General features: G+C 46.9%; 1 protein-coding gene across 2 annotated transcripts; it reads left to right on the top strand.

The window, feature by feature from the left end:
* The first annotated feature begins 17,255 nt into the window (after positions 1–17,255).
* Positions 17,256–77,187, top strand: LOC125942445 (uncharacterized). Of its 2 annotated transcripts, XM_049660613.1 has the most exons (4): positions 17,256–17,367; positions 21,037–21,211; positions 66,068–66,213; positions 76,749–77,187. In XM_049660613.1, the coding sequence occupies exons 2-4, from the start codon at positions 21,047–21,049 to the stop codon at positions 77,011–77,013; spliced, it is 576 nt and encodes a 191-aa protein (XP_049516570.1). In that variant the 5' UTR covers positions 17,256–17,367; positions 21,037–21,046; the 3' UTR covers positions 77,014–77,187. The 2 variants fall into 2 exon arrangements, with proteins under 2 accessions (XP_049516570.1, XP_049516569.1); XM_049660612.1 differs by lacking the exon at positions 17,256–17,367 and having other exon boundaries at positions 20,735–21,211.
* Positions 77,188–126,532: the final 49,345 nt, after the last annotated feature.

Below are 126,532 nucleotides of genomic sequence, written 5' to 3' on the forward strand. Positions count from 1 at the left end.
TGTGAAACCTGGTACTCAAATGATGTTAGTATTCTTCGACTACCGCAAAAGCAAACATTTTGCTTGAACAGAACAACTCGACGTGGCGGCGGTGTCTCTCTGCTGGTGAAAAATTCAATACCCTGTGATAGATTGGAAGACTTTACAATAATAACACATAATGTAGAGTCATTGTGCATTCAGGCTGATGGTGTTATATTTGGTGTGTGCTATCGTCCACCAGACGGTATCGTGCAGGAGTTCCTCACTTTTGTAGATCGTCTGTTGGCGTATGCATGCGAAAACAAGCAAAAAGTGATCCTTGGCGGCGATTATAACATTGACATGAGTGTATGTAGTGCTAGGCAGCATGACTTATTAAATATAATGTCGAACGGTTGCATAAATGTTATAGAATTGAGCACTAGAATCACAATGTCCTCTGAGACTACATTAGATCTATTTATTACAAATTATGATCCTTCATGTGTAAAAAGCACTGTTTTAAGCTGCCCAGTTGGTGATCATAATCTAATATGCATTTTTATTGAGCAGTGAATAAAAAAGTAGAACAAAAATATAACTAGGTCATTTCAGAACATCAATGAGCGTACAATGGCAGCGTTTCAAACAGAGTTACAACGAGTAACATGCGAGGACGTACGTGAGGAAAATAATGCCGAAAGAGCCTACAATATTTTCATTGAAAAATTCTTAATTGTGTATAAGAAACGTTTCACCATCAAACAACATAAACCCAAGTCGTGTCAAAAACCATGGATAACAAGAGAGCTATTAAAGAAAATCAAGAAGCGAGAAAAGTTGTACGCCAGGTCCATTAAAACTCGTCAAATTGCCGACCTTAAAGAATATAAAGTTTACAGGAACAGTCTAAACAAGGAAATAAGGAAAACCAGAGATAACTATTATCTACAATCTTTTTTATCGTGTGAAGGAAACTCAGAAAAACTGTGGAGGAACCTTAATGATGTAATGGAGCGGACACAACGCACAGAACCTATTGAAAAAATTGGGCTAGAAGGTCGTTTACTGTCCGAAACAGACATGGTGAATGCGTTTAACGAATACTTTCTGAACAGAGAAACACAAACGCATACGCGCCCTTAAACTGCTCTCTCCTTACCTGGAAACTCAAACACAATCTTTTTCCATCCAACTAATGTTGACGAGGTCTGCTCTGTATTTATGGGAATGAAAAACTCTTAAAAGCTGTGATTCAGATGACCTGCACATAAGACCCATAAAATATGTCATACATGATATAGCCCCCATTCTAGTCCACATCTATAATACCTCTATTGCTGAAGGCATCTTTCCATCGAAAATGAAGATTGCTAAAGTCATTCCAATATACAAGAAGGCAGACAGGCTCAATATACAAAATTATCGCCCCCTATCACTTTTGCCTTACTTTTCTAAGGGACTTGAAAAAATGTTTATTCAGTTATCATCCTTCTGTGAAAAATATCGCATTATCACGAAAGCTCAGTATGGCTTTCAAAAAAACAAATCAACACAGTTAGCACTTCTAGACCAGAAAGACCATATACTGCAAAATTTTGAAAGGAAGCTACTGACAATAGGTATATTTATAGACTTTACTCAGGCCTTCGATCATATTAACCATAACTTAATATTAAAACTTGAGACGTATGGTATCAGGGGCTTCCCACTGCAGTTAATTAAGTCATATTTAGAAAAAGACTGCAATATGTGCACATGAATAAATTTAGATCGTTTCCTGGAGAAATAAAAACACTTCCGCAAGGAAGTATTTTTGGTCCGTTGCTTTTTAATTTATATATAAACGATGTTGTTCTGATCTATCCGAAGGCAAAATTCGTCATATATGCAGACGATACTAGTGTGTTTATTTCATCGGCATGGTATACTAGTTTAATAAATAGCGCAAACGAGTTTCTCCAGAGCATGTTCACATGGTCTACAGAAAATTATCTAAAAATAAATTCAAATAAGACAAAAGCCGTCATTTTTTATGCGAAAGGCACAAAGATTCCACAAAGCCACACTTTAGAGATGAATAAAGGGAGCATAGAAATAGTCAACGAAATTAAAGTATTAGGTACATACTTCTCTAGTACGCTAAACTGGGATCGACATGTAGACTCTGTAGTACAAAAGTTTAGCCGTATCACAGGAATGCTAAACAGGAACAGATATCGTCTGCCAACATCCGTAAGAATATTAATTTACCACTCATTATTTGCATCACACATTAATTATACACACCTTGTGTGGGGCACAACAACTGAATCTAACCTCAGGAAAATACACTTACTACAGAAAAAGATCATACGTATCATAGCAAACGTGCCATACCACAATCACACTGAGCACCTCTTTAAACGCTACAACATACCCACAATATATTCCCTATATAACTGCTCTCTCCTTCATATATGGCGCTCAAACTTAAGCTCTGAAAACAGCGTATTTAATGAAATTGCTTGTCTGCAAAAAATACAGCTACCTATATTACCCGTCATGGAGAATATTGGTGTATACCCCCTTCAAGAACCAACTATGGCTTGCAAATGACGAAAAATAAATTACCCAGACTGATTAATTCATTTCATGACGCCGGCATTGACATTGACATCATTAACATAACACGGTCCGAACTGTTGTCACTTATCCGAACCTTTTCCTAATTAATTAATTAAGCATAATTTCTTTTTCACCTGTATTAACATATGCGCATTGTTACATGTTTGTAATGACATAATTTTTGCTCATCCTATTCCTTCTCCCAATTATTCCAATATAATTCTAGCACAATTTCTTTGCACCTTTAATTATGCACCGTCAAGTGTACGTAATTTTCACTTTTATTTACCTATTGCCTAGTGTATGTAATGTGGAGGTGTGTACTATCTGCATTGTTTGTACTTGCCATCGTCCAATTTCCTTGTACCCCTATTGAAAATTATCTTGAATTGGTTATTTATTGTACTTTCCCATTCATATGTAATGTTTCTGCATATGGTTCATTGCGCGACTCACTGCCACCATGTAACACGGGGGCTAAGGGCACCTCAAGCTGCCTCACTGCAGCTTTTATCTTAGCCCCTGCCATTGTATTTTGAGCAATGGAAACAAATAAAGAAAGAAAGAAAAGAAAGACTTATGTATTTCCAATTATGACTATTAAGATGTGATGGTGTAATTGGTAATTTGAACTATTAAAGAATGAGAAATATATATGATCCGGTGGTTCTCATATATTTAGTGACCACAGGGACCATGGCCTTATGGTCGCTAGAGTATACCGCCATAGGGTGTACGGCAAAGGATGGCACATTCTTCATAAACACGTCACCAACGCCGCACGCGTTTGCACCGCTAAACGCCGCTGCCATCGACAACAGTTGTGCGCATTGTTTGTGTGACCGCACACAACCACTGTCAAAACGCTCGCTACGTGATGGAACGGCTAAACGCAGTTGTCGACACTGTTAGGGGAAAGGCGGGCGAGAGCCCAGAGAGAGTCTGGGGCAGAGGCCGACAGGGCTGCACACACACACACTCTATGCCTCGATGCTCTCCTCGCCCACCGTGAAAGCGCGCGTCCCTTGCCCTTGCGCGCTTTCACTCACACATAAGTCACGTTTGCTCTTCACCGTGCGTTCGCTCCCCGTGAAAGCCACTTAGTAGTAAATTTTTTTTTCTATAGCCGGACCCGACCATCGAAGAGTGAGCCCTTAACAGCTTTGCTGTAAAAATTAATCTCACAGGGAAAGGATAATGGCAGTAAAGCTTTGCGTGAGAAATGTGGAGCCGGTCGAAAGCTGTGCCCGGTGCGATACTTCACCCAGAAGCCATGGCCATTAACACACTGGAGCGTGTCTTCTACTCATGCTTCCCTTCTTTCATGTCAACGCCACGATTGCCTGACCCTATTTTATTGCTCTCACTTTCTGAGCATAGCCATTTCACAGTGTACTGTGAAAAACCCTCTACTGCCAGGCTCTTCCCGATGCCCGTGGATTGGGTGTTCGGATGATGAAGCGGGGTGTAAGTTTAAATGCATCAAATATCAGACACCGGCTCAGACAACGGCGCCAAGAGGGGGGAATTTCGCGCACGCACACACGCACAGCCGCGCGGCCGGCTCAGCCAGCTAAAACATAGCCTTTGAGATTTGTTTCTACTTCATCAGAGCCACCTCTGGAGCGTGGATTACGGCACCACATATATTTCCCAAGCAAAGCCAAGTCGCAGATTTTTAGTTGTCCAAGTATAGCCACATAGCCAACTCGTCCAAGTCGACGCCAAAAATTTTTTTCTGTAGGCCAATTTGGCTATATATAGCCAAACGTGGCAACACAGAGCTGTGGTGTCCTCTGAATTAGTTTGGACAACAGGGGTTTCTTCAGTGAGTACAGAAAGCACGATACAAAGTACTTTATGCTACTCAGGTTATCTCGGCTTCTTCATGCGGTTATCTCGGCTTCTTCATGCGGAGTAGTTGTTGAGAGCCTCTGTGCTTGGAGGCTGAGGATAATTTCACGCACCACATTGAAAGCGCTTTTAGAACTTTCTTTTAGTACTTGCCCACTGTGATGCAGTGGATTTTTACTGCGTCTATACAAGTTTACTTGAATTATCTGCTGGCAATTAGTACTTTACTACATTCTAAAGGAACCAAAGACGTAACCTAACAAGCTTAGATAACTTTTCCAGCGCCAAAATGTTGGAAAATACTTTAAAACTTGTGATGTTGCCCTGCCGTCGGAGGTTCTGGTGCAGATATAAAAAACAAACAATAAAGAGGAAAAGTGGTCTTCATTTCCTCCATTAATAATCCAGCCTTTCGCACTGAATGAGCAATAGAGAGTTTTTGAAATAATACATTGTCAATCTAAACTGATTTATAGTGTTGCTCACAGTTATGTTGTAATATGTAATTTTATTTCAAATATATGTTACATCTGTTTTCTGGGGAGCATACAGCTATCATCATAAACACATGTTCTATTTAATTATAAGTTGGTGCACCAAACGAGACTTCCATAATGCCGAAAACCCTACACTTCAGTCAGGTGACGTGGGTTTCTGGCCGCCATTGTGGGGCGTAGACACTGGCAGGTTTTTGGCAGCCTGCCCCCATTGCGTGTTCATGTATGTGCTGTTTCTTCTGCGTTCCTTCACTGATATTCAACATGCCAACTTACTGCTCCTTGCTACTATGCAAGCATTGTCTGTATGGGCAGTTCCTGCTGTAAGGTGCAAAATAAGTGAGTAACAATCAAGGTGACTGTTGTGTACCGATTCTGGACGCTGAGTTCCGCGGATGACAGATTTTCGTCAATCAACCCTGGTGTTGAAGAGCGCCCTCTTCCGGCCCCAAGAGTACATATATATATGCCAGTTGTAATCATGATCCCCTGTTGTGTGTTGTTTCGTGACGGCAATAAAGAGCTATTGCCGATACCGCCTTGAAGCGATGGTGCCGCGCGATAGTACTCATGCAGCAACATAACACTGGTGACGAGGATGGGATCCGAATGAGACCGCCGCAACGGGAAGCTAGCTCCGCCCAGTACGTACTCGTTCACAATGACGGCCGTCACAACGGAGGGGCTCGATGCTTTCGACATCGCTCATCCTGAAGAGTGGGAGGACTACGCAGAACGTTTCCAGTTCTTCCTCGAGGCGCAGGGCGTTACGGACCCCAGCAAGAAGAGATCAACATTCCTCAGCCGCTGCGGTCCCGCCACCTTTCAGTTAGCCAGGGCGCTCGTGGCAACGGCCCAGCTGAAGGATACACCTTTCGAAACAATCCTCGCCGTTCTGCGCGACCACCTAGCGCCGAAACCACCGGAGCTTGCCAGACGATATGAATTCCATCGCCGCGACCAGGCACCAAGTGAGTCTGCCGCCGCCTACCTCGCTGCTCTTCGAACGACGGCACAGCACTGCAATTTCAACGACCTCGACACCGTGCTACGGGACCGATTCGTGTTCGGACTGCAGGACGACACGGTGAAGCGGCGACTACTGGCGAAAAAAGAGGTGTCTTTCACCAGTGCTGTCGAGGAAGCAGTCGCCGCCGAGGCCATTGGCCGGGAAGCCAGCCTACCCTCGTTTCAAACCACGAACACGTCGCATTTCGAGCCCGTGCACCAAGGGACGACGACTAACGATGATGGCGAGCAAGACACCGCCGAAGATGTTCTTCGGTTACGTGTGAGCCCCACTCAGCGACGGGACACCGAGAGATTGGGGGGCGGCCCCTGCGCCAGCTGTGGAGGCCCGCACGAACGCCGCCTGTGTCGGTTCCGGGGTGCCCAGTGCAGGGAATGTGGAAAAACCGGGCACATTGCTAAGGTCTGCCGGTCCTGGAGACAGCTTAGCCCACGTCGGAATGCCAGAGACCAAGCCCGGACGCAACAATTCAAGACCACTCCTCGCACAAACATTTCATACTGCGATGACTTGGCAGAGACTGCTATCAACGAAGTGTCTAAACCCGCCAAGGGGAAGATACATGTGAGTGTAAAAATCGAAGGCACACAGTGTCAGATGGAGGTGGATTCGGGATCAACCTTTTCCATTATCTCCGACGCCACAGCCAGACACATTTTTCCAAAGGGACGTGTCCAAAACCTACAGCCACTTGACGTTATCATGAGGGACTATCAAGCCAACCGTATCGCTGTACGTGGAGTTGGTACCGTCTGAGTGCAGTTCAAAGATTTTGATGGCCCACTGCGCCTGGTCATTGTCAAGGGCGAGCGCCCAAGTCTTCTCGGGCTGAATTGGTTTCCGGCACTCGGTATCAATATCACGGGAGTGCAACGCATCGATCAGCAACCATCCTCACTTGACAACATATTCCGGGACTTTGCCTCTGTGTTCGACAGGACGCTGGGCTGCTACAAGGGACCGCCCGTACAGTTTGCACTTAACCCTGAGGTTGTGCCTATCCGCCTGAAAGCAAGAAGGGTTCCTTTCGCACTGCGACCAAAAATCGACGCCGAACTGGACAAACTGGTACAACAAGGAATCCTAGAGCCGGTTGACCACGCTCGTTGGGAAACCCCTATTGTTACACCACTGAAGGCAAATGGGGACGTCCGCATCTGTGCAGACTACAAGTGCACCATCAACAAAGCCTTGCAGCAGCACTCGTATCTGGTACCAGCTGTCAACCACCTGCTGCCATCCCTCTCTGGTGGAACTGTCTTTGCGAAGCTGGACTTGGCACAGGCGTACCAACAGCTCCCAGTGACTGATGAATCTGCAGAGGCACAGACCATTGTGACGCATCGGGGTGCTTTTCGCGTTCAACGATTACAATTTGGTGTCAGCGTCGCACCTGGCATCTTCCAGAGTTTAATGGAGAACCTACTACGCGGACTACCAGGCGTCATTCTATATTTTGATGATGTCCTCATTTCAGGTGCATCACACCAGGAATTGCTTAGTCGCCTTCGAGAGGTCCTTCAGCGGTTCCAAGATGCAGGGCTTAAGGTCAAGGAGGAGAAATGCCAGCTAGGAGTGACTCAAGTGGAATTTTTAGGTTTCCGAGTCGATGCTGAGGGAATCCACCCCACACTGGCCAAGACGCAAGCCATCCTTAATGCACCGCGGCCGTTGAACAGAGCCGAGCTACAGGCCTTCCTGGGTCTTCTCAATTTCTATCATGCATTCCTTCCACACAAGGCCACTGTCGCTGAACCCCTGCACCGTTTGTTGGACAAGAAGGTCCCCTGGCTGTGGGGAAACCTACAACAAACTGCGTTCGACAATGTGAAGAAGCTACTGGCATCCAACCAGGTGCTGACACACTTCGACGAGAAGAAGCCGGTAATCCTTGCCTGCGATGCGTCCCCGGATGGAATAGGAGCGGTGTTGAGTCACAGAATGCCGGATGACACGGAAGCACCAATCGCTTTTTATTCAAGAACCTTGTCCCCTACGGAGCGGAATTGCACTCAGATCGATAAGGAGGCACTCGCTGTGGTTGCCGGAGTAAAGAAGTTCCATGACTACGTATTCGGCCGCCCATTTCAGATCCATACAGACCACAAGCCGCTCCTGGGGCTCTTCACATGAGACCGGCAAACGCCACAGATGCTTTCACCGCGAATGTTGCATTGGTCCATTTTTCTGAATGGATACCAGCATACTCTCCACTACCGACCAGGAAAACAGTTAGGCCACGCAGATGGTCTCAGTAGACTGCCCCAAGCGGACCAGTGCCAGGATGACCCTTCGCCAGCGGAGGTCGTCATGCTTCTGGACGTACTTCCAGAATCTCCAGTCCATGCAGACGATGTGGCGAAGTACTCCTCCAAGGACGCTACCCTCTCCCGCGTCCTCAACTGGGTGTGGAAGGGGTGGCCAAGGTGCGCTTCGAGTTGCGAATTCACACCATTCGTGTCCAGACAACATGAGCTGTCTGCCCACAAGGGATGCTTACTGTGGGGTGACTGTGTGGTGATTCCACAGGAGCTTCGTTTCCGGGTCCTCAAAGCTCTGCATGTCGGACACCCCGGCATCTTCAGAATGAAAGCGCTTGCCCGCAGTTATGTATGGTGGCCCGGCATGGATGCGGCCATTGAGGAATGGGTCCGGCGATGCCTTCCTTGCCAGGAAACACGGCCCGAGATGCCGCGGGCACCGGTGCACCCATGGGAGACGATCCGGGCCCCATAGTCACGCCTGCACATTGATTTCGCTGGTTCATTCCAAGGACAAACCTTCTTGATTGTGGTGGATTCTTATTCCAAATGGCTGGAGGTCATGCCAATGTTGTCAATGACATCGAGTGCTGTAATCACTACCTTACGAAGATTGTTTGCAACTCATGGCCTGCCAGATACCCTCGTTTCAGACAATGGCCCGCAATTCACATCCACAGAATTTCGAGGGTTCCTGGATGCAAACCTCATCCGCCATGTGACATCTGCACCGTTCCATCCATCCACGAACGGGCAGGCTGAAAGGATGGTACGGACCACCAAAGAGGCATTATCTCGGATAATCCGAGGAAGCTGGGTACAGCGCCTAACAGACTTCACTCTAAAGCAGCATGTAACTCCCCACACAGTCACGGGACGCTCCCCGTGCGAGTTACTGATGGGCCGCCGACTGTCTACCATGCTGGACCGGCTGCACCCAGACCGGGCCCCTGACAAGTCCTCCTGGTTGGCAGAAGCTCTGCCTATACCACGCACATTCCAGCCCGACGACCCTGTATTTGTACGCAACTACAGCCAGGGCCCACCATGGGTACCTGCTGTGATTTCCAGAGCAACTGGCCCAATCTCTTATGAGGTGGTTTTTCCGGACAGCCGTGTGTGTCGCCGGCACGTGGACCAGCTTCGTCGTCGGAGCAGCAGTCCCATGAGGTTAGCCGAAAGCGTACCTGAAGGAGGACAGCCTGAGGTCCGGCCTGCGTCAAACCATTCACCTGTCAGGAGTGAGCTGCAGCAAGACACCAGATCCCAGTGAAACCGAGGAGCAACCAAGAGTCATGCTACCTTCGGACGACACAGCAGCGCCTCAGCCAGCAACAACAGAGCAAAGTGTAGAATTGCCAGGGGCCACACCGTTTGCAGCGTTCCCGTAAGACACCCCAACATCTTCGGGACTCTGTGCTGGCATTGGCGGACTGTTGAGTCCAAACTAAGGGGGGGGGGAAGTGTTGTGTACCGATTCTGGACGCTGAGTTCCGCGGATGACGGATTTTTGTCAATCAACCCTGGTGTTGAAGAGCGCCCTCTTCCGGCCCCAAGAGTACATATATATATGCCAGTTGTAATCATGATCCCCTGTTGTGTGTTGTTTCGTGACGGCAATAAAGAGCCATTGCCGATACCGCCTTGAAGCGATGGTGCCAGCGCGATAGTACTCACGCAGCAACATAACAGTGACATTCACTGCGCCGATTGCACCATTGAGCATGGCCACTGCCTGGCCATTCCGACTGTTTCAAGTGTGGCAGCTTTATTTTACCAGTCAGTATCTCCCTTTCAGACGCCAATGAATTCTGTTGAGTGAAAACTTACTTTCACCGCATTTCTTGCATATTCAGAAACATAAAAAGCATACAGCTGCAGATTAGATTAACAATTTTGAATTCTTTAGGGAGCTTTGTCAAGTTTACAGAACATGGACTCCATGCGAAAACTCACTACAGGAACATTACATATGAGAACATCAACTATTTCATGTTTAGCAGACTTCAAAGCACCCATCCAGGCGCTTGAAAGTTATGCCTGATGCAACACACTGCGAAAAACAATGAAAGGAGTAAACCCACTACATACGACATGCTCGCACCGAGCAAGTACACACAACCGTCTACCTTCCCCACACGTTTCACTAAAACATTTATAACCCGTTATTCAAACTCGCAACACGATTCCAATCAAAACGGTTTGAAGATGTATGCGACATATTTTAAGTACCATTACTTACATCAGTGCTATTGCAGTTGACGCACTTTCTTGGCATACACAATTGTGTACACAGCATCTTAAAGGGATATTTAAAAGCCTGTGTACCGCAGTGCGCAAATGGCTAGCTTTTCATTTTTTGCTGCACATGAGCTACAGCGATGTCATATGAGCTGCGTTACTCGTCTCTATGGGCATGTATAGACCACAGCAGTCGCTCTTCCTAAGCAAAGCATGAGATGCCGGGCAGTGGTGACTTCGCAAGCTGACCCGTATGAATCGTATGACCGAATATTCTAGTACTTGCGAGGTCATTCTCCGTGCGTAAGATAACGCACCATGTCGTGTTTCTTGGTTTGCTTCCCTCCTTTTCGTGCAGTCTGCTCTGATAGAATCTTATATGGTAAGACTGGACAAATAAGTGTTAGACCCTGCAGGCAAGGCTTCTCCTTGTTGCCGCTTTTGCTTTGTAGTAGTGCATGATGCGCTTGTGGTGCAGACGTGGGAACATGCCAAGATATTCCGTCTGTCTTATTCAGGCTATATGTTTCTCGGGCTGTATGATTTGTGACACTGGGCATGCAAGATGCTGCAGCTAACTCAATGACACCAGTAGCAGAGCATGTATAGCCCATGACTCTTTCTACATGCATCCTGTGTTCATATGCACCTCTGTCCTTCACTACTGTCCCTTTGCGATGGTGGCACAGGCCTATTGTGTCATTATGTGCGCACTGGGTTACTAGGGTTATGCAAAAGGTATATAAACTTCACTTTTGCATCTACTTGTTCATGTCGCTTCTGCACTCTGGTATTAGTTCTCTGTCTCACCTTTTGACCTTCGGACACACCGTCCGGTGTCATTGAAACACAACACTTAATGTCCCTTAATTTACATTGTGTAGTGTATAAATATTTCCACCTTATCTTTACTAATTGTTGTGTTCCTTTTTCTTTTAGCCCAAGCAGAAGAGTGCCTACAAATGCTCACCAGATGGAGGCAGCTCACGACTCTCAGCCTTGAGTAAGCTATCATTTCCATGTATGGTTTACTGGGAAAGCAGTAGGCTACCTTCAAACAACCAGTTACTAGCTCAAAGTCACTAGACTAGGCACATGACAGAAACATAAAAGGTTTTTGTCTGAGTCATTGCAGTGTACTGTAGCCGTTAAGGTATATACGTTGCAAAAAGACAGAGACCTGTGTCGTTTCACTTCACATGCAGCATATATTTCGCTCAACTGTGCAGGGTTTGCTTGAGAATAATGCCTTTTTTTAACACGAAAGTGTTTTATTCCGGGGTCCACCAAGACTTCACTGACGTATTTCCGTCACGGAAATACGTCATAGAACATAATACAAAGAAAGAAACCAGAAGAAGTTCCACAAACATGCAAAATTTAGGAATCGAACCCACGACCTCTCGGTCCGCGACGATAGATCGCCGAGCGTTTAACCCATTGCGCCACAAACGCATTTGCAGAGAGCTACACAGACGCGCCTTATATATCTAACACTCCTCCGTGTACCCGCGCTCTTGCTCGGGGCGGTGCCGCCGCCTACGAGCAGAAAAGAGAAGTACTGCATTATGACACTAAAGCCCGGGATACATGGAGCGAACTTTCTCGACGAACTTCACGCGTCAAATAACGACGCGGCGACACGACGCAGGATGTTTGCTGTGTTGCAATACATGCGGCGAACGCCGCCGCGCGTTGGCCGCCGTGTTGGCGGCGGTCCCGGCCGCCCGCTTCGAACTGAATTTGGCGTTGTCCTTGTAGAATTCACTTAGTTGGAAGCAAATGACTGCGTAAACGGCTTTCGCTTAGTCTCAGGCCGCTTCGACGACAGAGTATTATGGATAACCTTGAGTAGTTTTCGAGATCGCTTCTCGTTTCGAACGCGTCTAAGCCTAGCGAAAGAAATATCCGATGCCAGCGCCATCTATCGGGGAAGTCGGGAGATAGGCATGACGACAGCATGTGGCCTCTGAGATCAGAAGATTTCTGTTGAAGGTTGTTGTAGAGAGCTTGCACTGCTTGTCTGTTTCCTCGCAGATCAGCGGATATGGGATGTACAAATACAACGCGATTCCTGAGAGATCATACTAGGAACTACTCAATCGGTGCAGAGACATGCAGACACGGCAACACCAACGCGATTGCAGACGACGCGAAAAGGCGCGCGCGCGCGAAACACCAGCATGCATTGCGACCGGAACTAGTGCCTCCTGATTGGCTGTCGTCCACCGCTGCGCGCTAGACGCTTCCGGCGGCGGCGTTCACCCGACGAAAATGTTTGGACAGGCAGATCGGCTGCGGACGGCAAATTTCTTGACGCCGGCCGTCGGACGTTCGCCGCCCGACGAAGTTCTTCGCTCGGACGCCGGTTATTCGCTTCATGTATTCCGGCCTTAACGCGCACCGACAGTGAACGCTTCGGTGGTCTCAGCACTACGACGCCTCGATGCCAGCATTCGAAGGGACGCTGGCATCAAGAAGCACTACCAACGCCACCTAGGTGGCGTTCACCGTACTCAGCACAGCGGAGCGTGGCCTCCGCAATTAGCTCTGAAAATGTTTCTGAAGTTGATCGCGGAGGCTGCAATTACGACGCGCTGTACGCGCTGATTTGACTCGGTGACGATTCAGTTACGTGCTTTGTCTTGCGCGTTGTATTAGTGTGTCAGTTACGTGCTTCGTCTTTCGCGTTGTGCTAGCGTGTGCAGCGTAGTGCAGCTTCCATATGCACGACGGTTGCTCATGGTCATCGACGTTGGTAGTCGTGATGGAGGAGACGTGCCACCAGGCGTCAGCGTGGGTGCATCAACGCCTAATCCCTCTTTTTTCTCTCCTTGATGTGAAAAGTTCACGACATAAATTGTTCTGCAAAAAATTGGGATGGTATCGGCCACGAGTCGGACAATGTCATAGTCCCAGATTTGTGCATTGCAATCAATGCCAGGGACCTCAGTTCATAGTGGAGCAGAGGTTGTCCAAAGAGCTGCTGGCTGTAATTCCTGGTGGTTAATGACAGCTCCATGCTAGAAGCCATTATTGTGATAAGTCAGTAATTTGATAAGCCTGCAAGCCACAGCTTGCTGTTAAAGAAAGTGTCTGCCTATTTTGACTGTATGATTGATCCATTCTTTACATGGAATACAAAAAAGATTGTGTCGTGCCTTGATACAGTAAAAGCTCGTTAACTCGGATCTCACAGGACCGGAGAAAATGTCCAAGTTAACCGAATTCCAAATTATCGAATGGACCATGAAAACAAAAGGAAAACGTACACGGCACAGACAAACCTTTATTTCTTGAAAAAGTGCGTTATTTTCGTCTGCCTCGCCGTCGGAATTTCTGACAGAACGATCTTATTTAATCCCATCAGGTAGTGGTGCGCACGTTCACTGTCGCGAGAACAAATGCAGAACTCCTCGAGGACAGCGAGGGCTTCGGCGGCCTCCTGCACGGTGCGGCCTCCTGCACGGTGCATCATCACCTTTCTTTCAAGATCATTTGCTGGCTGCTGTGGCCGCTTAACTCCTGTGACGGTCGCCATCGGTATGAAGCGCGACGGCGGCGGCAACGCGCACACACACAGCCGCAACACGCGAAGTCACAACACAAAGAACTATGTCAACCAAGTCACGAAGTACACCAGTAGGTGTAGCGAGCAGCTGTTAGTAGACACTGGATGCGCCGGTGGCCCAAGAGCTTCCGCCGGGTGGTGACTAGCGCCACCTAGCCACTTCCCCCTCATTCACTATCATCATGATCATATTCTGCTGCAGTTCGTTCGGTTTCGGTTTCTCCAAAACTCCGGTTCCGCCGTCGGTTACGGCAAGCGGTGCTTGAACCTCCAAGCCGCCGAGATCGCGCAACTCTGGAGTCGCGCGGAGTTGTCCGAGATAACCGGTGCGCGACTAAATCCCTCCGAATTAATGAGCATTTGACCCCATTGAAATATACACAGTATTGCCGGGACCGCGCCGCTAGTCCGAGTTAACCGAATTTCTGAGTTAACGAGGTCCGGATAAACGAGCTTTTACTGTATGAAATGGGTGGATTAGCTGTTTCACCAAAGGGCATATATCTTTTTCAGGCATAAAACACCGTTGCTTCTGTGAGGTCTTGATGTTGATTTGGTGAACATGAATATAAAAGCGAAGCAACCATGTGCTAGGTTCATAGTTGGCAATGCAGATAGCAAAAAATTGTGCAGAAATAATTGCTCATGATTGTCAATATCGGACATGGGCATCCTGACGAGGGCCTTCCTCACCCTTATGTGGTGAGGTGAGGATTGCCTTCGGGAACTTCGGTGAGGTGAGAGAGGGCCAACATTGTGAGGGCGAGGGAGGGTGCGGTAACGATCTGAGGTTAAATGAGAAAAAGGTGATTCATATTGTTGAAGTACAAAAAAGTCACTCAGATTGTATGATTGTATGCGTAGTGGGTTTAAAGTCTAAAGTTTTGAAGTGCACTGGCGGGAAGCTTCTCTAGCGTAGATGTACGTCAAAGCCCACTTTTAACTGACCAAAGTCATAAATGGCTGTTGATGTTAGCTGTAGCTAAACCTATTGAAAGCTTTAGCCACTGAAAACGGCAACGAGAGCGGGACGAGCGACAGTGACTTTTTGGCGTCACTCCGATATTTTTTTTTTTTTTTCGCTGATCAGCACCGGTCAGCACACTTCTTTATACGAAGTAAATGCCCTGGAAATTACCCATTTTTGCTTTAAATAAATGGATCATAGTTTGAGTATAAAGATTTTCGGGCACTCATATTGTTTGTTGACAATATGAGTGGGAACATCAAGATGAAGAAAAAACATGTCGGTAATATGTAACAAAACAACCCAATCTTGTTTGCTTTATTCTTTAGCTCGTGCTTGGCAATGACAGTCGAGCGACTTTATTTACGAAAAACATTCGGCTTAAATGTTTTAGCTCAACTTCCAGAATGTCGAGCTGTTATATTCATAAATTCCGACAAATTATCCGTTTTCAAGTCCTCACAACCAGCTTGAAACATTAAACATGAAAAACACTTGTGATTTATTAGGAACTCGACAGCACTCGGCACATTCCTTCATGTTCCATCTAGTTCACCACGCATAGGCATGCATTGTAAAAAATAATAGTCGGCTTCGTGCTGTTCACAAACATACTTATTGCTGGAAAGGTATTCACTTCTGCTTTTCAGTGTATTAATGTGGGCTTATTTCCCTACTAGCCAAGTGTGGTAATTACTGTTTCAGTTCTTTACTTTGCCTGCTGCCAGTATGCAACCGCTGTGGCATGGCGTAAATAGAAAATGGGACCTCATGTATGACAAAAACAGCATTAGTTTCTGAGCCACTGCAGCTGGCACGCACTAAGGAAAATTCAGCTTTTTAACACGTTCGCATCTTAAGGGGAATTTCATACTTCCCCAAATTTAACATCGCTGTCGGATGATGTACCGCCACGAAAACAAGAACGAAACCTGTTAAAATGTTATGCGGCGCTTGCGCATGAACGCGACAACCATGCAGCTGGGTTGCATTTTGGTTAGTCTGAATACGAGTGAGTCTGGCTGAGTTGCAGTTTGGTGAGTCTGAGTGCAAGGGAGCCCGGCTGAGTAAAATTTTAGTGAGTCCAAGTGAGTCTGGCTGAATTAGCATTTTGGTGAGTCTGAGTGCGAATGAGCCTGGCTGAGTAAAAGTTTGATGAGACTGAGTGTGAGTGAGTCTGGCTGAGTTGCACATGTTTGGTGAGTCTTAGTGCGAGTGAGCCTAGCTAAGTAGAATTTTGGTGAGTCTGAGTCCGAGTGAGTCCGACTGAGTTGCAGTTTGTTGAGTGAGTGCGAGTAAGCCCGGCTGAGTGGAATTTTTGCAACTCTGAGTCCGAATGAACCTGGCTGATAATAGTTCTGGTGAGTTTCAGTCCGAGTGAGCCCAGCTTAGTATAGATCGTGTGAGTTTGAGTCTGAGTGATCTCGGCTGAGTAGAATTGCAGTTAGTCTGAGTCCAAGTGAGCTCCAAGCAAAAAATATAATTTGTGAGATAGTCTGAGTGAGCTTCATTTATGTTTCCGTCCAATGGTTAAGTGGCTGAAAGCAAAGCAGTGAGACACGCTTTGACAATAAGAATGGCACCAGACAGTCAGTGTTGTAAACTAAGCTTGCAAGTCGAGCAAATTGTTTATTTGGAATTGTAGAAAACTGCAGGTAAGAAAAGTATGGTAGCCTTTTCACCGTGAGGGGAGGGTAGATAATTTTTTAATAGGTGAGGATGAGTGTGAGGGAATGCACTCATTTTTGACACTCATAATTTGAGAACATTTTCCGCTATCACCATGAGCGTCGGTGCGGGAATATATAGTTAGATCATAGTACCACCAATGTTTTCAGCTTTGTAGAAATGCATGCGCCGTACCACCGCTCGACCCACTCTTCCATATCCTTGTACACAATAACTACAAAGCGCGATTCTACGCATACTATGCGCTTCGTGTTGGTTTAGTCTGCTTTTCGTCGTAGTTTCCAAGTATGCTGGCATATTCCATTATTCCATCAAAATTCAGATTCGGTTGCTTTTCAAACTGCTTCAAAATAAAATTTTATTTGCTCCTAATTACTCCAAAATGAATTTAGTCTGCTCCACGCTGCTCCAAAATGCAATTTTGTCTGCTCTAAACTGCTCCAAAATGTAATTTTGTCTGCTCCAAACTGCTCGAAATTGCAGTTTTACTTGCTCCGAAAATTGCTCCGAAATGACTTTGGGCAGTCCTACCCCTGGTCATGTTAAACTCCTCAATTTGTCTCACTCGCAGATCCCAAGGCAGCACAACATCAAGATGCAATCCGAGAAAGCGATTGAGGCGAATGGCAATGTCTGCCACTGCTAGTGACAAGATTTTTTCACCCTCGAAAGAGACAGAAAATTTTAAAGTAAGAATTTTTTTTTTACAGTATGTTCTTTTTCAGTTCAGATGCATATTTTACCAAGATCAATGTTGCTAAGATCAATGTGTAAAACATTAATAAGGTAAGATTCATCTATCATTTTGGGGAAAGTATGTTAAATGCAACATTCTTGCCATATATCAATATTTTAAAAGCACACAGTTTGAATACGGAGTTGAATACCAAATGATTTTTTGCATCTAGAGACTGAAAAGAAACATAAAGTGAAGTTTGTAATGAGCAAAAAGTGAAAAAGGTCTTAGAGTACCCAATTGCCTTATAGTGGGCACTTGAAGTGGCTGATGGACCAGATGCATGAATTTTTATGTGAGGTGCATTGCAAGAATAGTTGTAACCCTGTATACTTGGTCATAATAGAATACACAATTCTTAAATTGAATACATTGCTTTGTAATAGAGGTATTCAATTCTTATCTGGAACATTGAATATTCACATCTCTCCCCTTCCTATTACCTGTATTAACCCTCTATTGTGACTCACCAGTGTAGAAAATGCGCCGATGAAAGCAGCAGACGCCACGATTGCTTACTTGTATCTACCATTTTTAATGTGATTTGCAGAGAAACTCTGCAGATAAACTTGTTTTCTCCTTTCATACTTTTGCTGCTCTCTGCACTGTCTGTTCCCTGCAGTAACTATGTTTCATATACTGTGTGAAGTGTTGTGGAAGCTGTGTGTTTTGTGGCGTTGCTTGCTGTGCATAAAATAGTATGTGATCCATCACCTGCTTTCTCCGGCTACTGTTTTGAACCGTCAGATAGCTAGCTCAGACGTTTTTACTTGTGGAAAGCTCAAATTATTGCATGGTGTCTGTAGTTCATCACTGTAGGGACATTTTCCAGGGACATGCATTTCTGTTGGAAAATGTTCTCAAGCATCCAGCTTTGTTTCATGGCTGGTGATTTGAAGGGACCTGATCAGTGATAACTGCATGTCGCCACTAATGTCTAGTGCTTGGCTTGAACCGGTTCCAGTGTCGTTGCTTGTAAAAAGGCAAGCCCACACAGTACTTAGTCAAATTTACAGAACTTAATTTAAAAATTTCCCATTATTAATTTCATATCACTTATATTTTCTGAAATCGTTTTATGTGCTCGATCCCTTCAACTGACCACTGCATGAGATATTTAAACTTCCTTGTACGCAGTTCACTTTGATTAAATTTCGAAGAACAGGCTGCTATATACTCTTATCTTATGCACCATCTATAGTTAAGGCTGATACCTTCAGTTAGGTCTTTGCATTTGGCCATGTCTGCCACCCGCTTATTTGTGTTCCCCCATGTGTGTAGGCTAATCAGCTTCGCATTCTGGCCAGTCTCAAGTCTGTAATGAGGATGGTTAGCATCAGTCAGGGCAGCTGGTTGTGAAACCTTTCGATGGGTCCATAAAAATTGGGAGCTGCTATTCACTTGAACATAGAATGGTTGTAATAAATAGTGGCACGCTTACTTGCGACTAGAGACAGAATCTCCATTTGGCTGTGCTTTGTGTAGGAGTGCTCCATGTTGCAGCGTATAAAGGAGTTTAAACACGTCATTGCACGGGAAGAGGTCTGGGGCAAAGGGAGGTCACAGGGCCACCTCTGCATGCATACTTGGCCTGGCTAAGATCATTTGCTGGAAAATGACTTCACTCGCACCCCTTGACTGCTGTACGCCTTTAAATTAATGTTCTTACTGCTACTTGGAAAAAGTCTCCCACGCAGATATGACAGCAAAAGATTACAGGCAGGGCTTGACGCACATCCTCCTTCAACCTGGGGACACCTCGGGGACATAACTGCCTTTCAATTCAGTACTAACTGATATGTTATGAACATAAAAAACATATTTTTCTTTTACTTCTTAAGCACTTTGGGCGGTCGATGCAATACTGGAAAACCTTGCTTTAGGGCAGGCTCAGCTTGTCCACAAAAGTATTTCCGTTTTCAAAGCAATCTGTACGAACGGTGCGCATCCACTTAGTTTTTTGTCTGCTACATATAGATGGCAGCACTTTGTCAGTGCTCAAAGGTCACATTTATGAAATTACGCTCTTTGGCCTACTTTTAGCAGGATGTTTTGAAAGGAAACTAGGACTTGGTGCTAAGCTCTGTGCCAAAGTTCTGTGCACCATTCCATGGTAAATGAGATTTTACGCACTTGATGATCGGCCTTAGCAGTGGAACAATGGGTGGAAAGCTTTTTGGTGTCAAACTTTGCTTCACAGAATAGTTGATTTTGAAGCACCGTAAAATACAGCATTTTTATTGTTTACAGCCATATCGCTACTAGTAGCAATGATATATATATATATATATATATATATATAGTAGTAACTGGATTTTTCAATGGGCCAAGCGTATTTAGGAAAATCAGAAGCACAACTTCGCGGTTATCTTAGGTTTATTATTTTCCCAACAGTTTCGGTCGGTGGACCGACCTTTTTCAAGGGATACAGGAAAATCCTGTATCCCTTGAAAAAGGTCGGTCCATCGACCGAAACTGTTGGGAAAATAATAAACCTAAGATAACCGCGAAGTTGTGCTTCTGATTTTCCTATATATATATATATATATACATATATATATATATATATACACACACACACACACACAAACAGTGGAACCTCATTGATACGATTATCACGGGAACCGGAAAATAAACTGTATCATCCTATGTATCATCCAACCAAATCGTAGTATAAGGAAAAGAAAAAAAAATGTATGATCCCAAAAGACGTATTACGCAGAATCTTAGCAACAAGGTTACACTGTATATATATTTATATATATATATATATTGCTTAATGAAGAATTCAATTGGGTTTTGGGTTTTTAAATGTGAAATATGAAGTTGAAGTAAATTGATTGACAATGCTTTAGAGGTGCTGAGCAAGAAGGGCAGTTTGGAAATACATATACCCTAACAAAAAGAGGCAAAATAAAATCACTTTTGGTTAGAATAATAAAGCGCTTAAAGGTTTAAGTACCACTATCAGATGGCAGAAGCAGCACTTCTATGCGCGTGGGCAAAGTAACAGTACTAGTGGAACAGCTGCGTCATTTGCACTGAGAGGAGGCCTTCGCGCCATCCTGTGTCAAAGAAGCGTAAGAGCTGCCTCACTAGTAAAACTGAAACCAAAAACCCAAACTATCCTATCATCCTTATCATAATGGAGTTGAATCGAGCGGCCATAGCCACGGATATAGTCAATGCCATCACTCCTCCATTTGCTGTTTTCACTCTGTTGTTGCATTTCACACTTGTGGAGATTCCAATATTCTGCCGCTGTACCATCTTTTTGTTTCACAGGTTGGCAGGTATGCAAAGCACGCTTCACGGGGGCTTTCTGTCGCCTGTGATAACACAATATAGATCAAATTAGCGTAGATTTTCTTGAAAGCTGGCAGCAGAAATATGACTAAACCATTTCCACACAGTTATGTGTACATCTGGCATGCCATCTGAGGCAAATATGTTACACAATCACTTCAGTATTTATTTTAAGAAGGGTTGAAGGCATTGTGCAATGTAACGTGCAAGGGGTCTCTGGAGGATATAGGGCTCCCGATGTTTCTATGCCCAACATGAAGGCACCTCATGCCTGTGCAGTACACTTCACTGTGCTGTGCACGTTTGCTTATTGCAGGAAACTGGAGATGCTGGACAGCATCGGTTGCGAGGAGCTCTTGCAATCTGACAACTCATCCGACAGCCTGGTGTGTTTAGAAGAATGCCCTTCTCTGCCGGTAGACGAGGAAGATGACGACCTGATCTTCATGGTGCAGTGCCAGTCCAGGATGCTCAAGTACTCCATAGCACTTGTAAGCTGCCTTCATTGAGCAATTTGTGTACTCAATCTCGATGTAACTCAGCTAATTGGTAATACTGTAGGACCTTGTTCAGCCGATCTGTGACTCCTGTGTGGCAGTTTAGCTGATAATCTTGCGCTAAAGCATTTTTGTGGTTTTAGTTGTAGTTTTCTGGACAGCATAGCCCTAGAACAGTGTTTAATTTCACCATTTGTGGGTGCTGTGCAACTGTAAAATCTACAAAGGAATGGTATGTGTGCCGTTATAACAAAGGATACCTTCTAGGCACGGTTTAAACATATTTAAGAAATAGATGACAGTGTTGAAAGGCATGTTAAAGAGAATGCTTCATACACATAAATCAGGGGTGACACTTCTGTGCCAATTTTGTCATTTTGATACAAACGCAGATAACTGCACCAAACACAGAAAATTGACTGAAATTGCAACATGCTACACCAGAACGGCTTCGGCATGTACGTGTGCTCTGGCAGTGGCTGCGAGTGCGGTTGTTCACATTCCGCAGACCGTGCGATGGCGCCTCCTGCAGTTTCTCGTGATTTTCGCGCTTATAATGCTGAACTTTTCGGTGCTTCCGGCAAGTGGCTGGCACACGCTGTTGTCACTGCTGTCGGAACGGCCAGGGCAGCTGTCACTGCTGTCGGAACGGCCAGGGCGGCTGTCACTGCTGTCGGAACAGCCAGGGCGGCTGTATTTAGAGTATTCTAGAATACGGTTGAGTGGACTGAGCGACGCTCCCTAATTGAGGTGCAAAATAACGAAAAGCGGGCTCCGGGCACTACGAGCGAACTAGAAATTAGGGAGGCGCACGCTGCAGCGGGTTCAGCGGGCGGGTGTATCTGTCCTCAGGGCAGGTATACCGTAAAAATATTCCAATCTGTTTTTATGCCCACATGGGCTAGGCCTGAGCCATTTGACATATCGCGAAAGGCTAAAGGCGGATTTGGAATAAAAGGTCAGTTTCAGCCTGAAAGGCGAAGCATCACTTGCAATAGCAAATTAGTAGACAGCCATACGAAGTAAGGATAGTAGTTTTATCGGCTATAAACTTGTAAACATTCGCTTACTAACTAAATTAACAAGCATGCATTGTGTCCCACGCGCACAGGTAAACATGAACACGTCTCACTCGTTGACTGCTGAAGCTGGCTGTCTAGATGCTGGAGTGAGGAAGCGCGACAGCAGCAGCGAGCGAATTGACCTTCGCGCTATACCTTGCTTCAACGGGAACTAAGCGGCAAAAACATAGCGTGCACGAAGCTATGAGCACTCGCACTCTGTCCCCATCACAGATCACTTTCAAGATAGGGCCTGTGCTGCTGCGCCATACCCAGCAGCCATCGGAGAACACCCCCTCCCTCCCCTCCTACCATGGTGTCTTGCGCGCACGAGACTGAGCTGCCATCGTCGGCTCACCCTTGCACGCTTTCACTCGCACATACAGCATACAGTACGCGGTGACGATGTTATCGCCCCTGGACTTTATACGGAACATCACGGTGATGACTGCAGAAATGCGCCTCGAGTGTCCATATAATTGCTATCGCAATAAAGACAGATTGGAATGGTTTTACGTTATACCAGTCCAGTGTTGGTTGCCACTCTCTGGGTCCACGTTGACATATGGTAACCCAGAAATTATGTTAGCGCGCCGATTGGACCGCATAATTTGAGAACAATTTCCGCTATCATGATCGTCGGCGAGGGAATATATAGTTCGTCTGTAGTACCACTAATGTTTTTGGCTTTACAGGAAAACATAACGACGTGCCGCCGCTCAACACATTCTTCCATATTCTAGTGCGCTATAGCTACATAACATGATTCTACTACGCACTTTGTGTTGGTTTATTCTCTGTTTCATCGTGATTTTGAAGTGTGCTGCCATATTCCATTATTTCACCAAAATTCAGATTGGCCTGCTCCAAACTAATCCAAAATGAAATTTTCTCTGCTCCAAGTTGTTCCAAATTGTAATTTTGTCTGCTCCAAACTGCTCCAAAACGCAATTTACTTGCTCCAAAAATTGCTCAAAAATGACTTTGGGCAGTCCCACCCCTGAAAGAAGCAACTCGACGCGCACACGGTCCTCAGCAAGCTCTATCGAGCTTCATGCCATTACAGAGAATTGTTCGAATGCTAAGTTCATCGAGGTACTTGTGAATTCCTGTCCACTGTCATTCTAGGTCGACTCAGGTGCAGAAGTTTCTGTTGGGCAAGCTCATTTCTTGGCGTCCTGCCACAGCTTCATGTCCCAGAAGGCGAGCTGAAGGGTCCTGGTAACCATAGATTGCTTGTCCTGGGTACAGTCTAGCGCGATTTGAAGGTTATTGCGCAAGCGTGGGACAAGAACAGCACCACGGCCCAGAAACGCCTTTCGAGGAGAGGGACGTATCAGGCCAGCTTCCCTCACTCTTTTTGCTGTTCCTTAAGCTCCAATCACTCCCGTCAGAGGAACGCGCTCTTTAATTTTTTGCTTCAGTGAACAGGCAGTGGTGGTATTGCATGCAACATATTCAGTATTATCAGGAGTTGGACGCTCTTGGACACTTTTGCTACCATCCACAATGATAAGAGGAGTCTACGCTTGATCGCAACGAATGGAAAGTTTAAAATAGAGAGAAAGGGGTGGCGAGTTAGCCGGGGAGTGATTGTTGTAGCATGGAACAGCCAATGAGACAGAGAAGAATGCGAAATACTTATTTTCACTGTTCCGAAATGGATCGCTAGGTTCCTGGGACGCTAGGGTGGTCGACGCTTGTGCGATTACCTTCAAATCGCACTAGACTGTACATTTCAAGCTATGCTCACATGGAAATACAAGTCCGTGGAGAAGAAACTGTCATGTTTTGGCTGCCAAAACAGTTTCTCTGCTAGGCAAAACGGCAGAAACACGGAGATGCGCAAGCAATTAGATAGTCACCCAGTCAAAAAAAAGTTCCTCAAACCAGTTGGAAATTTCCAATTGGAACCAATTGGATATATCCAATTGTGTTTTGGGACACCCATTGGAAAAATCCAACAGGTCCAATTGGACCAATTGGTTTTTTTTAACAAAATTGGACCCAATTGGTCTCTGACCTGGGCTCGCTGTGACCAACAATAAAAATGAAGGAAAGGAAAACAAAAGCCTAGATAGGCCTTAACCTTGATATGACATGGATATACTTGAAACTCCTTTCGAGAAGCATACTCATGCATGAACACACTACGGCAATTATCTTCATTGAAATATACCAACACTGACCACTTACTATGGGAGATGCATGTCAGGTGCTATATAAGTGAGCAAAATTTGGTTGACCAAGTGGTGCCAGTGGTTCATGAGAAATTCGTAAAATTTCAAGATAGATTTTTAACTTGACAGAAAGCTAAATGCTTTTCTCCATTGATCACACCAATATACAAAGATCTTTTACTTTAAAACGAACAATATAATTGTGATATTATTATTATCAACTATTCTGCTGTTTCGTACGTGAGATTACTCTGTAGCGCCTCAGCATGCGGCGCCCGTCAAGGAAGAAGAAGTTGGCATTCGAACGCGCGGCAGGTGCAGAGCGAGAATAAAAAATCAGTTCGAAAACTCAACGCTGTCAGGGCTGGATCTTTCTCGTGTTAGCTCCGACAGTTAATGGTGACCCGGACGTGATGAACACGCAACCCCAACCATCCCGCATGGATCCCGCCGGCTCTTCCACCCAGCCTACCGGTCCTGACGCCCAAGAAGACGCCAGACCTAGCAGTGCTGCGGTGGCTGCGATCCAACACGTCAACCTGCCACCATTTTGGCCAAACAACCCCTGCACATAGTTACTGCAGGTCGAGGCGTACTTCCGTCTACGGCAAATCACCAGCCAACAGACCAGGTACTGGCATCTGGTGTCCTCCTTACCTCCGGACGTAGCCGAAGACTTCACAGATATTTTAGCTTCGCCGCACCCGAGCCATCCCTACGACACGTTGAAGGAAGCTATCATTTCCCGCAAGTCCGAGTCTGAACACAGCAGACTCCAACAGCTCATCACGGCCACAGAGCTCGGTGACCGTCGCCCATCCCAGCTCCTGCGACGCATGCGCCAGCTCATTGGCGGGACCTCCGCCCCTCAAGAGGAGAAGCTTTTGCGTGAGTTGTTCCTTCAGCGCTTACCGCAGAGCATGGTCCCGGTCCTCGTCGCTGCAGGAGATGTCCCAGTAGACACGCTCGCTGAAATGGCTGATCGAGTGGCAGACTACTCGCGGGCACATAGCCTCAACGCCATGACCACGTCGCCACCGGCCACCGCTGCAGACCCCGCGCTCGCGAGCATCGACAACCGTTTGGACGCCATTGTCAGACGTCTCGACGACTTCGTACCTGCGCAGCGCCGATTGGCATCCAGGTTCCAGTTCCACAGTCGCTTCTCGACGTCTCCACGCTCTCCGGGACTTCAGACAACCGACGCGCCACGGGACGACTCGTCCTCGACCATGTGCTGGTACCACCGCCGATTTGGGGCCTCTGCACGCAAGTGCACTCACCCGTGCTCCTGGTCGGGAAATGCGACGACCGGCCACTGACGACGGCGAGTGGTACTGGTAGAACGTCATGCCGCCTTTTCTATGTTTCTGATAAGATCACTGGCGCTTGCTTCCTCGTCGACACAGGAGCCCAGGTTAGCGTCATACCGGCCTCCTGTGCAGATCGCCGTCGCAACGAACAGACCTGCCCACTCCAAGCGATCAACAACTCCGCCATTCCCACATACGGCCAACCCTCTCTTACACTTGACTTTGGACTACGCCGTACGTTCCGCTGGATTTTCATCCTCGCTGACGTCTCGCAAGCTGTTCTTGGAGCTGACTTCCTCAGTTTTTTCAACCTTGCTGTGGACATGCATGCTCATCGCCTCATCGATCTCAACACGCGCCTATCCATCAACGGTATACCCTGCACTTCCTCGTCAACGAGCCTTCGAGCTCTCACACCTGCTTCGCCGTATGCCAAAATACTCGCTGACTTCCCCAACCTCACGAAGCCGCACACCAGAGAGTCACCGGTGAAGCATTCCGTCACTCACCACATTGTGACCACTGGACCTCCTGTTTTTACACGGCCTCGTCGACTTTCTGGAGAACGCCTCACCATCGCCCGCCGTGAGTTTGAGCACATGCTTGAACTTGGCATTGTGCGGCCTTCCTCCAGCAACTGGGCATCGCCACTCCACATGGTCCCGAAGAAAGATCCTGGCGACTGGAGACCATGTGGGGATTACCGCGCTCTCAATGCCCACACCTTACCAGACCGCTACCCACTTCCTCACATACAGGATTTCACATCAAATTTGGCTGGGTGCACGATCTTCTCTAAGATTGACTTAGTGAAGGCTTACCATCAGATTCCTGTAGAACCCGCTGACATTCCGAAGACGGCCATCATCACCCCATTTGGCTTGTTCGAATATGTAAGGATGCCTTTTGGACTGCGCAACGCAGCACAGACTTTTCAGCGCACTATCAACGAGGTCACGCGAGGTCTCGATTTCGTATTTGCCTACCTTGATGACCTCCTGGTAGCAAGCTCATCGGGCCCTGAGCATGAATACCACCTGCGCACCCTGTTTCACCGTCTGGATGATTACGGCCTCGTCATAAATCCCAATAAGTGCGTCTTCAGCGTCGCTACAATCGAGTTCTTAGGCCACCTTGTCACTCCACAGGGTATACAACCGCTCGCCAGCAAAGTGAAGGCTATCCAAGACTTTCCACCCCCGACATCAATGAAATGACTCCGAGAATTACTGGGCCTACTAAACTTCCATCGCCGCTTTCTTCCTAAGTGTGCCACTTTCCTAAAGCCCTTAACCGACCTATTAGCTATAAAAAAAGACCCGGCTGCGCCACTGGAATGGACCGACGACGCCGCATCTGCCTTCGCCACTGCCAAAAAGGCTCTGGCAGACGCCACCATGCTCATACATCCCGTTCCTGATGCCCCAATTCGTCTCATCACCGATGCATCGAGTGTAGCAGTTGGCGCTGTTCTCGAGCAGCACGCATCAGGTTGGCAGCCCCTTGGATTCTTCTCGCAAAAACTCAAACCACCGGAAGTAAAATACAGTACATTTGCCCGAGAACTCCTTGCTGTGTACCTCGCCATCAAACATTTCCGCCATTTACTGGAGGGCCGGGACTTTTACGTCGTTACAGACCACAAGCCCCTGACGTTTGCCTTCCATCGCAATCACAGCACTTACACTGCAAGGGAGATCCGTCAACTATGCTTTATCTCCGAATTCACCGTGGATCTCAGACACGTACACGGGTCGGAAAATGCCGCCGCTGATGCACTCTCACGCATCGATGCCTTGTCGACCCAGCCACCACTAGACATGGAAGAGCTAGCAGCTGCCCAGAGCAACGATCCTGAGCTGCATAGTCTTCGCTCTTCATCCACGTCTCTATCTTTCACGGAGTGCCTACTTCCATTTTCTACCTCATTAATAACGTGCGAAACGTCTACTGGTGTTCCTCGGCCCTTCGTGCCTAAAGCGTTTCGTCGTGCAATTTTTGATCAATTGCACAACATGAGCCATCCGGGTATTCGTGCGACCCAGAAGCTAGTCACATCTCGTTTCCTTTGGCCAAGTATCAATGCTGACGTCCGACGCTGGGCGCGAACCTGCCTTCAGTGCCAGCGTGTTAAAATTCACCGTCACACGGTCACTGCACCATCCCCCTTTCGGCCTCCCGACGCAAGGTTTTCCCACGTACATCTCGACATCGTCGGCCCTCTTCCACCATCACAAGGGGCCTGTTACCTACTGACATGTGTGTATCGCTTCACCAGATGGCCGGAAGCGTTTCCCGTTTCCGACATTACAGCACCGACAGTGGCAAAGGCTTTCACAAACGGCTGGGTATCACGCTTTGGATGCCCTTCTGTCGTCACCACTGATCGCGGTCGTCAATTTCAATCGGCCCTTTTCACCGCACTTGCCAATATCTTGGGCATTCGACACATCCACACGACTGCCTACCATCCTTCAGCCAATGGCATGGTCGAACGGCTTCATCGACAACTGAAAGCTGCCCTCACTGCTCACCAGCCAAGAGAACGTTGGCTTGATCACCTCCCCTTCGTACTTCTGGGCATCCGCTCAGCATTGAAGACGGATCTCGGCTGCTCATCAGCTGAACTAGTCTATGGCGTGTCTCTGCGTCTTCCAGGTGAATTCTTTGAGCCGTCGTCGCCCCCTTCCTCTCATGATGCCTCTACGTACATTCGAGAGCTGCGCACCACGTTTCACGACCTTGCTCCTATAATTCCTGCCGACCGACACCCCCAGTCTGTCTTCGTCAGCCAGGATCTGCATGACTGCAGTCACGTTTTCGTTCGGCGTGACCAAATACGGCCACCACTCACACCGGCCTATGATGGCCCATTTCGCGTCCTCCATCGTACACCTAAAACGTTCACGCTGGACATCAACGGCCGTGAAGACGTCGTGGCTGCCGATCGACTAAAACCTGCATACATTGCCGCTCTCGCGTCCGCGGAGCTTCCATCTCAAGTCTGGACTCCCACATCCAAGCACGTTCACTGGGCGACTCCTATGGCTCACGCTCTACGGGGGGGGGAGCCCTGTAGCGCCTCAGCATGCGGCGCCCGTCAAGGAAGAAGAAGTTGGCATTCGAACGCGCGGCAGGTGCAGAGCGAGAATAAAAAATCAGTTCGAAAACTCAACACTGTCAGGGCTGGATCTTTCTCGTGTTAGCTTCGACAACTCAGTGACTTCCAATTGGGTCCAGTTGGGACCAACTGGCATACCAAGCTCCAGTGATGTCCAATTGGAACCAACTGGACTTCTCATGATGCCCAATTGTAACCAACTGAATTTCTCATGAAGCCCAATTGGAACTTGGGCCTCCGATGATGCCCAATTGGAACCAGTTGGGTCCCATTAAAACATCCAACTGGACTCAATTGGTTTTTTTGACTGGGCATGTACACCAAACCACACGCCTCATTGCACGCATCGCAAATCGACATCACGGCATGAAAGAAAACAACCTGATTCATCTGCTAACCACCTACGCCCTGAGCAGGATCACCTATGTCGCCCCGTACCTTCACCTCAATGCGACTGACAAGCTCAAACTCAACACCATGATTAAGAGGGCCTATAAGCAAGCCCTACATCTTCCAATTTTCACATATAAGGAGAAACTGGACGCCCTTGGCCTTCCCAATACCATAGACGAACTCATTGAAGCTCAGCGTCACAAACGACTCGCCAACTCCACCATGGGCAGGCACATTCTGTGCACCCTAGGCATAACTTGCACCACCCAATTCGGACCAAAAGTACCCGTCCCTCCAAACATTCGCGCTTAGTTATATCACCCATACCTCGTAATATGCAGCCAAAACACAATCAGGAGCAACGTGCAGACAGAGCTAAACATCTACAAAAGCGCTATGACCAAGCCGCAGATGTAGCCTACGTGGACACCGCGGAATACCCCCACCAGAACGCCATGGCAGCCGCCGTAGTCGCGGGCTCGCAATACCGCCTCGCCGCGGCCGCATCAATACTCACCACTCAACCCGAAGAAGGAGAGGAAACGGCCATCGCCTTGGCCTATGCCTCTACCAATGCACACTACATCATCAGCGATTCAAAAACGGCCATTCGCAACTACACAAGGACTCGTAGCACCCCAAGCACAGAAAATACTCTCCGGCACTCCCGCCTCAAGGCAACGCCGCGTACAGATTATCTGGGCCCCTGGTCATTCGGGTCTGGCTGGAAATGAAGCCGCCCACGATGCCGCCCGAGCTCTTGCACACCAGGCGCATCATCCGTCTCCTGCGTCTTCCGATCCTGACGGGCCCTCTGTTCTGCATCGTGGCCGAATGGTCACATCTAGAGAAATCCTCCTCCACTACTGCAGAGAGTGGTTACGCTAACCCCCAGCACACAAAACACTGAATAAATCACAATCCACCACTTGGCGACTACTTCAGACGCGAACTTTCCCAAACCCCGTGCTATATCACCAAATTTACCCCGATGCATACTCCCTACTCTGCAAAGCCTGCGAGGCCCGCGCTGACCTTGATCACATCATCTGGGCATGCCCGAAAGCTACACCCACCGCACTAACACTACACGCATCATAACTACGGCCGAGTAGTGGGAGACTTTGCTGCTCAGCTTGGACCCAGAAGAGCAGCTCTGGGCCGTCCGGATGGCCGAAGACACCGCCAGAAAGCAAGGGCTGGCCGCCATCTGAGGAAAGGGAGGCCTGGGGGTTAGTCTCCCAACCCCCGCCACCCCCAAACCCCATCATAGACACAATAAAGTATTACAGTAGAACCCCGCTGTTACGTTTTTCACGGGACCGTAAAAAAAAATGCAAGAGCTGGGAAACGAAGAGCCAGGAAACAGGAAAAATTGAGAAATGGGAGTAGTCTTGAACTGCACACAATATTATTTTAATTCTTACGTGTGACAAAAGTAGTTTTGCCCGACAGCCGAAGTATCGATTGCGATGAGCTATACAAAGTAAGAATAGTAGTCTTATCGTCCATATAAACTTGTAAACATTTGCTTATTAACTAATTAACAAACATGGTGTCAGCGCCCACAGGCAAACATGAACACAACACACTCGATGAGCATGGACACGCGAAGTTAAGCGCCGCTGCAGAAGCGAGCGAAGTGACCTTCGTGCTGTTGTCTATCGCTGGAACGCAAACTGAGCGCCGAGAACACGCAGCATGCACAAAGCTACGAGCCGCCGACGCACCTACACTGCGTAGACTCAGCCCCCGCGCAGATCTCTTTCAAGATACGGCTCGCGCGACCGACCGCGCGCCGCCGCGCAGTATGATGCCAGAGCACAACGCTGCCCGCTACCCCTCCCCCCTCGCTCCCTCGCCGGTGCCTCGAGCGCAACGGAAGGAGGCGCACTTCCTCCCTGCTTTTCTTTCTTTTGCGCGTGAGACGCGGTCGTCGGCTCCCCTCGCACGCTTTCACTCGCACATGCAGCATACGGCGCCGCTGCATGTGCGAGTGAAAGCGTGCGAGGGGAGCCGACGACCGCGTCTCGCGCGCGAAAGAAAGCATACGGCGCGCGGCGACGGCGTTATCGCCCTTGGACTTTATACGGAACATCTATGAGCCAAAACCAATTTTAGGGCCGCAACGCGTCATAGACACCATTTTTAGATAGCAAATGTGGATCTCAAAGGCCATACTTTTGCTGGCGGAAACCGAAAATACATAATAAGTGTCGCCCCCGGCACTTTGGGCGGCCAATGCCATCGTCAAACAACCAAGCCAAGCAACATGAAAAGTCAAAATGGCCGCTCGGGCCGGCGCGCTGTGTCAGTTCGCAACGTATGATGCGGGAACGGTTCCACAGTTGCGACGTAACAGCGGGGTTACCAATGCATTGGGTTCTATGGGAGCTGTTCCGGGACCGGCCGAAAACGACTTAACAGCCGGGAAAACGCAGCACCCGGGAACGTAACAGCGGGGTTCTACTGTATCTCTCTCTGCTAGGCTTCCCTGCAATTCTGGCCCCGGGTGTATGCTAGTTCCTCGCCCATGCCTCAAGCTCGCAGGAGCCACACAGGGAGCTGCTCTTAGACCCTGGCCTGTTCAAAGGACACAATGGTGCCAGAAGCCTACAAGATTCGCTTGAAACCCAGAGCAACACCATTCTCGCTAAGCGCACCTCGACGCCTTCCATTAACTCTTCATGAGCCCATATAGAAGAAACTGGACAAGATGGAAGTAGAGGGGGTGATCCGTCACGTCAACACCCTGACTGAGTGGTGTGACGGACTGGTAGCTGCTGGTGATTGCAGGATCTGCGTTGATTTCCCTCAGCTTAACAAAGCCGTTCATTGCGAACGCTACATGCTGCCGACTGTGGAGCTGTGCCTAGCTGCGTTTGGAGATGCCAAGTTTTTTCAAAGCTCGATGCTACCTTGAGGTTTCATCACGTCATGTTGTCTCCAGAATCTCAATTGTACACAACATTTAAAACCCCGTTTGGTCGCTAGTGCTTCCTGCAGCTGCCATTCCCCATTACATCACCACCTGAGTACTTCCAGAAACAAATGTCTCGAATACTCGAAGGCCAGGTCGGTGTGGTGAACATGATTGATGGCATTCTTGTTTTCGGCTAGACTGATGAATAGCATCACTGGCCCCTCCAGCAAGTCCTTGGTTCACTCTCCGAGAGAGCCATCATGCTCAACCGTGACAAATATTCCTTCGGCACCAGCAATGTCAAGTTTCTAGGAGTCATTGTGAGGGCTCAGGGCATTTCACCACACCCAAACAAAGTAGCAGCCATCAAGCATATGCCACCTCCAGAAGACGTGTGTAGTGTTCGTCGTCTACTTGGATTGGTGAATTGTGCGAGATGTTTCTTGCCAAATGCCTCTGCCGTCACCGTTCCCATTTGAGCTGTGCTGCTAAAAAAACTCTTGAGGGGACTTTGGACCCCGCCCAGCAGTCAGCTTTTACGAAGCTGAAAGAACTGCTCTTCTTTGAGTGGTGTGTTGCAAGGTACAACACCCTGTACAAGAAACCGGTTTCTGCAGACCAGCTCCTTTGGTGTGAGAGCTGTGCTTCTATAAGAGCAACCATCGGGAGAAAGTCGAACAGTTGCCTTCTCCTTAGTATCACTCACACCTGCAGAAACAAGGTATAGCCAACCCAAACAGGAAGCGCTTCTTTGGCAGCCAGTTGGGCTGTGCAAAGGTTTGACTAATATGTGCATGGTTTGGACTTCACTCTGGAGACTGACCATCAGCCTCTCGTTGCTCTCTTGGGTAACATGGGGATCGACCTTTTGCCACCCGGAATCCAGTGTGATGCCCTCTGAAGCTCGTGTGTCATTGCTTGCAAGCAGGCCTCTGCAAGACAAGTAACCTGTTGAAGTCACGCTGGCCATCTGTGGATCCAGTCGACCACAGAAACCGCGCTAGCAAGCAATGACAGACGAGGGACTTCTACAGAAGGCATGCTGCCCGTGAGCTCTGTCTGCTTCTGCCTGGTGAACAGCATTCAAGCCTCTCAATGCGGGTTGCCCCATCCTCCATTGCTACGCCACCAGCTGCGCAGGAGCCTTCGGGGCACGTTTCTCATTAGGGCTGAACTATTCGTGTGCGAAGGCTGGACTAGTAAGTAGGGGCACTCAAAAGTATGGATGTAGTGTGCCGGACTTAGCTTAGATGGCACCAAGGTGGGTATCGTGGTTTATTGCTGTTGTAGCTTGACACCGGGACCGGGTTAGAACGTACTTTATTATCGAGGTGCACACTGGCAGCCTGAACTCAACAACAAGAAGAGAACATACAACGATACTCGAGCGCGTATATAAGCACTGGCTATCTCTCGGTGCATGCGCAGCCAGAACTAGTTTGCGAGCCCACAATTTATGGCACGCGATTGTCTTATCGCATGATGGTTGACGTCACAACACTTGCTTCACGCACAGTTGTAGAAATTATCATAAGTCAGGCGATCAGGTGGGCGCCACTCCCTTGTGCTCCTTCGTAATGGTAACGGCTGCTCGTGATTGCCTGGACACAATGAAGTCGTTGCTGGTGACGACGACTCCAGGCTTTGGTCTGTCGTCGGTGTAGTATCGGTGACGTCAGATGCATGTGGCAGTTCCACTTCAGCCAATGGGTCATGTCATATCTTTGGCTCGATGTTCGATGGTCGCAGGTGGTCCGCGTGCACAAACCACACTGTGTTTCGCACTTGCACTAGATATGTCGAAGATGACTTTACATGCGTCACTTCCCCAGGCCACCAGTTCACCACTTCTCCACGCACAGAACGCACCAGAACTCGATCACCCACAGCAAACACTCGCGGCGGACCTCTGCACATATCCGCAGATGTTTTTATTTTTGCGGTCTTAGCGCTCATTGCATCTTTTACGTCTGGGCGCAGCAGCGACAATCGGGTCCGCAGCTTCCTTCGTACAAATAATTCCGCAGGTGTTCTTCCCTTGAAGGTGTGAGGCGTTGTTCGATAACAGAATACGAAGTTATCTATTCTGTGTTGAAGCGATCTATTAGTGCCATTTTCTGCGTCTTCTAGTACCTGTTTGAGAAGAGCTTTTTTAGTTGTGTGAACTGCGTGCTCCGCCGCACCGTTAGACTGCGGGTGGTACGGCGGCATCAGTGTGTGCCTCACACCATTAGCTTGAAGGAAGTCTTTGAACTCAGCGGCTCGAAACTGCGGCCCGTTGTCCGTCACTACCTCCAGAGGAAGGCCATGCGCCGCGAACCAAGAATGCACAACCTCAACCGTCTTCGAGGTGGTTGTTACCTTCATGATCTTAATTTCCAACCATTTGAAATACGTGTCAATAGCAAGAAGAAATGTCATCCCTTTTTCTTCGGCGAAATCTAAATGCACTCGTTCCCATGGATTTTGACATACCTGCCATGACCACAAAGGTACTGGTGACGCTGCAGGGAGAACAGTCTGGCATATTTCACATTTGTGCACAATGTTTTCGAGGGCCTTGTCCATTCCAGGCCACCATACTATTGACCTCGCTAATGCTTTCATTTGGGTTATTCCCAAGTGCTGATCATGCAGCAATTGCAAAAGACCATTTTGCAATGACTCCGGTATCACAACTCTGTTTGTCCATATAACGCACCCGTCGTCTACACTGAAGTCCACCCGGCCTATCCAGAATGGCTTTAGCTCCTCAGACACTGCTTTGGGCCATCCTTGCCAAATCATGTCACGCACAGCCCTCAGCACTCCATTGCATCCCGTTTCCCGGCTGACATCCTTTGATGCCAATGGCAAGTCATTTAGGGCCGAAAAGTAAAAGATTTCTTCACAGCTGCTGCCTGTGTTGGGCAGCGGTAAACGAGACAATGCGTCTGCATGCTGGATGGCTGTTCCTGGCTTGTGTTTGATTATATAGCTGTGGTCGGCCAAAGATGTCAACCAGCGATGCACTCTTGCAGTGGCCACTGCACTGCCCTGCCGTTTAAGATCAAACAAAATTGTCAAGGGCTGGTGATTGGTTGTTATATCAAAGGGTCGCCCGTAGAGGTACTTGTGAAATTTTTTTACAGCGAACACAATACTAAGTGCTTCTTTTTCAATTTGTCCGTAGTTACGTTCGGACGCAGACAACGACTGTGAAGCAAAAGCAACTGGCTTTTCTTCACCGTTTACCACGTGCGATAGCACTGCACCTAACCCATAATCAGATGCATCACATGTAACCCAAATTTCTTTTTTTACATCATAGAGCTGCAGCACACTTTTATCAGTCAACATTTCTTTGCATCTTCGGAATGCCTCATCACAATCACGTGACCAGTGCCACCTAGATTCTTTTCTCAGCAAGTCGTGCAATGGTTCCAAGACTGAGGCCAAATTCGGCAAAAATTTCCCATAGTAGTTTATCAAACCCAAAAAGGCCTTCAGCTGGGTCACGCTAGTGGGCCTTAATGCTTTTCTATAGGCTTCTACTTTTTCCGCCGTTGGGTGCAAGCCATCCTTGTCGATCACGTGCCCCAAATATGTGACGCACTGCTGAAAGAAACTGCATTTCTTAGCGTTCACTTTTATGCCGTGTTCACTTAGGTGTCGCAGAACTTGCTCCACTCGTTCGTAGCACTACTTGTAACTGTCACCTGCGATGACTACATCATCTAAATAGCAGGCGGTTCCCGGCATATTGTGCAGTATCTGGTCCATGACTGCCTGGAAAATCGCCGGTGCGCACGCTGCGCCATAAGGCAAGCGGCGGAACCTAAAGAGTCCTAAGTGGGTGTTTATTGTGAGCAGTTCTTGAGCTTGCTTGTTTAGCTCAAGCTGCAAGTACGCTTTCGAGAGATCTATGATAGAAAACACGGTTCCACCCTGCAGGCTTGCGAATATATCTTCAGGCAGTGGCAAGGGATATTGATCGACCTTGATTGCTGGATTTACCGTGACAAGGCAATCACCACATAATTGCAGTTCCTGTGTGTTCTTTTTTGGGACAATCACAAGCAGCGTTGCCCATGTACTGTTCCTGACTCTAAATATGACACCAGCTGTTTCTAATTTCACCACTTCTTGCTCGACTCGCTCGCGCAAAGCATATGGCACTGGTCGCGCTTTCATAAACACAGGGCGCACATCATCCTTCAATTCAGTGCTGCATTCGAACCCCTTATGGTACCAAAACCCCTGCCAAACACTTCGGGAAATTTCTCAGCAGGCGATGTCTCCTTATCCAAAACTCTTACAGGCAAGACTTCAGACCAATTTATTTTGATTTTAGAAAGCCAATCTCGGCCAAACAACGTGGGCATTCTTGCCCCCTGCGCTTCTTTCGCTATGACCAGTGGTAGTTCGTAGCATTTGTCTTGGTATTGCACCTTTACATCCATGACGCCTACAGTAGGGACTGCCGTGCCATTGTAGGTGGCTAATTTGACATTTGCTTGTTTGCAAGAGGCATTCAGAAAGTGTTTCGCACACTCTATTTCTGACATTATTGACACCGCTGCGCCCGTGTCAAGTTTCATGGGTATCACTTTATCATTTATCAGAACCTCGAGTAAAATGGCGGGTGCGCCTTCCTTTTGGTTCGTGTGACATAAACTGAGTAGTTCATTGTCGAACTCTTTGCTCTCTACACTGTGGATAAGCTTAGATTTGCATATTTTGGCAACATGACTCGTTTTCGTACACTTTTAACAGGTACTGTTCAGAAATCGGCAACTCAAGGGTGAATGCAGTCCTCTGCATCGATGACACATTCTTTTCGTTTCTTCTTTCGCTGACCACTTTGCTTTTGCGAAGCTAGACTGGGCCGGCACTTCTTTCGTTAGGGCTTTGCTTTGTTGCGCGACTTTCTGTTGCCAGTGGATGTCTTCCGTTTCTGAAGGCGCTGCTTTGGCATTGGTTTGCAGTATTTCTTTCGTGTCTTGCATCGCTGCTTCCATGGCTATGGCTACGCTGCATGCGCGTTCCCATGTCACTTCGTCATCTGGCATTGCCAACAACCTGCACCGTACTCCCTCGGTATGTAGCCCACCAACGAGCTGGTCCTGCAGAGCTTCCATCAAAAAGGTGCTGAATTCGCAGGTTGCAGCGAGTTTCTTCAATTCAACTATGAAATCTGCGACGGTCTCATGCGGTTGTTGCTTTCACTGGTGAAACCGATACCATTCCGTGACCATGGAGCGTTTAGGAGCGTAAGGCTTCTTCAGAACGTCCATGACTTCCGTGAATCACGCCTTAGCTGGTGTTTTAGGCAGCAGCAAACTCCGCAGCGTGACGTACCCCTTCTCACCGATAGCCATTAAGAAGACCGGTAGCTTCTTGCCTTCAGCTATGTCATTGGCCGCGGCAAATACTTCGAACCGCTCCAGGTACACCTCAAAGTTGCCGTCATCTGGATGGAACTCCGGTAGCTTCCCAACAGTGGTCGCCATGCTTCCGTTCGGACTGGTTGTTGTGGCCATCCTAGAAACCTGGCGCGGATCCCACCCTCGTCGCAAGTTTGTTGTAGCTTCACACCAGGACCGGGTTAGAACGTACTTTTTTATCGAGGTGCACAATCGCAGCCTCAACTCAACAACAAGAAGAGAACATACAACGATACTCGAGCGCGTATATAAGCACTGGATATATCTTGGTGCATGCGCAGCCAGAACTAGTTGGCGAGCCCACAATTTATGACACGCGATTGTCTTATCGCATGACGGATGACGTCACAACAATTGCAATAAAGCAACTTCCCGGGTGGGTGCAGCTGGTCTCTCGCTGGATTAGATGGGTGTGTGTTGCTGTCGGCATGCTGATGCCTCAGGGTATCCATTCGGCTGCCTTCAAGTGCGTGATCCTTATCAAATGAATTCCTGATCCAACATCGTGGAAGACACTTGACTAATGCATGTGCGCCCAGATTATCTAAAAGAAATTACTTTTTTTTAAATGGGGGATACGACTGTTGGACAGTCTTCGGGTGTTGGTCCTATATGGCGCATATCTAGTAACACGAGTCAACTAGCTCCCTTTATTACCTCCTGCGCATTACTGACGAGTCCAGTTGATTAAGTTGGCTCTCTGTTTTCAAACGGTCATCATGTATCACTATACTTGCCAAATGTTAGACCAAAAAGATGAAAAAAATTTATGGCAGAACTCATTGTGCGTTTACGTTGTTTAAAAGCTTCTGGAAGTGTTGTGCTCTCTGCTCAGCACTACACTGCCATCCTGTTAGTCTGCTGGTTGGGCAAGTTGGCAGAATGGATGCTATCAGTGACTCCGGGAGTATTTTCTAAGTGGGGGGGGGGGAACTTACACACAAACAGGACAGTGGGAACACTGCACACATCAAGGCACCGACCATGGCCGGGTCATTCACTGTGGGTACCAAATATTCGAGAAATCGAATGTTAGATGTTTAATAGACCGATCCCACCGACCAATCCGCGCATGCGCCGGTTTTCCAGAAGTAGCATTGCCACCATCTTGGTTGTAGTCAACTAGTCAACCACACCACCGCAGTCCACGCTCATTGAGTACCGTATTTACTCGCATAATGATCGCACTTGCGTAATGATCGCACCCCTAAATTTTGTCGTAAAAATTAGATTTTTTTTTCCCCCACGTAATGATCGCACCCCAAACTTGCCGCAGCGATATGTCATGTGCCAAGTCTAGCTGATGATCATCATGTTTACCACATGTCGAACGCTACATAAATAACTCTTCAATACTCACCAAGTGAACTGCACACACCAAACAGATTCCTAATTTTTGCCCACCCTTGGCGGAAACGTGCCGTATTAGCATAGCAGTAAACACAAATGCCGTAGTTTTCACCACATGCCCGCCATGTGTTTCTACGTCTGTGGCAGCTGAACGCACCCATCTCGGTTTCTGTCCTCTAAACGCGGACATGGCTATGCTGTTGCTGCAAATTTACCGATTTAAACGAAATAATTCATTATTTCGACAGAAGAAATTGTTTTGACGTGCGTGACGCACTCACGACCTCCATGACTCACGAGAAAAAACGCGTTCACTTAGCTCCGTCAGCCGCCATGTTTGTTTTGATCACGTGGTTTTGATATCCCGCAGTGTTACAGCAGCAGCCGCCTGTTGGTTGACTTGTTGTCATCTCGCAGCAACAAGCTGCCGACGCGTTCCCATAATTCCTGAAAAAGCCACGTCGCCACTATCGCCGCGTTTTTTCACCATTCTGTAACGTGGTGGCGTGCTTTGTGGTTGCTTGTTTGAGTGCCGGTTCACGATGGGGCGATACGCGAGTTTCACTGCCGCGTTTAAGCTGAAGGCAGTTGATTACACGCTCGAGCACGGCAACCGCGCTGCCGGCAGGCATTTCGGCGTCGACGAAATCAGAATCAGGTATTGGAAAAATCGGCGTGAGAAGCTCATGGCTACCAACAGCACGCACCGGGCTTTCTGCGGACCCAAAACTGGCAAGTTCCCTCACGTTGAGAAGGCAGTCCTCGAATGCGTGAGGGACATGTGCAAAGACGGTTGTGCAGTGTTGTTAGAAATGATACGGATGCAGGCACGCACAATTTCCCAGAGGGTGGGAATTGCCACAAAGGACTTCCGCGCTAGTTCTGGCTGGACGACACGCTTCATGCGGCGAAATGGACTGTCACTGAGGCGGCAGATGTCGTCGTGCCAGCGACTCCCATCCACGTACGAAGACAAAGTCATCGACTTCCGTTGGTTTGTCACGAGAATACGTGAGAAGAACGGCTTCCTGTTGTCACAAATAAGCAACGCGGACCAAACACCTTTGACATTCGACATGCCTCGAAGCAATACCGTCAACGAAAAAGGTGCTCGGAGTGTCCTCGTAAAAACGTGTGGTGTGGAGAAGCAGCGAGGCACCGTGATGCTCGCAGTGATGGCAGACGGGCGAAAGCTGCCGCCATATGTTATTCTAAAGCGGAAAGCTATTCTGAAGGGAAAGTTTCCACGTGCGATCCACATCAGCGCTCAAGAAAAAGGCTGGATGACGGCAGAACTCATGGTAGACTGGATTAGGACAGTCTGGGGACGAAGAGCAGGAGCGCTTCTGCTTCCTTCACTGCTTGTGCTGGATAGCTTTCGAGGCCATCTCGTCGACAGTGTTAAGGAGCGGCGCACGGAACTTGCAGTGATCCCTGGGGGTCTAACGTCGCTGCTACAGCCTCTGGACGTATCACTGAACAAACCGTTCAAGGACAACATTCGGAGGCTGTATGCAGAGTGGATGGCGGCGGGCGACCATGATTTCACGCCAAGCGGGAAAATCAGGAGACCGTCCGTGGAAGTCCTTTGCTCATGGATTGTCGAAGCGTGGAGTAGCATCTCCGACGAGGTGGTCGCCAACAGCTTCAAGAAGACAGGCATATCTAACGCGCTCGACGGAACAGAAGATCACCTTCTGTGGGAGTGCGATGACACTGCCGGTTCTGACAGGGAATCGAGCGGCGACGACACTGACGCCAGTGACGTTTCAGACTCTGAATAAAAATTAGGGGGTCAGTGAATGAAAAAATAAAAGGGCAATATGCAATGCATGTAGTTCCTGCGTAATGTGTGCGTTTATTACAAAGGTAAGCCTTACTCTACTTTTATTTTTGGTTATGTTCATGATAGCTATCATAAGAATTGTGATACGCGACTTGTTTGCGTTTTCAGTGCTCAAAATATTATTTCGCGGAAAATTTACCCCGCGTAATGATCGCACCCCGAAATTTGCGACAAGTTTTTTTTAAGTGCGATCATTATGCGAGTAAATACGGTACTGGCCACGTGCTTCCCAGACATCTCTGCGACTCCACCACCGAGAAACATTCGTCATGTATTTTAAGAAATTACATCGGCTGTTCATTGCAGTATGTGAAGTAAACGTTGAAAAGTGCCTGCTGCTTTTTCATTTCAGTATTTATCCGCTGATTACGCATTGAGTATCGTATTTGAGCAAGCTTTGTATGTAGTACATGCTGATGTACGCGGTCATTTTGCATTACTATTTTTGCACACGTGCATCTCAGTCACTGCAACAATATGTTTGCTTAGCGATATACATAATAGGATTTGTATATCTGTTGGAGACAGATTTGAAATGTGGGGCCGAAACTTTCCTGCCCTAATGATGCTTACCTACATGGGTTTCGCGCACGACTTGCAGACTTCGGTAACAGCGATATCTAGCAGTTCTTTTGTAAGCTAGCCAATCATCGCCAATTCATCGATAGCCAATCAGTAGCTAATCGATAATCGATCAATAATCAATACATTTCAGAAAATTCTGGGAATGACTTGGTAGTGCTTAGCCTAACCCAAATACGTGGCCACAAATAATTCATTTATTTATACACGTACCTACAGCGCCCCCTAGATGCATTGTTGTAGGGATGGCTACCTTGCAATAGCCAATCAATAGCTAATCGATAATCGATCAATCAATAAATTGCAGAAAATGCTGGGGATGACTTGGTAGTTTTTAGCCTAGCCCAAATATGTGGCCAATACCTTGCAATAGCCAATTGATAGCTAATCAATAGCTAATTGATCAATAATTAATAAATTTAGAGAAATGCTGGGGATGACTTGGTAGTGCTTAGCCTTGCCCAAATATGTGGCCAATACCTTGCAATAGCTAATCGATAGTCAATAGCTAATCGATAATCGACAAATAATCTATAAATTTTGGGAAATCTAAGTACACGGGTGTTTCAGCATTTTGCCCCCATCAAAATGCGGCCGCTATTTGTCCCCATGTTTCTTCTCGCGCTGTGTATTACCAGTACCACCTATTAATCCGTTGGATCCACGTCTCTCGAAGCTTTCGTTCTTTAGAAAACACATAAAATCCGAAGCCTTTGTCCCTTGTGTGGTTGTTGTAGCACCCAGGAACGCAGCAGGTCAATCCTCCTATCGCACAATGGCTCTACACGAACCATAAAAATTGGCAAAAATTGTTTGGAAAGAGGATGCACACGCACTTTGGGCGGCTGGAGTGGCGCGATGACTACAAGTACGAGCATGCACCGCGGCAGCGGTGGCGTCGTGAAACTGGCCGGTGGGATCGGCCTATTCGTGAATCCAATTATTCAAACATTCCCTTTTCGATTCGAAATCCAATATTTGAGTATGCGCACACCCCTTGAATATAGCATAAAGCGTAAACAAAACACTAGCACCATTATTCTTTACATCTTCTCGCCCTCAGCTGCAGATTCAGTGTAGAAGAAAGAGTGAAAGCAACCTAAAAGGAATTGCACAAACATGACCACACGAAGTGCATACACACATAAATTCACCCACTCTTGGGGGTCTCCTTTAATGCAGTAACACATGAAAACCGAGCTGTGTCATCTGGGTGATGTACATGGAATGAAAAAAGTTAATACATATTATTGTATACAACACATATGCACAATAGATATACATATGTAAAGCTCTGCATTTTTAATTGCATGAGGTATGAAGGCATACGCTCCGCAGGTGTAATTACACCATTTGCAATATATAGAAGTAATGATGAAGCAGTGCACCGGTTTACAAGTGAAAACTTTGGGTTATCTGTCCTCCTTGTCGTCACACGAAGCTCAATGAAACACCCCGTCTTTTCTGCTTGAGAGTGCACTTACAGCCCGTGTTCTGACCTGTGTATGAAAAGAAACACCGCTCCAAGGGGGACGGGGAAGAGCTGTGCGTGGAACGCTGTGGTATGCATTGCTTATAGCAGAATGATTCTTTATGCTCGTAAGCTTATTCAAGGAGGCGCTGCGTCATCATACAGCTCTAAACTGCCCGCCCATGGACTCGCGTCTGATAATTGAAGACAGACGTAATGAGAGAGATATATAGCTGCACATACTTAGCGTATGCAGTCTGCTGCACATTTCAAAGGTATGATGACAGATGCGCACCTTACTGATTGCCTCCACAACCAAAAGTGGCTGCTTGCTCAGCAGTCCTGGTAACAAATTCTTTGATCACGTCTTCTAAATTGAGCAGGGCGGTCCTTTCCTTGTGAATATGCAAAGTGAGAAGCTGTGTTAGCCTCCTTTGCTTTGTGCGGTTCCACAAGTAAGTTTTAATTTGGCGTAAAGCGTGGAATGAGCATTGTCCCGAAGCTATAAATGCAGGTACAGAAAGAAGTTGCATGTATTTGACAACTTGGTCTAACAGCTTATGGAATTGTTGAGATGTTTCCTGCAGAGTATTTGAAATGCTTTCAGTTGATAAAAACTCGACATTGAACAAAATAGACGAAAAAAGTGAGAACTGCGCTGAGAGCTGGCTTAGATCAAAATCGGCTATGTACACACCTAATGCCACGTTTAGGTCATCCGCCAAGAATTGTGTTCCTCTAATTTGCTTATGCCTTCTAATTTCACTAGCTGCTCCATACCAGGCTGATCAAAGCACCGCCGCATTTTGCTCCTAATATGGTCGATCGCCTCAATGTATTCTTTGCGCAATGCTGCTTTGGGATCTAGCGCAACTGTCGGGTGAGATGGGCTGAACATCTCAAACCTCCTCGATGTCTTTGTAAGCCTTCTACTGTGATGCTTCTTGAGGCCTAGCTGAGTTGCAACAGTGGTAATGCGGTCCCACATCTCCTGAAATGCAGTTTCAGACCAAAGGCAGGACATTGCCTTGCACTGTCTCTCTGCAGCTTCTTGCTTACCTGCAGCACGAATCGTTGATCGTTGGAGGACCCTTGCTAGTTCCTCACATAGACCAAAGAGAGCTATAGAGATATTTATTCCCAACGTTTCAAACTTTCCCAGGAGTGTTCGGTATCCCTTCAAAACGGCTTTGCTGTATTCTGCCATCGAGCGTGTTCCTTGAAAGATCTGACTCAGTGTTTCTTGGACCCTCGCGTAGTCCTCAGTGAGCCTTTTCATTGACTTTACCCTGACTGTCTACCTCGTGGGGCACAGTTTCAAAAAGAATTGGAAATAGTGATTATAAATGATCTTTCTTTTGACCTCTTTTCTTGAAAAGTGGTCATGCCAATTTTGACGAAGAAGCTAGATTAGAAAATATCCGTATTGGGACGCGTGCATCGTGTGCCTTCGTCTTCTTTGCCACGTCGTCATCGTGAGCAAGAGCGCATGGTGGCTCGCGCTACCCTTCCAAGTGCTGGCGTTCCATGCTGTCCGGCCACCTCAGACTGACACGTGTACCCTCGAAGCAGGCCATGTACAGTACGCCCGGCTTCTTACCCTGAATACTCTTTGTAGAAATGCCTGCAACTTCTGGGCCAGTTAACCAAACAGGAAGAGTGGACTTGAGAAAGACAGGCAGCATGCACTTGCTCGGTGGTGGTAGTTCACCGGGGAGTAAACCGAGTGAGGGCAAGTCAGTTACATTTGCTTTTTGCCCACTTCCTTCCCAAAGCTACACATTTCCAAGAAACAAGAGTAACAGGTGCTGCCAGCGGGATTAGTAAGAAAAATTTGGGTGGCTATCCTACAACAGCAAAAGCAATGTAGTACTTTCTCACCAGTGCGTTTCATTTTTTAAGAAAAGGGGTTGCAGCCCTGGAGCAGCAGAAGCTGGTTTTGTGAAGACTAGTTTTAATTGGAAAAAAGCTATAGAGAGATTCTGACGGCATGAAAAAAGCCAGTTCCATTTCGTTGAACCAAAGCCATTCGAGGCAGAGGGGTATCTATGTAACACAGAAGTGAAGCAAGCAGCAGGACGAAGCCAGGACGGCACTACACGGCTCTGATTGGGCGCAATAATTACAATAAAAATTATACTTGATTTGCTTGATGAAAGGTCAGGGGACATTCCAGCACTGAGGAAATGTATCGAAAAAGGCACAAATGGATAAGCAGTGGCACGCAGAACAAGTTGAGATCATAGCCCACACTATACAGCGGGAGATCGCGGTTTGTAGCCCGTTCTACGGCATAAAAGCTGACGGAACAACTGATTTGACAGGTGAAGAGCAGTTTGCCATCTACGTGCGTTGGGCTCAGAGGGCACTCAAAGTCCACGAAAACTATACTGACGCACTGTACATGGCCATCAAAGATATAGAAACCCGGTGTACAGCATGGATAACAGCACTTTACTTGAGCAGTCAATGGACGTCGTCGTCGTCTCTATTTATTCACCGGTGCGCTACTTGAGCGTCGTCTTCATGGCCTGCATGACATGTTGACTGCTAATCAAGGACAAAGACCGAGAAAGAGAAACACAAAACGATGACATGGGCAGTAACTTGCAACTGATTTATTCATGGAAACACGTAGGAATATATTGCCACCAGGTCACGAGCTGTGGCGAGCGCGAGCCAGTATTCAGGCAAGGAGAGAAGAAGTTTTTTGTTTTTTGGGGTCAGCCATCTTCCTGGCTAGTGCTCGTCTCTGCCGGTGCAGTACTTCTTGCTCTGAAGGCCTTCTGTTGCACGTGACAAACTGGTGGAGGTGCTGGGTAGTCCCAGCAAATGTCCTACACACCTCCTGGTAGCCCTGTGCCTACAGTGACAACACCTGTTCACCGGGCCAGCCAAAGAGTCCGAGGATTGCCCCCTGAGCTTGGACCTCTTCCCGAGACTACGTCAGCTACGCACCAAAGCGGTATGGAAGGCACTACTACTGCTGCTCACGATATGCTACAGAAACTGCCAAAAGTTTTCCATGGTTCCATCCTTGAGGACGTCGAAGACTGGTTGGCGCAGTTCGAACGCATCGCTGATTTCAATTGGTGGACCAATGCGAACAAGCTGAAGAATGTGTACTTTAGCCTGGAGGATGGCGCTCGCGCCTGGTACGAGAACCGCGAACCCTTCTCATCGTGGAGCGACTTTTGTCGTCATCTGCGGGCAAGTTACGCCAATGCTGATCGCTGTGAACACGCCGAGCAGGCCATTCAGTCGCGCATCCAAATGCCTAACGAAAGTGTGATGATGTACGTTGAGGACATGACACGCCTCTTTCGTCGAGCTGACCCGGACATGGCAGAAGATAGGAAGCTCCGCCACTTAATGCGAGGGGTTAAGGAGCAGCTTTTCGCTGGCCTTGTTCGGAGTCCCCCGACGACTGTGGCCGAGTTCTTAACGGAAGCCACGACAATGGAAAAAGTGCTTCAGCAGCGGTCAGCACTGTATGACCGGCAAATCAGCGTCGCGTCATCGATGAATCAGATCGGAGCTGCCGGAGGTAGCATCAACATTGACTCCCTCTGCGACCTCATCCGATCAGTGCTATGCGACGAGCTGCAAAGAATCCACTGCCCGCCTCAACCTACTGCGGGTTTCATATCCATCCTCATCAGGAACGAGGTGCAGCATGCTCTGCAAGTCCCGCTTGCCAGGGAAGTCACACCACCTGTGCCGACGGAGCTTCGGCGCGCATCATACGCGGAAGCTGCAAGCCAGTATATTCCTGCTTCTCCGCGCTTCGTGCGCCCTATGCCTAACGATACACTTCCATCAGTGCAACCGATCCAGCACTTGGAGAACCGCCTACCGCTTCAAAGAAGATCGGACGTCTGGCGCACACCGGACAGGCGACCGCTGTGTTATCACTGTGGCGAAGCCAGACATGTACACCGTGAATGCCCGTATCGCCGCCTTGGACTTCAGGGTTTTGCCGTCGACTCTTCAAGGCCAAGATTCGGCGAAAGACCAAGAGCCATTGAGGAATACCTGCCTCAACAGCGCATGCCACTGCCCTTGCGACGGCAGTCACGGTCACCGTCGCCGAGACGATTTTCCCCAAATTCCCGGAGCTCCCCAGTGGCAGCGCAGGGGCGTTCGCCAAGCCCTAGATGGGAAAACTAAAGACAGCGACCTTCGGGGGCGAGGCCGCTGATAATCGACGCGAGCAAGGCCTCCCAGCGACGCGACCAGGTACCGGCAGTGATTCGACGACAACAACTGAACTCGGAAGCCGACTGTCTTTGGATATACCTGTGGTGCTCGACGGTCACCATGAAGTCAGTGTGTTATTGGACACAGGGGCTGATTACTCGATCGTGAGCCGAAAACTAGCGACACACCTGAAGTAGTTATGCCTTGGTACGGAACACAAATTCGTACTGCCGGCGGACATGTAGTCACTCCACTTGGTATATGCACACTCCGAGTTAGCATTCGTGGACGTACGTTTCTCTCCAGTTGCCTTGTACTTTGCGAATGTTCCCGAGACATCATCCTGGGAATCGACTTTCTACGGGAATATGGCACTATTATCGACCTGCAGGAGCGCACCTGTGACCTTCTCGACAGAGAGAGCAGCAGACAAAACCGACGACAGCCATCTCAGCACGTTTCATGTTTATCCCGACAATGTCGCGTTGCCCCCGCATTCGAGTGTCCTCGTTGATGTCGTGTGTGACAAGTTACGTGACGGTGAGGCAGTTGCTGAAGACAACATGTCGCTCTTGCTCACATTAGGTCTCTACGCCGCTCGCAGCCTCGTCACATTTCGTGGCGGACGTTCTATGCTGCTTGTGACGAATTTTAGTAATGAGTACCGTCACCTTTTTCGTCGCACTGCCATCGCTCTCGCCTACCCCATAACGGAGACTGCTGAATGTTTTACGTCTGCATCACTGGACAATTCTCTCCAATCGACACCGGGGGCTGCGACGGCATCACTAGGCAAAGTAGACATTAATTCGACTCTACCGGAGGAACAACAAATAGCGCTGCATGAATTGCTGCTTCAATTCCAAGAATGTTTCGCCTCGTCCTCTAAGGTGCGTCAGACGCCCATCACGGAACACCGAATCATTACGTATACCAACGTCTCGCCCATAAAACAACAGCCTTACCGAGTTTCGGCCAAAGAACGGGACGGTATACATACGCAAGTCGAAGAGATGCTTCAGGACGATGTTATACAGCCTTCCAAAAGTCCCTGGTCATCGCCGGTCGTCCTCGTGAAGAAGGACGGAACGCTACGTTTCTGCATTGACTACAGGCGGCTAAACAGCGTGACTTAAAAAGACGTCTATCCACTGCCCCGCATCGATGATTCACTCGACAGACTGTGACGCGCCAAGTATTTTTCATCTATAGACTTGAAAAGTGGATACTGGCAGATTGAAGTTGATGAACGAGATAGCGAGAAAACTGCCTTTGTTACACCGGATGGCCTGTATGAATTCAAAGAGCTCCCTTTCGGCTTGTATTCTGCACCTGCGACATTCCAAAGAATAATGGACACTGTTCTCACCGGTTTGAAGTGGCATACTTGCCTCGTTTATCTTGATGACGTCGTCGTACTTTCGGCGACCTTTGAGGAACACCTGAATCGTCTGAAGACTGTGCTGGACGCTCTCCGTGCCACTAACCTCACGCTGAAGCCAGAGAAATGCCACTTCGGTTATAAAGAACTTAAGTTTCTTGGCCATGTTGTGAGCGCGGATGGCGTTCGGCCTGACCCTGACAAGACCACCGCCGTAGCCTCGTTTCCTGTTCCCCGTGACAAGAAAGCAGTCCGTCGCTTTCTGGGGCTCTGCGCATACTATCGCTGCTTCATCGTCAATTTTTCTAGGATTGCCGAACCTCTGACTCGCCTCACACGAGAAGATGTACCATTTGTCTGGAATGAAGAGCAGGACGCGGCTTTCACCGAGCTGCAGGAGCATTTGCAGACACCACCAGTTCTTGCTCACTTTGACGAGGACGCTGATACTGAAGTCTATACCGACGCTAGCAACGTGGGTCTTGGCGCCATCCTGGTCCAACAACAAGAGGGCACAGAGCGCGTGATAGCTTACGCCAGCCGTACTCTTTCATGCGCAGAAGCAAACTATTCCACCTCAGAGAAAGAGTACCTTGCAGTGGTATGAGCGACCATGAAGTTTCAGCCTTACCTCTACGGTCGCCCCTTCAAAGTAGTGACCGACCACCATTCATTGTGCTGGTTGACCAATATACGGGACCCCGCTGGGTGACTCGCACGATGGAGCCTTCGTCTGCAAGAATTCGATCTGACCATCATATACAAATCAAGCCGCAAGCACGAAGATGCGGATTCGTTGTCGCGTTCGATCGCAAGACCACTGCGACTATCATCCGCAGACCAACGGGTTAACGGAACGATTGAACAAAACCATCGCCGACATGTTATCCATGTACGCCGATGTACAACACAAGACGTGGGATCAGGTTCTACCGTACGTAACATTTGCGTACAACTCTGCCATCCAGGAGGCAACGCGATTCACGCCGTTTCATCTTGTCTATGGACGTGAGGTTCCGACCATGCTGGATGCGATGCTTCCACACGATTATGACGTGTTGCTCACCCCTGACGCTGAGCAATTTACGCAGTACGCCGAGAAGCTCGCCAATTGGCACGCCTACACATCACGCAACAGCAGAGTATAGATGCACGCCGCTACAATCTTCGCCATCGCCAAGTGGAATACCACCCGGGCGATCAAGTTTGGGTGTGGACGCCGGTGCGCCGCCAGGGGTTGTCAGAGAAACTTCTCAGTTGCTACTTTGGACCCTACAAAGTGCTGCGTCGCGTTGGTGACGTGAACTACGAGGTTCTCCCGGATAGTGCCATATCACCCCAGCGTCGAAGGCACCACTCGGAGATTGTGCACGTTGTACGACTCAAACCTTATTTCGCACGATAGTGCGACAGCGTCTCAACTTTATGACGTACTTTATTTTTCTCTCCCACACCCCCCACTTGTGCATACTTTATGTTCGTTCCCTCTTTTTTCTTTCCCTCTACCTACGTCGACTAGCGCTAGCATCGGGGTGTGATGTTTTTTGTCACCAATCTCGGGGGTGTGCGGGTGTTATGAGAGATGGAAAAGGAAGACGGATGGCGACAAAGCAAACAGATTTTTTAATAACACACAACATCAAAACCAAAACTAAAAATCAAGCACACCCAAGCACACTGCGGGAAAAAATACTAATAAAGATACAAACTAAAGCCTAATATACAAAACAAGTTCTACTTTACGCCTACGCTCGTCCCTGGCAGCTAATTCTTCAAAGTCGGGCAACCCTGTCCTATCTCTGAGACGCTACGAATAAGAGTCACCTTGCTGCGCTCGTCGTTGCACGTTTGTCCGAGTCTGAAGCTCGTCGGCCCTTTTTCTCCAGCAGTTGGTGTTTTCGTTGATGCTATAGTCGCCTTTGCCTTGCCGTCGGCGCGTCGTCTCTTTATCGGTGCGGAGCTCGCCGGTACTTCGTCGGTGATGAGCTCGTCAGTAAGTCTTCAGTGACGGCGCTCGGCGTTGCTCAGGCCCACCTGGATAGGCCTAGCATCGGGATGCGTCGCAACTTCTTCATGAGTGCCGACGTGGCGTCCCGCGGAGAATCGAACGTGCCGGTCTGCCGCAGAAGGGGGATCCTCTCTGGGGTGCCCGGTCCTGCCATGAGAGGCTGCAGCCAGTCCAGGAGCCTCGCTCGAACTTGCCGAGGTCAACGGCCACACCTTGGACGGCCAATATCACGAACTCAGCCAGACCCCCAAGTCTCCCGTCGCCAGAGCGGAGCTGGCGATGCGACCTTCCTGGCCCGGAGCCACGTCGATAATCCACAGACAGTGCCCCCTCGATTACAGCTCGGCCCACGCGCCTCGAGAGCTCATGCCGTTCCGAACACCGTGCTTCACCTGCTCTTCTTCTTTTTCGCGCCACAGGCGGCCTCTTACATATGACATGGGTCCCCTTTTAAGAGTTTTTTCTCAAAAAACTGCCTCCTGTCCGTCTTCTTTTTTGGTGGTGGACTTGACTCTTGTGACTTGTGTGCTTCTCTGCGCTTCGTCGCCGCTTACCACTTATCACCACACTTCACTGCACTGTCGCGCACGTTTCACTAGTTGCACTGTTCACAACACTCATGAGTTCGTTGTTCGCACCACAGAATACACTGCCCTCAATTGTTCGCAATGTTATGAAGTTGGGAAGCCACTCACCAAAGAGACTATACATTGTTCACAGTACTAAACCACTACCTGGTCTTTCATTGGGTTTATAGCGCCGTCTCACAAAACTTTGTATATCCCAGTGCATCCCTGGCCAAAATACCATTTTCGTTAGTGCTGTTGCCATCTGGTTTCTATTTCTACGACCATTAGCGAGTTCCTTTTCCATTAGGCTTCTTCTGTGTTGCATGGGCAGCATCAATTGTCTCCTGTATTTGCCCTCGCTCCAAAATGTTCTATTTATCAGGCCATCTTTTAATTCATAAGAAACTCCTGACCTGTTTCCTTCTCTCATAGGTCTTCCCCCGATTCTTCGGCTCGCGTACCTAAGTGTTTGATCCTCTCTCTGCTGTCTCCCCAGTTCTTCACTTGATACACCGAGTTGTTTCGCTACCGTAGGCGTGTTGGCCTCTTGAGTTTTATGCTCCTTCCTCTCATCCCAGTTCCTAGGTCCGCTTGGTTGAGTAGGTTCACTTCGCCACTTTGGGTCCTCTACTCCCCTCACTCCTGATACATTACCTAAAATTAGGTCGTACAGAGGATCTTCTACGCACCTGGCTGTCACCATTCCTGTATAATAGGGCGTGCATACCGTAAAATTCCGAGCAAGCGCCCCCCCTCGAGCAAGTCGAAATTACCGGCAAAGTTAGGGGGGGCGCTATCCCGGAACGGCACCAAAATTCAAGATGGCCACGACAAAATTTTCCCGCAAAAAAAAAAAAGAAGCGCAGTGGGAATAGCATTAAAATTTTATTGAACATGAACTTTATTAAGCCAAAGATTTGTTAGTGGTGTTTATCACTCTCAAAACCACCGTTACTCAAAACCACCGAAAGAACTACAGAAAGAGCGCATCGACGCTGCACCGGCGCGTTGCCGCGACCGGCGACACGAACATTGGTTATTGGTTATGCAGGCAAAATTAGGCAAAATTATATCCGCTATAGAGTAAAGTGACGCGTAATGTTCACTTTATTAAAAACCATATGTCCACGGTGAAACGTTTAGCGCTAATGAGAGTTCCGATACAAGTGAAGCTCAGCTGCAGTCCATGGGTACCGACGGCGGACAGCGAACCGCGGCTCGGCCATGCTCGTATCGCAGCTGGTGGCGCCGCAAATATCAGCATGTTTACTTCATCGTGAGAAATTATTGCGAGGAGAGGGTAAAGCGGCCACTGGTGGTAACAAAACATTGCTGCTTGGGAGCGTCGGCGCTTCGTGCTGAAGCGCCGTCTGCTACAGATTCGAAGTGAACTGAAAAAGGCCTAGCGACGATATCGGTGGCGAGTGATTAGCAGCGGTGAAGCTGCCGGCGATGCCAGAGCGTAGCCGCGACCACTCCTCTGTCGCCGAATGGTCACGTCGCTGTGCCGCAGGGAACTCCTCTGCGCCGTGCGAGAGGCACATCTCGCCAATTCGCAGTTGCAGTTCGCCCGGATGCACTCGTGTGCCCACTGGGGCGCGCGGGTACGACTATGATTCGATAAATGGCTCATCGGGGCGCCCCAATGCGCATCGGTGCGATTTGCCAAATTTGCCATTATTTTCGTGAACTGGATGTGGCAGGCCAGTGTTGGTGCGGAAGCGGGGGGGGGGGGGGGGGGCGCTTTCCCGGAACGGCGCGGAAATTCGAAATTGGCAGTGAATTTAGGGGGGGGGCTCTTGCACGGGTGGGGGCGCTTGCTCGGAATTTTACGGTATATGAATCTGAGCTTCTGGAAGGTGTCTCATGGATTTGTCGACTAACTTAACAGGCTTCACCTTTCCAGTCATATTCTTTGGATGTACTAAACTTTTCCTTACTAGTACGGTGTTCACGCCCATGTTCCTTAATATGGTAGCCCTCTTTGCCTCTACTTTGCCTTCTACTACTGGCATGTCTTGCTCTTTCTTATCGACAATGGCTACGCTTACCACTTCTAATTTCTCCTTTTCTAAGAACCTGTCCGCCTCGTCAGTATCATTAGGTGCTGTGACCGCTAGAACTTTTTCCATTCTTTGTCTACATTCTTCAATGTTATGCCCACTCCTGTTGCACCTTTCGCAATATTTCCGCTGGCGTTGGTCATCGCGTCCTACACGAAAATGAATTGCTTGATGACCGAAACGGTCACAAAGGAAACATCTCTGCTGGGCCCTGCGCCCACCCATTTGGGATCTCTCTCTCAGCTCATCGTCCTCTGCAGTGGGAGCATCTCTAGCACTATTCCCTAGGTTTACCAATCCCTGCGCCTCTACAAACTGGTCCGTTTGTTCTGCCATTTCTTTCACCGTCTGCAATTTTCTTTCTTTCAGAAATATTGCTAACCCTTTGCTACATCTGGCAAGAAACTGCTCACCCACAATCTTGCCGCGGATTGCTTCATACGTCTTTTCCGTTTCCAAAAGCTCTATCCACCTTTCAAAATAGTTAGTCGGCACGCGAACTGTTTGCCTGTCTCCGAGTCTTCTGGCTTGCATGACCGAACTTCTCCCGAAACCCTTCTGCCATCAACCTAAATCTCTGTAATAAAGTATTTTTCACCTTGTCGTAGTCTAACGATTCTTCTGCTGTCAATGCGCCCATATACACTCAAAGCTTCACCCACTAAACATAGGCTTAAGTCGTTAGCCCACTCGCTCTTCTCCCAGCCTTGCCCGACCGCTATTCTCTTGAATCGATGCAAATACGCATCCAAGTCGTCTCTTCGCTCGTCAAAAGGAGCCATTAATTTTCTAGGGCAAATCCGCTTTGGTCTGGAAGAAGCTGAGTCAGATGACGCCGATCCGGGTGAACTCGTGCCGTTGCGAGAACCCGCGCCCATCTCCTGCTAGTCTTATCTTAAGTTCTAAAATTTCTTTTTCACCTTTCTGCTGTTTTTCCTTCTCTTGTTGCGTGTACTCGAAAAATGCCATCGCCTCATCCTTGACATATTCAAATCCTTTGCTATCGCCACCAAATGCTCCCACTCCATCTTTGCTACTCCCGAGTATCGGTGACTGGGCTAAGATAGAATCCTGGAACGGATCCTGGCAGGCTCGCCAATTGTGATGTTTATTGTCACCGATCTCGGGGGCGTGCAGGTGTTATGAGAGATGGAGAAGGAAGATGGATGGCGACACAGCAAACAGATTTTTTAATAACACGCAACATCAAAACCAAAACTAAAAATCAAGCACACCCAAGCACACTACGGGAAAAAATACTAATAAAGATACAAACTAAAGCCTAATATACAAAACAAGTTCTACTTTGCGCCTACGCTCGTCCCTGGCAGCTAATTCTTCAAAGTCAGGCAACCCTGTCCTATCTCTGAGACGCTACGAATAAGAGTCACCTTGCTGCGCTCGTCGTTGCACGTTTGTCCGAGTCTGAAGCTCGTCGGCCCTTTTTCTCCAGCAGTTGGTGTTTTCGTTGATGCTATAGTCGCCTTTGCCTTGCCGTCGGCGCGTCGTCTCTTTATCGGTGGGGAGCTCGCCAGTACTTCGTCGGTGATGAGCTCGTCAGTAAGTCTTCAGTGACGGCGCTCGGCGTTGCTCAGGCCCACCTGGATAGGCCTAGCGTCGGGATGCGTCGCAACTTCTTCATGAGTGCCGACATGGCGTCCCGCGGAGAATCGAACATGCCGGTCTGCCGCAGAAGGGGGATCCTCTCTGGGGTGCCCGGTCCTGCCGTGAGAGGCTGCAGCCAGTCCAGGAGCCTCGCTCGAACTTGCCGAGGTCAACGGCCACACCTTGGACGGCCAACATCACGGACTCAGCCAGACCCCCAAGTCTCCCGTCGCCAGAGCGGAGCTGGCAATGCAACCTTCCTGGCCCGGAGTCACGTCCATAATCCACAGACAGCGCCGTTCATCCCTCAATTACGGCTCGGCCCACGCGCCTCGAGAGCTCGTGCCGTTCCGAACACCGTGCTTCACGGTGCTTCACGTGCTCTTCTTCTTTTTCGCGCCGCAGGCGGCCTGTTACATATGACACGGGGCGATGCCCGTTTTTTTTTTTTTCACAGGGGGAAAATGCCACCAGGTCACGAGCTGCGGCGAGCGCGAGCCTGTATTCAGGCAAGGAGAGAAGAAGAAGAGCTTTTTCGTTTTTGGGGGTCAGCCATCTTCCTGGCTAGTGCTCGTCTCTGCTGGTGCAGTACTTAATGCTCTGAAGGCCTTCTGTTGCACGTGATAATATAGACAAATATGACATGCGCAGAACGCAGCACCAAGTCCACTCATCAGCCTAGCAGGGTAACCACTTATCAAAAAAAAACTATCTCTGATTCAAACAGCTTAATGGAAGTATCGCTAACACAGTCTTCGCCTTTCTTATGTGATAAGCCTCCATCAGTTCTCGTGCCGTCTGGTCCTGGCTTCTCCCAAGAATCTTTATCTCCTTGAAACGTGGTTCACAGGGGCAGTCTTTGCAATGCGCAGGCAAATGTGCCAATTCGTCTTGTCTTAACTTTTTATGTTCCCTGGCTCAATCATGAAGGCACCGTCCCGTCTGCCCTATGTGAGCCAGGGAACATAAACAAAACAGATAGCAGTGCATTTGCGAATCCGTGTTAGCTTCGTATGAAGCCATACATATGAAGCCAGACCTCGGCGCATGGGGACGTTGCTTTTTTTTTTTCTTCAAAGGAGGGGCAAATGCCACATCCTATATCGCCACTGCGAGTATGTGCCAGGCCATGAAGACTACACTGAAGTCGCGCACGAGTGGAAAAATAGAGACGACAACGACATCGCGTTGGCTGCTTAGATGAAGTGCTGTTATCCGTGCTTATCACCGGGTTTCTCGTCTCCTACTAGGGCGCGACAATATGATTTTGCACCTTGGACTTGATTACCACAGCATTCGTGGCCACTGCTATGATGGGGCAGCTAACATGTCCGGCCATTTTGCAGGAGTTCAGGAAAAGATTAGTGATTCTGAGCCAAGATCTCTGTATGTAAGTTGTAATAATTATTACCTAGATCTTGTATTGCAAGAAACTAGTAAGAGCTGCAAAAGCACTGACGATGCTTTGAGTACCATAAAAGATCTTTCCGAAGTCAATCTTGAATCCAAAAAGTGCAAAAGTGTTTATTTGACTATTCTTCTTCCCTTAGTAGGGGATCCATCGGATGAGCCAGAGTCAATGCCAGTGACAGCCTTCTGCCACTGTGCCCGACGAGGTAGACAGTCAGGGTAAAGTCGATGAAAAGGCTCACTGAGGACTACGCGAGGGTTCAAGAAACACGTATTTCAATGTCGTCGAATGGTACATAGGAGGACTGGGCTTTGTTAAGTTGTTCCTCAGCAGCTTTTACCCAACTTCCACTCTCTCTCTTGTGTTGATTTTGCTTGCCCCCCCCCCCCCCCCTTTGAGTGCGGCATCTCCTCCTGTACCCTGGCTGTGCATGCGCATAGCTGTCTGCACAGTTTAGCGCATACGCAGGCCATGCACCGTATCTCAGAGGTAATATGCTGAAAGTGCAAAGGTTAGCTAAGATGGCTGATGGCTTGGTGTGGGCTGTGTTGCGCTGCGTCTAGTGTTGGATGTCGCATATATTAAGTTTCCAAGACTGTGGGGGTCTTTCCCAACCCGTAGCGCGTGTAATCGCAGCTACGTAGGGTTCGGGCGAATGAGGCAACAAGCGAGTCAACTCAACAACGTTTATTGCTGTTGGCAATAAAATAGGCTTGCCTCGTCGCGTGTAGTAGTCACGCAAACGAGGTCACTCATGGGTTTCAGCGGGTAAATCCGTATGGTCAGGTAGGTCAAGCGAGGTCAGAGAGCCCCGGGGGTCTCTTGGTCGCGCTCTTTTATCCTTTTTTACCTTTCCGCGAGGGGAGTGTCCTCCTCACCCGCCGGATACTTTCCTTCTTCCCGCGCGGCACGCGCGTCGTGAGAGGCGAGCGAGAACCGGGACAGGGCAAAGTGCATTTCTCCCGTGTCCGCCCGGCTCTCGCAGCGCGCACGAGATGTCCGCCCGGCTACCGCCGCGTGTGCTCCGTGCACAAGCGACGGGCGAGCACCCGTGGGAGAAGGTGGCAGCGTGTGCTCCCCACATCCTCCCCCCCTTAAGAAGGCCCCCGTACGTTGAGGCTGGCACCTAGGGACGTCCATTTGCCCGAGTACCCGCCGAGGTTGGCGACTGAGGAAGCGTCGGGCTGAAGTAGCCCTCAGCTGGCGGACACTTGATGCCGACTCGGAGGCGGCTGGTCAGCTGCACTGCTCGGGCTTGCGAGGCAGGATCGTTGTCGGGGCTCGAAGGTGGCTCTCAGTGCTGCGCCCTAGGTGTTGGCTGCGCTGGAGGGGGTGGTCGTCTGCCGGCCGCTGGCTAGCGGTTCGTGTGGCTCCAAGGCCGGCGTAGCGCCGTCAGTACTGCAAGGGCGTCAGTTGTTCCAGCGCGTACTGCAGGAAATTCGCACGGCCGTATCTCGTCTTGCTCTGCTCCTGGAAATTATTAGCAAACTGCACGAAGCAGCACTGTGATCAGCAGCAAAGTTGGCCGTATCCGGGAACCCCGTCGACGTCTTTTACGAAGGGAATGTTCGCAAGAATCATCGCCAATTCGAGTCGCAGCACAAGATAATCACCGCACTGTCCCTCACAGCTGTCTTTGGTGAAACCGCACCCCGCACACCCACGCGTCGAACGTTCACGCCACATTCCCGTCGTGGCCTCGACGACTCGTCGTCCATACTTGGCGCTCCGTGGTCACTAGACGTTCGCTTCTCTGGCAGGAACTACCAAGGTGCCAGCCCGGCACGGCTGTATGCTCACGCAGTACGCAACACCACCCAGACTTACGAATGTTCGTCGCAGTCGTCGGGTTACGCAACTAGCAGTCGGATTACTTTCGCCTGCTACGCAAATTGTAGCACGGCTGCGGGCTAGCCGTTCGGTTCTTACTGCTCTCTCTCACCGATCGCGGTTGAGGGAGGGCCTGATGGTCATTCCACTGCTCATCACGCGGCACTTAGCGTTTCAGGTCGCATACGTGTACCGGTCCGCCGATCGGCTTTCCTTTCTTGTTCTCGAGCCGGTAAACAAGCGAGGAAACCTTCTCTCTCACTTGATACGGCCCGGTCTACTTCGGCGCCAGCGAGGCAGCGAACTGTTTGCTAGCATCGCTGAGAACGTGCTGGCGTTGAAGCACCAGATCGCCACTTCGTAGTGGACGTTCCGATGCGAGCGGTCGTACTGCGCCTTCTATTGTGCCCTAGCAGTGCGAAAATTACAGCATGCTTTATGTAAAGCTTCCGTCATCTTGGCACGTAGATGCATCGCGTATTCAGCTCGTGCTGATGGCGCGACTGGCATTCCGCTGCGATCCACGAGAACCCTATCCATCGGATTTGGCAGCTCTCTCCCCAGGTTGAGAGAAGGCGCATTCAGTCAGTCGAGCGAGTTCACTCAGTCAGTCGAGACCACCACTCAGTCGAGCGGTTCACTGTCGATCGCAATGCAAACCCGATCTCTGGAAGGTAGGTATCCCAGTCCTTATGCCTTTCAGAGAACGCGACAAGCATGTGCTTGATGTTGCGATTCACTCGTTCAGTGGGGTTCGACTGAGCATGGTAGGTTGTCGTTTTCTTATGCTTAATGCCCAGTGCGGCGCATGAGTCAACGAACACCTTTGCAGTGAAGTAGGACGCATTGTTCGTTATCAACTGCTCCGGAAAACCAAACCTGGTGAAAACCTCCATCAGCTTATCCATGATCACCCGTGCCGTCAGTTTTCGTAGGGGGAAAAGTTCTACCCATTTACTGAAGTGATCCGTGACTACCAGCAAGAATTTGTTTCTGCTCGGTGTTGTGGGATACGGTCCGATGACGTCACATGCCGCGATTTGCCAGGGAGTCTGGCTGTCGATAGGCTGCATGAAGCCGGGCGGTCGTCCGCCTCGGGGCTTCACACTTTGGCACACATGACACGATCGGGCGTAGCGAATCACATCCCGTTTCATGCCTGGCCAGGTAGCGAAGCGACACAACTTAACGTAAGTCTTGCGGCCGCTCGCGTGCCTAGCGATGCACGAGTCATGAAAGTAGCGTAGCAGTGCTTCTCTCAACGCGCACGGTATCACCACCTTAAACGCCTCACTTGCGTCATTCTCAGTGGGAATATACCTCAGCAGGACGCCGTCCGAATTCAGCAGATAGGAATCCAGCGCGCTCACAGCATTACCAGCTGTTCCTGAGCGCTCCGCACCGACAGCAATACCAGCTGCCTCCATGTGCGCGGCGGCCGCGCCACCCGGCTCTCGGAGCCCGTCGAGCACTTTTCGACAAAACGGATCCTTCTGCTGAGCCTCGAACAGCTCCTTTCTGCTGAAGACAACTCCTGTGGAACCGACAACATCTACGTGGTTCACGCTCTCGCCCAGGATCGACGGTTGTTCCGCATCCCTTACTCGGGCTACGGCCAGGGTTTCTCCCTCGCCTTGGACAGGCGCTCGCTAAAGTGCGTCCGCTGCGGCATTGCTTTTTCCTTTGCGGTAGCGCACGGTGAAGTCGTAACGCTGCAGCAGCAGTGCCCAACGCACCAGGCGGCCACTCGGCTCGCTCAAACGCCTCAACCAAGTGAGAGCCATGTGGTCCGTCTCAATCGTGAATGCCACTCCGTCAACATAATAGTCGAACTTTCGCAGAGCGAAAACTATCACGAGACACTCTTTCTCTGTCACCGAGTAGTTCCTTTCCGCCGGCGTCAACGAACTGCTCGCGAACGCAACCAATCAGAGAATGCCTCCGTGCTCCTGAAGCAAAATTGCACCTAGACCCAGCTAGGTCGCTTGCGTCTGTTTGAATCACAAACTCCCTGTTCAAGTCGGGCAGCTGAAACTCTGCCGTGTCAGCGAGCACTTTTGGGTGAGGCCGTGCAGTGCCGCCTCCTGCTCTTGACCCCAAGTCCAACGCTCGTCTTTCCTCAAGAGCTTCGTTAAAGGCGCTTGCACTGCCGCGCAGTCTGGAATGAATTGGCGGTAAAAGTTCACCAATCCCAGAAAGCGTCTCAGTTCGCCGATATCTTTCGGCGACGGGTAGCTCAGTATAGCCTCGAGCTTATCCTCACTCGGCAGAATGCGGCCGTTGTCCAATGTGAATCCCAACAGCATTATTCTGTTCGCAGCTGTCTGAACTTTACTCGGGTTCAGCGTGATACCCGCGGACCTCAGCCTGTCTAGGACGTCTCTCAAATGGCGCAAGTGCTCGTCGAATGTTTTCGAATAAACCACTATGTCGTTGAGATATGCGAGAGCATGTTGCCACTTCGCCTCTCCTAGAACTCGGTCCATCAACCTCTGATAAGTAGCGGGAGCTCCGACTAAGCCAAAAGACATTCTTTTGAACTGAAATAGCCCCCTGCGACAAGTGAAAGCCATTTTCTCTTTGTCACGCTCGTCCATTTTGATATATCCACGACTAGCATCGAGCGTCGTAAAGTACTCCGCTCCGCCTAGGTTAGATACCAAAGAGGAAATGGAGGGTAGAGGGTACGCATCCTTCTTCGTAACCTCATTCAGCCTGCGGTAGTCTACACAAAGGCGATAAGTATCGTCCTTCTTCGGGACTAGAACTACCGGGAAGCCCCATGGGCTGTTCGACCTTTCCACAACGCCTGTGTCGATGAGTTCATCTAAGGCGCTGTCAAGTGCTTTCCGTTTAGTCAAGCTTATCGGCCGAGGATTACATTTCCACAGTGCAGCGTCACCCGTGTCTATCCTGTGCCTAACTGGCATAGTGCGGCCCGGACAGTCCGTGAAAATCGCGTCGTATTCGTACAACAGCGATGACAGTCGTGCCCTTTCTCTCTCCGGCAGGCTGTTGACCTCTGAAAAAAGTGGGTGCTCTGCCCCTTGCAATGCCGCGGCACAATTTTGTGCCACCGTCTCTCCGTTGCTTTGATCGCCTTTACTGATTACGGTTTGCTCGCTCGGCTGCGGCTGGGTGTGGCCCGCTCGCGCTGCGCCCGAAGACTGGCGTGTCTCCGCAGGCGCGGGCGCTGTTGCGAAACACTTCAAAACACCTGTTCCGTTGTCTCGGTAACCTCCGCTGGCGATGTCTATCAAAATACCCGACTTGGCGAGAAAGTCTCGACCTAAAATAACAGGCACTGACAGACCGGGAAGATGTACGAGGCGTTGTCGCCTGACGCGTCTCTCCCAGCGAATAACTAGTCTAGCTGCACCGCTCGATTGTGCTGTGCCGGAAGCAAGGCGGAAAGTGGTGTCACTATCTCTTAAGCGGATATTGTTCTCGCGGAGATGATGCAACACCTCGTCACCAAATAAAGAAGCGCTTGCCCCAGTATCCAATAATGCGGCAAACTTCTTTCGGGCTATCGTTAGCTCGATGAACGGCGCCTGCGAGTCCACGACATCTCCTACGCGACAAGCCAAAGGTGCAAGTACATCGAAATCACCGGTTGTGTTCGAGATCGCCACCCGGGACCCAAGGTGGATCACCGGCGGCCTCGCCCGTTTCTCGAACCACGTGCTTGACCTCGGCCCGGCGTACTTGCGCAGTCACGGGCGATGTGCCCCAGTCCGCCGCACTGGTAGCAACGGCCACCAAAGCCTCGGTGGCGTGGGCGCCCGTCGCTCCAATCCGGCGGGCCGTAGCTTCCACGCTTGGCGGTCGGCATGTGCCGCTCCTCCGTTCTCGCATTAGTGGCAAGTTCCTGCCGCAGCGCACTGCGTGCCGCGTATGCTGTGCTGTTTTCAGCGCGTAGGCATACGGGTCCAAGGCGCGGTCTGATAATTCCCATCCACGCTGGACCTGCTCGTCGGCGACCCTCGGGGAATGTGAAGCGATCCCGCCGCCGTTCCACGCGCAGCGAGGCTCGAGTGACAGCGCGGCGTGTGGAGGCGGACGGTATGCTCGCGCCGCGAGGATGTCCCCTTGGATGCGCTTTGCTTCGGTGGCGAGCTCGTCTAGGTCTTTGAACTTACATCCCCTGAAGTAGGCCGTGAAAGTCGGGTGCACTTGCCGTGTGACGCGCTTGACTTTCTTGGCGACGGTGGCAAGAGGGCTCGCGAGACGATAAAGTTCGTCCATCGCTCGAACATACTCCAGCAGGGACTCGTCCGGATGCTGGGTACGCAACTCCAACTCTCTCCTCAAACGCCACTGGTAGTTGGCCGGAAGAAATTCCTTGCGGAAGTTCGCGCGGAACTCTTCTACCGTTCGGGCTCTGTGTCCGGCCTGTCAGAACCAACGAGCCGCCTGTTCAGTCAGTGAAGCAGGGACCACGCGCGCGAGAAGTTCGGCGTCTGAAAGCCCTGTTGCTTGCTGATAATAGTGCAGACGGTTGAGGTACTCGTTTGCACTAGTGCGATCGTGGTACCCACTATAGGTAGGCATCTCTACCTTAATTCGTGGTCGCTCGCTCTGCGACGGGGCCTGCATTGTGTTCTGCAGGGCGCCGGCTAAGCTCTGCATGACTTGCAGTGCATTCTGCAGCATTATTTCGCTTGACGGAATACTACCGCCCAAAGGTTCGAACGCATCCGCAGCTTGCGTCGAACTATTTAGAGGCATAGGTGGCTCTGAGTCCGCAGGACGAAGCGGCGAGGTGTTAGTGTTAGGCCTACTTTCAGGCCTAAACCCTGCCAACGTGGCGTTTCCGCGATCCCAACTGTTCCGCGTGAAACACTCAAAATCAAAGCTACCGGTTTGTTCGGAAGCTGCCGCCGCATTAGCACCAGGCCTCTGATTATCTGCTGCGACATCCGACAACATGAACAAATCTGGAAAGTCAGACAAGCCCATCGCCATTGTTTGCTGTAACTTCAGTAGTCCCAGTTCCAAAAAACAGAAAAAAAAAACTCGACGTGTTGCTGAATTCGAACCACGTTGGTAGCGCCAAATGTGGGGGTCTTCCCCAACCCGTAGCATGTGTAATCGCAGCTACGTAGGGTTCGGGCGAATAAGGCAACAAGCGAGTCAACTCAACAACGTTTATTGCTGTTGGCAATAAAACACTCTTGCAGAGGGAAGTCCGCTCTGTATAATAAGCAATAAAATAGGCTTGCCTCGTCGCGTGTAGTAGTCACGCAAACGAGGTCACTCACGGGTTTCAGCGGGTAAATCCGTATGGGCAGGTAGGTCAAGCGAGGTCAGAGAGCCCCGGGGGTCTCTCGGTCACGCTCTTTTATCCTTTTTTGCCTTTCTGCGAGGCGAGTGTCCTCCTCGCCCACCAGATACTTTCCCTCTTCCCACGCGGCACGTGCGTTGCGAGAGGCGAGCGAGAACCGGGAGAGGGCAAAGTGCATTTCTCCCGTGTCCGCCCGGCTCCCGCAGCGCGCGCTGTGCGCGCACGAGATGTCCGCCCGGCTACCGCCGCGTGTGCTCCATGCGCAAGCGACGGGCGAGCGCCCGCGGGAGAAGGTGGCAGCGTGTGCTCCCCACAAGACATGGTGAAGCAAGAGGCAGCATGAAACATTCACTCCTCTTTGCCAGCACTCTTCATAATGCTAGCATCGTGACAGCGAGTGTTTGTGGTAATTTTGTTTGCTTGTGTGCACGTGACACCAATTTAATTTGCAAGCTAACGTTTACTTCAATTTATACAGTTGATAAAATTACGAATGGTACTTAGTGTAGTCTCTTTGCTATCATCATAAATGATTTGCCTTTCGGGCAAAGCTGCAACTTTTTTTTTCTCAAGGAAGACGACTATTCGTATCTTTTACACCGCTGTTTTTAATTTGTGGGTGCCATCTGGTGTCAGCTGTGGGCACTGAGCGCGGTCAACCATGGCGTCCAAGATTTACACGCTATGCGAGACAACACGCAAATCTTGGACGCCGTGAACCACACAGATGCATTGGTCTTGGTGTGATCTGCACCGATCAGCGCTCAAAATGACGCCATTATAGCCTGACTTTCTTGCAATTTCTTTATAAGTGCTTAGTGACAAGATACTATCCATCAGGATTGTTTTGGGAATTTGTGAAATTATTTTACCGCTGAAAATTTAAAAGCTCAAATGAACAAAATTTGTGATTTAACTAATTTTTCGCTGCAAGTACGACTTCGTTATATTGAGATTTGACTGTACCAGTACCAGCAAACAGGCTTATAGAACTGCTGTATGCCATCCAACAATGTAGTGCCAGTAAGTGCACCGCTGTTTGGCATAATAATAATGATTCCTACATAAATACTGAACCTATAGACCCTTCTTGTCCGCACTGAGGCAGCAGTGAATTTTCGAAGCCCCCCAAAACTTAGTCACGCACTTTTGACACTCTAGTTAGCCAAGCGAAACTAAGTATTTTGTCCTGTAGTATACTATAGGCACATGTTCTTGATGTGTTCAGAAATAAGGAATGTGCTCCGTGGGTCGAGCTCATGCATGCAGCTTTCTTGGTGTACTTAGAAATAAAATTCAGTTTTCAAACATTCTCTAACCCTGTAGCAAAACTGGTGCCAGCTGGAGAGTTCTATGTATTTGTCGACTGTATTAACTTGTGTTGTTTGAGAGGGCTTAACCAGAAGTCTTTTGGGAACTCTGTCTGTAAACATAAAAAGGGTCTATAATGTCGGCTCATAGGTACCTCCAAAGCACACCGTCCCACATTAATAGAATAGTGTGTTAGATTCAGCAGATTCCTTGATTTACCTGTTTTATTCAATTTAGCCATTTGGTATATGCTACTTCATGTGTGTCCATTCTTGGCTAATCAGAATGGGGGTGGGCCACTGTGACCCAAGAGGTGCAGGATCCTTAAATGTAGCTAGATTTAGGTTGCAATTCTTTATGCATACACCTGTCAGCACCATTATTCCCTCAATAAGCATCATACATCGCATTCATCCTGGTAACATCACTGTGTAGATGTGTCACACTGCATCCGCCTGATCTGGTTTTTGTACTTCAGCATAACTTGTCAGCGGTGCAGAGCATAACCATAAAAATTGCACAATACAGTAAAACCTCCTTAATACGTAGTTGGCGGGGAATATGGATCGGGTGCACACTAAGCGATGTACCAACTAACCAACCTATGCAGATGAGCGGCTATAGACTTACTGGCAAAGAAAGAACAGCCAGCTCAATTCTCACTCAACCACACGCGCAGTAAAATTTAATTTGTGAGTATGCAGCAAAAAATCTGATTTTAACTTGCCGCCGTGGTGGCCTTGCAGCAATGACAGCATCTTCAAACTTTGGAAGTCTGCGAGCCAGTTTCTCCATCAGGCTCCACTTCTCTGTGAACGCCCTCATGGCAGTCAACGCATGCTCCGTGTTGGATACAGAAGGGCCATCATCCACTTCCACGTCATTCGCAACGCGACGTGGAAGTGCCAGAAGTTATGGAAGTAGGAAACACGTCTTGGTCACAATGTTTAATGTCACTAACGGTGGTGATTGCAGTCCGTGAAAGGTCCATGTGCTGCAATTTCACTATCATCTATGCACACTACATTTCGCCGATTCCGTACTTGTGCAGACAGAAAAATGAAGTAAACACTACGCACCAACCATTTGGCATGCAGTAAGTGACTACGGCTTAAGCGGTGAGCCAATGCTTAGCAAGTTCAATGGTGGCAGGGTTGGGGATTTATCGCGAGTATATTTAAACCAGAATTATAAAGCAGGTACATATTAATGAGCTTTTAGTGTAATAAAGTTGTGACCTCGGTAGTGAATAAACATAAACATTCCGTGATATAACACGCTGCATACGATGAAAGTAAGCACAATTTACTATGCCCTGCTTGACTAAAGCTTCGCTTCACATAGAGTTCAACATTTTTTTTAGCTCCTGAAGAGCTTTGTCTGCAATGACCGATGCATTGTTTTAGAATATTGTACCCGATTATTTGATAAATTCCACTGGTTCGAGCTAGCATGCATTCATGTGTAGTGATCAGAGCATGCCACATGTGCTGCCATGTCCCACGTGTTGTCTCCGCAGGGTGAAGACAAAGTAGACATTCTGCATGAGCTTGACAGGCTTATGGCACTACCCAACGGGGAGCAGGCAGCTCGTGATGGATTGGCAGACGCCTCTCCGCAAGCAATCGCAGAAGAACCTGCCCGGCCCATCTCACCCATCCCCAGGTAGGGCATCCTCAGCTAGGACAACTATAGTTAGCACAGCTCAGCATCGTAACATACGACAAAAAATCAGATGAAGATGCAGAAAGAAGAAATGTGATAAGGTCAAGCATGGCAGTATGTGTCACATTTTCTGCATCTTTGTTTGCATCATGCAGCCCTAGTCTTATTTCAGTTAGTACTCAGCGATAAGTAGCAGATAGTAGTTGTGGCAGTTAAACAACCGCGAAGTACAAGCATGGGTTTTTTTATATCTCTTTTTTTCTGCTATTTCATTAGGTGCATGGGTCTGAACAAAATTAGTTTAGTAAATGCTTCTTTAGCGAACTCGTTTTATTCAATATATTGCTTTATTCCAAGTTTTTCATGTTCCCGTGTTAAAGGGGCCCTTAAACACTTTATGAAGCCAAGAATTGCATTTGAAGTTGAACTAGACTATTTCAGAAGTACTTCGCCGCTCAAGTAGTACTTCAATGCGTTCAGTAAAGCATTGGTATTAGCAATAAAAGGTTGCTTTGATCCCCCTCGCAATGCTTCCGCTCCTTCTTCAATGCCTTGCACTGTGAAGGCTGTGAAGGCACAACGCTCTGCCTACTGAACGTCACCGTGGTGCACATTTCAAATTTGATTTTGGATGTTCACGTAGATGGCACTACTTCCGATTTTGGTGCCTACGACGCACCAAAGTAGGAGGCTTTTCCTCAACTTAGGTTGAGTTCACGGTGTTTGCTTGCTGTGGCTACATGCTGCTGTGTTTCCTCGCACCAAGTGGAACAAGTAGCACATTTCCTTTCACACTTATCTCTGTGGCAATCACACAATTTGCAAGCGTAGAACGAAACGTCATCTTTATGTTCGCTCGTGTCAGCACTTTGGCAGCGAGCACATTGTCTAAAGGTGCGGATATAGCCATATAGCCCGGATGCAGCGCAATTACGCTGTGCTGGCAAGAATTTAATGCTATACTGCTGTACTCTGGTTATAGTCTAGCGTTCGGCGCGGCTGGCGCAGGAATAGTAAAATTCTTATTTCTGGCTAGAGCTGCTAGACCAGAGTGCAACGTACACTAACTCAGGTGACCGGCGTGGTACCACGCTGATCTACAGTTCGGGTGCATTGAAGTGAGCATCTTGAGCTTGTGCCTCTGCCGAATAGAAAAGTGCTCACTCGCCAAGCACATGTCAGCATGCTTTGCAGCAATAACTGGTCTCCACGCTGCTGTGGGCCACGTTCAGCATGCCGAACTATACCAGGGACAAATTTTAGGCGATCCGGTGGTCGCTGGCGTGACGCATCCGACTTCGCCGGCCACTGCCTGGCATGCTCCAGTGGCAGACTATTTTCGCACCTTCAGCGATAAATGCTGTACTCCAAACTTGCATTGAAAGGATTTCAAATGTTACAAGCTTTGATCAGGATGGCAACATACATGGAAGGTGTGCAGCTTGGAAAGCAGACGACTTGTTCCAGTCAGATGTTGGCGCTCGTGACGTCTCCCACAGAGTCCAATCGAAGCATGTGGTTTCCCTCGGTGAGGTCAGTGAAAAAAAAATCAAATTATGGGGTTTTACGTGACAAAACCACGATCTCATTATGAGGCATGCCGTAGTGGGGACTCCGGAAATTTGGACCACCTAGGGTTCTTTAACGTGCACCTAAATCTAAGTACACGGGTGTTTTCGCATTTCGCCCCCATCGAAATGCAGCTGCCGTGGCCGGGATTTGATCCTGCAACCTCGTGCTCAGCAGCCCAACACTATACCCACTGAGCAACCAGAGCGGGTTCGGCGAGCTCAGTGAGTGGGCTCGTTGCGGCACCCTGCGATGGCCACGGTATGAGACGCCACTGCGAGCTCAGTGGCCACTATAGCTGAACATTTCCTATGTACACAACAAGTCTGAAGTATGCACTCGCGCTCATGTGCTCCTGCCTGGCCATGCTACAGGGTAAAGACTAGCTTTGTCGTGCACCAGCTTTACCGACGGAAAATAACCATGTCCAGATTGCGCATTTTGAAACTCTTTTAGTAACTCACTATAGAAGCAATGTCTGCCAAGGCATCTAGCCAAGAGTGGCCAGGAGTGAGCGCATGCTGGCAAGCGTATGTGGAGTCTGACTTTAAGTTTGGCATGGTTAGAGGCTAGTTAAGTGTTCAAAACTAACATACCGTATTTACTCGAATCTAGGCCGACTCCGATTCTAAGCCGACCCCCCAAAAGTTCGAAGTCCGAAAAAAAAAAAAAACTTACCTCGAATGTAGGCCGAACGAAAAAGCGAGGACAGCATTCTCAAAATGAAACAGCATTTATTAAATTTGAACATGCCGAGCTCATTCTATGTCACCATCGCTGCTAGCCTCGTCGCTATCTTCCTTACTGCTGACATCTTCAAACAGTGCGCTATATTCAGTACCACCCAGCGCATTAGAGATGCTGCATTTTTGGAAGGAGCGCACGTTGCGGCGCACGCAAAAACCATCTCCCGTGGCCCCCTCCAACGACAGACCGATGCCGAAGTTCCGCCCGGCTTGAACGTTTGACGATGCCTCTACGGCTAGCTCAACTACCGTATTTACTCGATTCTCACGCTTCCTCGATTGTAACGCGCACCCGTTTTCCACGAGGAAAAAATTGGAAAAATAGATTTCCTCCCGATGCACTGATGTTGCGATGAATAAAGAAAGTCGCAGTTTCGCCCGAAAGGCGATGCATCGAATGCGGTAGCAAATTAGTAGACCGCTATTAACAAGCACGGTGTCACGCGCGCTCAAGCAAACATGAACACACCTCGCTCGTTGACCGCGGAAACGAACTGTCAAAACGCTGGAGACGAAGCGCGCCTTCGTGCTAGCATGCCTCTCGCTTCAACGCGGCGAAAACACGGCGCGCGGCGGACTTTACCAGTCGCAGATTGCTTTCAAGATAGGGCCAAGCCTGATCGTATCGCCGGAGTGGATCATCGCAGATGACGTCCTGCTTCGGTCCACTGAAACCGTTCCGCATTGCTTTGCTGGCGAAAATCCTCTCCTTCTGTTTGCGCCAGTCCCGCTCTCAAGTTTCGGATTCTCCGAACGCCCGTGATGCGGCCCGATTTCCGTCCGTCTCCGCACAGATGATCACTTTCCTTTTAAATGCGGCATCATGATGAACTCGGTACTTCATGCTGATATATAGAGCAGACGCTGAGAACGTGAAGACAGACGGTAGACTATTGCCTAAGCACGTGTACTGCAGCACACGGAGGAAGCTTCCGCATGCTACGGTAGCTAGGCACGACGCGCGTGCGAGGCGGCCATTTTGAAATGCCGACGCAGATTTAGGGTCGTGTTGAAAGTGCGCGTTAGATTCGAGTAAATACAGTATTCGTTTAGAAAGCGGCACTATAGTGGCATCGCCCATTTGGTGCCATTACGATAACGCCACACCGCGCGCCGATGCTGCACCATACCGATACTACCGATACGACGCAGATCAAAATGGCGACGTCGCTCGTGTACTTCAGCTGGCTACTGGCGCGGCTAGCAGCGGCTGCGATACTGACTTTTCTAGATGGCGCTAACTATGCACCATATTTATCAGTTTCAGTTAAAAACTGGCGCGTTTTTTAAAATCCTCGAATCTAAGCCGACCCTAGAGTTTCGTATGTGATTATTTGAAAAAAACTATCGGCCTAGATTCGAATAAATACGGTAAGTTAGCGAGACCCGACGGCTATGCAGTATTGTACACGTTCCTCTAAAACACGAACGAAAGCTCATTCCTCGTTCCTTCCCAATCTTAAAACGAGTTTCCTTTACAAGTTCCTTTAATGCGAAAGGAACGCGTTTCAACATTTGAACGTGTCATTACATTAACGTTATATTTCATTTTTTAATTGAAATATAGTGTCGGATAATCCTGAGGGGAAATAAAGAGCAATTTAAAACTTACATAGAACTACGTATATTATAAGAATTTGAACATCGCCGGCAGGAGATTATCTGGAGATAAAAAGAATCCAAAGAAATGCTCCTAGACTAATTTTTTCAGGGAACACCGAACATACTCAAGGCGTGTCTAACTGCAACATTGGTGCTCATCTATTACAAGTGCAACACATATGGCACTTTCCACTTCGGTCTTCAATGGCGCAGTCAGGATACTGTGCTTCAGATGTGCAAATGAAAAGTTACTCACATGCACCAATATAATTCAGTTTCTTGCACAGGAAACCGCTTCAAAAGGAACAATACATAGGTGTTTAATAAATGCTGATTCAATATTGCAGCATGAGTGGGAATAAAATGTCCAGAATACATATTCGCAACTTTGTAAAGTCCCTTGTTTGAACTCAGCAAAAGTTTTCTCTCTATGTTGGTGTCCGACAGATGAACCCATTTTTTCGACACCACTTTGTTGGCATTGTTGAAGAGCCATTCCACCGAAGCGCTTGAAGGTACTGCCGTGTTGTACTTGAAGAAAAGTTGGTTCAGTCCCTCGAAATTCTTCTGCGGCAGCAGGTAGTCAGCACCACATGTAACGCACCAGCATGTCACACGACAGCTAATTCTGTTCCTCGGCTACAATGGTTTGGTGCCCGAGCGAGGAGAAATCTGCGGGCGTGGACGAGGTGACAACATCTATGCTGGCTGGTTTGGTCACCGCAGCCAGCTCTGTCTTTCTATTGATGCTCGCCTGGTCTCTCATAGTACTGTCTAGGATCCTTGATAGGCTAAACCTTGGGATTAAGTTACTGAAAACAACGAGCTCGCGCTTTTCTTTGTCGTGTCCAAACCTGCAATCCCGAACAATTTATTAGAAAAGCAACATATACAAAATCAGATGCTGACATTGCTTACCTCGCCCATCTGCCCTGCATGATGTGCTGCATACATGCGTGTGTCTGTTCAATGTCGTGGAACGTTTACAGAAGGAAAGCTGTTCCCTCTGCCGTTCCTTCATAAACCTAACGAGTTACCATTACAGTTCTACCAACCCTTAATGGAACAGTGGCGTTCCTCCCTAAAGGAACTAGTTCCAGAAATGCCGTTCCTTGGAATGCCGTTCCGAACAGCACTGCGGCTACGACGCCAATAAGCGGTGCGACCAAAGTTTAATTCTTATGTGAGTGGCTGTGGCCGAGCTTGAACGGATGGTAATCGACTTCTTCTGGAAGTACGTAATTCTTATCTAAATTCGAAATGCAGATTTTCAGTTACTTCAGCCTGCTTAGTAAACTGTGTCAATAAATATACACAGTAGCAGTAGGAAGAAGTGCTCTGATCTTAACTCCCTTCTTTACTGATGTCAACTATTGGACAATAGCAGCCGCCTATGGAAATCTTGCATGTGACGACATATGCAAGGTCCCGGCACCTTTGAAACGGTTGACGAGAAGGCTTTGTTTGAAAAGAGTGTGTTTTAGAAAAAGGCGACTTGGTGCTCTACTTGTGAGCTCCATGTGCTGCGCACCATTGCAAAATTTGTCTGATATGTTCACAGCCGCGTATGCTATCTGTGGAATGTTTTTTCGCCAGGGCTTAGGGGTGGTTCAGGACGCCTTTAACTATGACTCTTATAGCTCCTCCGCTTTTAAGGAAATATCGCTTATCGCTAACAGTGAAGATTCTGTTCTGGCCAGTTCGTTACAGTGAGGGTTTACTCTATTGTAATTCTCCTGAGTAAATTTTAAAGATGGTCGTTTATGCTTATTAAGTGTACCTCGGAACAGACAATTTTTACTGTCAGCACTGTGCTTGTCACTCGTAACGTAAACAGAAGAGCAGCGTAATTGGTGCTTGCTGACGCATTGCTAAATCCTTCTGTGCCTGGGTTCATCCATGCATTACTGGTGAAAATGGCCAAGAACAAGCTCAGTTTTTCAACGGTACTTGTTTTATTGCAATGCCATGGACAAGCTGATTTTGTGCGACTGTTTTGTTGCACACATTAAATGGGGCAGCGTAGACTAAGCTAGTATACTGCACCAGGTAAAGAAGTGCCTGTTTATTTCCATTTGCCAGGAGTGGTCACGTGGTTCAAGAAGCAACCACGAAGTTTAGTCAGGGACCTGCTGCTGGCATTGCGCCATCTTGCTCCAATCTGTCTTGCTGCGCCAACCTGCGCCAAAACAGAAATTTCGAATGAAGCCGTCAAATTTAGCAGGATGTGCGTGTTCAGTGGCAATCACACACCCATAAAAGTGTGATGGCTAGTGCTTAGCTTGACAATTCAAGCCTAAGCAATCTGTTTCAGCATCAGTGTCTTTGGAGTGTTGGTTTGTTTGCTGGCGTAATTGTAACGAGGCCACAAGAAAATGAAAACCGTTTTGTGCTATACAATACATTACGAATGTTTTCTGTAAGTGTTGCACATTTGCTTGTAGGAAACCAGCTTAACATGATTTGAATCGGTGCTCATTTCATGGGGCAGTCAGGAAGGCTAAAGTCGCCCAGAATGAATAAGGTCGTGCAGTCTGCTGAGCGTGTAGCTCATCACTTTCGTTATACATTTTAGCACTAGCTTTTGCACCCTATTGGTAGATCTGCATCGACTAATGCACGAATGTGCAAACACCGTGCATGTGACGTTCTAAATCTATTTTGCGCATGCAGCACACCGACAAGCAACCTTGCATGAAACTTCTCATCCACAAATATCCAATGGCAACTGCAATCATCACTCAAGTTTGCACTCAAGCTACATTATTTACTGCATGGCCACAGCATACGAAATCGGGTTTTGGCACCACAGAACGAAAGCCAAGGATGTAAGTTTTCTATTTAGTCAACCTTAGCCCGAATAATCGAGCTTATTCAAAATATTGGTTGACGACACATATTGCAAAGCCTGTGAACATTTTTATTCCTTTATTGTTTTCAAAGATATCCGAGTTTTTCTTCACGGCAAGCGATGTTAAATACTGGGCAACTTGCAATGACCAGGGAGGTAACACATTTATTGTGCGATATTATGCTATCTTAACTGAAGGTCGTCAAGATTTAAAAATTACCGGAGGACAGCACACGAACGGTGTTCATTGTATATTATTGAGTGTTGTTCATGGAGTATTTCTTGTTCAATGGGCACGTATTCGTTTCATTAGCGAAACGATAAGATTTCAATGAAAAAGTTGTGGAGGATGTTGAGAAATGATTGAGAACAGCATTTAAAGACACCTAGGATTCGTGAAGAATTTTTTTTAATTAAAAAAAAGAAACCTGGTGAAATAAATTGATCGACAAAACAAAAATGACCGTGACGACGCTTATGCACACCAAAGGTTGCATAATGCTTTGCACAAACCTCGTCAAATACGGGCACTGAGAACGAGCTGCCGCGCTCTTTTCACGACATGTCAGCAGCTCTTGGCGTGCATCTTCGGCCCCTATGAAATGCAAAGTAGCGGGATCTTGTATAGGTTCGCTTTCTGAACCGTTTTAAGACTGTACCCCTGATTTGCACGTGCGTTGCTTGAAAACGTGTTGTCACGTTGTTTTTTTTTGTTTTTTTTACAGATTTTTTGTTTGCTTGTTTTTGTTTTGTTGTATTTGTTGGAAAAAATGACCACACAAGACCTAGCTTGCTATATACGCTGTTATTGGTCACTTCTCGATGCATTGTACAACATTTGCATTGGCACCTTATGGAATAAGTAACAAAATAGATGTTAGCTATTAAACTTAACTGGTTACTTGTTCACAAAAAATTGATAAGCATTAACAAAAGCTTATCAGCATACTGTGGGCACTGTTTGGTTATTTCTCAAGCAACGCTTGTATACAATGTAATGCTAAAACTACTATGGCTCATACCCACATTGGATATGCGGGTACAAGCCAGGGATGTGCAGGTATGAGCCAGGGACTAGAAAGAAAGACGGAAAGCAAGACAGAAAGAAAGAGCAGGTGGGGGGAAGGGGGTTGGTGCGTTCCGCCGGGCTTTCCTAGCTTCAGATCAGTTTCAGTGCCCGGGTGGGAAGGCCTGCTTGGTGCGTTCCACTGAGGAGCAGGCGCATTTGAACAATGGCGCCGTGAACTCGCTTGGGAAAGGGCTCGCCGTTGACGTTCCGATTCTAGCGTGAAGGCTTCCGAAGCCCAGGCGAAACCCTGAGTTGCGGGAGGGCGATGTTGAGTCCAAACGTGAGCGAAGAGCCGCCTAGCCTGAGTTTAGTACAAACGAAGCGGAACGCCTGCGACAGCGTCGTCTTGCCACAAGCTTCTGTTACCCCCAATTCCCCGAGAGGGGAAGGGCTCTGATTTTTTTTTCTTGGCCACATTTAGCTGGCACATCCGGTATATAACTTAATAGTGGTTTCTGAGAAACCTCTATGGGGTTTGCTTTACAACTTCATGCTACAGTAGGATGGATGACAACTTTTCCCTGCCATGAATTTTGCTCGCCTTGCGGGCTTCTCCAGAATTGATTTACCGTTGCCTAGTATCATTCTGCAAAGTTGAATAAAGAACACCTTTTCTTCATCTGCCTTTATTTCACTCACATTGACCTTTATCAAGCTGCTCCAAAGCGCCAGATTTGCAGCTCTCAGAGCTGCTCCAAAACTTCCTTGCCCGCTTCCATCCCTGTGTGGTGAAGACCTCCGCTAAGGCACAGATGAGCAACGTTGGCGGTGGCAGTGCCACTGTGCTACTGCAGTGTGGTGCCTTTTCTGATGAGCAATGGCGAGACAACTTCTTTGGAAATTTGTCTGTTTTATTTTTCTTTTTTGTGTGTGTGTGAAAATCGCATTGTTAGCTCTTTTTTTATCGTATTTCATAATCGCTCAGGATTGCCGATTCCTCTGGGCTTGGACAAATGGTGCCACTGCACTGTGTGCAGCGATGGCTCAAGTGCATTTGGCTATGTCTCAGCATACACAACATGAAATTTGTTATTTGTATGCATATTGATTAATGATTATATATTGATATATTGTATTTGTATATTGATACTTATGATTGAGAAGAAACTGTACAAGTACCACAGCTCTGACGTGTCCGATTTGTAATAAAATAGTACTTGAGTGTCCACCGTAGAGCGGATCAACCATAAGGGTCATGCACAATTGCTGTTGTCTCGATGATCTTGGCTTTGTCAATAGTGTAATGTGGCTTTCCCTCACAATCTTAGTTCAGCAAGAGTGAGTTCATTGTTGCGTGAGCAAGTAAAAAGTGTGTTGGCAGTCTTTAAAAGTGGTGCCACTGACTAGCTTCATTGGCTTCGTCACGGAAAAGAAAAGCCGACTTCAGCGATGGATCAAATGATTCCAGAAAGTGAAGTGCTTGTCTGCTCGAGTAAAGGCAACCTTTGGTTTCTCAATGCACTCGTCTCGTCACCAAAGAGTGAAAACCAAAGTGAGAGCAACGCTTCTCGTGACTTTCCCATCGCAATAATAGAATGGCATGGAAGGGGTTAGACAATGTGCTGAACAGCGCTCTCATTGCCACTGGGGACTTTGTTGAAGCTACCTGCTGGTGTAAAGGTATTTACAGCAATGCCACCTTTACGAAGTGACCTTTCTTATTTTGTCAAAAAGGAGTCGGTTTGCACAAGAACATAAAGAATTTATTGCTCCGAGAGATTTTCTCAAGATGTTACCATCCACATCAGAAGCAGCAGCTTCCTTGGCTTGCCTGTCCGTTTTCAGTTTTTAAAGTTAACTTATAGTTATTTCTAAATTTTTGTACTATACGATTTGAACAATCTCATGCAAGGCAGCAGGCAGAGAGAAATTGGAAGCGCTTGCATCTGCGACGTGACAAAAACGCAGAAGTTGCTATTTGAAACTGGTGTAACACATTTTACCTTAAAGGGGTACTACAGAGAAAAAGTACCTGTTTCACCTGCATTAGTAACATACCCTTCAACAATACTGAAAGTGCCACTGTTATCGTGAGAATTAAACCTTGCATGCTAAGCCAGAACCAGGTGCGAAAGGGAAACACGTGTGGTGCCACCGCCTTGAAGTTCCCGCACCAGCTCGTCGTGATGTCATGGATTTTGACGGCATCTGCTAGGGCCTAGTTAATTGTTTATCGGTAAAGAGGGACTACTTTGTGTTCTAAAGGAGCCAAAGATTGAGCATCACAAGTTTCAACATGTTTTACTGAGTCAACAACGCAGCAACTTCAAGAAAAACTTTGAAATTTGTGACGTCACGCTTGGGTTTTGGTGCAAAATAAAAAAATGAAACTTGACCTTCATTTCCTGTTTCAGTCATCAACCTTTCATTGCAAAATTAATGCATATAAAGTTTTCAAAGAAAAATTTATCAATCTTAATGGATATAGTGTTTCTCTTAAGTGTCGCTTTAACATGCGGGTAAACTTTTTCACAGTTTTTATTATGCGAAATATTCAAAATTGATTAGGCCCACCTCCTGAGGCTGTGATTGGGGGGTCTCAAATTTTAAGGCACAAAATGAGTGCATACGAAGAACGATGTAGAAGGTTTCTTGCACAGATTACACAACTACATTCAATATAATGTTATATAGTTTTTGGAACGTACCCGCAAGAGGACCAAAATGTAACCTAAAAATCAATGACTGTCTCTTCTAGGGTTGAAAGCAGGATGCCCCCTTTTTCTTGCACGCATCGTCGCAGCAGTCAATCAGCGAGACCGGGAGTGCCTTCTGTTGGGGAGCTGATTGAGGCCAGTCAAGGAGGTCCGACCGAGCCACCAGCCGGAGCCGAGCCAGAATGGAGGACGGCCGAGGACAAGTTGGAAGAGGCCGTGCCCGTCGTTTCTGAGGGCGAGCTGCCAGTGGCTGCTCGCGCTCCTCTGCTCGAGCCAGATGTCGATGCCGTGGCTCAGCCTCTGTGAGCAACGAGCCCTGCAGTACCTCCCGCCCCAAGACCAAGTTAGTTCGCAAGCATAACATGACATTGGCAGTGCAAATTTGGCACATTAAATGGACAGCACAGTCAGAGTTGTCTGCTTCTTGTGTTTACCTCGAGTGTTTGCTACATTGTGACATCATACCAGCAAGCCCAGCTATCAACCATTTTTCAGTGCAGCAGAGCCTCCTCAGTCACATTATATAATGACATTAGGTAGATAGCTTTACTGCATAAATCCAAGCCAAATGAAGGGAATTCAGAGAAACGTCGTTACTTGAGGTTAACAGTGGCCGAATTCGGAAAGCCTGGGCTTTGGCCAACATTCTGACAAGCTGGCTTGTCTTTGTCAGGACAACTGCTTTTATTGCCACGGTGTTTAAAGCCCTTGCCACTATGGTATTTAGGAAGGGAAACCTTATACAGTACAACTTCCGTTTATTCGACCCTGATGAGACTGGCGAAATCAATCGAATTATGCGGTAAGTTGAATTAAAGATGCAGCAAAAATTGTACCGATTCATTCGGCGTTATTTTCCTGAGTCTAACACGCCCCCTAATCAAACGTGCGACGACTGTCCATGTGCCCAAAGTAAACAAATAAAGTAGGAATGACATTAAAGCTCCTATACGAAGTTGAAGTTTAGTGTGCACCCAATTTTTTTAGCCACAAAAATTGGCAATGGTCTAATATGTGTTGCACAATGGCGGCTGGTTTCTGAAAATCTGCTTTGTCGCACTATATTTTAGTGTCAGCTTCGCCGCAATACATCCATGTTATGCGGTAAAGTATACTAACGCCGCGAAGGTGGCAGTGGTTTTATATCTGATTGCACCCGATCTGGTTGTATTGATTTCGGGCCCAATTTTTTGAAATCATAAATGTGGACGTTAGGTCGGATGAATACTGTAATCAGACATTGTGTGCTACGGTTATTGCTTGAAAAGCTCCAAAACGCCTATTTTAAGCCTATCTTACAAAGATAGGCTTAAAATAGGCGTTTTTGATGAGAGATAACATATGTGTGTTCAACGCATTCACTCTCCTCTATGCTCCTCTGAGACAGACGCTGCCACTAAAGGGGTCACTATTGGGGTTACCATGCTGACTGGTCAAGTGAGACTTATTTGGCAAAGGCCAATTTTAGGATCACAATAACAAATGTGTGGGCCCACAGAAATGCATGGGCACCAGCCAGGACCTTCGGTTGGGAACAAATTAACTAGAGTCCCATTAACGGAAGTCTACTGTATGTTGTTATCATTGGCATGCACTAAAAAGCCTAACCGAATACTGGTCCAGCTATAGGTTTATTCAGGGCATAAAGCTTAACATATTTTACAATGTGTAATGCTGGTTGCCTAGATGGAGCATGAATGTATTCTGTGCCGAGTTGTTGACATATTCCTAATTTATCGCAAGCGGCATTTTCATTATGCAGAAAGTTTCACCCTAGTTTCACCGGGATTTCAAAACTGAAAGCTTGTTGGAATTCATGACTAGACACTAATCAGCTACCTGTTACCTATACTAATCAACTATCCTGTAGTGCTTTTCGAGAGAATCAGCACGTTGTAATAAAAATGAAGGTAAAACACTTGAGTTGCATGTTTACTGCAAATAATTAGAGTACCTCGACTGCCATTGTACTGTGCCAGTCAAAGCCTAAATCAAATTACTTTTAGTTGTACTATAGTCGGCCTTCAGTTATATAAACAACATATTTTTCCTTTTTTTGATGTTGTCTTCACTAGGTCAACAAACACTGTGAATGCCTGAAAGCCTCAAACCTTGTCCCTCTCTAATCAGAGCATGAAAAGGTGAATTATAGAATGCTTATTTCGGATAAAAGAGCATGCTGAACTGCGGTAATCAGTGGAAAAAACAAAAAACGTCGGAGTGACGGCAAAAATTCACCATCACCTATCCCACTTTTATTGCTGTTACAGCTCCCTGTTGATGAGTTTAGCTACAGCTAACATCAAGATCCATTTATGACTGAGGTCTGTTACAAGTGCAGCGATACTACCGCTGCGCCAATTGTGCTGAACTGAAGCGAACCCTTCTACGTCCTGCTACATTTCAGCAAAATGTGAGAAATCTGCGCCCACCCTGTGCCGAAAGCGTTGCTCGGGCTTTTCAAAATGGGACTAAAAGGTCCTTAAGTGCCGTTTCTTCACACCATCGATCGAAGGCCACTTAGCGTGGACCATACGGCTTCGTTAGCTCCATGGTGGACCGAGTAATACCCAAGTCAGACAGGCAAATTTAGAGGCACTTTGTCTTCCATAGTGTCTTGTTGAAAACGAAACTGAGAACACAACAGGTGCCTCTAATATATTCAGACAAGGAAATCACCTTGGTGATTTGGTATGATGTCACGGGCTAGACTGGTGGCCGGAAGCCGAGATTAGATCTGCGGGTGAGATACCGGCAACTACCGCGAAGAGCGAAGTTTGTTTTGGTGCTTTCTGGACAGAATGGTGAAAGCTCACTTGTAGGCAGAGATCTCCAACCTGAATTCGCGCATCGCAGCCTAATCTGACAGCGTTGCAAAGTCAAAGGCCGCATGCGTATATCTGCACTTTGCAACGCGCTCATCAAGCTGCGTGACGAGCGAACGTGATCCGCCCCTGCAGTGTCAGTCATCACGGTATTTCAAGTAGATGGAAGCACTGAAGCACAGCACTTTTTGCCCACTGAAGCACAGTACTGGGCAAAATAATTAAGTTTTTCATACCGCTGGCCTTGTATAAAAAGCAATGAAATAATTTTACTGTTATTCTTTGCCTTTTTGGACTGCCTGCATGATTATTCGGACGTTCTTGCAAAAAATTCGAAAAATGGGTTGGCGACTGTTTTCATCAAGTTTAACACTTGTGCAGCATGCTAATTTTACATTCAGAGGCAAAAGTCCCGGCACAAAGACACACCCACCATGTGGCATAACCGATTATGTAGCATGCCAGCATGGTGGTGCTTATGGCAGCTGCACTATTTCCCTCTCTCGGCTGACATTTCCCCACAATAAGCTACAGTTGAGGGGGGGTGGCAGGAAGACGTTCTGTGTCTAGACTCCCACCTACAAATGTGGAATTATCCTGCTCACTGTTAAATTTGATGATGATAATCTCACAATGGAAGCATACTTGAAGAATCAAACAAAATGAAGCCTTCAGATTGATCATTAAATTTTTTAATAAAAGATATCTACCATAAATGTTGTAAAAAAATTTATTAAGACTTAGAGATTGACTCCAACCAAATAAGGAAATTTACTAGCCTGACGTTTCGGAACCAATTCGGCTCCTTCTTCAGGGGGTATTCTTCGGAGGTGGCGGTGTGCCGCTGTCGCGCATAAACCGATGAACACTTTGAATATCCTCATTCCTAAACCAAAAGACCGTCCACCAAAAGAAAAAGCTCAAGGCGTCGTCTATAAAATCAGCTGTGCCGACTGTCCGGCGTCGTACATCGGGGAAACCAAAAATCTAAATGAAAGAATCAGACAACATGAAAACGACGTCAGAACATTCAACCGAATATGCAGCGCTGTCGCCGAACATTCTGAAGACGCCGACCACAAGATTTCTTTCCAAGAAACCCAAATCCTTCGAACAGAGACAAACTGGCGAAAAAGGTTACTACTCGAGTCTTGGCACATTCAGAACACGGCGGGTAATATAAACCGCGTGAAGGGCATTCTTTCTTCTTTGTATGTTCATGGCCTTGCAGACGCGACGAAGGGAAGAAAGGACCCCCCGCTGTAGGTCAGCAACACCAAAACAACTCGTCCCCCCCCCCCCCCCAGTCTCTCGTCAACGCATTCCCGCGACTAAAGGGCGCCCAGCATCGGTCAACCCAGCCAACCAGCGACGCCGAAGCCCCCCCCCCACCCCACCCCCACCACCTATTTTGTCTGTCTAGAGCAGGTGCCCTGCCAAGTGTCTCCGCACCTTACGCTCTCTCTCCCTTCCTCTCCTTTGTTACGACGGACCTTTTAAAACCGAAGAATACCCCCTAAAGAAGGAGCCGAATTGGTTCCGAAACGTCGGGCTAGTCAATTTTCTTATTTGGTTGGAGTCAATCTCTAAGTCTTAATCAATTTTCCCAACCAGACAGGTAATTCTGTCGAAATGTTTAGCTTCATGTAAAAAAATTTGTTTGCCGGCTTTACTTGTTTGCAATAACTGTCTCTGCCAAAGCAGATAAACTACCTATGCAAGCAACTATTTCTGTAGGTAGCATTAGTTTTATCAAGATTACTCATACTTTAACTTTAGTGGGCTTCTTTAATCTGGAGGTAACGGAATTGCAAGAACTCAAAAAGGAACAAAATTATAGTCGCCTCTACGTTTTAGGGAGGCTCTGCTGTATTATCAACTTACCTTTTTTTATCACGGACTCCTTTGTCATAAAGGACACATTTATAGCAGCAAGACCATGCTGAAGGTTCTCAAAATGCTTCCGAAGTCTGCACGTAGCACATCCAACTGCTTTCGTGCTTTTTAAGAGCATCTTGGGACACCACTGCTTCATCACATCCTTTTGTAAGGACTAAAAGGAAGAGGGGGTCTTCTTTAGTGTTTAGATTGAGTTTATAGACCAGCAACCACTTATGCTTTCTCATGGCTTTCCCACTGTAAAAGCTCCATATAATACAGTTTGCAATCGCTTTCATAAACATGCTCCGAAAGTCCATTTTACTGCTCCAAAATGCATTTCTGGCAGCTCCAAAAGCTGCTACGAAATGGCATGGGTCAGAATCACTGCAAGTGGGTTTTGACAAACATCTGAGCTCGGGAGGTTTCCTGCCAGTGCACTTCAAAACTTCAGACCTCAGACCTATCACTCATGCTATCTGACTCCTCTGCACTGAAGCAATATGAATTGCGTCTTCTTCATTTAGCCTCACATTGTCACTGTCACCCTCCTTGACTTCACAACATCTGCTCTCCCTCACCTATTTTCACACCACATCGCTATGCAGTGAAATATGAGCTCATGAGTTGGCTCATAAGCTCGTATTCAGACCAGTGGTGCATTGTCTTGTCAGTGATACAACATTAGTTTGACTCTGTGCTTTGTTACACATGGGAGGAAATGCTTCATTAAGCAGCAACTGTATAACCATCCCTACGTCCAAATGCAAGATTGTTTAGTTATGTGCACAGCACTAAAGCTGTACCTAACACTTGTTACAAACACAAGCTTGTTGCTTGCTATCTGCACACCGGACATTGTTCTTTAGATTCCTTCATTTCAGGGTGGTTTTCTGTTTCTTCACCTCATTCTTATACCTGAAAGCAACCAGTCTATTTTGTTATAGTAATGGCAGCAATGGACATGCCCTCATCATATCATTTCCTCAGTATTTGTCAGTGTACATTTGGGATCTACATGTTTCGCATGCAAGTGACTCGAAACCAGAAGTGCCTTGGGTGGCTTGGTGTCTCATTGTGCCATCAAACCCGGTGTTCTATTTTTTTAATAGCTGCTTTCTGTACTAACAATCAACAATCACTTATACAGGCTGTTTCAGCGAACACTTTCAAATTTTTTTAAATGTTGCCTTTGACAGATAGCCCAATTCTAGTTAATGAGCTGGACTACTCAAAGAGGAGGACATTACTTGCACATAAAATTGAAATACATAATTGACTAATCAACAAAAATTCACTAATTAAGTTTTTAACTAATTACCTGATGGCCCATATTGCAATTTACAAATTGTAGCTGTGGAGTTCGCAAGGCGGATCCACTTGGAATGAATTCTCGGGATGGCACCAGTTTCGAGATATTAATTCCCAATCTTTGCAGTGAAATGCATTGGCATTCCATTAACTTTCTTAACAAAATGTCGCTCTATGCATTCAAGCACAAAAGTAACTGGAATGCCAATGCATTTCACCGCAAAGTTCAGGAATTAATATCTAGAAACTGGTGTCATCCAGAGAATTCATTCCAAGTTGATCCGCCTTGCGAAATCCACAGCTACAATTTGTAAATTGCAATATGGGCCATCAAGTAATTAGTTAAAAACCTAATTAGTGAATTTTTGTTCATTAGCCAATTATGCATTTCAATTTTGTGTGCAAGTAATGTCCTCCTCTTCGAGTAGTCCAGCTCATTAACTAGAATTGGGCTATTTGTCACAGGCAACATTTAAAAAATTTGAAAGTGTTCGCTGAAACACCCTGTATAACAGCAGATGCTATACTGGCTATGGATCACTTTCAAAATGACACACTTTCCCTGCAAATGTAATTATGTGAGGATTGGTGGTGCATTGCTCACAAGTTCTGAACTACGCAGACGGACACCTTTGCAAAATGCTTGTCATGTATTTATACCCTGTTTGTTCTTAAGGCAGTCTCTTTTTTTGCTGTTGCCACAAGAATAGTGCTTTTATAATAAGGCGACAATTTTGCTGCCTTCTTTGGACACCATGTGCCTGGTAGAAAAATTGTAATACTCATACAATTTGACCTCCATGTATTTATTTACATTAAGTTTTTTAGTTCTTGCTGTTGGCATTTCTTCTTGGTCTTAATTTGCAGTTTCTATTTCTGTCATACTTGCATAAGCGCAGATTAATCCACTGAGAAACAGATTTGGATTTGTCCAAAAGTGATGGGGGATTCACCTATTTTCCGCCTCAAAACAATGGCAGTAACTGTGAATTGAACACTGAGAACCATAAAAGCCATTCACAGCAAGCTGCAATGATGTAACAACCTGTTTGTTTTATGTTTGCATGCACCATGTTTGCCCATGTCTAAGATAACAGACAAAGGAGCTCAGAAACTGCTTGGTGCTCTCTAAGCTCTTTCTTGAGTGCAATTTTAAAATGCTAGACTAAATGATAAATTTTTATCTAGTCATTTGCATATTTTACATTTTAAGCTTGTATTGATGCCAGCACATTCGTTTGTGCCAAGCTTGTTTTTATGTGTCAGCATTTACCACTGTGTGTATAAAAAAATCTCTGAAGGCTTTTGGACAACTTTTTTGAGGCGCTTTAAACTCTTGTTGTTTATTTACATTGTTAATTATTTTTTATAAAGTTCTCCACTTGCTTATTCTTTATCTGACTCTGTTCGTGATAGCTACCTGTGATAAGGCACACTGCTGGTAGTCATGTGGACTTGCCTCAACGTAGGCCCACCTATGATATTTTCAAAGCTTGAAGGCATTGTTTCAAGGTTTTACTTGCCACCGACGATTCTGCCACTACTTTTTTCAATAAAGAAACACTATGCTTAATAATTTGGCTTTGTTGCATTCTACTGCTTCCCATCTTTCTGCATTGAATTTGAAGCAAACCATTTCACACATTGTCACACTTAAGTTGGTGACATGTAGGTGTGCACACAAAAAGCAACAAACCTGGAACACCAGAACTGTTTCTGTGGGTGAACTTGTGCCCTGCAAGAATAAACAAGCAACAAAATGGTAGTGATCAAGAGTTACTAGCACGGTTAGCGGTTGTTGAACAGAGTGTGTTGTTCATTATCGAGAATTTGACAGCAACCGGCAGTCATCGCAATAATTTTCAAACTATATAGATGCGCAATGCATTTGTTCTGGTTGGTTGATACACCATAACTCATTGATTTCTAGTGCAGAATTTTAGGATGGCAATGAAACCCAAAACAGAAGGCACAAGCGCTAATTTCAAGCTAACATTTGATACCAGGCACATTTAATATGTAAGTACATGGTGAAACACCAAAAGAAAAAAAAAACCCAACCAATAACACAGTAGAGCTAGCACCTTAGGTTGGGAAACTTGCACGCCAAATTTCTGAGCACATGAAAGCGCACAAATATCAAAACGGAACACTACAATATGAATTCTCATATCCAAGCTGCATCTTGCATATATCAACCCAATTTGTAAATAATGAATTACCCTTTAATTACAGTGTCATACAGTAGATTCTTGGAGCACATCCTGACATCATCCTAAAATGGTCCTCCAATTACGTACCTGGTATGTTATCAGCATCTATTTGGGGCAGACAAATGGACTTGATCAGGAGCCTTTTAGGATTAATGCAGGACTTCCATAGGATGTACAAGTGTCCTGATGCTGACATCCCAGAGACTTATTGATGCATATGCATTGTCTGCAATATAGTTATTTTACAATAATACTCGCCAATACAAGACACAATCGTCATTTAATAGTTGGATTTGCAAAGAAATGCTGTTAGGGAGGTCATTAATTAAGATTAGAAATAGAAAAGGTCCAATAGCTTGTTATATCGGATCCCATTCTGATTCTGCCTCTTTCAAGAATTGTATTGAAAGAATTAGTGTGCGAATTGAACCTATCCCTCATGCAATACCCTAGGTGCCTTTTAGGTAACAAATAAATAAGCGAATTTTCTGTGTTCGTTACGTCAAAGTTTGACTGTGTAGATAATGTTTTTATGCCCTCAAGTCTCACCTATATCACTCTATCAAAGTACACCTTGCAGCTTGTATTCTGCATGGTGGTGTTTCCTGCAGGTAAATTGGACGTGAAAGGTGCTGAATGGGAAAATGTTCAAGAGAAGTAGCAAACTACAAACAGGGTAATGCACAAGCTTGGTGTAGTGGATTTGGGATCCAGTGCGCAGGTGTCCACATGTGTGAACGAGGTGCTTGGCTCGTGGCCCTAAGCACTTTTTTTTGTCTTCCATTTATTTCTGCTGACACTTTCACTTTTGCTTGTGCATGCACGCACACCACATGGTCATTTCAGGAATAAGAAGTCATCATCGGAGACTAAGATACTCCTTGAAACTGCGAAAGGTGGCGACACTGCGGACGTCTAGTCAGCTTCGTCTGCTCAGTCCCAAGCAACCATGGATATCCATAGGACATCCACCACAAGTCCGAACATCCATCTTTCTAAATATCCATCACGGATGTCCATAGGACGTACAATAAATGTCCATATTCCGTTCGGATGTCCAGAGAATATTCCATCGGGATGTCCAGGGATATCCTGTTTTGAACGTCCCCTGGCTGTACATAAATGGGCATGCCTAGGACTTAAGTTAGGACATGGATCAATGTCCTATTACGAAAAGAATATAGTTGGAAATTGTAAAGGTTCGTAATTCATTTTACATTTTCATGTTTCTGCACTCATAATCTAAGTTATTTTTGCAAGGCAAAATCAGTAGCTGATGCATCCTTGGAACCTAAAGACGACAGTTATGCACAGATTTTAATATTTGCGCAAACCACTGCAGCATGAAGCATAAAAGATCTCAAAGGCTATGCTTTCACTGGCTCAGTGTACAATACACCATAAACGCCGCTACTGGTAAACAATCTCTAAGGCTGTGCTTTTGATATCATACTGCTATTTGAATTCAGGGTAAGCGATTTCGGAGCCAAACACGTCATAGACGTTTCATTTTTAGACGCCACTTATTCCCAAAACAAGTAGTTATTTCACTGCTTAATTTTGATTTGTTTGAAAGCCTTGGCAATGCATACTGTTCGATGACAGTGGATCGTCAATCCAATCGAAGTTGCAGCCATCGTCCCATCATCTTAATGGCGGTGAAGCGCCGGTGCGGTGTCGGTTCGTTTGCCATCTTCACAGCCTGCCTAAAGTCACCTGCGCAGCTATTGAGGTGTGACAGCTACATCTATCTCTATTTAAGCCATTGGAGTATCTGTACGTGTTTTGTTCACAGGTGCCATCAAGCCTTAAAGTGAGGGGAAAGCCATACAGGTGAAAGACTTCAGATCTTGGTTCTCGCGCCGGCAGCTAGCAGTCAATAGCCAGAAAAATCGCAAATCCAGAATGGTGCAGCGGTACATGTACGTTGCATACATGAGTTAACATGTGTTGTCGTCTCATCGGTGCAAATGTTTGTGTGCCTTGCGATGTTTGCCGTTGTACAGAGGCAGCATCAGAATTTAATGCAAATTGTAGCATGACGCGAACCCCAACCTCGGGCTCGGCAGCAATATGCTGTAGCCGCTCACTAGCGCAGCAGGTATTAAAAATCCTTATAGCATTAAATTAAATGTATTTATGTGTAAAGAGGTCAAAATCATTTACTATTCTGCTATCGCTAAGTGCAAGTACTGGCTATACTGTTATAAAAATTCATTTGTGGTGGAAATTTTCACATCTAATAATGGGTGTGTGTAATAGCTCTCCCGATATACTATTTTTGTAGCCAAAGCATGAAAAGTTCGCAGTTCCAAGTGTTATGCACGTAATCCCAATGGACAATGAAAGTCTGGTGGACGTCAACCAGTTTTGGACATATAAATATCCGTTGGAGATCCACAGAAATGCACCGAATTTACTACGGACACGCAAGAAAATTGGCAGTCCGTCGAACATCCGATGGCTGCCAGAACCGTACATTCGGACCTTACAGGGACATGCAAAACCATGCACTTGGGCCTTTTCTGTACATCCATCGGACATCCACAGGAACACACTTATTGAAACTTCTACAGCGACGAGGTTGCAAATTTGGGGCGCTTGAACTGTGGGCATTGTTATTTTGTTTTTCTTGTAGAAGCGTGCAATTTTGGCAGGAAAAATTTCGTGAATTTACGATCGAGACTTTATGCAATGTCCATTGCAGATGTCGCTTGCACCATACGCAGTGCATAAACTGTTGAGAAATAATCAAATAGATGATGTCCCATGGATTTTCCTCTGTCGTCTGAAGCATGACATCTGCATAAAATCTAGTGCAGATGTCCTTAGGACGTTCGAGATTAAAAACAAAAGGGTCATTCAAAATAACCGGAGCACAACATCCCTTAGTAATCCTAGGGATAATCGACTCTGGACTTGGATGTCTGGATGTGATTCGGATGTCCACCGGATTTCATGGTCCATTGGGATGTCTTTCTTTCCAAGCTGCTGAGTGAAAAAAAAATGCTCCTTCTATGCAAATAATAAATTTCAATTATTGATAAACAATACATAAATTCGTCGAACTAGCAGAAGTGGCAGGGCTTTCTGTGTTGAAACTTCCCATCCCAATGAGTTTGCAGGTGCGCCACATTTTGTGTTTTTCATATCTTTGAAAATGTGTTCTATTTCTGACATGTACTACTGTGTTTGAATGATATCTTACATTATTCTGTGTAGACTTGTTTATGTCTGTATCAAGTAATCCTGTTTAATCAGCGCAAAACGAGACAAAGGAGGACAAAAAGGTGGGACGAAGACCTTTTTTGTTGTCCCTTGTCTAGCTCATTCTCATACCTTACTGAATTAGGTAAGCCTTGATGCTTACGCTTCCACTACTAATTGTACTGTCTTTTTGTGGTTTCCACCACACGTGTATTCTTGCTTATGAGTTTTTTTACTTTATTATAAAGCATGTACCTATAATCAATCCTCCTAGGGTATGACAGTGCGAAAGAGTAAAATAAGTATGATAATCACATGAGACTTCATTTAGTTGTCTTTACCACATTTTTTAGACTGTTTAACATGTACGTTGAAACGAGTTTCTATTTTTGTTTTTTATGTCTTCGCGCTGTTCTAACTTCAGTCATGATATCTAGGTCGGCAAATTTCCTTTATATTGGCATGTATATTTATACTATGACGTGTGCTTTGTGGACTTTTTATGATAAGGTGGCAGTAAATGATGTGTATTTTCAAGCTGGTGTGGGTGCATTCTTTTTTTATTTGCAGCATAGCGGCGATAGTGGAGTGCATTGAAGCACCTGACCAGTTATATAACATTGGCTGGGTGCTTGAATGCATTTCACTACCGCTGCTTCAAGGTGTGTGTGTGTGTGTGCATGCGCACACACACACACACATACATATATACACGACACACATATATCGTCCAAAATACGTCCGCCACAGGATCCCATTTCAGATGTTCGATGGATATACAAATTGTTTTTTAGGATATCCATCGGACGTCCAGTGGACGTCTGTTGGAGATTTGCAGATGTCCATCAGAGGTCCGTTATATCGGAAAGAAATATCTATAGGACGTCCAGCGGATATCCGTGGTTGCTTGAGGTGCTTTGCCTCGCACCGAACATCATCCTTTGGAGAACTTCAACAGACCAGCCTTCTCAGGAGAGCACCTCCATTTGCCGTTCACCCTAAGTTTCAGCACCGTTTTTTTTCTTTGCTCTTGTCATTCGCTGTCCAGGGAACAGCAGGCTGGCACACATCCTTGTTTCGCACTCTGGCTCGCATTGCTGGCTGCGTGGGTGAGGCTACAGAAGTGTCTCTTCTTGAAATGGTCTAGCACTGTACACAGCTTATCTTAGGAAGAAATTTTTTTAATAGATCTCTGAGGAGCAAAGAGCATTTCTTACTTTTTTTTATTTTTCATTTCATTGAAAAAATGATGCAGAAAAAACTCTAAGCTTCTCTTAACCTATTTTGGAAGTTTGAATGCACATCTGTACTATGCAGCAAATTGACATGTCCTGTATGTATGAAAGTGTAGGATAATAACTTGCAGTGCGCAGTATTAGGAAACTGAGACAGACTATGGGCTAACATAATGAGTGGTCTGCTATTGGCACTGTTAAGCTGGCTTTCTAGCATAGTTGAAAAGAACTGATTTAATTCAATTGCACTGTTACAAGCACGACGGCGACATTTATCGTGAAACAAACGGTCGGGTGTAGGCAAAGCTGTTGCATAAGTACAAAAGGTAATTTCAGATACCGAACATGCACAGTTGTGTGCAGAAAAAGAAAATGTTTGCCTTGCCCATCTGATAACATCGGCAATGCATTGGCTGCAGTGTTCACAGAAATAAATCGCAAAATAATACACCAAATGCTTGCATCTTGTTAAAAGGAAAGCTCGAACAAAGCTGAGTGCAAGTGCTAGCATGCTTAATCTGAATACCTGAGCGTGGCTATCATAAATGGCTGATTTTGAATGTGACTGGCGTTCATATTTATATGGACTGGCATTTATATGGGGCACGTAATGTACATTAATCTGTAGAGCACAAGCTGCGCATCCCCTGGACATTTTCTCATTCTGCTAGAGGCCCTCCTCGTTGGCTAATCGTGGAAAACTAATTCCTTGTAATGTACAGAAGGAAGGGAAGTGAAGCTGACTAGATGGCTGGAATACTTAGGAACCAGCCTACGCTTTGTGTGCTAGGAGCACACTCAGATTTTTCTGTCCTGAGCACTTTTTTTTTCAGTGATGTATAATTCACCGTACTTTGTTTCAAGAAAGGCTCTTCGGCATCGCACAGATGGCTACCATAGCTATAGCACAGCAGACTACTGTATTATAGCAACTTGACCACTCCCTCTCCGAGCGTAACCCGTGTTCAGAATTGGATTTGAATGATAGCAGCATTGTTGTGATAGCATCATACAGAGTGTCCCAGCTAAAAGTAGCCAATGTTTTAAAAATGACAGAGTGTGCTAGGAGGCTCAAACAAACTCAGTAGTGTTGAAGATTGCGTGTCCTAGTGTGCAGCATTTTTTTTTGTTTTGCAAAGTTAATTAATTAGTATAAACTAATTGCCTAACTTTTTAAATACTCGCTTCACCAAGAAAGTGGCAATACAAAAATTGTACATCAGAATTAAAAATGGCCGACTGAAGTGTTTGCAACTATGTACCATTGATGGAGCTCCTTCTAATTGCCTTTAAAGAAAGCCCGCAAAATACAAAACCATGTGATAGTGCCACTATTTCAGCGCCCACAGACGACCGATCAGTAAAGGACATTGTTTGCAGGCTTTTTTCGAGACTCACTCACGTGCCCTGTCGCGATCGGGCGCACAGAGCGAGCGGCGGGGATGAAGGTGTGTCGTGCTTCGATGTGACGTGGCATAACAATATCATTCGCTCCCCTTGTGGAATGAAGCCCGAACATGCAAGGCGAAAAAAAAAAACCAAAAAAAAAAAGGTCGGGCTTCGGTAAATGTTGACTGCAGAACTGTTTGATCGGAAAGGAAAATATAATCGTCCTGTTCTTCTATTCGTTCACGATCATATCTTACTAGCGAGAGTTGCTGGTGCATACCTTGCAGCCACCGGAAACACCAAGCCCGTGGCAGAACCACTACCCTACCACTGTACAGATATGTGGATTTCGTTTCTTGATCTTTGAACATCCGATCTCTGGGGGGAGCACTGAAATAGTGGCGCTATCACGTGGTTGTTTTTGTATTTCGTGGGCTTTCTTTAAAGGCAATTGCAAGAATCTCCATCAATGGTACTTTTAGTTGGAAACACTTTAGTCGGCCGTTTTTAAATCTGATCTACAACTTTCGTATTGGCACTTTTTTGGTGAAGCCAATATTTAAAAAGTTAGGAAATTAGTAATACTAATTGACTTCACAAAACGAAAAAAATACCACAGACTAGAAGACACAATCCTCAACACCACTGAGTTGGTTTGAGCCTTCTAGCACACTCCTTCATTTTTAAAACATTGGCTACTTTTAGCTGGGACACCCTGTATACAGCTGGCCAATGATCCTCGGCCAACATTTTCTATCGCAGTCACCAATACTTTGTGACTGCGATAGGTGAAGGATGACTGAGGACTACAAAGTATTGTGGTCTCAGTCTGCTACTAATCTAGATAAATAGTAATAACAGTAGGAGTAGTAGTAGTTAGTATGTTTGTTTATGCAGTGATGGTCCTTTGGGCATATGAAGGAATGGGGGAAAGTATTGCACTTGTCTTGCAGCAGGGTACCCAAATTTTCTTCCTGAATGAGGGAGAGGGGCACGCTATTACAAGGGAGTGTAGCAAAGCATTTCCAAAGATCTGCTGCAGAGCTGCAGGCCAAATAAAGCAAGCAAAAATGGTACCTTAGTGGCTGTGGTGTAGTGCTGCTAAGCACAAGGTCACAGGTTTGGTACCCAGCTGCAGCAGCCACATTTTAATTGCTGCAAAATGTACAAATGCTAGTGTTTGTGCTTATATTTAGGTGCACATTAGAGAACCCCAGGGAGTCAAAATTAAGTCGGAGTCACCAACTACAGCGCGCCTCATAATGACAGCTTAGTTTTGGTACCTAATACCCAAGTATTTAAATAATTAACCTCCAGTGGAACACAACATGGTGCATTGGTCCAAAAAATTCATAGCCCTTCCTCTGTCGAGGAAAAGAGGGTAAGCGAAGCTTGTCGTCTGTTTCTTCGGTGTTCCTCTGAACGAATTACATTGACAAGTACCACGTTGTGCTAGAACCACAACCAGTCACACGCACTGCAGCTGGCTCTGAAGTTCCGGTTGAGAAACTCACGTTAAAACCTGGCCGTCGCACCGGGGAAGTTGGCACTAGCATTGCCTAGGCATGCACCACCGTTCTCGGGTTCCTGGAGGGCTAGACAATGCTGACGTTTGGCCTGAACATCGCGCTCCCTCAACTCGGGGTCCACGGCTCTTCGCTGATGTTTCACCTGGGCTTCGGAAGGACTCGCACTAGAATTGGCACGTTGACAACTAGCCCTTTCCCGAGCACGTTCATTCTGGATGGATTTCCATGAAATTTCCTCAAAATTAAATCTGTCCGTTACATAAGAAAATGAATGGCTCATAACCCCTTCAGCAATGGCTCATACTCCCGTAAATGCAGCCTGCCCATTACAATGAAAGAAGAGGAGTGAAAGTCTATGCTGGAATGGTTAGTGGCAACGCAGCCAGCTGTGGAAGCAGATGATCACGAACGTGGGAGCAGTGGAAGGTGTGCATGCACAAACGCATGCCGACCACCTGTGCACCTCTGAGGGCAGCTGCTTTTTTTAGCGTTACATTGCCCATACAGGATAGCGTATATAAGCTTCGCTTGAAACGGTGAATTCTCAGGCATGCAGATATCACCATGCATGTATGTCTGCACATTTGGGACTTCTTTCCTCTGCTGTACATGTACAGTGCTGAAGCTCAATGTGTGAGAGCCAGAAAAAAATAGGTTCTCGACAAAGTCTGTGATTAATATTTGGTCGCAGCGACACCTACGTGTGCTGAGGAATTAAACAGCACAAACATCCGATCTTTGAATTTCTATCAGTACTCCTATAAGCAAACTTGTGCTTCTCCTCTTTTGAGTTGCTTGTGAAAATTCTCCAGTCAATTCTCTTGACTTTCTTTGCCTGTTGGCATTCAGGCTTCTCTTCCTGTTTTCTTTTTTTTTTCTTGTTGTCTTGCAAGAACTCGTTAGCAATGATCTCACCTTCGTGTTTTTAACAAAATCTGCCATCTCCCAACACATGCGTAGAAACAGAATATGTTAAAGGTGTATAGTTAATGTGAAGCCAAGGAAGGCATAGGGGAAGTTATTTGTAGGTTCAATTGAAGTGTAGAAATGATGAATTCAATAGAAATAAAAGTGGTCGAAAAAAAACTACTTGCTGCTGGTGGGACCCGGACCTACAACCTTTGCATTACGCATGCGATGGACTAGCAATTATGCTACAGCGACGGCTCTGCAATTGTCCACATTCTTGGGTATTTATGCGAGTGTAAACCTGAGAGTGTTAGCCAACAACCTTCCATAATGTGAATATTGTGGGCTCAGCTGTCACCGGTAGCAAGTTTTTTTTTATCCACTTTCATGCCCCTTCATTTATCATTTCTAGCCTTCAATTGAGACTACGAATAACTTCCCCTTTACTTTCTTTGGCTTCATATAATTGTGATTGACAACAATCAAGCCCGTCGGTTGCCCTTCTTTTCGTTCAAGCTGTATAGTTGATTTTTAAAGAATTTTCGCTCTTAAATGCACTTTACAGGTAAAATAGAGTGTCTCCGACTAGGCTGTTTCTTGAGAAGCTGTGCCACATATTTGGGCCTGTTTTGAGAAAGTCACTCTTTGGTTGTCCGTGTTCATCTGCTGCCGACTGACCAGAATTAGGTAACTCGCTGCATTACCTGACATGCCCATCCATGATCAGTGAGGTGTTTTATTAGTCACTCAGCCTGTCCATTGGCTGCAATTCCATGAATTCTGAAGTTTATTCTATATACGTTATGTGAAGTTAACTTAAGGGATTGCTTTATTTTTTAGTGTGATGGTTGTTACATTAATTTAGAACTAATTGAAACCGCTTGCACTTCATCTTCTACAGTCAGTGCAGAAAAATTTGGGCAAGGAGCTGTATTTCTTTTTTCTGACAGCCGAAATGGATGGAACCAAACAGTGCCGCATTCACACCTGAAGGCATCTGGGTAGTGTGCCTAAAGTTTTACTTTTCCCATGGTGCCACGATTTGTAGTTGCCATTGTGCATGTAGCCTCCCATATTTATTGCACAGCTGCTTTAGGTGAATGAGATAGTATCGTGTACATACTTTGCACGATTAATTTGATCCAGTTTAGATACATCAGGTTTGTTGCGAGTGCTGGCACTGGTAAAAGAGCCCCTCGTAGTCATAAACAACATCTCCACTTGAAAAATGAAGGAAAGTCACTCACCATGGTTAAAATGAGAGGTTCAAAGAATTGAATGTATATTTCAAGTAAGACTGCAATTCAAATATTTCCCTTTTGGCACCTACTTTTCATCTCCCACAAGCTTACAATATTTCAGAAGCACAAGGTCACATACTGATTGCAGGAAGGCACAATATCTGGACAAGTACATTCCAGCATCCAGCGTGCTCGGCTGGCTTCATCCATGGTAGCATCGTACATGACTGTCTGTTGAGTTTCTACAACAGCAGCCATTTGCCCACGTGTCTTTATAAAGTTTATATTATGACTAGTTGCTAGCTTTTGTGTCTATCACTAACTGTAGTTGCAATGACAGCCTTATGTATATAGCCTGAAGCCAGGTGAGGAAACAACTTTCACTGTATATGGTAACACCGAGGTTCTGCTTCCAAACTGCCTACAAGCAAATGCATGCATGCATCTGGTATAGTCAGACATCACTATATACCACACAACTCATATTTTATTAAAATAACAGAATGTACAACTAAGGCCGGCAGCAATTAAAGTTATGGCCATGCATCTATAGTGTAGCCCAGATAGCCACGGTACGATTTGTGTGCCGTGGCCCGATCCAGGCTCTGTATCCACGTCATGAAATACGTATTCGATCGTTGACAAGGCCCTGCTTCTGCCCAGCCAATGTCCAGCTGCTGTTTGGGCAGAGCAGAAGCCTCGTCATTAACCGGAGCTCGTCCAGCAGATCGACGTCGTGGTTTGGTCTACCAGCTGCCTGTAGCACGACGCTGTTGGCTCGCTGCATGTCGCAGGGGGCGAGCTGCCAGCATAGTGACTCCTCGGTGGTGTGGAGGACCACAACGCCCAGGGTGACTGTCGTCTGCGTCGGCAGCAAACTCGGACGAGCCTACACGTGGCAGGCGGTGCCGAAGGCCATCCTGACAGCCACAACGGAATACCGGCTGCGCCTGGCGCGCGCAGTCACCTCGAGGTGGAGGACCACGTAGTACGCGGTCGTCTAGACGCCGCAGACGGACGCAGACGCCCCGGGGCTGTAGCGGGCGAAGGTGAGAAACGCCTCGGCGAAGCAGGTGTCCCGGCCGCAGCTGAGGTCGACGAACGGGGCGAGAGGGGCGGCCCGCCGACAAGTGACATCGTCGACCATCTGCCTGGCGACCAGTGCTTGGAGTGCGACGAACGAGGCAGACCGCAGCCTTCCGTACTCGAGGTTCCAGTCGCTGACGTTTGCGCGGTCGTACGCCGACATGAGGTTGACGAGCGAGTCCCAAAGCGCCGTGTAGTGGTTGGCCGCCAGCACGAAACAATCGTACTGCTGAGGCGGGCTCTCGTCGTCCATGGGCCCGATCAGGCATCGCCACTGGGCGCGCGCGTCAGGATGGCGTACTCGGTCGGAGGGCGACATGTGGTCCACGTGCGGAACGGCGACGCTCGCGTTGTGCCGAATAAGGCTGTGGCTGTGCATGAGGAAGTGTGCCCACGTGGCGCTGAAGGGCGCCCTCGAGGTGGTAGCGGCCGTCGTCGACCAACCACGCAGTCGCCGTGCTTGCAGAACGTGGTGCTGGCGTCGCTGACCAACACCACCGGAGAGATGGGCTCGAGGTGGTTGGGTAGTGGTTTCCCGTCGTTTCGGCTTCGCTCCCGATAGAAAACGCCGCAGCCTTTGACGTTTGCAGGCGTAAGTCGTGACCGCTAAGAAGCCGGGCGTACTGTACGTGGCCTGCTTCGAGGGTACACTTGTCAGTCTGAGGTGGCCGGACAGCATGGAACGCCAGCACTTGGAAGGGTAGCGCGAGCCACCACGCGCTCTTGCTCGCGATGACGACGTGGCAAAGAAAGAAGACGAAGGCGCGCGATGCACGCGGCTCGATACGGATATTTCATAATCTAGCGCCTCTTCGTCAAAATTGGCATGACCACTTTTCGAGGAAAGAGGTCAAAAGAAAGATCATTTACAATCACTATTACATATAGGTAGTACTGATCAATAAGTTAACAGGAAGCATATTATGTTTCCATTGCAAACCATCGCCAATCCCCCCCCCCCCCCCCTCGTGGGTACGTGCCATTACTTTAAGAAACGGTTGCGATTGGCGTGTTTCCTTAAATTTGTGGAACGGAGCCCATCGCAGGCGAGGATGCGAAAGTGGCCGTGTGCCACCGGTATATAAGTAAACCAAAATTTAGGTGTGCTTTCACAGCCCGTATAAAAAGGTCGCGGTGCCTCTTTATTCTTACATAACCCAGCCCAGTTACTCAAACTGCTTTCGCTTTCTTGTAAAAAAAAAAATGTTGCACCAAGCGTATGGGGGTCAATCAACACTCCTGCAATCGGAGTTAACCATTTCTGCCGCAACTTATCCCTATAAATGGACACTTTCCCTATTATTTTGCACTGAACTGTCTATTTGGTATATATGCAACACAACACCGGAGAGGAGGTAACGCCCGAGGCAATATGACGTCTTGTAGCCGTGGAAGCTAGTAATTTTGTTTATCATTGGCGTCTTTTTTTCTATAGCTTTCGCACGTGCACAAAAAAAATTGTAATGCAGCTGTCACCATGACAGCTCTATTATTGTCAGCACATTAATTGTACCCCTTGCGTTTACATATTATGGAAAAAGAAATTGTCTATTTTATGTGCTATTTTATATTAGTGAAGAACAGGCACCTATGAATCTTTTGCTGAAATCGCCAATTTTCTAAAATAATGGGTTACAAAGGTGCAAAAGGTATAAGAGAGTCAATTTTGTTAGTACAGTAGAACCTCGTTCATACGTTTCCGGAAAAAAACGTTCGAAAAAATGTACTGACCGGGAAAACGTATTATCCGAAGGTATGAAACATTCGACAGACTCGACTGTAGTTGACATTTACGTAGTGCGAAGTGTTACGCGAATCGTTGCAGTGGCGGCACGAGACGCCCGTAGAGCTTGGCTTCAGCGGCACGTGGTGCGGTTTGTTGTTTTCCTATCGCGTAGTGTTTTAGACGACTGCGGGATGCCGAAACAAAATGGAGCTGGTAGGCGACGCCGGATGCCCCCGTAGCGAAGCGTGAGGCTCACATCGCGCCGCTTGCAGAAACGGCAGAGCGTTTGGGTTATCGCCTAATAAATGCGCTAAAAGCGTGCAGTACGCTTCCAACGGCACTATGCCCCACGCTCCGTAAAACAGATAAGTGAAGAACTTCCTTATCGCAATAGGGTTCGTGGTGATAGCTGTGAATGTGGCCTGTGACGACCCGGGAGGAGATTTGCTAGTACCGCAATAAAACTGAGTGCGCGCCGGCGTTTTCACGTCCCAGGATGTGTAAGTTGGCTAATAGCTCTAGCATGATACAGCTTGAGCAGGCTAGAAGCAACGCTGTGTCAAGCTATCTTCAGACGGCGTGTTACTTATCTTGAAGATGGCTAACCCTTGATGTCTCTAAGCTATCATCATCAGCCTATCTCTAAGTCCACTACAGGACGAATTACCCCTGTCTTGTGCTAGCTGATTCCAACTTGCGCCTGCAGATTTCCTAACTTCATCACCCCACCTAGTTTTCTGCCGTCCTCGAGTGCGCTTCCCTTCTCTTTGTGTCCATTCTACAACTCTAATGGTCCACCGGTTATCCATCCTACGCATTACATGACCTGCGCAGCTCCATTTTTTTTCTCCTAATGCCAGATTATCGTCTATCCCCGTTTGCTCTGTGATCCACACCGCTGTCTTCCTGCCTCTTAACGTTAGCCCTAAAAACACTTTATTGCAATAGAAATTATATTGAGTCCACGGGCGATAAAATCGTCGCCGCGCGCCGTACGCTGTATGCAGGCGCGTAGCCGGGGGGGGGGGGGGGGGGGCTCCGAAATTTATTCGCGCCGGCGTGCACCGCCGACCAAAACTACCACCGACGCCGGCAATCATTCTGGATTCTGTCTAGAATGTCTTTTTCACGCTCGAAAGGGCATTTTGGCACGAACATTCCGAAGTCGGGCTGGATTTCGTGGCAACACCCTTGCACCTGGAGTCACGCAACGCAAAGAGCCCCATCCGAGCACAAACTTTCAAGGGCTTTTTGATAGCGAGCGGGCGCGTTACAGCATCTCGCAGCGGCCACGGAATCTGCGGAGCGCATGGATTTTTATTACGAAACTTTATGGGTATAAAGTTCTCATAAACTTTTGACGCGAAAGGTTCACTTACATTTCCAAAGGCGTGCTTTAAAAGATTTTCAATTCAGGAACTTTATGGGCTTAATGCTCTTATACACTTGGGCCAACATGCGTGCACCGGAGCCCTCGTGACCAAGCCGTTCCAGAAATGAAAGCACGCGCTCGCAATATTCCACACATACGAAAATACTAAATATCACCGTGACTGTGAGCTAGCAGCTGATAATTTTCTCCAAACATTTTCAGGAAGCGTGCCCAATGTGATCGATCAGCTGGACCAGGGCAGACAAAGTAAAATATGAGAAAACAGAAGAAAGAAATGGCCTATTATTGGGGAATTTCTTTTTGCGGGCGACAAGGTCTGGCTCTCTGTGGCCACAGAGACAGTGGCCCTATGGATTAAAGGATAGCCCCCGCTGAAAATACAGGTATTTTATAAGCGTTTCTTTGGATGCGAGCTGATTCTGGAGATACGCATCTGAGGAACCATTTGGAAAGTTGCCCCAGTAATGCCTCGGTATCTAAGTCCAGATGCACAAAACCAAATTATAGAAATTTGTGGTGAAATTATCAAAGAAACTCTAGTTGCAAAAGCAGGCTGCTTCTCCCTACTTCTTGATGAAACGACAGGCATTGCTGGAATCGAACAGCCCACTGTTTGTGCAAGGTACCTAAGCAAGGATGCCAACGACATCGAGGGGGTGTTTTAGGTTTTAGCACCGGAATATATGCCCTCTCTCATTGTGACTGCAGGTTCTGTGTAAATGTGTACAAACTGCTGCAGATTCTAGTCATCCTTCCAGTGACCTCTGCCAGCGCAGAGAGAATATTTTTAACAAGAGTTTACTAAAAGACTACTTGCGCTCTACAATGTCTGTGGAACGCATGGATAGGCTGGCGCTTCTATACACCCACAGAGACGTCGGCATCAACGTGTCCGAAGTCATTGACCGCTTCGGTCAACTTCCCCGCCGAGAGAAGTTTGTCCTTTAGATAGCGCAGCAGCAAAAATCTATGCAAGTTAAAAGCTCGGTTCCTTCCCGTCCATAAGCTCGTAATTATGAAAACGTATGACTGTTCGTTAGCTTTTAAAACAGCAGAAATTTTAGCCGTTTATTCTAGCAGTTAGCATCATGATCCAAATTATCATGCGAATGCGAAAATTACGAGCACATCAATAACCAATTTTGAGCGACCTTGCTCATTGAAAGCTCGGCCCACGCGGCGTTTGCCAAAAACAATCTCGGATATTGGGTGGTTCAACTTGGCGCATCATCTGCGGCTTTTGTTTGTCCTTTTCTTTACTTTTTAGCTACCTGCTTTTACTTCTTTTTTGAAACGAAGCAATACCTTCCTTTAATTTTGGGTGAAGAATAATTGTTGCCGCTGTGCAGGCAGTTAAATTACACATTTTCGTACTGATTTCTGCATTATTCCTCTATTATTCTACCCATATGGCGCTGTCGCGACCGCCGCATGGCCCGAGTACATATCACGATTTCTGCGATCATAGTTTTGTTCTTGCCTAGACCATCTGTCTTTCTGCGCCGAAGTTTACTATCTGTGACTGCGCAACATGTTTCTTTGTCTTGTTTGACGGATTATATACAGTGACGTTTGCTTAAATACGTAGATTTATTGGAGACTTAGACGTATATTTAAATATCTTGTTGCGAGGTTTTGTGTATACAAGCAGTGAACTTTGTTTCCAGCGACACTTTTTTGCCCTTGAAGTTGTATCTTCGACTTTGTATATTTCATTCTAACTTCGCATTTCTAATGTATATTTTGCAGAACTCTTACTTTTTATTTGTACTCACTGTTGGGAGTGTAATCTCGGTGTAATTACAATACACGACCGGTAACGGCTACTCCTGCGCAATCTATTGCAACGAGGGACAACGTCATTGAGTTTTTTTCCTCGCCGTTGCATATGTGCAAAAATGTAAACAAGGTTCTTCAATGACACAGATTCATCAAAATATGTGTCCTCAACTTATTCATTTCTTGGCCTTTACGTTTTTCATATCAGCTGCATGCACTGCTTTGCTGGTTTCGAACTGATATAGTTCTAAAGTTCGTGGGATATTTTCTTTACCTATTAAATACACGAAAAAAAAATCGCGGAAGCATTGCTATCAGTTATTTGTGCCACAATTTTTGGTACATACGAATATATTCTTTTATGAAAAACTACATATTTTACTGGACAGTGCGTAGCGTTCAATAATTCGTTTGCAGCATCTAATATGCAATGCCATTGCCATGATCAATACATTATTGATGTATTTGATCCCTCGACAAGTTCTATAAGGAGGAGGCCGCGCTGCAACGTCAGCCCCCCCCCCCCCCCCCCCCGATCAAAATTTCTGGCTACGCCACTGGCTGTATGTGCGAGCAAAGGCATGTGACGGTGAGCCAGCAATCGCTCACAAGGGCGGGAAGCGGAAAGGAAACGCGCAATCTTCCAGTCACGCACAGCGCTCCGGGGGAGAGTGGGGAAGTGGAAGGGCCGCACTTTACTGCGGCCGCGCGTCCCACCGGTATGGAAGGCTCCGGGGGGGGGGGGGGGGGGGGGGGGGGGGGGCGTTCTGCGTCGCGATACAGTGGCGCTAGCCGCGAGTTTCCGCCCGCGCGGCTGTATCTTGAAAGACATCTTCTGCGGGGGAGGAGTCTGCACTCCCTGTGTTTTCGGGGCTAAGATCGCGTTCGTTGATGCGAGCGCCGGGTGAAGCTCAATACGCTCGCTGTTGTTGCTGCGCTGACTCGAGCGTTTTCACAGTGAGTTTCCGCGGTCATCGAGTGAGATGCGTTCATGTTTGCTTGTGCGCGCGTGACAACGGGCTTGTTAATTTAGTTCGTGTGCCTATGTTAACAAGTTTATACGAACGATAAAACTACTAACCTTACTTTGCATAACTGTCCGCTTATTTGCTATCGCAATCGATTCTTCGCCTTTCGGGCGAAAGTACAACTTTTTTCGCTCCATCGCTCTGTGTGCGGTCCTTAACTTGTTCTCGAGCTTCTTTGTTAACCTCCAAGTTTCTGCCCCATATGTTAGCACCGGTAGAATGCAATGATTGGACACCTTTCTTTTCAACGACAGTGCATGGTAAGCTCCCAGTCAGGGTTTGGCAATGCCTGCCATATGCACTCTGACCCAATTTTATTCTTCTGTAAATTTCCTTTTTATGATCAGGGTTCCCTGTGAGTAGCTGACCTGGATAAATGTACTGCTTTACAGACTCTAGAGGCTGACTAGCCATCCTGAATTCTTGTTCCCATGCCAGGCTATTGAACATTATATTTGTCTCTGTATATGAATGTTTAAGCCCACTCTTACACTTTCTCGGTGAATGTCATCAATCATTTGTTGTAATTCGTCCCCATTGTTGCTGAATAGGACAATATCATCTGCAAACCGAAGGTTGCTGAGATATTCGCCGTTGATCCTCAAGCTTTCCCAGTCTAAGAGCTTGAATACTTCTTCTAAGCGTGCAGTGCATAGTATTGAAGAGATTGTGTCTCCTTGCCTGACCCCTTTCTTGATAGGTAACTTTTTACTTTTCATGTGGAGAACCCAGGTAGCTGTGGAATCTTTGTAGATATTTCCGAAGATATTCACGTATACCTCTTGTACTCCTTGGCTACGCAATGCCTCTATGACAGCTGGTATCTCTACTGAATCAAATGCCTTTTCATTGTGTATGAAAGCCATATAGACAGGTTGATTGTACTCCGCGGATTTCTCGATCATCTGATTGATGACATCGATGTGATCCATCGTAGAATATCCCTCCCTGAAGTCAGCCTGTTCTATTGGTTGACTGAAGTCAAGTGTTGCCCCACCCGCCGTGGTTGCTCAGTGGCTATGGTGTTGGGCTGCTGACCATGAGGTCGCTGGATCGAATCCCGGCCTCATTTCGATGGGGGCGAAATGCGAAAACACCCGTGTACTTAGATTTAGGTGCCCGTTAAAGAATCCCAGGTGGTGCAAATTTCCGGAGTCCCCCACTACGGTGTGCCTCATAATCATATCGTGGGTTTGGCACGTAAAACCCCATAATTTAATTTTTAAGTGTTGCCCTGATTCTGTTGGGAATTATCTTGGTGAATATTTTATACAATACTGAAAGCAAGCTAAGGGGTCTATAATGGATTAGTATAATGTTGGCGTTCTTCCAGCTCTCTTGTACACTTGAAGTCGTGAGGCAATGCGTATAATGGGCTGCAAGCTTTTCAAGCATGATATCTTCTCCATCTTTGATTAAATCAAGTCATTCCATATTTTCCAGCAGCTTTTCCCCGAGTCACGTCTTGCAAGGCCCTTCTAACTTCATCGCTAGTTATAGCAGGAGCCTCTGTATCCTGTTCATCACTGCTTCAAATGAAAGTAGCTTGGCTGCTCTGGGTACTGTACAGGTCAGTATAGAAATCTTCCGCTGTCTCAAGCTATACGCGCAAGCAATTGTGAAGACGTTTAGTTAGAAAAAAATATGTTAAAACATTTCGAAGCTATACGGCTAGCACTTGATGTCTCCAAACCATACGCGTCTAGCTATTGTGAAGACAGTTACTTGTGAAGACAGCTATTATGAAGACAGTTAAATGGCGTCGGCCATTTTCGTCACGGCGCATTTTTGTAATTTCCGTAGTGTGGATAGTAAGAACATTGTCACGAAAGCCTTGTACCAGTGAATACTACCCCGACGAGACAAAACAATGTGCTCCGCAATTACATTAGAAGCGGCATTCTGCCTTTTTTCTCTTTTTCTAAAACGATGTGTTCAGCGATGTTAAGTCAGTCAGATTGAGCCGGGTATTCTGTACACAGCGTTCGTAGACTCATTGACGTCTAATATTCTTAAAAAACCTCTGCGTCGGTGTCCAATCTATTTTCTTTCTTCGGATGATATTTATTTATTTGGTTTGCACACAGAAAAACAACCACAGAGATGAGAGCTAGCTGGCAACTGCCACCAGGAGGGGCTTTGTGAGAATGTCGATAAAGCATTGATTTCACTAAAGTCGGCTTATTTAAGCTTAAGAATTTCGATTAGCTCGGCAACAACGAGGTAATACGAGCCCTCGGATTAATTTAGGAAGTTGTTAAATAAACGGCGGAGCTTACTATCTTGGATAATAAAGGATTCGTTTTAATTCTTATGTTCATTTTTTAGCTTTCCGGTAATGGTTGTTGCAATTTGAGCTGCAAAATTCTACCATAGGTGCTGCATGTGGAAAACATAAAGGCGTTTTTGCTGATATTCCTGAAATTTTCTGTTAAATAGCCAAAAAAATAAAGAAGTAATGCTGTTCAAACATGTGAATAATAGACAGATTAGCACAAAGTTGCCACGTCGGGTTAAGTTATATTTGAATGGCAGGGTTTGCCGTCAGACCGATGCCATAGTCTGACCTGTCCCATTTTCGCTGTTTTCCATTGCAGCCTACATCCCCACATTGCTCGGCAATAATTTTCCATTGTCGTTACCGGCATCATTGTTAAGGCCTAACATCTCCGTACAAAACTTATCGCAATTCTATGTGATGCCTGCGTGCGTAAGGCAGCGTTGTTTCGGTGAACAAAACTTTTTGACGAGGCATCTTCAATTTATTCGCTAGTAGAGTATAATGTTGGTAGTTTCAAAGAAAAATATATAAATATGCTGATGATCGTGATAGTAGCGAAGATCAAGGTGCTAAAAAATAGTGAAACCCACGGGTCAACAGAAGCTGTTGTTATGTCCACCCATTCCTATTTAGGCATCCTCCGTCCGTAATATCCCATCAAGCATCCTGTTCACTTGCACCTCTATTTCCGCGTTTTCTCAACTTCGGTTCGTGGACTAAATTTTATGATTTGCATATACTCTCATTCCAGTTTGAAGAACACGATGCCGAGCGTTCATTGAGATAAATGCTTCGGATAAATGCTGCGAGGTTAACAGCGCACAGTGGTTATATTTGTCTTTGCACCATGAAAGCGAGATTGCAAAACAAGACGATATATCGCATGGTTCTTTGCGGAAATTATTGCCGCCAATTATTCGATACTGTTTCATTTCTTTTTGATGAACGCGCATGTTGTAAAGGAATTGGTGGGGAAGTTATGATGATCATTAATTAAGCCTCTACGTGACGGCGCCAATGCAGGTTCGCAAAGCTAGCTTCGTGGCCGACATCTTTTAACAGCGGAGCTGTTAAGCCGCTTGGTTGCGCCGCTTAGTGCGAACAAAAACTGCTCCTGGCGATGACTTCACCGCGCGTTTCCTCGCAACCACCTAGCGGAGCGGCTTGTGCTTCGTCTCCTCTCCGTGCCGTGCACATGTTGCCTTGACATGGGACGTTAAGGAGAGGGAAGCAGAGCTTGCGCGCGGCGCGCGCTCTGCTCGGGAGAAAGAGAAAATGGGAGCGAGAAAGAGAGAAAGAAATTGTAGCAGCACCAACAAGGCAACGCACAGAGCTGGTGCCGACGCCGTCCGCGTTTCCCGCGTTCGCGCCGAACGCGCGCGGTGTCCGTGGCTGCAGCCGGCGCCTCTGGCGGCAAGCTCGGCAGGTTTTAACCAGCCACGCTCCGACAAGTGTGGAGACGCAGCTTGGCCGTCACTTCACTGGGGAGATAAAGCTCGGAGCCGCCGCGACGGCGGCAGAACTCTCGTTCACTCTGTGGCGAGTGCATGTAGCCTTGACAAGGGACAACCAAAGAAGATCCGGACACCCGAAGAAGAAGCCGCTCATCTTGAAGCGCGTCGCGCGGCCAAGCGAGAATCTGCGCGTCGGCGGCAAGCCGATTCGGAATACCGTGCCTAGCAGCACTTAGCACTTTTTAATAAAACTTAGCCAAGCCTAGTAAAACCTGGAAGAAGCGAGGTCAATCACCAGCTCCGCTGTTTACTCCAGCCTTGCACCACTAGTGCAAGCTGCCCACATTTTTTTTTCAGGAATGGTGCTAATTATTGATCCTTATTCACGTAAACAATGGCATTTAGTTCGCACAACGTTACGGCCGTCATGTCAACGAGAAGTTCAGCGTGGCACAAAACGACACGCTAGCCATGTCTATGCTCACTGTCACGATACCTCAACTGCTTATTAGAGAGTGTAGTAATTCAACTCTCACGAAGTACCCCGTAATACCAAAGACGTCAACTGTATTGTCGCTATCATTGCTTCGATGTTCTGGCGAAATTGATACTGGTTTATTTTATTGGACACGCCAACTTTTTTTGCGATCGTTTGTCGCACGCAGCCCATAACGCAACAGATTCGGCAGCATGGTAACATATGCCTGGGAGCATAGGCGCCGACTACGGGGGGCTCCGGGGCTCGAGCCCTCTCCGGAATTTTCCCGGGGGGGGGGGGGGAGGGGGGGGCTGAGCCCCACCCGGAGGTCCGTAGCCTACCCCCCCCCCCCCCCCGCCCCTACAATGTCATTACCGGAGTTCTGTTACCCAAATAATTTGAGGATTCTCTTGCGTTGCCTCCACATTTTCACTTTTGTTGTGGCTAAAAGCTTACGGCACCGTTGTTGGCGCGGACGTGCACGGCTTTTAATTTATACTTTCGCTTTATTTCGGCAAATCCTGACAATAGGAGGACAAGCGCATTAGAAGCACCAGCGGCGGCTACCTCATCCGTGTTTCCTCACTTTAACATTTTTTTTAATTTCCGCTGAGAACACGCACAGACACAATATATTTATATATATATAAAGGACAAAGTTTATTATATTTTTAAAGAGAAGGAGGTAGCCAACTAACTGGATAGCCTATACCTAGAGAATGAATGTGTTGATGTATGTTCAACTCACCTCAAATTACTTTGCGGGCTTTTTTGACCCTGAAAAAAACCTGCAGACTTCAGTGACCCCTTCGGCAGAGTCTTCTATCAACGGCGTGTGAAAAGCACGTGAATGATATGTGTCTCAATATTGATTCTCTTTCCAGTAGGCAATGCTAACGACTGGCGACCAAATAAAAGGAAAAAAAGCTCTTCTAATTATTTACAACATTTACGCATTAGGGATGGAAACATCGCATCTTGCACGCAGAGGCCATAAATACTGGGTATTTCAGCAAACACTTTCAGAAAACTTTTTAAAGGTTGCCTCTGGCAGATAGCACAATTCAGTTCATTAGCTGGTCTACTCGAAGAGGTGGACATTACTTGCACAAAAAATTGAAATGCATAATCGACTAATTAAAAATCACCAATTAGGTTTCTAACATGGTAACTTGTGGCCCGTGTTGCAATTTACGAATACTAGCCGTGAAATTCGCAACGTGGATGCACTAGGAACTAAGTCTCAGGATGGCACCAGTTTCGAGATATTAATTCCCGAACATTGCGGAGAAATTCATTGGCGTTCCAGCTGCTTTTGTGCCTACCCGCCGTGGTTGCATAGTGGCTATGGTGTTGGACTGCTACGCATGAGGTCGCGGGATCAAATCACGGCCACGGCGGCTGCATTTCGATGGGGCGAAATGCTACAACACCCGTATACTTAGATTTAGGTGCACGTTAAAGAACCCCAGGTGGCCTAATTTTTCCATTTTTGCCTAATTTTTACTACGGCGTGCCTCATAATCAGATCGCGGTTTTGGCACGTAAAATCCCATAATTTCTTCTTTTCACAATTTTGTGATTTGATGCATAAAACGACGTTTTGTTGAGAAAGTGACTAGCACGCCAATGTATTTCTCAGCAAAGTTAGAGAATTAATATCTCGACACTGGTGTCAGCCTGAGATTTATTTCAAAGTGGATCTGCACTCCATGGCTAGAATTTGTAAACTGCAACATGGGCCATAAGCTAAAAACTTAAATGGTTAATTTTGTTAATTAGTCGATTATGCATTTCAATTTTTGGGCAAGTAATGCTCGCCTCTTAGAGTAGACGAGCTCAACTAGAATTGTACTATCTTCCACAGGCCACGTTTAAAAATTTTGGAAACTGTTCGCGGAAACAGCTTGTATATAGAATTCACTCAGTAAACGAAATGATGCCAAGCCAGATTCACTCAAAATCAGAATGAATAGAAGTCTGGAAGTCATGCGCAACAGCGCTTATACTCGGACTCAAAGAACTAAAAAAATAAAAAAGAGTGCAGTTTGGCCGGGAAGGCGAAGCAGTATTAGTGATAGCGAAGTAGAAGAAAATTACACGAAGGAAGATTCTTACCGTGTAAATCCGTGTACGGATCGCACCCGTGTAAGGGCCGCACCCATAACTTGACAGCCAATATTTAAAAAAAAAGACATTCAACCGAGAAGCAATCGTGTTCCATGCGCTTATTCTGATCGGGCTCAACAGCGAATTTTCGCGTGCCGTGTACTTTTGCGCGTCGATACTGGATGTCGAGAAGAGGCGATCGCGGAGGTTTAGGGCGGATTTGAAACTCGTAGTTGGAAAAATGAGGTCAAATGGCCCGGTCCAATGAAAGGCTCGTCAAAATCGCGACAGAAGAGTGTGCCCCTTACACGAGTCTATACGTTAGTAATAGTGGTCATATAAATTGTAGTAAACATCCACATAAAATTAAAATAGTAAGCATAGTGGACACAGTAAGCACGGACCATGTAAACGTGTATATATCTCACTGGACTGACCTCGAGCAATCGCTTTCGCAATGCAAGCATGTTGAAGAACGCCGGCAACGAAGGCAAACGGTTCGTACAGCCGCGTGATTCACCGCAACTCTGAAAATTAGATTCATCATCATTATCTGCCTATTTTAATGTCCACTACTGACGACCTCTGTGAGTGATCTGTGATGACCTCTGTCTCTTAACTCTGCAACACTAGGGGCGCAGAAATACAGCCCGGCAAGGAAGACAGCGCTCATGAAGTTAGCAACCATCCCTGCGCGCCCTTTACCATTGCACCCACCAATGATTACCAACAATTAGATATGACACGCGGGCCCCATAATTAAGCGTCAGCCGCGCACAGTCATTCACAGCTGCGGCAGGGATAGAGGAGAAGACGCGTGCTCTCCTTCCCATTTGCGCTTGATTACGTGACCTACAATTAACTAACCCGAATATTGAGCGTGTGGGAAATAATGCCCCCAAGCCGCCATCCTTTTCGGCTCACTGTTACGTGCTTTTTCCCGCACACGCAGGGTATGGGTCGCTAATGTATATGGCTTTTGGATTTAACGCGGAACATCGCGGCGACGACAACCGCGACAATTTGCCTGAAGTGTCGATATAATTGCATTCGCCATAAAGCTAGAAATAGAAAATTGGTAGCAGAATATATATATATATATATATATATATATATATATATATATATATATATCCTCTGCTACCAATTTTCTATTTCTATATATATATATATATATATATATATATATATATATATATATATATATATACAGGGTGTTTCAGCGAACACTTTCAAAAATTCTTAAAGGTTGGCTGTGGCAGATAGCACAATTCTAGTTCATGAGCTGGTCTACTCGAAGAGGCGGACATCACTTGCACAAGAAATTGAAATGCATAATCGAATAATTAAAAAAATCACTAATTAAGTTTCTAACTAATTACCTGATGGCCCATATTGTAATTTACAAAATGTAGCCGTCGAGTTCGCAAGGCGGATCCACTTGGAACGAATTCTCGGGATGACACCAGTTTCGAGATATTAGTCCCCGAACTTTGCTTAGAAATGCATTGGCGTTCCAGTTAAGTTCTTAACAAAACGTCGCTTTATACATTGAAGCACAAAATTAACTGGAACGCCAATGCATTTCTCCGCAAAGTTCGGGAAATAATATCTCGAACCTGCTGTCATCCTGAGAATTAATTCTAAGTTCTACGAGTTCTACGCGTTCTAAGAACGCTTAGGGCTCGGTTGTTGCACGTGGCCAGTCTATTTGCTACCGGTGGTCGGCAGTCGGCATCGGGCCGACGTCATCGCCGCCGGTTACTTCATTGCGGCCGGGCTTGGCCGCCGTACGGGTCAACGACTTCCGCACGACGGTCACAACGCGGCTTGTCCACGGCCAGCATTCTTTTGCTGGCATGTATATGTAGGCTTTTTTTTTTCTTTTTTTTTTTACTCATGCACTGAGTGGTTTTTTTTTTCTTATGCCGATTTTTTAAGGCCCCTGGCGCAGATACCAAATATTCCGCTTCTTCAACCGAGTTACCTTAACTGCAAACATTATACATTCTGGATAAGTTACAAGTGCAGCAGCATTTAATTGAAAGTCACGCTAATTACTATATTTTTAATTGTTCGCTTTAGGGCACATGTCGTAATGGCGGAAGTAGAGGCCGTCAGCGCACAAGACTTATTCAGTCGGAACCAGTTTTGTAACTATAACACCAATTTCGAGATATACGAAGTAAAAGTCAGCAAAATGAGCTGGTGTCCTGAATACTACCCTCGAGCATTACATATATTCGCAGAGCAGCAAGAAAGTACAGATGACACCAAGGGATTATTGAAACTGGTACTAGTTACAAAATTGGTTAACTGAATAGGCCCTGTACGTTAACATGTTCATTTCCACCATAGCAGCATGTGCAAAAAGGTAATAATTAAAAAGATAATTGGCCCGATTTTGTCAATTAGCACCTTATGCACTACTACTCCTTTAGAAAGTAATGTCCACCTGTTAAATGCAACCCAGATGAAGAAATGGATTGCTGGTATGTGCAACAAGAATTTAAAACAAATATACAAATATATATATATAGTCGGATACAACTTTAGAAGACAGCGGCATTTGCCCCTCAAAGGCGGATGCATACGAGCCGGCACCAATAGGCGCGCACTTCAGGTGACGTCATGAGCCGGACGGCCGGTGTCCCCGCCGACGGGGAACATGCCTAACATGGCCGCCCTCTCTTCGAACTGGGCCGAGTCGCGTCAGCGCTGTGCGTCTCCCTTCGTCAGAGTGAATTCGAATTGTTTGTGGTGGTCTGTCATGCCGGAAATATTATTGTGAGCTTACGATGCACAATTTGTGCCGCGTGCGTCTGTTCTGAGGCGTGAGCCGGCGAAGAAAGATTGCAGCGAACATCGGTGAGGCTGCGCTGCGCTTCGTGTGGAAACAGGATCCCGCGGCGACATACCGCTGCAAACAAACATCGTACGTGTTTGTTCTGTGGTGTTTTGTTTTGCTCCTAAGTGAAGTTACGACGAGGAGAGTTCGCCAAAGTCTGGTACCTACTGTGAGCGGCGGGTGTGTTTGTGTACTGTGCCCCTGCGTTTCTCGTCGGACGTGGTGAAGTGATGGAGCAAAACCATTATCAGGATAAATGAGAAAAGCGTGCGCGGATGAAACCAACCTGCGAGTTTCTCAACAGAAAAGATTTGTGAAAGCAACCTCCAACGCAAAGATTCGTTGCTGCCAGCTCAGCGTGCAAACGACCGATCGTTGGCAGCAGTGTGATAAGATAGCCGAGCGTCTAGCAGCGTCGTTCGAGTGTTGTGTAGCACCGTCAATTGATTGCTTTCCACCAATGCTAACAATCAGTGACTAACACGCGCTGCTTGAGCGAATGTCATTGGATTGTTAACGGTCAGGCGTTTGGAAGCAGTGTTTGTTTCCTTAATGTCAGCCTGAATGCTAATTTAAAATTATGACTGATACACTGGTGCCGTTGCAAGGGAGCTTGGCATGAATTCGCGTCGCTGTGTGGCTTAGAACTCTTCGCTCACTGCACGCGCCAGCTGTAGAAAGCCTGCTGTGACACAATCGCGCATAAGCTGTGCTGCCAGCGCTCGACTTGCTTTCCCACAACACAGCTTTGCGCTTTGTCGTGATATGTCGCTACTAAATAATTCCTATGACAGTGAAGGCAACAGAGCCAATATGTACATTTAAAAAAAGTACGACAGAGTAGGCACAGCTGCTTGTGAACTGACTCCTAATAGTTCTACTCGCGTCTGCGTTAAATGTGTGTGCGTGTTTTCTTGTGCGTTTATGTATATTTGTTATTTTGCCCTTGTTTGTATTTTAGATCTTAGTTTTTGTGCTTGCGTTTGTGTTCATGTGTGTGAATATGTGAGTTCTTCCGTGCGTGTATGTATTTATTCCTATTTCTATTCTTTTATCTTTGCTTTTGTTCTTGTAAGCATGCTGCAGCCACGACTTTCTTTACAATTCAATTAACTCGTCTCATTCAAAGCACCAAGTCCAGTGAATAGCAGGGCTGGCCTCTTCGATGTCATTAAAGCCATTCTCTCTTGTCTAACTTGCCTCCTCAGTCTGTCACCTTGCTTTGTTTTCTCCTACTATTCTGACCTTGCTTCTTGTGCTGTTGCCGCAACGTGATTAACCAACTTGCACGAAAAAAGTTCTATCAGCTGTGAGAACAGAAACATTGACAGATACAAAATGTTAAAAGCATCACGTGGCTTGCACAGTTACTTCGTCTCTTACCCCTGTTAATGTGTTTATGCATCAGTGCAAACGGTAGCTTGCCAGAAGTGCACATGAAAAGGTGCCATATTGTGAAACAGCACCTTGCTATGTTGTTGCATTCAGTCTTAATAAACAGATGGTTTTGCTGCCCGTCACATGTGGTGGTACACATATATAAGATTGTGCAGTGGGGTATCATTTCCTGTCTTGACGCTTTCATCATTACAAATGCAGTTTTCTAGTGGATGGAGTCCAGCAAAGCAGTGCTGTGAGAACTTTTGCAACTTTCACCATTTATTACTTCCCCAATACCACTGTCTGAATCTGTCCGTCACTTTGCCTACGGCTTGTAATGAACAAAGTGACTCACTAAAACACGTTCAACTTTACTGAGCATTTTTCCGGTACGAAAATATGACAAAAAATGCTAGCAAAATTAATCACAATAATTGTGCTTGCATTCGCATTACTTGCTCGAGTCAGATTAATAAATTGAAAATTGACTATGACAACACTTCAATTTTCAGTGCAGACTGCTAACGGAGCCATAAAGCGTGCTCCGACTCTTACAATTTCACTATGGGGCGCGTCAAAATCGACGGTGGCTGCCTGAATGAGCATTTTGGGCCTCACTAAGCTAATGATGTCTTATATTTGTTCCCTTATTCGCATTACTTGTGTGAGCCAGATAACAAAATAAACAATGCAACCACATGAATGTGCTTTGGCATTCAAGCAGCTGATAGTGGCTGTCGGTTTCGTGTTGTCTGCTGCTATTTCACCACCACTCGCTATGACATGACTGTGATTTGCAGGGCAGACTGCTAACAGAACCATAAAGCGTGCTCTGACTACTGCAATTTCACTATGGGGCGTGTCAAACTCGACGGTGGCTGCCCGAATGAGCATTTTGAGCCCGCCAACGATAATCAGGGTTAACAATAGTGTTTCAATTCAGATATGCCAGCATTTAAATGTGTTTCTATGCCACTTCTTAAATCGAGCACAATGTGTGCAGGACGTTACTTATCAGAATTGAGCTTCTATTATAAGGAAAATGCCATAAATGGAACTGCTTATTTATTTGAGAGGTCACGGAATGGATGGTTGGCTGTTGCGAACCCACCGGCAAAATTTTGATAGCCCTAATAAGGGCTGTTCTTTTGTTAATAAGAAGCCTTTATGCTTCGTAGAGTGGCTCAATGCCAGACAGCTCGCAGTCGGAGTCGCTTTCTTCAGTGTCATCTTCACCCAGCTGGATGATGATGGGTTGAATGTGCTCACTCCCAAACGTGTCAAGTCTGAACTTTGCCTCCAAGTCCATCACGTGCTGAATGCTCTTCCTCCAGTCTTCCGCCGTTACCTGCTTGATTTTCTCCCTCAAGATGACGTCAACCGTGGACAGCTTGAAGTCTCTGTTGTCCGCAACGATGCCATTTTTGACCTTGGCCCACACAAGCTCAATGGAATTAAATTCGCAGTGGTACGGCGGGAGCCTGAGTACAATGCAACCGGCCCTTATAGCTGTGTTGTCTACGATGTAGCTCAGAAAGCGTGACTTTACAGATGCCACCAGCTCAAGCAGCTGCTTCTTTATCATCCTTTCACCGTAGGTGATGTTCTTGCTTGTGAGCCACTCCTGTATCTTTTCCTTCTTCCAGGCCGTCGTCGGCAATTTCTCTTCTCGCCGGCTATGGTAAGGTGCATTGTCTAAAACAATGACGCTACCAGCTGGCAACTTCTGCAGAACGTCATTGAACCAGCCCTCAAAGCGATTGCCATCCATTTCTTCGTGGTAGTCGCCTGTCTTTTGGCCTCTGAATACATCCAAGCAGCCGTCGACGAAACCATCCTCGCTGCCGATGTGCGTCACGATCAGGCGCTGACCTTTCCCAGAAGGTTGTTTTAGACCCGTCGTCAGTCCATTTGCTCGAGCGAACAGGCGTCCGCGCTTCTGCACCACGGTGTCTGTCCACACGATCGACCGAGTGTGTCCCGCCGTCACCCATGTCTCGTCCAGGTAGATCTTTTGGCCTTCCGCCCGGTAGCGCTCCACGTCACGGAGGTAGCGATTCCGCCAATTGGTGATGTCATCCCGGTCGATAAGCAGCGAGTTGCGGCTTCTCTTTTCGTGCTTGAAGCCGATCTCGGCAAGCAGGCGACGCACAGTACACCGCCTTAGTGATGGGGAAACTCGGTAGTTATCTTCTCGACCGTCGGTATCTCGTTGCGGCGAAAGAAATCATGCACACATGACCTCAGCGCGCACAACGTGAAGCTGTCAAACTTCGCGCTACGTCTTCTCTTCTCCGCATTGCGTGGGCGCTTTCGCGAGGGTGTCGTCAGTTTGCCACCCCACGTGTGCGCTTGCATCCAGCGGCCGTGGCCACCCGAAAAATGCGAAGCTTTAACTTCCTCCCTCACCCTGAACACAGTCCTTTCGCTGACACCGAGCATGTCGGCGACAAACTTGCTCGTGTCCTCCACGCTGCGTTCAGGCTGTCTGTTACGCCAAAACGTGTAGCAGTGGAAGATCATGTTGCGTGAATCGCTGTTCAGGATGTGGCCGCTCTTGTTCTTGCCGAGGCTCCTTGGTGGTGTGGTCATCGAGGCGACACAAGGCTCGTTCGGCAACAAAGGATCGCGTTCCGATGTCACCTCGCTGGGCTCCATGGCTGAAAACGCGCGCGATCATGCGCGAACTCACGAGATCGCAGGTTCGCAACCGCGAAAAAAAAGAAAAAAATATTAATTAAAAATAAACCCAACACATTAAGAAAATAAGGTTGTGCAAACACACAAAAAGTATATATGAATCTTATGCTATTAAGCCAGCGGCTACTGCGCCCAGGTGCCGTCGATCTTGCTCCGTAGCAGACGACGCACAGCGTTGTAGAAGGCACGGAGTTATTTTTCTCTCGCGATCCGGCATGTGCGGTAGCATTTCCATCATGATAGTTTTACCAAACCACTCGTCAAGATACACAAATCTTATTATAGCCGACAAATACGCGTTTTAGAAGCAGTCACAATTTTTTGAGCGGGACTATTTCTTGAGTCGCGGAGGAATTGGCTGCTGCGCTTCGGTCATCTGGGCGGGGCCTCCTCCTGTCTTCTAAGAAAGGACACCCTGTATAAGAAAGGACACCCTTTATAATTCGCTATTTAATTCATGCACCCGTTTGTGTCTTTACGCGCGCGCTATATATATATATATATATATATATATATATATATATATATAGAAGGCGAGCGCTTTGTAGACAAATTATCACTACAGTTGATTTTTGTTGACTTTTACTGAACTATTTCGATACTAACACAACAGAAACGGGAATACTTTGTTGTGAAATACTGTAATAGTTGGTTAGTGGTTGTGACAAACATAAAATGTGAATTAATCAATGACAGTCTTGTTTGGGTACTTGAAAATGTCCTTCCTTGAATATCGCGTAAGCCCGTTTACCAGAGACCTCTGCAGCCAGGTCACTTGACTAATTCTGCTATGGTCACGCTCTGGTATCTGAAATACAGACATTTACTACGTAAGTTTCAGAAATTGGACATGTATAACTATTGTGTGGGTGCTGAATATCGTACCAATGTATAACTATAATATTGGACCAGATGCTTCGTGGCCTCTCAATAGCTCTTTAAGCATTGTACTTAATTGTGAACAGGTCCTGACAAACCCATTTTTCATGACAAAACCTAAATACGCATCGCACATACAAACGCAGTCTCACATTATTTAGCCTCAAAATAAGCGTCGCAAAAATCTGACGCTAGCGGAGCGAAATTCGCCTTTCTTCAAATTACCTTGTCACCACGACTGCAAGGTACATACGTCGTGCGCTTGGCATATACAGGGGGTCCCAACTATCGCGCACCAAGATTTAAAAATATGCAAATGCCACGTAGCTGGGTAGAACCAATGTAATGGTTGCCGTCGCTTGAAGATACTCATATCATTTCTTGCATTCTGCCTAATTACATAATTAGTCTTAATTAATGTTTAAACTACTCAAATATTATAATTACATGAAAAGTGTCAATGAGAAAATTATAGAGCAACATGAAAAACTCCCGATACAGGTTTCTGTTGCTCAATACGTGTTACATAAAAGTGTTTTTCCGAGCGTGAAAGATGCCCGCGAATACACGCAAAATTGCCGCGCGACTAGCCGCTCGAGGTAACGCTATCGCGTTAAAACGGCTGTTTTGCCAACCAGGGCCACTGCGCGTGCGCCGGAGACGTCACAATAGTGACGTTGCCGGCGCTATGTGACGTACCCCGGGAGAGGTCCAATGAAAATCAAGTGTCACTTTGCACTCGGCCAGCATGTTGAAGATACGGTCTTAGCTGACTTCACACAGGTTTGGCGTATCTGGGATCTGAATAGCTTGTAACCACTTCTAGAAAAAAAAGAGAGAGAGAAAATGGCCCTTTCGCGCTCAATAGCGGCGTAGCGAGTTACAAGAGGTATCAAAATGTAGGTCTCAACGAGACAAGAAAGGATAATTTGTCACTCAACAGTCAATTTAAATTGATGGTATGGGCATATTTAGCACAAATATAGTCGAACAAAAGCCACATTGCGCTTTACTCCTGTAAAGGGTACACCGCCGTAGATACAGGCATAATGAGTTAAAGCCGCCGTACAGTACACTTTTGGAAAATGGAGCGAGTTCGCTTGGGCTAAAGAGGGCTCGCGCGAGGCAACGGTCTCTCGAAGCTGCTTCGCCGGTGCCCACAAGAAGCCAGAATTAGTTGCAGAGCAGGCAAAAATAACGATAGCAGCGTACTTAGCGCCAGTATAGTAGAGAATTGACCACATTGTACCATACACAGTGCTATCTCAGGGGTCGGCCCACCTGGCCTCTTGGTCAAAAAAAGGAGTCAACCAAGTGTCGACACGAAAAAAGACAAGGTCGACGTAATTACACGTGAAATATGATACGAATAAGATAGAAAATGAGTGAATAATGAACGTAAAAAAGAGACAGAATAGAGAGATATAATCAGCATTCAATCATCGAATAATTTGAATCGCCATTTACAATCGCGTGCAATATAAGCTGCAGCACGGTGCCCGTGGTCGAAGGCGCCCCAAACCAGACGTCGGTGGCGCCACGCCGACATACGAAAAGTTGCTTTTATAGATGCCGGCAATCGGAAACGATGTTTAGTTCTCTGATTTTTCAAATGTCGGCGACAGGGTGAAGTCTTGGGTAGTCTTGGAGTCCTTTCAACCACGTGCACCGTGTTGCAGCTCCTATTGCACGCGACCGTACATCGACCTTGTCTTCTTTAGCGTCGATACTTGGTTTTCAAATTGCAATCGTCACCACGAATCATTTCATACGCATGGAACGTGGACGATACCTCATAGTAATTTGTAACAGAAGGAAATTCCGGAACACATTAGCTAACAAATAGCTCACAAGTAAGCTAACCCCGCCACCATGCGAGTTCATTCTTGATTATGTAAAGGACTCGTCCCCAATGAAACTTTGGAGACATGTTTTCACGAGAAAGAGGAGAATGTATTCAAGGACCTTGAATTTATAGCTTGACGTTTGCTATGGGTTCCGCTCAGACTAGTGTAGGTACCACCACTGGGTGGACAGCTGGGCTAGTTTCGGTAGAGTGTACTAGATAGGGGGTTTCGGTAGTTTCGGTATCTGGCAAGTAGCGTCACCATTCTGTTCGCCAACGGAACATTAAATATATTTTACACATTTGGCTCTATCTTCGGAACCTACGAATAATTAAAGAAAATGACTGCATTATGTGTTTCCTCGTGTTTTCTCGTCTTGGCGTACTTTTTTTGTATTTCGCTGCTTCATTCGTTGTACTTACGGGCGGCGCTGTTGCCCTCTCTAATTCTAAAACTCTCTAAAGAGTTTTAGAACAGGGGCCCCAAACGCTTTGGGGCCCCAAAGAAATAGCGTCGACACCACTGCATGCGCATGCGCGAGACGCTAACTGCGTTTGGGTTTTGCGTTGGACACGCTATTTCACCGATTTAGCGGGAGCCCCAAAAGCAGCCCCAAAGGCTTTGCGTCAACAAACATGGCGGCACCCATCGAAGCGACGGCTCTCCGGTTACCAAACTCGGCTTGATTCTTGGTAACGCGTGAAGTTCTTAAGCTAGGAGAAGTGACTGCGGTTATCGTTTTCTCTCAACTAACGTGCGTAATGAAGATTGATTCATTAGACGCCGCTGATTCCGAATTCGATTGTCAATTTCATGGCTCCTAGGCCTAACGTGGATTAGCTTGGCTGGTGAAGGCACGTCAAGTTGGTTACTCAAAATTAGGCGCAACAAATCGCTTGCTGCTAATAGAATAACCTCTCAATTGTAATTACACGCAAAATCACGAAAGTCAAAATTACTCTTCCTATCATAAAATGGTATAGTTTATTTTAATATTTATAATAGTTTTTCTTTGACACCGTAGTGGCGCTGCAAGCGCAAGACGCTATTCGCAAACTCAAAGCCCTATTCTAAAATTCTTCACTCTTGCATGCCCCAACGCTAACACCCGCAAAGCTCTTTGGGGCCCCTATTCTAAAACTCTCTATTGTCGCTTCGGCTGCCATTCTGTTCGTCTGCTCCTGGTGTTCTCTGCACACTTGCACGCTTTTGTCATCTATTGTACGCAGAAAGATTGTGTTTCTGAGTCGGCCAGTGTTCCAACAAAGTAAGGAAAACAGAAGAAAGGAAAATGAGGCGTTCTGCGCATCTGTATGTTGGGCCAACTCGGTGAGGAATAGCAGGGCCACTTTTTTCCGCTCCCAACAAAATGAAAGGCAAGTCCGCTTTTTATGCAGTCGTTATGTGGCGAATGAGCCGCTGACCTTATCGAAACTGCTCTAAGACGAAAGGAAGGGTATTCCGTACGCGGTACATTTCTCTGTGGTGTGTAAATGCATTGAAGCTACCTATCGACAGCAGCTCCTGAGACGAGTGAGTGCTAACCCGCTGACGGAAATTGCGCTTCGTTATATCTCGGCGACTGCTGTTCGTTTGCGTGGCGTCTTGCCGCGCCGTGCATCATGGGATGGCATACGACGCCATTTCTTTTGAGGGTCTCGCGGTCGCGCTCTCCCCGCAACGAGAGCATTGAAGCTTGTGTTTTCGCCGGTTTTCTCCGTGATTTTTGTGAACGGAAGCAGCAAATCGCAGGCAATGCCGAACCGGTGTGCTGCCGTAGGCTGCGCGAATGTCAGAAGCAAAGATGGAGCTGTCAGTCTGTTTAGATTTCCTGCCGTCGGCCTACATGCTGCCAAACGAGCAAAATGGATTCAGGCAATGAGCGGCGTCAATCTCGATGGCTCACCGTGGCAGCCATCCGCGAACTCTCGGGTATGCAGCAGACATTTATTACAATGAAGTGATTTAGCGTGGAAGCTTGGGCGTGTTGGTGATTCATTGGAAAAAAAAACACAGCGGAACACAGCGCTGTGTGCGTGTCGTTCTCTCGTGTCCGTGTCTTTTTGCGCTGTGTTTTTTTTTCCAATTTCTTACAAGGTGAGTTACTTTTCTTTTTCTATGTAGTCGCAAACAATGTGGTGCAGCGCCGTCAGCAAGCTGCTGCTTGCCTAACCGTCGCCAAACTGACCGTCAGTGGTGGTGGTCAGCGTGCCTTAGTGATCATTGTCTAGTGCCTTTTTTGTGAGCTACGAAGAAAGGAAAACGCTCGTTAAGACGTCGGCATTTTCGGGGATATGCTATAACTCTCTTGGCACCTGCCATCTGAGTGAAGTTGTAGGCGCCGGTCGAGTGCAACCTACACGCGTAGACATGACAGATGCTTGAATGAAGTTTATCATATTTTTGCAGGAGAGCCATCACGTTTCCCCCACCACCCTGACTACGTGCCGTCTGTCTTCAATCACATGAGAAGTCGTAGTGGAGCCTTATCTCGCTTCAACAGATTGGAAAACGAATGTACTTTTCTTCTTTGAAAAGCCAAGCGTTGTGCTCGACGATGCGAAATGGGCTTCCATGCAACGTTCGCTCAAATCGGGTACACAGGCCAGGTCAGAAGTCCATTCACCGCCGGTGTTGTAAAACGACTTGAACTCGTCTAACGAGTTTATGTCGAATAAAACCGCGGTTGAGCCGCTCGATGTGCTAAACAACTAGGAAACAAAGCGGAAAGCTTGTAAGATGTGTTTGAACCTAGTACTTCTAGTACCACGTGCGCGAAGACGAAAGAAAAAACGCTATCAGCCGAACAGCACGCTCGGCAAGCACACTGACTGAACTTGCCCCGACTTGTCAGGCCGGGCCGCCCCGACCTTCAGTTGTGATTTCGGCGGTCGCCGCTAGAGGCGCCCTACCAACCCGAAAAATTACCAACCCTACCACCCGAAACCAACCCTACCAACCCTACCAACCCGAAAGGGGTCTGAGCAGACCACTTGGGTACGGCATAACCGGGAAGTGTACGAGTCTGGCTCCCACCCTTTTGCACAGGATGGCATTCACTACAGTGGTGCCACGGGCGGGAGCGTAGGTAGTAGGATAGGGCGCCAAGCTACGGCTTTTTTGGGGGGACCCAGAGCCCTAAGACCACCAGTGTAGACGAAGACGGACCCAGAGAGGCCCCAAGATTCAAGAAACGTAGAATCGGTAGGAGAAGAAATAGACGTAAGCACCAGGGGCAAGGTCATTCTGACATAGGGTACATTAACATGCAAGGTGGCAGGAATAGGCTGAAGTGGGAGGAGATAGACGAGCAACTAAGGCAAGAAAAGCTGATGGTATACGGGTTTGTGGAGACACATCTTAGGGACATGGAGCAACCTCCCTGTAATCCTGACTATGCATGGGAATATTGCAATAGAACAGAGGGCCGCAGAAAAGGGGGTGGAATTGGTGCATTCATTCATAAAAGTATGAACTGGCAAAGGGTCAAACAGGAATGCAAGGAGCATTTATGGCTAAAAGGGAAAGTTGCAGGAGAGCAGACACTCCTTGGCTTTGTATACCTGTGGACAGGAGCAAATGCCAAAGAGGAAAACAAAAAAATGCTGGAATGCATATCAAGTGACATTAATGAGCTAGGAGAAGGGTGCGAGATTATTATACTAGGAGATATGAACGCACACATAGAAGACATGGACGGGTACACAGACTCAACAGGCAACATGATGCTGGATATGTGTGAAATGCATGACTTAGTTGTATGCAACAGTACTGAGAAGTGTGAAGGGCACATAACATGGGAGGTAGGGAGCCTGCAGTCGACGATAGATTATGCACTAATGTCACATAGGATGCACGATAGGCTAAATGTAATGAGCATAGATGAATATGGCTCCAGAAGTCTAGGTAGTGATCACAAACGTATTAAGGTGAGTTTTAGAAGGGAAATGAAAGTAGGTAGGAGGCAAGATGAACAACCAGGTGGGACATTTTACTCGGAAAAGCAGCTTGAAATAGCAACCCAGCAAATTGAGGAGGTAATTTCAGAGGATACAAAAACAGAATGGACATATGCAAATTTAACAGGACTATTTGAGCTAGAGCTTACTAAGGTACAAGTCAGGACAAAAGGGAACAGAAGACGTAAACCTAAGAGCTGGTGGGATGAGGAGGTTAAGAAGGCCATAGAGAAACGTCAGAAAGCATCCAGGGAACACAGATATTCAAAGCAGAGGGGTGAACCAGAAGCTGATGTAGGCAGAAAATGGAATAACTTCTTAAACTGTAGAAGGGAAGCATCCAATTTGATCAATGAGAAGATAAGAAGAAAGGGGAGCCAATGGTTGTCAGAAGTAAACAAAAAGGATAGAAAAGCAGCGAAGAAATTTTGGAAACATCTCAACTCCTTGAGTAATAAGACTAGCCTAGAGCAGAGGTTTATAGTTACAGCTCAAGGTGTTCGACTAGAGGGAGATGAGGCAATGGAACATATAAGAACAATGATGACAGAAAAACTTAAAGAATGAAACATAGCATGTGCTCAATCAGGTGAGGATGGACTAGTCAGTGCAGTGGCTCCACTGTCACAAAGCGAGTGGGAAAGGGCAGAGAAGAGGGTTCCTAGTAGCACGTCGACAGGTCCTGATGGCATCCCAATTATGTTGATAAAGACATTGGGCCCAAAATCTGAGAAGGCATTAAGAGAGGCAGTGAGCAAAATGATAATGGACGGTAAAGTCCCCGACGGGTGGAGACTGAGCAGGATGAGCATGATATATAAGGGAAAGGGGGACAAAGCCGACATAAACAACTACCGTCCCATAACAGTGACGTCAGTGGTTTACAGGGTGGCTGATGCAGATTATAAAGGACAAACTGCAGGCATGGGTGGAGAGCGAGGAGGTGCTGGGGGAACTACAAAATGGGTTCCGAAAACAAAGAAGGTTAGAAGATAACCTGTTCTCATTGACACAGTGTACTGAAATAGCAGAAAAGGAACACAGGCCCCTATGGCTTGCCTTTCTGGATATCAAGGGAGCCTATGACAGTGTAATCCAAACGGATTTGTGGGACATACTGGGCACTCTAGAGGTGGAAGATGGAGTAAGAAATCTTTTAAAAGATATCTATAAAAGTAACAAGGTGCTTATAAAATGGGAAAACAAGGTATCTGGGCCTATAGGGATACAGGAGGGGCTTAGGCAGGGGTGCCCTCTGTCACCTCTGTTGTTCATGCTGTATTTACAAGGATTAGAGAAAAAATTGGAGAGGAGCGGACTTGGCTTCAACCTTTCCTATTTCAAGCAGGGAGAATGGATTAAACAGTCATTACCAGGACTGATGTATGCAGATGACATTGTACTTATGGCTGACAGCAAGGAAGACTTGCAGAGATTAATGGACATCTGTGGTAAAGAGGGAGATAGCTTAGGTTTGAAGTTTAGTAAAGAAAAATCGGCAGTCATGACTTTTAATGATAATCAGGGCAGCGAGCATAGGATACAGGAGGTTACGCTGGAGGTGGTGGATAAGTACAAATATCTTGGAGTGTGGATAAACAATGGGGCTGAGTACCTAACGGAACATGAAAAATATGTGACGGCTAAAGGTAGCAGAAATGCAGCTGTGATGAAAAATAGGGCACTGTGGAATTACAATAGGTACGAAGTCGTGAGAGGGATTTGGAAAGGGGTGATGGTCCCTAGTTTGACTTTCGGCAATGCGGTCCTGTGCATGAGATCAGAGGTTCGAGCAAGGTTGGAAGTTAAGCAGCGAGGGGTAGGTAGACTGGCTCTGGGAGCACACGGAAATACACCAAATCAGGGGGTACAGGGTGACATGGGATGGGCGTCATTCGAGGGCAGGGAAGCCAGCAGCAAGATAGAATTGAGGAGCGCTTGAGAGAAATGGCAGAAATGCGGTGGGCAAGGAGAGTTTTCAGTTATTTGTACATGAGAAATGTTGATACAAAATGGAGGAAGCTGACCAGAAAACTGTCAATCAAATATTTGGACTGCAGGAGGGGTGCAAAGCAGGAAACAGCGGTTAAGAAAAAGGTTAAGGAAACAGAGAGGGTCTGTGGAAAACAGGGATGCACACGAAATCAGCACTGGGAACACACCGAACTTTCAAGCAAGAAATTGCCAAAGAAAATATCTACGATAATTCTAGGGGAAGCTCTTTGTTGTTTGAAGCCAGGACGGGAGTATTGCGGACTAAGATGTACCGAGTCAAGTACCAAGGTGTAGACACGTTGGGCTGTGCGTGTGGAGAAGAAGAGGAAACGGCTGAACACCTCATACTTTTCTGTAAGGGGCTTAACCCTACAGTGCAAGGCAACGGGGCTGATTTTTTCAAAGCATTGGGGTTTAGGGACAGTGAAGGCAAAATAGACTTTAAGCGGGTAGAAATAACCAAACAGAGGTTATCTGATTGGTGGATAAAATTAAGGCAGGGGTGAAATTTCACCCACCACAAAGTACAAATTATGTTAATAGCCATGGCTAGGTGGCGTATGCCACCGCCCGATTTAAAGGGTTCAGCCTCATCCATCCATCCATCAACTCCCTTGCTACGGCTGGGCGCGAGACGATTTGCGCTATAATTCGCGCTATAATGAAAATATCACTTTATAAGAAACCGCGAGAAGTTGTGCCGAACAAAAAGGCACACAAAAGAACCGATGTCCATTGACGCTATTTTTTTTTCTTCTTTGCACTCCAGCCTCTTTCAGGATGATGCTGCCCGAGACGCGTACACTCGTAAGCCAAAGTTTTGAGGGAACATTATTTCCGCGCGCTCAAGCGCAGCATGCCAATGGAAAGCCTGCACGCGAGAGAAGGCATTCGAGCTCGATCTGCTAGAAGGAATGCCAGCTGACTGACGAGGCAACCAAGATTTTTTTTTTTCGCGAATCTGCAGCCCGCAAACTTTTGTTTATGACTTGCATTTTCCCCAGCTTGACCAATTGACTGTCAAAATACGCTTTGGAAAGCGAGAGATATGACTCGGAACTTTTAAATGGAGAGTTAAAGTCGCGGCAGTCTTGCATCTGTACATGCGAATGCGCTGTCTATTGTAAGGTTTATTAGCGAACTCATATCGCGCGTCTTCCTGCACGAAGTATCAAGCTGCTTACCTGAGTCGACAGCCACGGACAGAAATTTTTCAGCAACTTTCTGAGCCATCAGTAAATAATTGAATGCCATGTTTATATTCATGGCGAAATACCAGCATAACACATTCACAATACCTACTATTTATTTACGATAGCAAACACACAGCGCTTGTGCACTCGCAGTACTCCTTCAATCGCGGAGAACTTTTCGGCTCAGTGGCTTACTCATTAGTTTTTTTGCGGTAAGCCGCTGTGTCCGTAACGACTGCGCCAATATTTGACAGTAGGGGCTTTAAAAATTTGCTTGCAATTAATGAAGAAATCACTGCCCTTGAATGCATGTTCTTCGTTTGCCTCGCAAGCAAAAAGAGGGCAGCTCTCTAAGTGAGGACAAATTAAAGCTCCACTGCTCCAGTTTCCTTCACTGGAAATTCCTGAAAACTTAGACCAAGCTTTTTCTTGGTGCTCGACTTGTAGCACGGCACGCAGCATTACGGCATGTTTCTGAAAAATACAGTAAATTACACGCAGAATTTCAGGTGAGATTATAAAAACAAATCACTTGCCTCAATTCAATGTGGTACAACAATGTGAAATGCATATGAAAGCATATATCCTAGTTATACAGGGCCTTCAGCAGCAACATTTCCAAGTAACATATAGTAGTTCGAGGCTTGATGGAAAAGCCGCTTCAGCACCACTGATGTATCGCGGGAACTTCACAATGTAAATGCGACGCGCATGCAAGGGCCCCGAATAATTAATTCGGCCGGTAAATCAGGCTGGAGAAAATGTACTGCAAAATTATTATTACCACCGTGATGTCTGTATATGAAGACTTCTGTGAACACAGCGCTCGACCCGAGAACGTAGCCATACAGTGACCACGATGATGAAATACGCTTCTTTTTGAAGGGAACAGCGAGCGCAAGAAAATAATGACGAGCGTGGTCAGGGGAAGCGCTTCAGCACAGCGGCAACTCACTCGCCAGAATACGTCTCATGTCGCATGCAGTGCGCCACACAAAGTCGCGTAAACAGCCTGCCTATGCGTTAGCTGCAACTCTATCGTATTAAGCTACAAAGAAACACCCTCGCTGTGTAAAGCCGGCTTGAGAATCTATCACCACGTGCCTTGATTCTCGTGGTGCAGTTTCTTGCAACTGTCAGTCCACTTTGGGCCAACAATCAACCTATCTTCACCACGTGCACGATGTCAAATGCGCATCTCTCCAAGCATCTCCACGGCCGCGACGCCGTCAGCAGGATGGATGGATGGATGGATGGATGAGGCTGAACCCTTTAAATCGGGCGGTGGCATACGCCACCTAGCCATGACTATTAACAGAATTTGTACTTTGTGGTGGGTGAAATTTCACCCCTGCCTTAATTTTATCCACCAATCAGATAACCTCTGTTTGGTTATTTCTACCCGCTTAAAGTCTATTTTGCCTTCACTGTCCCTAAACCCCAATGCTTTGAAAAAATCAGCCCCGTTGCCTTGCACTGTAGGGTTAAGCCCCTTACAGAAAAGTATGAGGTGTTCAGCCGTTTCCGCTTCTTCTCCACACGCACAGCACAACGTGTCTATACCTTGGTACTTGACTCGGTACATCTTAGTCCGTAATACTCCCGTCCTGGCTTCAAACAACAAAGAGCTTCCCCTAGAATTATCTTAGATATAAATATAATATATATAATATATATATATAATATAAATATAAATATATATAAATATAATATAAATATATATATATATATATAAATATAATCACTGACTTTCAGTTTGGTTTTAGGAAAGGAAGGTCAACGGAGACGGCCCTATTAACACTTAAGGAAATGATATTGCAAAATTTTGAACGAAATCTTTTCACGTTAGCCGTTTTTCTTGATTTCAGTAAGGCTTTCGATTGCATTAATCATACCATCTTACTGCTTAAGCTAGAATCATACGGAATCGAGGCACGTCACTCAGTTGCTAAA

Source organism: Dermacentor silvarum, chromosome 1, assembly GCF_013339745.2.
Source record: "Dermacentor silvarum isolate Dsil-2018 chromosome 1, BIME_Dsil_1.4, whole genome shotgun sequence".
Classification (NCBI taxonomy): domain Eukaryota; kingdom Metazoa; phylum Arthropoda; class Arachnida; order Ixodida; family Ixodidae; genus Dermacentor; species Dermacentor silvarum.

Excerpts from the sequence above, each read along its gene's own strand:
- LOC125942445 (XM_049660612.1), top strand. The coding sequence starts at position 20,966 with ATGCCCAACATGAAGGCACCTCATGCCTGTGCAGTACACTTCACTGTG. Across the intron at positions 21,212-66,067 it reads TCAAGTACTCCATAGCACTT|GGTGAAGACAAAGTAGACAT; the intron begins GTAAGCTGCCTT and ends TTGTCTCCGCAG. Across the intron at positions 66,214-76,748 it reads CCCATCTCACCCATCCCCAG|GGTTGAAAGCAGGATGCCCC; the intron begins GTAGGGCATCCT and ends TGTCTCTTCTAG.